This window comes from Armigeres subalbatus, chromosome 1 (assembly GCF_024139115.2).
Source record: "Armigeres subalbatus isolate Guangzhou_Male chromosome 1, GZ_Asu_2, whole genome shotgun sequence".
NCBI lineage: Eukaryota > Metazoa > Arthropoda > Insecta > Diptera > Culicidae > Armigeres > Armigeres subalbatus.
This window is the reverse complement of record NC_085139.1, coordinates 262,929,627-263,053,110: the sequence shown is the minus strand read 5'-3', so window position 1 is coordinate 263,053,110 and position 123,484 is coordinate 262,929,627. Positions and strand designations below refer to the sequence as shown.

The 123,484-nt window shown below is 40.7% G+C and overlaps 3 protein-coding genes across 3 annotated transcripts in view; 1 reads left to right on the top strand and 2 right to left on the bottom strand.

Annotated features, from left to right (window-relative positions):
• Positions 1 to 4,066: 4,066 nt before the first annotated feature.
• LOC134207190 (ubiquitin carboxyl-terminal hydrolase Usp2-like) lies at positions 4,067 to 70,711 on the bottom strand. Its single transcript, XM_062682916.1, is given in 10 exon segments — positions 4,067 to 5,005; positions 5,092 to 5,170; positions 12,650 to 12,805; positions 12,871 to 13,043; positions 13,104 to 13,256; positions 13,316 to 13,538; positions 13,608 to 13,754; positions 13,813 to 14,017; positions 14,677 to 17,084; positions 69,867 to 70,711. Coding segments are annotated over 9 exon segments (3,579 nt in total). The 5' UTR covers positions 17,050 to 17,084; positions 69,867 to 70,711; the 3' UTR covers positions 4,067 to 4,935.
• A 14,259-nt stretch (positions 70,712 to 84,970) lies between these two features.
• On the bottom strand, positions 84,971 to 89,412 carry LOC134207281 (uncharacterized). The gene is made up of 4 exons (XM_062683005.1): positions 88,372 to 89,412; positions 86,409 to 88,268; positions 86,233 to 86,349; positions 84,971 to 86,173 (listed from the first exon to the last, which is right to left on the bottom strand). The coding sequence occupies exons 2-4, from the start codon at positions 87,804 to 87,806 to the stop codon at positions 84,971 to 84,973; spliced, it is 2,718 nt and encodes a 905-aa protein (XP_062538989.1). The 5' UTR covers positions 87,807 to 88,268; positions 88,372 to 89,412.
• An 11,768-nt stretch (positions 89,413 to 101,180) lies between these two features.
• Positions 101,181 to 123,484, top strand: part of LOC134213446 (tetratricopeptide repeat protein 17) — a 25,294-nt gene continuing 2,990 nt past the window's right edge. The window contains exons 1-2 of the mRNA XM_062692509.1: positions 101,181 to 101,616; positions 101,707 to 102,611. Of these exons, the coding sequence (XP_062548493.1) occupies positions 101,506 to 101,616; positions 101,707 to 102,611 (1,016 nt within the window). The 5' untranslated portion in view covers positions 101,181 to 101,505. The remainder of the gene's footprint in view (positions 101,617 to 101,706; positions 102,612 to 123,484) is intronic.

Genomic DNA, 123,484 nt, shown 5'->3' with positions numbered 1-123,484 from the left:
AGTTGGATCCCAGTTCGAAACCCTTTTGGAAATTAACAAAAATTCTTAAAAAACCTCAAAAGCCAATTCCAGCGCTTAAAGAGGGAAATAAAATTTTATTAACAAATGGCGAAAAGGCTCAAAAACTTGCTCAGCAGTTCGAGAGTGCCCATAATTTTAGTCTAGGTCTCACTAGTCCAATTGAGGATCAGGTTACACGGAGCTTCGAAGACATTCTCAATCAAGAGAATGTTTTTGACCCTTCGTTGGGAACTAATTTGGATGAAGTGAGATCTATTACTAGAAAATTTAAAAACATGAAAGCCCCGGGTGATGATGGTATTTTCTACATACTTATCAAAAAACTTCCTGAGAGCTCTTTATCCTTTTTGGGTAATTTATTTAACAAATGTTTTCAATTGGCATACTTCCCAGATAAATGGAAAATCGCCAAAGTTGTTCCTATTTTGAAGCCGGACAAAAATCCAGCTGAGGCTTCTAGTTATCGCCCAATCAGTTTGCTTTCTTCAATAAGCAAACTGTTTGAAAAGATTATTTTAAATAGAATGATGGTTCATATTAATGACAATTCTATTTTTGCTGATGAGCAATTTGGTTTTCGCCATGGGCATTCAACCACCCATCAGTTATTAAGAGTTACGAACTTAATTCGGCTCAACAAATCTGAAGGATATTCGACTGGAGTTGCTCTTCTTGATATAGAGAAAGCATTTGACAGTGTTTGGCATGAAGGTTTGATTGTAAAATTGATGAATTTTAATTTTCCTCTGTACATCATTAAACTGATCCAAAATTATTTATCAGATCGCTCACTGCAGGTAAACTATCAAAATTCTAAATCTGATAGACTACCTGTAAGGGCTGGTGTCCCCCAAGGCAGCATACTGGGGCCCATTTTGTATAACATTTTTACTTCTGACTTACCTGATTTACCACCAGGGTATCAAAAATCTTTGTTTGCAGATGACACAGGTCTCTCAGCCAAAGGGCGGAGCCTTCGTGTCATTTTTAGTAGATTGTAAAAAAGTTTGGATATTTTCTCCACTTACTTGCAAAAATGGAAAATTTCCCCGAATGCTTCCAAAACTCAGCTTATAATTTTCCCACATAAGCCGAGAGCTTCTTATTTGAAACCTTCTAGCAGACATATTGTCACTATGAATGGGGTTCCAATTAATTGGTCTAGCGAAGCTAAATATTTAGGACTTCTGCTAGATCAAAAATTAACTTTTAAAAATCACATTGAAGGCCTTCAAGCTAAATGTAACAAATATATTAAGTGTCTATATCCACTTATAAACAGAAAATCAAAACTTTGTCTTAAGAACAAACTTTTGATTTACAAACAAATTTTTAGACCTGCCATGTTGTATGCTGTGCCAATATGGACTAGTTGCTGCAACACCAGAAAGAAGGCACTCCAGAGGATTCAAAATAAAATTTTGAAAATGATTCTGAAGTTGCCTCCGTGGTATAGTACCAATGAACTTCATAGAGTGCAGACAGATTCTGGAGGAGAAGGACGCAGCGCGGGCGGTCGCGCTGCAGCAAGGTACCCGGCAGAACGTGGAACGTTATAGACGGAAGCGGAGACAGCAGACCCGCCTTTTTCAGGAGAAGAAACGCCGCCTGGAAGAAGCGGAGTGCGAGGAGATGGAACAGCTGTGCCGTTCTCAAGATACACGCAAGTTCTATCAGAAGCTCAACGCATCCCGCAAAGGCTTCGTGCCGCGAGCCGAAATGTGCCGGGATAAGGATGGGAGCATCTTGACGGACGAACGTGTGGTGATCGAAAGGTGGAAGCAGCACTACGAGGAACATCTGAATGGCGCTGAGAGTACAGGCAATGAAAGTCAAGGCAGCGGAGGAGATGACTACGTCAGTTCAGCGGACGATGGAAGCCAACCAGCCCCCACCTTGAGGGAAGTTAAGGATGCCATTCAACAGCTAAAGACCAATAAAGCAGCTGGTAAGGATGGTATCGGAGCTGAGCTCATCAAGATGGGCCCGGAAAAGCTGGCCACTTGCCTGCACAAACTGATAGTCAGAATCTGGGAAAACGAACAGCTACCGGAGGAGTGGAAGGAAGGGGTTATATGCCCCATCTACAAGAAAGGCGACAAACTGGAGTGTGAGAACTTTCGAGCGATCACCATCCTTAATGCCGCCTACAAAGTGATATCCCAGATCATCTTCCGTCGTCTGTCACCATTAGTGAACGAGTTCGTGGGAAGTTATCAAGCCGGCTTCGTTGACGGCCGCTCGACAACGGACCAGATCTTTACTGTACGGCAAATCCTTCAAAAATGCCGTGAATACCAGGTCCCAACGCACCATCTGTTCGTTGATTTCAAGGCGGCATATGACAGTATAGACCGCGTAGAGCTATGGAAAATTATGGACGAGAACAGCTTCCCTGGAAAGCTTACCAGACTGATCAAAGCAACGGTGGATGGTGTGCAAAACTGTGTGAAGATCTCGGGCGAACACTCCAGTTCGTTCGAATCGCGCCGGGGACTAAGACAAGGTGATGGACTTTCGTGCCTGTTGTTCAACATTGCGCTAGAAGGTGTCATGCGGAGAGCCGGGTGTAACAGCCGGGGTACGATTTTCAACAGATCCAGTCAATTTATTTGCTTCGCGGATGACATGGACATTGTCGGCCGAACATTTGCAAAGGTGGCAGAACTGTACACCCGCCTGAAACGTGAAGCAACAAAAGTTGGACTGGTGGTGAAGGCGTCAAAGACAAAGTACATGCTTGTGGGTGGAACCGAGCGCGACAGGGTCCGCCTGGGAAGCAGTGTTACGATAGACGGGGATACCTTCGAGGTGGTCGAGGAATTCGTCTACCTCGGATCCTTGCTAACGGCTGACAACAACGTTAGTCGTGAAATACGAAGGCGCATCATCTGTGGAAGTCGGGCCTACTACGGGCTCCAGAAGAAACTGCGGTCGAAAAGATTCGCCACCGCACCAAATGTGTCATGTACAAGACGTTAATAAGACCGGTAGTCCTCTACGGACATGAAACATGGACAATGCTCGAGGAGGACTTGCAAGCACTCGGGTATTCGAGAGACGGGTGCTTAGGACCATCTTTGGCGGTGTACAAGAAGACGGTGTGTGGCGGCGAAGAATGAACCATGAGCTCGCCCAGCTCTACGGCGAACCCAGTATCCAGAAGGTAGCTAAAGCCGGAAGGGTACGATGGGCAGGGCATGTTGCAAGAATGCCGGACAGCAACCCTGCAAAGATGGTGTTCGCTTCCGATCCGGCAGGTACGAGACGACGTGGAGCGCAGCGAGCGAGATGGGCAGACCAGGTGCAGAACGACTTGGCGAGCGTGGGGCGTATTCGAGGATGGAGAGATGCGGCCTCGAACCGTGTATTGTGGCGTCAAATTGTTGATTCAGTGTTATCTGTATAGATGTAGACTAAATAAATGATTGAAATGAAATGAACTTCATAGAATTTCTAATATTGAGACATTGCAACAAATGTCCAACAAAATAATTTCCAATTTCAGACAAAAATCGTTGCAATCTTCTATTGCAACGATTAGCTCCTTGTACCCTTAGTATAAATTAGGTTAAGTTTAGTTTAAGTAGAAAACATTGTAATTCCTACATGGTTTAATTCAACCAAAGGAAATATCCTAACTGCCAGAGGCAATTGAAATGTATTAATAATAGCTAAAAGCGTAACATAGCAAATAAGGATGATAGTGTTAAGAAAACACGGAACACCTAGTCTAAGAGATGAATGCATGTAGTAGATAATTAGCAAATAAAACTTTCGTTTCAATTTGATTTCAAACTTTGCTCGGGTTTTTACTGAGCTTACAAACAATGTAAGAAATTAAAACACAAATCCAAAATAATTTATTTATTGTATTTTATTAAATTTATTTATAATTAATAATTTTAATTAGTGAATTATTCACTAAACCAGATTAACCGTCCCTCACATTGGTCAGTCTCCCTTTCAGACATCGCAAATAGGATTGATTGCTTGCGGGGATTGTTCGAGGATATCTTGTAGGTATACAAAAACACCGTTCAGGTATAATTTGACTTTTTGGTTTATTAATTTTCAACACAACGCAACAATGGTTAATCAGGGACATCAGAGGCATCTGACGGATAGTTCCATCCGTTCTTAGTTTTGTTTTGCACCAATTTTTAATTTGTTGAATAAGTTAGTGTCACCTTCTTCATGAAGTGCATGGAGTTTGTTGATTTGTTTGATTTTCGCTTCCATGTTAACATTAGTTTCATCCCGTCCTCAAATGACTTCCGTTCTAACAGATCTCAGTTTCGTATTTTGTCTTGTTTCATTGGGATTTCTTATTTTCACTTCTTTAAAATTTCAATGGGCTAGTTTGAAGTTGCTCAACTATAAAGAAGCTGAACTCAAGCGTAATAAATTAATAATAAATTAGAATATGACTAACAGTTTCTTGCAATAAAATAGTTTTCTGGACGACACATGTTGTGTAAATAAATAATAACAAGTAAAAGAAAACATGTTCAACAAACAAGGGATCTAGTTTCTAGGATGACTACGCTTTCGTTTATTTGTTTCTGGCTTATTTGTATAAATATTGTTTCATATTTTTCTTACTGATTTCTGTCAATAAATAGGAAAATAAATATTACAAATCTAGTTTTGCCTTTTTTCTCAAATCTGTGCTCTACAGCTATTATTCACTGGTTTGGTTTAGCTTACGTTAAATGTATGTCGTCACGATGCCTTAAAATTCCGCTCTTTTTTTCTTATAAATCTATCTTGTTGTTTCAATTGTGATGTATTGTTCTTTGTTTTTTTTTGTTTCATTCAAGTAATTTTTATTTTTTCTTGCAAGTGTCCCTTAAGTAACCGTATCATTGTTCAAATGTTTGGATTTCCTACTGTTTTTTAGGGTAAGTTTCTTCACGATCGCTCGTAGAACAATACGTAGGCACTGGATGTGACCAAACTCCTCTCAGACGTTTCGCTCACACTGAAAATGAAATAATACAATATATTGATACTTGAAAACATTACGAAAGAATAATGAATGTACATATGCAAGGGAAAATTACGTACAAATTATCGTTGAATTCGTTCCACTCTTTGGTGACCGGGTGTTTGCATACGGCAACGTAGTGACCGCCAGCGGTGGATCCTGTTTGTAGAAGGAGGAAAATAGTTAATGCGCACATGCTTTAGAGGTAATCTAGGGTTTCCAATGAATTATTGGCAGTGGCTGATTTTCTACTCGCCGCAGCCACATCCAGGCGCTATAGTATATGCACAAAATAGCCAGCAAGAGTTAACCGCCCGAAATTTGTATGGCGAAAGACATCTAACGCTGGTTTTCTCAAAATTAGGAACTTTTAATGAAAAACTATTTGGTACCGGTTATGAGGGATGGTGTCCGCTACTACGCCTACCAAATATTTTTTCGATTAAAGTGCTTAATTTTGAGAAATCGAACCTTAGATGCCTTTCGCCATACTGATTTCAGAAAGTTAACTCCTAGTGTGCCGCTGTAACCACGCTCAAAGCAGTCGATTCATTAGTCCAGATATCACACGATTAAATTCCAAAATCTAGAAACTCATCCCTGTTCAAACCTATTTCGAGAGATTCTATAAAATCCATGATGTCTCGATTAATATTATATTATAATCCCATCCCACGTTCGTCAGGTTCTGGTCCCAGTGTCGGATGTCGGTTCAAAATGTGGTACTGTTCATAAATTCTGGAAGAAAAATGGTTTACCGCGAACTGTTTGCAATTGGATTGAGAAAACGACGGATAATCTGGGTTTTACCAAACTGAGCGGTGGTAACTGCGCTTCGTAGAAGTATCGAATGCAGACGATGTTTGAGCGTAACAAGAGTTCATACTTCATCGCTGACAGTAAGCCGGACATTCTGAACGAATTGTTCCTGAATGGAAGTAAAATGACGCAAAGGCTTGAGTTTCGATTGCTTTCTTTCTGGAAGATGGTCAGAGAGAGATGGAGAAAATAAGAAATCGTTCCACAACAAACCAACGATTGACAACCAATCATTGCGGCGACATTGTGCGCTTACTTTGTACGAGGGAGCTAACATGGAGAGATACATTTAGCAAACGAAGGGCCTCTTTGCTGACGTAGCATAGCGTAGTAAGCGTTGCATTTGTAGTATTTGTTTCAGACCAATAAATTCATTCGTTGCTATTTTCTGTACCTATTTAGATGCTTTTTATTTCCATCAGGTTATGGGCCCAGGATAGCACTTAGCAATAGGTGCAGCGTTGCAACCGATAGCAAGCTGAAAGTAATGTTTTTTCATTAACAAGCTGTCTAAAGCTCTCATGTCTGTGAGAAGAACGGGAGATGGATTATAACCACCTCAAGACTTCGCTCGGAAGCCTCCTTTCAAGAGGCTCGGAAGCCTCCTTTCAAGAGGCTCGGAAGCCTCCTTTCAAGAGGCTCGGAAGCCTCCTTTCAAGAGGCTCGGAAGCCTCCTTTCAAGAGGCTCGGAAGCCTCCTTTCAAGAGGCTCGGAAGCCTCCTTTCAAGAGGCCCGGAAGCCTCCTTTCAAGAGGCTCGGAAGCCTCCTTTCAAGAGGCTCGGAAGCCTCCTTTCAAGAGGGCTGGGAAGCCTCCTTTCAAGAGGCCTGGAAGCCTCCTTTCAAGAGGCTCGGAAGCCTCCTTTCAAGAGGCTCGGAAGCCTCCTTTCAAGAGGCTCGGAAGCCTCCTTTCAAGAGGCTCAGAAGCCTCCTTTCAAGAGGCTCAGAAGCCTCCTTTCAAGAGGCTCGGAAGCCTCCTTTCAAGAGGCTCGGAAGCCTCCTTTCAAGAGGCCTCAGGCCTCCTTTCAAGAGGCCTGGAGCCTCCTTTAAGAGGCTCGGGAGCCTCCTTTCAAGAGGCTCGGAAGCCCACTTTCAAGAGGCTCGGAAGCCTCCTTTCAAGAGGCTCGGAAGCCCCCTTTCAAGAGGCTCGGAAGCCTCCTTTCAAGAGGCTCGGAAGCCTCCTTTCAAGAGGCTCGGAAGCCTCCTTTCAAGAGGCTCGGAAGCCTCCTTTCAAGAGGCTCAGAAGCCTCCTTTCAAGAGGCTCGCAACCCTCCTTTCAAGAGGCCCGGAAGCCTCCTTTCAAGAGGCTCAGAGCCTCCTTTCAAGAGGCCTGGAAGCCTCCTTTCAAGAGGCTCAGAAGCCTCCTTTCAAGACGCACGGAAGCCTCCTTTCAAGAGGCTCGGAAGCCTCCTTTCAAGAGGCTCGGAAGCCTCCTTACAAGAGGGCCGAAAGCTTCTTTTCAAGACGCCTGGAAGCCTCCTTTCAAGAGGCTCAGAAGCCTCCTTTAAGAGGACTGGAAGCCTACTTTCAAGAGGCCCGGAAGCCTCCTTTCAAGAGGCTCGGAAGCCTTCCTTCAAAAAGCTCAAAATTCTTTTTCCAAGAGACTTGGAAGCAATCTTTCAAGAGTCTCAGAAGCGTCCTTTCAAGAGGCTCGGAAGCCTCCTTCAAGAGGCCTGGAAGCCTCCTTCAAGAGGCCTGGAAGCCTCCTTTCAAGAGGCTCGGAAGCCTCCTTCAAGAGGCCTGGAAGCCTCCTTTCAAGAGGCCTCAAGCCTCCTTTCAAGAGGCTGGAAGCCTCCTTCAAGAGGCTGGAAGCCTCCTTTCAAGAGGCCTCGGAAGCCTCCTTTCAAGAGGCTCGGAAGCCTCCTTTCAAGAGGCTCGGAAGCCTCCTTTCAAGAGGCTCGGAAGCCTCCTTTCAAGAGGCTCGGAAGCCTCCTTTCAAGAGGCTCGGAAGCCTCCTTTCAAGAGGCTCGGAAGCCTCCTTTCAAGAGGGTCGGAAGTCTCCTTTCAAGAGGCTCGGAAGCCTCCTTTCAAGAGCCTCCTTTCTAGAGGCCTACAAAGCTCAACAAACCAAGATTGTTCATGAAAGCCCGAATTTTGTGTGGATGTGCGATGATTGTGCGAAGTTGATAAAGATGATGAGATTCAAATCCGCCGTCTTGACATTCGGAGACGCGATTAATGCGATCACTGAGAGGCAAGAATCTGTTCATAACTGGCTAGCCAAGGACAACAGATTGCGCAACTCTCGAAAACGCACTTGCCATCGACTTTGGCTAGAGTACGTGGCAGTTTCCGACAACACCCCTCACAACCACCGTCGAAAATACATCGTGATGATGACGCGGCTACCAATCAGCAGCTTCTTGGTGGTGCTAAGATCGTAACGGGAGCCAGTGTAATCACTGTTTCTAGAGCCGGCGAATTGTTTTGGGTCTACTTCTTTCGTATCCATCCGGTAATGGTAGAGGAATGTCTGCCGGGTGCAGATACTGTTAAGGCCGTCCCGCTGGTACGTCCAGGAGCCGAAACGAGTCGTATGACTTTATCTCGTACAAAATCGGAATCGATCCAAAAATCCGCGAAATGGCATTAAATACCGATACCTGTTCCTGGAGTTCGAGGATCGATCCTCAAACAACTTGTGGCTACCCCATCCGGACGATCGTGATCCCATCTCCTACGATCGTGATCTCCATCGAAATTGGAACATCGCTGTTTTCGACTCCTGCGTCCGGAGTAGATTTGACTTCCTAAGCGCTAGCAGCCTTCGGTGCAACCTGTTTTCTGTAATATCGCACGGTGAATTGATTTAATCCCTCCATTTCTGTACGCCAGAACGAACTGCCTGTCGTCCTATGGGAGACCCCGAGCCACTCGATCCAGTCCCGCTAGCTGCTTTCTGCCTGCACAATCGTACTGTTTCCTGCCATCAGAGTCGTTCTGGACCTGCTTTCCAGTTTGGTGAAGGGATCTCTTAACCACCTTTCTCAGGAAGTAACTTTGAACTCTACTGTACTTGCAAGCGTCAGATCCGGTAGTGATGCAGCTCCGACCAGAACACTTTTTACATCCGGGGCTGCTGCCAACCCTTCGTTATCTTTGCAACCAGGGCCGGTTTGTGGAAAGTAATATGGAAGCCCTGCTGCCTGTGCTCACCTTAGTCGTCTTGGTCCTGAAGCAAGCTGCAGATCGGGGGTCTTCCAGCATGTGACGACAGAGAGCCTCATGAAAGCCCTTCAACCCCTCCGACTCAGCTCAGCTTCCTGGCGTCTCCGCTCACCACAGTCCTTCCAGTCCTGCTGTTGGAAGCGGAGAGAGGGTATTCCAACAACTTGAATACGACGAAGAACCTAATTATCCGGCAGCTCTTACGAGATATGATTTCGCACACCTTGCCTCTACATTCAGTACGCTAGTGGGATGCATTCAAGCTGACGTTATAGTGTTTATCGAATCCTGGCTAGATTCTCGAATTATTTCGAGCTACGTTTTTGGACCCGAAGTTTTTCGCTATGATCGCAATACGACGCAAAGCAGGAAAACTACTGGAGGTGGCGTACTTGTTGCAGTTGACTCCAGATCTCGCTCCAGATTGAAAGCAAAAATTGTTGAGGACGATTTTTGGAACACCGTTGAGCAAGTATGGGTTGTTATTTAGCTTGGTAACAGGCAATTATTGCTTTGTGCAGAGTACATCCCCCCGGATCGCACATGCACTGCCGATTTGTGTCTTCTGCTTCAGATTTGGCCGCGCCAAGATTACGATTTTGGGCGAGTTAAGGTGAGGTCAAATAGAATAATTGCTCTTTCGTCCTCTGCTTCGTGAGTGGTCTCCATCTGTTTGGCTTCTGTACCATTAGTTAAGGATGTTCCTCAGCCATTGCCGTTGAAGATAATGTAATGCGTGATTTCTTCAACACCTCAGCCGCGGGCGATTTCCATAAGTCGGATCATCGCAGTATTACCGGCGTGCTACCAAATATGGATTGGGAACACATTCTTGATCCAGTGATTTACACGGATCTTTCTGCAGCATTCGATAAGCTGGACCACGAAATTGCAATCGCTAAGCTTGACAGACTTGGAGCCAGTGATGCCAGATTGCTTCAACATCAATTCCGTAGATTTATCAATACAAGATAACAATAAGACCACAAAACTTCAACATTTATAGTTACTGGTCTTGTTATATCGTAATTTTCATGAAAATCCAAAGACTTAAAAGGCACTGTGCCACGGTGCCCTATACAGATTTCCACACTCGTCATAAATGCAATTAGCAGTTGCTACATATTTTTGACAGTAACTGTTTCCAACGCTAAGATTATCATTTCCGCATTTTATTTATAGAACTTTTATTGATTCAACATAGAATCAGTATAATATTATGGACTTCCTAATTTTCAGGACAACTCCAATTATAAAGCTAATTACTTGGCTCTTTAGTGCTAATAAGCTTGAGCATTCTTGAATATCGACCCTACATGGGAACAATCCCGAGAAAAGTTTTCCTATTTTAAAGACGAAAATGCTCCGATGACAATCCGTAACTACGAAATAAGCAAGGATAGCGTTGGGCCGAGCCCAACACTATGCCTAAAATGAATTGCTTCGCAAAGGTGTATAAGGTGTATATGTGCAAAGGTGAGTAAGACTGTACAGATAGAAAAAAATAGATCCTTTCTACTGATTACACCTGTTGGAGTGAATCCAGTTGGGCTATATAACTGGTAGTTTAGTTTTCTCAAATTAATGCAGATCTTTCTTCAGTTTAGGCAAATGATGTTTTAATCACAAGATGATCATCTTGACCATCGTAAATTAGTACTGGCGGTGCCAGAGTTGTGAATGTTCGTTCGCCAGCAATTTTGACGTAATTAGTTCATTCATAATTTGGCCAGTATAGAAGTTCAACAAAACCCTATTTTGACGCTGAAATTAAGAGAGCAACCAAGAAATTCACCCTATCTCGTCATTATAATCCATATTTGGGGCAAAAATTCCTCGATAAAAATCTTGAAATATTCATTCTGGTGTTATTTCATAAATTTATCAAGAAATGCCTCGGAAAGTCTTCCAGGAAATATTTAAAATGATTATATATGCAATACTTCCAGGAATTAATTCGGTAAGCCATGCACATATTTCTATCTTCAACTTTTCATTAAAAATTATTCCAGGAATTTATTTTAAAATTCCAACAGGACTTCTTTTCAAATATTCTCCGCAAATGAATTCAGAAATTGTTATCGGACGCTCACTAACTTTCACTAAATTTCTTCTGAAATTTCTATAGAAAAACCAAATTCTGCAAGGAATTCTTCTGGAAATTCGTTCAGAAATTCTAAGGATTTCTAACGGAAATCTTCCAAAAAGTCCTTTTGTAACTTTTTCAGAAATTCGTACAGGAATTCCTTGAGAAATAATTTCATTAATTCCCAGAGCAATCGCTACAGCGAAAATTATATTTTATTGAAATTCATCCAGCTGAATTCTCTCCAAATAGAAATGATTTTTTTAGGAATGGATGAAAAAATGTTAAGACGAAATTCTATAAACATCCTAACGAATTACAAAAGGAATTTCTAAAGGATTTTTGTAAAACAATTTTCGAAATTCTTAACATTCCGGGACTCGCATGGTCCTGGAGCGGTCACGCAGTTCCGCCTCTGTTGTAAACGACACGCGAGCTGCGAGTGCGAGTCCTGGAAGGTTGATTTTCTTCAAGAATTCTTTGGATATTCAGCTAAGAGTTCTCCTCCAGAGATTTCTTTGGAGAATCCTCATGAAATTACTCAAAAAAAAAATCCAGAGTATACTTGGGAAATTCCTCCAGATATTCATTTGAAAGTCTAATAATTTTGAAACTTTCTTAGAACTTTCTTCAGAACTGCCTCCAGCATATTTATTTCAGAAAACCTTAGGGAGTTTTATATGGATTTCTTAGAATTCTCAGAGGATTTCCCGTAGAATCTTTCGAAGAATCTTTTGGAGAAATTCACAAAGGATGTTGAAAGGATGGAAGAGTGTTCAATGGAAATTATTTGGAACTCCTGGTGGAGCTCTCGAAAGTATTTCTGAAGGAATTTCCAAAGAGATTTTCCAAAAAAAAATCCGAACGGATTTTCTAACAATATTCCTAAATGAATTACTGAGAAAATTTCTAAACAAATTTTGGATGAAGTTTCTAAAAGAATTTCTTGTGGAACTTCCGGATGAATTCCTGAAGGGATTTTTGAAAAAAATTACGATGGAAGGTCTAATGGAATGCCTAGCTTCTCCAGATTTTTCTTCGAGAATTACGTCAGGATTTCCTCCAGGAAAATTTCATTTTTTCATCTCTGTGTTCTATATTTATAGCTCTAGGTAGTTAGAATTGAATGAGGTAAAAATCATTAATGAATTAAAAACACATTGAACACATTGAACATTGAAATTAAAAGTGCACTTTTAAATAAAATCCGTAGATTTCCGCAAAAATATTCAAATTTCCGTAGTTTTTACCTACGGATCCGTAGATCCGTAGAAAGCACTCAATTCCGTAAATCTACGGAAATTTCCGTAGATCTGGCATCGCTGCTTGGAGCCGGTGGAAATCTTCTCGGTTGGTTTCGATCATATCTCACCGGACGCCAGCTGGTGGTTGCTTTGGGAGATTGTCTTGAAGCTTTTGGGCTTTGGGCTCAATCAGTAGCCGCTAGGTTGCGAAGGCCAACGGAGGTCCTTAGTAGCTTAGTTGGTTGAAAGCACCAGCCCAGCGTGGGTGCACGTTAGTGCACGCTTCGTAAAAATATATAGCTAACGGACAGACTAAGTACTTACCCATATGGTTCGAAATCCCGTACAACGAATAGTTCACCGGTCCGCTATGGTCTTCGGAGGCATAGGACTGTAGGCTAAGTTCACGCACCCCGGTAGGGAACTCGATCACATTGGTCAGCTTGTTGCTCCACCGGGTCTCGGAGAATCGTTTCAGATCTGTAAACAAATGTTGCGCACGTTTTAGTTCATTTCCTTAGACAAAATGCGGGTGCGTGGCTTACGTATCACTAGATATTTGGGGAATCGCTCGATCGTCAGACTCTTGGTGCACTTCCGTCGGGTTTTGCACCGCGAGCACGTTGGTTGATCGATTCCGTCCATGACCTCTTCCTTGACGAACACGTCCATGCAGCTTTCCAACTTGCACCGCGAATTGGTGGACGGAAGTGGTAAACTGTGGTAGAAAGAAATTAATAAAATATTTTATGGTCACTTAATATAGCAATTAACTTACCTGAGATCCCAAAATGGATCGAAGGTCACGCTGGCACCGTTGCAATAAGTGCACTTCAGCGTGCTCCGCAGCAGTCCGACAAAGAGATTTTTGATCATGGAATTCTCCACTCTCGAGTACCAGTCCCACATCATGGTGGCTTTGACACGGTTACTGGAATTGAAATCGCATTCGTGTATTACAGCTCCGTGAAACTACGTATAGCTACTTACTCCATGTCGTCGTCTTCGATCGCTCGATTGATCGGTTCACGCTTTACGGATTCGTTCAACGCACAGTGCAGCGAGTCGATGAAGAACCGCAAGAACTCCTGCGCGTCCTGCTGGGCGGATCCGGAGTACATTCGATGCTTGCTGGAGAAGGCATACTTGAGTTCGGATGGGTTCACGCTGCGGCAGGTGCCGCTCCACATGTCTTTGATCAGTTTGGTGTATTCTGTGACGGCAAATGTGTAACATGAGGTTATTCTAGCTTTAGACACAGTTTAATGGATGTACTTATTACCGGCTAGGATCTTATGATCTTTGCTCGTTCCCCGCTCCGTAGTTGACTGTTGGCGTAGGAAGTTGGTCAACTCCCGGGTATGGCTGAGGCACTGTATTATTGAATTCATAAAGCATGTGTTGCCTATGTTCCACAGACCGCACAGCCCTGTAACATCCAAGCCTTGAAATAAAAGTTTTTCAGTGGAAAACATAACGAAAATTACCTTCTTTTCGACCGCTACCATTTCGTGACGAATCGTTAGAGTCGTCATTCGTGCGATCATAACTAGACTTGAGAGCCGAGGAGGAAGAAAGCGAGGAACTACCGAGGCCGGACCGATAGCTGCCAATGCCCGAGTCATAGTCCCGGCTTCGATAACCAACCGGGCTGGTTGAGTGGATGCTTTTGGATGCAGTTCCCGCGCGAAGCTAGACGGTGGACGAAAGAATACAGAACCGTAACATTAGATCCATTGCTGCCGGAGGATTTCCGGTGAGTGTTGCGAAGGCCTACTGAGCAGGGTAAAGTGTGGTGAACTAAGTAACCGGTGGTCGATAGAATTCTACGGAGGAAATGAAGACCTGAAGTACAGAGTCGCTAACAGTACCGAACTGCAGCCTTTTGTGTAACATTTGTTCGAGTTAACCTAACGTGTAAAGTATTTATAACTGAAGAAGCTTAGAAGCTGATGATGCTATTATAGGCAATGCATCGTGCCAGTTATCCATAATTACGTACATACATGGGCACATGTAACAGCCAGAGGAAAAGTAGAACGAAAGGAGCCAAGGAATAATCCAAGTAATTATCAAAACGACAGAGCTTATCAAGAAAGTAACAGATTATCCTCAACAGAAAGTAAGCAGGTGGTAGAAGAACTTTTCTAACGCAAATATGTAGGAAGATCAAGGGTGAACCCCTTTGTTAATCGAATTAGTATGCGGTCTGTTTTGGCTGGCACGAGGTAGGCAGGCTATTTATGTACGAGTTGGGCTTGGGATAGAAGGTAGGTGCGTTGCAAAATAAAGATTGTCCGAATTCAGTGAAGCAGAAGATAGACTGGGGGAGAAGTCTGATGGTTACTTACATAAGAGACTTTATCATCATCATTGGCTTTCGGTTCTTTGTCTACTGAATTGGCGCTAGCAATTGCTGGCGAACGATCACTGTCATGTTCGGCGACACCATTCACTCGCCTCTCCTTGTGTTCCTCCTTTCGTTCGCTCTCGTTCAATGCGTTCACATTGTTGTTGTTGTTATTATTATTATTCAGATTGCTCCTGCTGCCGTATTTGCCGCTATCACCGTTGACGATCTCCTGATCGTCACCGCTACTGTTACCGTCGTTTGCATTGTTATTGTTGTTGATACTAGTGGTGCTGCCGTTGGTGCTGCTACTGCTACTGCTACTTGTGCTGGCGTGACTTATGCTAGACTTTGGTTTGATTCGTATGGTGGCCGTCACGTGGTAGTCTCCGTCGTGGAGATCGTCCGTGGTGGCCGAAGCGGTGGCAAGAACCTTGCTGCCAGTCGCCACTCCGCCGTTCGACGTTCCGTTCAACGCCGGCCGCAGCTTGATCGTCGCATGCGTAATGGGTTCATCGATTTCGGACGTGATGTGAAGCGATTTCATCGTGTCGCCGGACGCGGACGGCGCGGCAGAACGAGAATTTGTGGTATAAGTACGGTTTACGGTACAAGTTGATGATGAACGAGAGGAAGCAGTTGTTAGCGACTCTGTGGTTGTAGTTGACGGTGTTGTAGTGGTTGTTGAAGTCGTGGGCGTGGTCGATGATGGAGATGGTTTGAAAAGAGAAGTATCATATTTTTGAGTACAATCGAGAATGGTTGTTGCCATGGTAGGCCTATCTATTGGTTTTAGTAGTTCGACACCAGACTGCGCTGCGCTAGATGACTGCGAGGGTGATGATAGAATGCCGGTTGATTGGTTGTTGTTGTGGTTGCTATTTTGGTGTTGCTGTTGTTGTTCTTGGATGTGGTTATGGTGAAGGTTTTTGTCATCATCCTCATGATCTTTGGGCTGGTCGTCGGACTTCGTTGTTTCGGGTGGCGTTGGTACGGGTGGCAAGAATTGTTTCACCTTGGACACATCCAGTTTGGCAGGGGCCTCCAGTAACAAATTTCCAGAAGAACCGTGTCCGGTTGACTTACCGGTCGAGGACGAGCACTTTTTAAAGGCAATTTCAGTGGCACTTTTGCTCAACTCTCGCTTGACCAGATCACACTCGTGCTTGAGAAAGTTGTGATTCCGATAGCTGGAGACGTCGAGCAGCTCCTTATGTCATCCACTTATTGGCGTGAGATCACCCGAGCTTCCGTTGAATGCACTTCTTGGTAGTGGAGGTCTCTGGGGACGTAGTTTGTTCAGTGGAGACCTATATGCTACCGTTGGACTTGGAGCGGGCTTGCGCAGTCGCGCTTGCGTCGTTGGATTGCTGTTGGCAGCCTTTGTGTCTTGCAGCGCCGAAGATGATGACGATGATGACAGTAATATGGATGCCGTAGAGGAGGTAGTGGTAGTAATTGTAGTGGTGGTGGTTGTTGTGGAAGTTGTAATTGTGGTATTGCAACTAGTGGAGCTGTCGGAACGGATGCTGTGAAAGCATGCTGCGCTAGCCGGTTTGACGCCGGGGTTATTAGCCGCCGTAAGCTTGCAGTTAGTTTCTAGTATTGGGTTATTAGCAACACTTGTGGTGCCATGATTAGTGTTAGTAGAAGAGCATTTGTTATTGTTGGCGGCGTCAAAATTACTGTTCTTATCTTTAGCTGGAATGTTGTTTACCTTGCTGATATCCACTGACGTTGGCGAAGTGTTCTTAAGGATACTACTCGGTTTTGGAGTTTCCGATGGGGATCTGGACGGTACTATCCGCTCGAAGCTGTTGGGCTTGTAGGTGGAAACGCTGTACTTCTGGTAGAGTTCGGCTCCACTCAACGCGGTGTTGCGAAGATTTGAAACGTAGCTAGAGGAACCCGCACCGCCTGCGCAGAGACAGTTATTGTCCCGATCCTTGAACCGGGTGTCGGACGATCGCGAACTAAGCCTAGAATTGTAGTCCCGTATGGGTGCCGAGCTTAACGATGAACTATAGCTGTACACTGTTGAATACCGGCTAGGTCTGCTGGTTCTGCTGCTGTCTGAACCGTTAACTGTAGTGGAGATGCCGCTGTCGCCGTTCGACGATACGTTTACGGAAGCTAGTGTCGAGGATAGGTCTGCGTCTGCTGTGCGATCGGCTGCTAAGCTTGTCGTACGGTAGGACGATGAGTAGACTGACGAGGAGCTCGGTAGATCATAGCGATACGAACTTCTCCGATAGAGGCTGCTGCTGGTGCTGGTGGTATAGCTCTTCCGGTCGGTTAGGCTAGACTTGTAGCGATAAGACGACGGAGAGATGTAACTACTGCCACTGCTCGAATATGCTGATATCACCGGCATATTAAACTTCTTCTGGTCCCGCACTGTTCAACAATCTGAAATCAACACAAGAGAACAAGAGACCGTCTTTTAGCAACTTCCATTCCACAACGCAATAGAATTTTCTTCTTGTTTTCAGGGCGACAATGCAGACGACAAGCTTGTGTTCGCGCGAAGAAAATAAAATTATCGATTCAACATAAACGTGACCAGTTCGTCGCTGCTGTCACTATCTTTGTGTCGAGGTTTTGCTTCTTCGCGCGCGCGAGCTGTTGGAAACCATGACAATTTGAATGGCCAGACGAGCATCGGCAGGATCGCGCGGTTTGGGTTTGTTTTCGTTTCTGTGGGTGCATCGCAAGAAAATATATGTACATGGGTTCGTCTATCGGAATGAAAATGCAAACAGAACATGTGCGCGTGTTCAGAAATGGAGTGACGTCACCGTTAGCAATGTATACTTTTTTTTTGGACTAAGCGAATCTTTGTTGGGCAGTAAGAGTGGATAATTGTAATGGCAGGGCATGTTTAAAATAGAAATTTTAAATTTCAATACTTCGTTTTAGAATGTAAGAAGAACACTTGTTAGGAGAAATGATAATTAAAATCAATAACTGTGAGTAGCTAACAATGTTACTTTCTAGGGAATTACAAAAACTCTACGATTTATTTAAATTATAAAAATTTATATTCATAAATCAACAAACAATTCAATTAAATACAAATCAACCACCCGACATGAGCAATAACTACAACGTTTGTATACTCGATGTGCGAAGGTCCTTTGTTGCTTAGTAGGCAGAAGAACCAGTCTAGTGTACTGAAAGCCGTTGGTTCGAATCCCATAGAAGGAAAGTATGGTTACCTCCAATACATTTTTTTAAAATTTATTAAATCTTTCATGTGCTGTGCACATGCACATCGAGTTTCTATACACGAAACAATTGTTTTTTTTCTACTCGATTTTCACTATGTTACGGGAGTTAATTTGCTGAAATTTCGACGAATTAGTCGCTTTTATTAATCGGACACTTGCAGTGCGGCAGCAACTACGACCGACAAACTTCACTATGGTTTCCCGACGGTAAAGAGCTGTTCTGGTGTTTTCGGACCGCGCAAAAGAAAGGGTGCTCACTTCACTGTTCGATGGTTTGTATTCAACTGAACTTGTGTAACTCGTGTCACTAAAATATTCCAAGTGCTTGCAGATCCTCTTCCAGTAGAGTTCAGGATTCATGTTCATTGAGAAGCCCTTAAGAGCGTTTTGTCAATGATACATTTGGTGCAGGCGTGATTTTTTTTGACTACGGTTGTAGGAGACATCTCATAGGCCATCATATTTTACAGCAGAAGAGTGCTTCGGAAGGTCGGGTTGTGGCCAACCGATTGATAACGGATGAAGCCGCCGGGAAGTGGCCATTTTGAACCAGAATATGGGTATCAAATTTCATGAATTTCAAATGGCATTGCGAATAAGATATTTTTGGTCTTCCTTTCAAGTCAATTGGCCACTTTGTAGCTGGTTCCGGAAGACCCTTGGGGACCTGGGATAGTGGCCAAAAATGGAATTAGTGCGGACCAGGTAATATGGGTATCAAACTTCATGAATTTCAAAGGACTTTGTGAATATGCCATTTTTGTTTCTTGTTTCAACTCATCTGGCCACTTTTTAGCCGGTTCCGGAGGACCCTGGGTAGGCTTACTAGATCATTTTTTTTTCGAAAGGAGGACATTTGGTTGTACGGATAGGTAAAAAGGAGGACACATGGAATTTTTTTTGAGTGGTTTTAAATGTTACATATTGGACTTGTCTGGTGTCCAATAGCATACAACATACACTCGTTGTTCTGAATATAGTTGTAAAACTCGCTACAACTAATATCTTTGAAATTGTACTGTGTCTAACTAATCGCCCTAACTGACTAAATAAGGTACACTGGGGGAAGTGGAAAAAGGGGGTAAGTGTAAAAATCAACTCGAAATATTGGAATTGTACATACTTTACAGTTTTTACCACATCATAACATAATGCAAGAACATACTTTGATGCTCACACTAATACTATGTTGAAATTTGTATAATACATACACTAACACGGTTAACGCTTGAACTGTAATTTTAGGTTTCGCGAAAAGTTGATTTTTGCATTAATAAAATCAATGCTTATTTGCACTAATTGTTCTTTTTTCAAGTGAATTTATATCACAGGTGACCATTATAATACAATTAAACTAATCCCATTCAATTGGTAGTGGTTTGTACCAAGAAAGCAAATAATTCAAAGATTTTACACTTACCCCAGGTATCAAACACTGCGGGGGAAGTGGATAATGTTCTAATTACGCAATTTTTCTCTTCCCTCCAGGGTTTATTTCGATAGCTGTGAATCTTAATATGTTCCTTCTTTGTTATCATTGTGATTCCAGTGGTGATTGGACTCAAATAAATGAGAAAATGCCTGATTAATCCACCTATCGGTATTGATGCCTTTCACATGTTTTACATATGAAAAAAATTTATAAGAAAGTTTAAAATAGCACTTATAGGTAAATATATTGAATAATTCACATTAATTTTTATTAATAACAAGTTTCGCCGTTGAATGCAATTTTGTTTGCGAACAAATTGGTTAAGGACAAGTGCTTAAGAATAGCTGATAATTTTGTACGTGCCTTGCACACACACATACACACAAATACGCACATACAGACATCATCTCAATTCGTTAAACTAAGTTGATTCGTTTATAACCCTGTAAGTCCCACATTTTCCTTAAAGTTCATCTTTGGGGCGAACATATAGACACTTAGTGTTCGAGAAGGCAAAACCAGCCCTCCCCTAGCTATTACGAGAATTCCTTGAGGATCTATTCCGTTAAGGTAATGAAATTATTCCACAAAAGATACTCAGAGCAATTATCGTATTGATTTTAGTTATATGTAACTACTCATCATTATTGAAGGTCAAGGTAACATGAGTTTTCCACTTACCCCATCCCACTAGGGTAAGTGGAAAAACAACTCCTAATTTTAAAATCTATTTCCATAAATTTCAAGCGACCAAAATGGTATGAATTACCGCACAGTTGGTGCAAAATTGACTGTTTTTGATAGCCCATTTTGATTGAACGCATTTAAATCATTCAAACAGGTTTTACACTAATTCAAACATGCACTATAGATTTTTCCTTTTCCACTTCCCCCAGTGTACCTTACAGATTTTCCTCTTCCCTTAGACCATTGTGAATTGATTAATGAAAATATTCTCTCTGAATTTGCATTATGAGCTGCAATACTGAATAAATACGGAGCAATTCGAAGTAACTCGGAAAAACATTCAATATTTGGACATGGCTTGAAAAAAATACACCATTGCTGGTGAAGCATTCAATCAAAAAACGAGCTCTCCTGGGTTTGGATAAACTGAACCATGTTCAAATTTTGGTCATACAATTTTACAGCGGCACATTAGGAGTTAACCTTTTGAAATCAGTAAGGCGAAAAGCATCTAAGGTTTAATTTCTCGAAAATAATCACCTTAATCGAAAAAATATTTGGTAGGCGTGGTAGCGGACGCCGCGGCTTAACATTGGGCGGCTACAAGACGGTAGACTAGCCCAAGAATACGCGCAGCAGCTGAAAGTGGCACTCCCAACGGAAGAGCAGCTAGGCGCAGCGTCTCTTGAAGATGGCTGGAGAGATATTCGATCCGCCATTGGTAGCACCGCAACCGCTGCACTTGGCACGGTGCCCCCGAATCAGAGAAACGACTGGTTTGACGGCGAATGTGAGCAGTTAGTAGAAGAGAAGAATGCAGCATGGGCGAGATTGCTGCAACACCGCACGAGGGCGAACGAGGCACGATATAAACGGGCGCGGAACAGACAAAACTCGATTTTCCGGAGGAAAAAGCGCCAGCAGGAAGATCGAGACCGTGAAGAGACGGAGCAATTGTACCGCGCTAATAACACACGAGAGTTCTATGAGAAGTTGAACCGTTCACGTAAGGGCCACGTGCCACAGCCTGATATGTGTAAGGACATAAACGGGAACCTTCTTACGAACGAGCGTGAGGTGATCCAGAGGTGGCGGCAGCACTACGAAGAACACCTGAATGGCGATATGGCAGACGAAGATGGCGGTATGGTAATGGACCTGGGAGAACGCGCGCAGGACATAATTCTACCGGCTACGGATCTCCAGGAAATCCAGGAGGAGATTGGCCGGCTGAAAAACAACAAAGCCCCTGGGATTGACCAACTACCAGGAGAGCTATTTAAACACGGTGATGAGGCACTGGCTAGAGCGCTGCACTGGGTCATTACCAAGGTTTGGGAGGAGGAAGTTTTGTCGCAGGAGTGGATAAAAGGTGCCGTGTGTCCCATCTACAAAAAGGGCGATAAGCTGGATTGTAGCAACTATCACATTGCTGAACGCCGCCTACAAGGTACTCTCCCAAATTTTATGCGGTCGACTTGCACCAACTGCAAGGGAGTTCGTGGGGCAGTACCAGGCGGGTTTTATGGGCGAACGCTCCATCACGGGCCTGGTGTTCGCCATTCGCCAAGTACTGCAGAAATGCCGCGAATACAACGTGCCCACACATCATCTATTCATCGACTTCAAAGCCGTATATTATACAATCGATCGGGACCAGCTATGGCAGCTAATGCACGAACACGGATTTCCGGATAAACTGACACGGTTGATCAAAGCGACGAAGGATCGGGTGATGTGCGTAGTTCGAGTTTCAGGGGCATTCTCGAGTCCCTTCGAAACGCGCAGAGGGTTACGGCAAGGTGATGGTCTTTCGTGTCTGCTATTCAACATCGCTTTGGAAGGGATAATACGAAGAGCAGGCATTAACACGAGTGGTACAATTTTCAATAAGTCCGTCCGATATTATGGCACGTAACTTTGAGAAGATGGAGGAAGCCTATATCAGACTGAAGAGGGAAGCCAAGCGGATCGGACTAGTCATTAACACGTCGAAGACGAAGTACATGATAGGAGGTTCAAGCGAAGACAATGTGAGCCACCCACCGCGAGTTTGCATCGGTGGTGACGAAATCGAGGTGGTAGAAGAATTTGTGTACTTGGGCTCACTGGTGACTGCCGAAAATTATACCAGCAGAGAAATTCGGAGACGCATAGTGGCAGGAAATCGTACGTACTTTGGACTCCGCAAGACGCTGCGTTCGAATAGAGTTCGCCGCCGTACCAAACTGACAATCTACAAAACGCTCATTAGACCGGTAGTCCTCTACGGACACGAGACCTGGACGATGCACGTGGAGGACCAACGCGCACTTGGAGTTTTCGAAAGGAAAGTTCTGCGTCACCATCTATGGTGGGGTGCAGATGGCGGACGGTACGTGGAGGAGGCGAATGAACCACGAGTTGCATGAGCTGCTGGGAGAACCATCCATCGTTCACACCGCGAAAATCGGACGACTGCGGTGGGCCGGGCACGTAGCCAGAATGTCGGACAGTAACCCGGTGAAAATGGCTCTCGACAACGATCCGACGGGCACAAGAAGGCGAGGTGCGAAGCGGGCAAGGTGGATTGATCAGGTGGAAGATGACTTGCGGACCCTCCGTAGTTGGTTGGTTGAGACAGCCTGCGTTAGATGTCTTTTGCCATACAAACTTCAGATTGTTAACTCATGCTGGCAAATTTTACATATATACGTTAGCGCCTGAATACGGCAGCGGCGAGTAGGAAACCAACCACAGTATCTGATTCATTGATTCAACATCAACGCTCATCTGATCTGTTTCCTGATGTACACTATTAAGAACCACATGGACGGGTATACCCCGTTAGGCATAAGTACGTTAGGCATAAGTACGTTAGGCATAATGGACGTTAGACATAATGGACGATAGGCATAATGTACGTTGGGCATAATGGACGTTAGGCATAAAATGACCCAAAGAACTGCCTATGACATTAAGAATACAGAATTATGCCAAACGTCCATTATGCCTAATGAACATTATGCCTATCGTCCGTTATGCCTAACGTCCATTATGCCTAACGTACTTATGCCTAACGTACTTATGCGTGACCCATTTCAGTGTGCCTGGTATTTCATGTCCAAATGGATAAGGGTACCATAATCAAACTTCCGGATTCAAAATGTATATAATATATTTTGAATTCAGCGCGCATTTAGTTTAATTCATTATACATATATTTTTAAAAAGTTGTTGTATCTTACCATTTCTATGTTTCTCACTTTTATTTAATGGTGATCCTCCTTGTTACACTCTGTCCACTTTTCCTATTAGGAATTACTATGAACCAAGTTAACGATGAAATTATCGAAAAGAGTGTAAATAAGTTAAAAAGGTTGGGATAAATAAAATGATACGATCTCACAATTTATCCGAAATATAAAGCAGTGAATATAATGAAAGTGTATCCTCGAAATCGTCATCGAAGCTCTGCAAGACATCACAATTGTCGCATGATTTGAAAGAAGAAAAAACACCAGAGCTTCGTCGAAATTGAAAAACATAGGAGTCACAATGTTACGAAACATAAATTGATACAAATAATTTAATATAAAGTTTTCCCTCTTTGATTAAACCAGGCTATCAATTGATGAACTTGGTTAGGTAATTTATTGTAAGATGGCATAAAAATAATCCAACCCTCTATCCGTAGAAACTTTAACGGTTGAATAATCGTGTACGATTCTCATGAACGTTCTCATATACCTTTCCACCGCTGAGTTATTTTTCATGTATGTATAACGATAAATATTGATATTATAGCAAATTAGTGGTGTTTGGAATAACAGCAGCAAAACAACAGTTTTTGTTTTATTGGACTGAATAATCGAGTGATGCGGATATTTTTTCTAGAATTTTTATGCGTTGAAGGGTTGACCTGTTACATTAATATTAAAATTACTGAGTTTTTGTTAAAAGTTGTTATATTTAGTGAGCACCAATCATCAAAGGAAGAGCATACAAATGTATACCAGTTGAGCTCCACCTGTGTTTTAATGGAACTTTCCATTATTCCCATCCTTCAATTTGGCGAATGTCTTAGACTGCCAATAATATAGGTATTTTCCCCTACATACAATAGTTTGACACCCACAAAATACACAAATGTTTGCTGTTGTAAAGGTTATGCGAAATAGCTTAGAAGAATTAGGCTATTTCGTTAGATCGTCTTCCTCTATGACAGCGATTCCCAGCATCTCAAGCGTCTCCCTCCCAAAAGATCTCCCCAAAAACAAAAACAAGCTTCCATCCTTAGCTAGCACTTGTATGAAAGCTAAGAAAAAATAACATCCTTGGCTGGCATCCTGACTAAAATTCAGACCGATTCCAAAACCTTTCCTCACGACACGATCAAAGCAAAAAAAAGAATCGGCCAGCAAATTGTAATTGTAATTGTAATTGTAATTTATCAGCCTTCACTCTGGCAGACACTGTCCGCCCATCTACACTTAAGTTAAGTGAAGACCTACCAAGCCTTCACCGTTAGCATGCGCTAGACCGTATAGTACACCGGTTTCCAACCACAAGCAGGCGCTGGGCTTAACCAGTCCCACAAATGTCGGATACATTAAAGAAAAGAGAGTTGACAGGAAAGGGAAAGATTAGTGGAGAAGAGTTGCGTTTGCTGAAACGAGACAAATAAATTATGATTAGTATGGTAATTGTGCACCACGGAGGGATGCTAGTCCTTGGATCCCTAGATGTTCGATTCCACGCCTTTCTTCCAACCGATATCTGTAACTCCGTCTATGTTTGGTGGCAGTATAATCTTTTTGTTCATATGGACGTTCATTTTCTTCAAATGCCGGTCGTCTGTAATAAAAATAATAAAAGGGCCTCCACCATTTGACCCTGGAATATTAGTAATTGTCCAAATAACGTTCTTGTTGATATTGAAGTCACTAAAGAAACATTCCAAACACTGGACAACTGCTCCAAAGATACGTTACATTTAAAGCAAAATAAAATCAAATCAGTTTCTCGAAAACTATCACCCAATTACACGCATCATCTGTTTCTCTGTAATATAAATATAAAATTACTCGTCACATAATTGACCCCCTTAACAAGTATAAACTTTTGTCATTCATATTATTGTTATTATTATTAGTTTTCACTCAGTCTTATTCTATAGGGTTAAGGCAGGTATTTTCGTCTTTTCGTCATAGTCTTGAAAACCAATATAAGCGACACCTTTTCCCAAACTCATCCGTACCAAAGTTCTGGAGAAACGTCCTGCTATAGTGGAGTTCCAGCAAATGAACGTAGCTTTCATTGGTTTCTGCACCTACGACGATGGACGGGAATACTTGCCGTGTCTCTACCAGATGTTTGCCTAAACATCACCAAAGTCTGTCTATATTAAACACTTATGTTATATCCAAAGGATTCGACGTAATTTTATCAATTTTGACGAGAATTGAACATATTTGAAGCAGCACATTAGTTTCTGAAAGAACCAGCAGTCATGTGAATGGAACGTTTCGGTAGTTCGTAAGGTATTTTAAAAGTACACTAGAACATTTACGTGCACATGCTTTAATAAATCATATTTACTTTAGTTATCCAAACTCGATCCCAACTACCCCGAAACAGCTATTACTGTAGTAGTAACGCACCGAATCGGGGAATTCATGCAATATAACGCAGAGTTTAAACCCTCTCTTGCGTTATGTAATATCCACTAAAACAAAGCTCCTAAGAAATTGATGCGTGAAAAATAAATAAAAGTTATCAGATTGCATAAGCAAAAGTTTATATTTTAAGTTGATCCGTTTAGTGTCAACCGGTGGATACCTGTTCTAAACACTCATTTGTTTCAAGTTCTATTTCACGCAATCCCCCCACATTATATAATAATGAGTGCTGACAACTCAAGATACTAAAGATCATGAGCAGAACGGAGGTAGGCATAACTTCTAGGGATCAACCACCACCAAAAAAAAAAAAAAAAAAAAAAAAAAAAAGAATCGGCCAGCAAATTGCAATAAAATTCTGCCCTGATCCAACCGCACGCAGTGACTCCAACAGTGACTCTGAGTCCCAATACCCCAGATCGGTAGATACATTTCAAAGCTTTAGCCCAAGATACTGCGAGACAAACACTGAGACTGAGAATCACTACTCTATGATGCAATTTAAAGTTTCCTCACAAGTATCCATACATTATTGGAAACCGAGAAGCAGAAGCAAACATAGAATTTAATTTAGAAAACAAGAAAAAATATACTCAACAAAATCCTTTATCGTATCTTCAGAATCGTCGACTTCAACACGAAGATTCAGCTCCATTCGAATAATTTGAAAGGTACTTGAGCACGAAATCGCCACGTCAGCCTTATAAGTTTCATAGCATCAGGAAGCTATAGGCAAGTAGGATCAGACCCCAGAATCAGATGCACACAAAAGAAAAAATTGGGCCTAAAATTAAAGAAAAATATGACAGCAGAGAAACAAAACCATCTAGCCCGGTCAAGGCCTCCTTCGGTCTCCACATTGGGCCTAGGGGGTAAGATTGGGCCAAAAACGAAAAATGTTTCAACTTCTAATATCTCAGAAACTGTTACGAATTTTGATGAAAACTTCAAACGGTTCGAAATTATATTAAAATTCACATCTAGGAAATCACAAAACAAATTCCAAGGATTAATTGTGCTCGAACCATAATGCTTGAAATTTGAATGTAAAACTATTGATCGAATGAACCCATATTAAACAAAAAATAGTGTCATAATCTGTTTGTTGTTTTATTGAATTTTATGAATATTTATTTAGCGGTCTTGTTTTTTCGTAGCAACGAGCAATGCATGCTAAAAAGGGGTGAGATTGGGTAAAGCTTTTGGTTGATTTGCCATACATAGTTGGTAAAAGCCGTAATGTAGGCAATCATTTTTAATGAACTATTGAATCGTTGCATCGTCACCGCTGAACTTAATTGTATTTGGCCCAATGTCACCCCCTGTGAGGGGTGAGAATGGGCCAATTTTAAACAACATATAACTTTGAAGAATTTCTCTAATTTATTATTTTTTCGCCATACAGTGGTAAATTTATTGTTCAAGCTTGTACCTTACTAATTACAACTTGATTCCCATATTAACTTGGAGCATACCATATTTTGGCCCAATGACACCCCCGTAGACGGTATCTTTCAAGTAAATTATATACACTCTGAGAAAAATTTATACTAAATAGATTTAAAGTTACGCTAATGGGCTATTCGCCTGGTTGACCCCACATTCGATTAAGAGCACACTATACTGGCGATAGTATAACTTTGATATATGGAGAGATAGTATAACTTCAGCTGGAAAATTAGATGGATTCTGCACCGAAAAATTGATTTGTTTTGCTAAATTAAAATGTGGAAAAACAATATTTTTAGTAAAAAACTTTATTTAGCACATATCTTGATACATATAGTTTAATTATAGATATAATGATGATATCACTTTCAGAAATTATGCACGTCAACAGCTTTCTGGTTTGTGCAAATATCGTTGAATTCGTCAATACTTGCTGCGGCGCGTCATCATAGCAAATTGTGTTTATTTCTATGGAAAATCGTGCCATGTCACTTACGTTTCTGGTTTTCGGAGGCGGCCTTTTTATCTTCCGGCGATACCTATGAGGAACAATTTGAAGCAATGTTGAGCGAAATAAGCATGTTATTTTTACCATATTTGATCCAGAACTTACCTTTTCATTAGTTCACTATCGCCGCGCATCGATGTTTCTAAATTAAATCTATTTTTAAATGCGGAAAATATCTTTAACTTCCGTGAGCAGTTAGCCGTTTTAATGAAAAGAAAGCAGACTGTCAATACCGGGATATGCTAAGCAAAATACCTTCGCGAAAATCAGCGTTGGTATAATTTCTATGCTATGGTCGTATTTATTCTAAACTAAGCTATGAATAAATTTCATTAATAATAAAATAGATTAGATTTTATACTATCTATGATTTTTTATATTTCTGAGTGTAGGGAAATGGGGAAATTTGGTCAACAAAAACCCCCCTGACAATAATAGAACAAAACCTGCCAAAGCCGTCATTTCCCCCCTAGCTCTTTTTTTGGTGGAATGTTTTCACTGTCATAAGACGAGTTTAGCACAATACCACAGCGGTAACTGAGAAACGGTAACGGTGGATTTGTACGACATTCAAGCAACAGTTAACAGGATTTGACAGATTGCGAATCGCCACCAGAGCGCAAAAAACATGTCTGTATCACGTTACGGTACGACTCCAAGTAATAGATTTGTTTTCCAATGCCTACTACGACGATATTTGAATTCAAACTTAGCCTTCTTTAATGTAACTATTCATACTTAGCCTAGTACAGCGAACGAAAGCGATCAAAGTAATTTGAAAACTGTAGGAATGGTACGGAAAGTAAAACACCCGTCAAGGCCCAATAGAAAACTGATGGATGCTTCTTTTTATCAAGATTTTTTGCGGTAAACTGTATGTGTTATGCAACAAAATTATGCAATCTTTGGCCATCTTGTCAAATAGAGTTTTTTTTGGCTGAAAGGAGGACGGGAAGACATTGTATGAAAAAGGAGGATATGTCCTCCCAAGGGATACCATCTGGTAAGCCTAACCCTGGGGGACCCGCAGTAGGGGTCATAAATAGAAAGAGTCCGGACCAGGCAATATGGGTATCAAACTTCATGAATTTTAAGGTACACCAGATTCTGTTTTTACACGGATTTTTTACATGATTCGTCGAGAAATCATAACACTTTTTTTACACGGATTTCTTCGGAGGGTCTTCCAGAATCGGCTACAAAGCAGCTAGATGACTTGAAAGGAAGACCAAAAATGTCATATCTGCAATGCCATTTGAAATTCATGAAGTTTGATACCCACATGCCTGGTCCACACTGATCCCATTTATGGCCAATATCCCGGGTCCACCAGGATCTTCCGGAATCGACTACAAAGTGGCCAGATGACTCGAAAGGAAGATTAAAAATTTCATATTCGAAATGCTATTCAAAATTCATAAAGTTTGATAGCCATATTGCCTGGTTCGCCCTGATCCCATTCATGGGATCCTGTCCCCTCAGGGTCTTCCGGAATCGGCTACAAAGTGGCCAGATGACTTAAAAGGAAGACCAAAAATATCTTTTTCGCAATGCCATTTGAAATTCATGAAGTTTGATACCCATATTGCCTGAATCAGAATGGTTTCACTTTTGGCTACTTCCCTACGTCAAGTTTTTACGGGCGTTTTGGGGCCTCTTCCCCTGCACATAGTTGGGTAGAGAGAAAAGGTGTGAAATGTTTCCAAAGCAGATTTGATGGATACGGGGAATTGATTGATATCCCTTCGTTATTAGCTGGTTATGGAACAACTATGGAACCGGCCGTTGAATCTTTTTTAGCAATATCTCATAAAAACATCCTAAAATGGCAAACTAAACTAGGGGGAATGACGGCTTTGGCAGGTTTTGTTTTATTATTGGCAGGGGTTTTTTTATGACTGACTAGGCTCAAATTTGGCCTAAACATTCTTTGCATATCAAAGAATATTGTGGCCAAATTTCATAAAATTTGGTCGACAAAAACTCCCCTGCCAATAATAGAACAAAACCTGCCAAAGCCGTCTTTCCCCCTACGTGTTATAAAATTAAACACCTTTTTCAAAAAAAATATTTCAGGTGGTTAAATAACATGCCGTTCACAACATCGATCGCAGTTGAAACCGCCCGTTTGAACTTATTACAATGCCATTAGTTGATGTTGACGTCGATTTGTCCACCGTTCCATCTTCCGACTCGATTGGGAGGATAGCGACCAATGAACCTCACATCCGTGATTGCCCTCTTGTACTGACCAGAAGCTGTCCTAACCACAACAACTCGGTGTAAGTTTCGATGATGCGCCCGACGGTCCATTGCAGAGGGGGGTAGTTGTAGAGCTTCAGCAGTACTCCGAATGTCTCCGGGTGGGCGCCTCCACTTGCTGCGTTGTTGTAGTTGGCTCACGTAGTCTCGCGACCAGCCTCAGGTCCTGAACCGAGCGTTGCATTTCCTGCAAACGGGTGACGCGATTAGGGGACAGGTGAAGTAGGTCCGGCTCAGCAATCAAGAAATGCCCTGGAGTCAGAGCGGACAGGTTACCAGGAGAGTTGGACATGGAAACGAGGGGACGGGAGTTCAGGACGGACTGAATCTGGGCTGCGACAGTAAGGAGTTGGTTCATGGAGAAGGCCTTCTGTCCCATGATTTGACGAAAGTGGTACTTAAAGGATTTCACTCCGCTTTCCCATATGCCTCCGAAGTGTGGAAAGCTGGCAGGGATGAAGCGAAGCGTGATGCCCTTCCCTGCGCAGTACTAGCTCCATTCCTTGGACTTGAATTGTTACTGGAACTCCTTTCGCAGGTTGCGCAGCTCGCGATCCGCTCCGACAAATGCGTTGTCGCAGTGCAATTTAAGAACAGGGCCGCGATACGCGACGAAACGTTGGACGGCGTTGATGCACGTGGTGGTCGACAGGTCCGGCACGATATCGAGGTGTGCGGCCTTCACCACCAAACAAACGAACAACGAGAAGTAAATGTTTACCGACGAATCTTTTCCAATCAGCGGACGTACAAAAAACGGCCCACAGTAATCCATCCCAGAGTATGTAAAGGCTCGGACTGGCTTGAGACGAACTGATGGAAGAGGTGCCATTATCTGATTTGCTAGTGTAGGATTGCATCGGAAACAGGTGACGTACTGGCGAACAACCCTACGAGCCAAGTCTCTACCCCGGAGTGGCCAAAATCGTCGACAAACTGTGGCGAGTAACAGCAAAGGTCCACCGTAAAGTGTCTGTAGATGTATGGACGTAGCTATCAACCAGCTTAGCTTGTGTTTTGCTGGCAGTAAAATCGGAAGACGAGTATCGAACGGTATCGAATTAGTAAGTTTTTAAATTCAAATTAATAAAATGTTCAGAAACACACCCCCCCCACCCATTCTAAGAGCACACGCAGATACAGCACCACCACATATCAGCTTGTTCATTGCCTTCAATGCCACAATGACCGGGACCCAATGCAGGTTCACTTTGTTACGACAGGCCAAGGTTTGGAGTGACTGAACATTCCCAAACAAGTTTAGACGTACAAGTTGCTGATCTCAAGGCATTCAATGCTGCTTGACTATCAGACAATATGCAAATATTTGAATGCCTGTAATTTAGACGTAAGCATAAATTAGAGCATTCCAGAATAGTCTGAACTTCAACTTGGAAAACAGTTGGCCACTTGCCCATGGAAATTGAAATATTTAGCCCTTGGCCAGTGACGCCTGCTCCAACTTGATTGTTCAGCTTTAAGCCGTCGGTGTAAAATACAATTGATTCTGAGCGAAGATTTGGTCCACCACTTGTCCATATGCTTCGTTCAAAATTAATTACACCAAAACATCGAGTTGATACTAATTTTGTTTAAAATGCTAAGATGCCCTTTCAGATCACCTTCGAAGAGATTTGAAATTCTTTTGATCCTCAAAGCACTTTTCTCAGCTTCTAATTGAATAAATTGATCCAATGGAAGTACATGGAGCAAAGCGTCTAGCGCTTTATTTGGCGTGCTTCTCATTGCACCCGTTCCAACTTCTCCTGTGTCACCATTTCTTTTGTTTTTGGCTACCATATTAATGCAGCATATGATATAGAACTTAGAATATTCGATTTCGACATATCTGAATCTAAATTATGTGCTTGGCCTCTAATGGCATGTATGGGCAGTGGGCACTATGGGTTGCTATTGGTTTTGTATTGAGCCCGGTTGACTTGGTGGATCAAATGGTTTGGACTCCAGAATTATTTGGATAACTTGGAACATCCGGTTTGGACATATCTGAATCGTAAAACATGCGCATGACCTTTAAGGGCCTGTATGAAGAACATGGGATCTATTGGTTTTGTATCGACCCCAGTTGAATTTAAAAATCAATTGGTTTGAAGCCCAGAATAATTTGGAGAACTTCGAGCACCCAATTTGGACATACTAAATTCTAAATTATGCGCATGGCTTCTAAGCGCCTGTGTGGACACCATGGGTTGCTATTGATTTTGTTCAGAACCCAGTTGACTTGATAGAACAATTGTTTTTAACTCTAAAATGGTTTGTTGAACTAAGGTTTGGACATATCTAAATTGTAAATCAAGCGGAAGACCTCTGAAGGCCTGTATGGAAAACATGGGTTACTATTGATTTTGCACCGAGGCCAGTTGACTTGACATTGGTCTGAACTCTAGAATTATTTGGAGAACTTAGAATATCCGGTGCATGGCCTCTAATAGCCTGTATGGATACTATGGGTTGCTATTATTTTGTACCAAACGTAATTGACCTGGTAGATTAAGGTTCTGAACTACACAGTAAAAAATAAAAAGTAATATTACATCAAATTTGATGCACATCATCGCCGTCGTAAATATGATGTTTTATTACATCAATATAGCGTAACAAAAAGTTGACGTACTTGATATTTCGTCCTCAAACTAGAAACACGTAATTCATGTTAGACGTAATATTTTTGATGTAACTGAAAAAGCGACGTAAAAACCGGATAGGATGGATCCCGCTTTCGGCAGCCGGGTTGGGGGATTCGGAATATGTCAATAATGCGCAAAAATATACTTTCAGTGGAAACAATTTCACATTTTATTAATTTTAGACGCATTTTTTCGTTTCTAAAACTGACAATATAGGATAATTATATATACTCGAATTATGATTTTCAGCTTAGATTTACTAGTCTTTAATTTAGGCTTTTCTCTGTTTTCAATTTTGAATATTGAATTTTGAAATTTTAATCTCTAGTTTATAAGAAAAAATTTTAAACTTTTAACTTAAAATTTTTAATTTTTGCGTCGGCTGGAATTTTACCGGCGCCGGCATAATGGATTTTGAGGCAGCGGCGCAGCCGTGTGAACCGGCGTGAATTTATTTAATACATTAGAAATTGTCCGGTATTTCTTCAGAGGCTTTTTCACAAATTTCTCCAGATTTTCTTCCGAAAGTTCTTCAAAGAATTCATTCGAAAATGTTCCAAGAATTCCTTCCGAAGTTTTCCCAAGAATCCATCATGATGTTCGTCCAGGAATTCTTCCGAAAGTTCCTCCGGAAATTCTTCCGGAAGTTCATATGGGATTTATTTTTAATTTTAGTATCGTGATTATGCCTGCCTTATGGAATACAGAATGGAATATGGAATATGGAATACAGAAATTCCTCTGGTAGTTCTTCCAGGAAGTCCTCCGGAAGTTTTCCAAGGAATACCTCTAGAAAATCCTCCGAAAATTCCTCCGAAAGTTCCTCCAGCAATTCCTCCCGAAGTTTTTCCCGGAAGTTCCTCCAGGAGGTAATCTAGGAAAATTGCTCTGAAAGTTCCTCCAGGAATTCCTCCAGAAGTTCCTCCGGAAATTCCTCCGGCAGTTTCTCCGGGAATGTCTCCGGAAGTTTCTCTAGGAACTCCTCCGGAAGTTCTGCTAGGAATTTCTTAAGAAGTTCCTCTGGAAGTTTCTCTAGGACTTCCCCCGAAAGTTCCTCCGGAAATTCCTCTGTAAGTTTCTCCGAGCATTATCCGGAATTTCTCCGGAAGTTGCACCGGGAATTCCTCTTGAACTTCCGCCAATAATTCATCCGGAAGATTCGTCAGGAATTCCTGCGGAAGTTCCTCCGGAAGTTCTTCTAGGAATTCATCAAGAAGTTCCTCCGGGAATATCTCCAGAAGATCCGACGAGAATTCTTCCGGAAGTTCTTCTGAGAAATCCTCCGAAAATTCTTCTGTAAGTTTCATTGGAAATTCCTCCGAGGGTTCCTCCGGAAATTTCTATGAGAGTTTCTCCAGGAATTCCTCCGAAAGTTTCTCCGGGAATACCTCTGGAAGAAGAACTTCCGGAGAAATTCCTGGAGGAACTTTCGGAGGAATTCCCGGAGGAACTTCCGGAGGAAATCCCGGAGGAACTTCCGGAGGAACTTCCGGAGGAACTTCCCGAGGAATTCCCGGAGGAACTTCCGGAGGAATTCCAGGAGGAATTCCCGGAGGAACTTCCGGAGGAATTCCCGGAGGAACTTCCGGAGGAATTCCCGGAGGAACTTCCGGAGGAATTCCCGGAGGAACTTCCGGAGGAATTTCCGGAGGAACTTCCGAGGAATTGGAGGAACTTCGGAGGAATTCCCGGAGGAACTTCCGGAGGAATTCGGAGGAACTTCCGGAGGAATTGGAGGAACTTCCGGAGGAATTCGGAGGAACTTCGGAGGAATTCCCGGAGGAACTTCCGGAGGAATTCCCGGAGGAACTTCGGAGGAATTCGGAGGAATTCCCGGAGGAACTTCCGGAGGAATTCTGGAGGAACTTCCGGAGGAATTCGGAGGAACTTCCGGAGGAATTCGGAGGAACTTCCGGAGGAATTCTGGAGGAACTTCGGAGGAATTCGGAGGAGCTTCGGAGGAATTTTGAGGAACTTCCGGAGGAATTCGGAGGAACTTCCGGAGGAATTCCCGGAGGAACTTCCGGAGGAATTCCCGGAGGAACTTCGGAGGAATTGGAGGAACTTCCGGAGGAATTCCGGAGGAACTTCCGGAGGAATTCCCGGAGGAACTTCGGAGGAATTCCCGGAGGAACTTCCGGAGGAATTGGAGGAACTTCCGGAGGAATTCCGGAGGAACTTCCGGAGGAATTCGGAGGAACTTCCGGAGGAATTCCCGGAGGAACTTCGGAGGAATTCGGAGGAACTTCCGGAGGAATTCCGGAGGAACTTCGGAGGAATTCGGAGGAACTTCGGAGGAATTCCCGGAGGAACTTCGGAGGAATTCCCGGAGGAACTTCCGGAGGAATTCGGAGGAACTTCGGAGGAATTCGGAGGAACTTCCGGAGGAATTCGGAGGAACTTCCGGAGGAATTCCCGGAGGAACTTCGGAGGAATTCTGGAGGAACTTCGGAGGAATTCCCGGAGGAACTTCCGGAGGAATTCCCGGAGGAACTTCCGGAGGAATTTGGAGGAACTTCGGAGGAATTCCCGGAGGAACTTCGGAGGAATTCCCGGAGGAACTTCCGGAGGAATTCCCGGAGGAACTTCCGGAGGAATTCGGAGGAACTTCCGGAGGAATTCCGGAGGAACTTCGGAGGAATTCCAGAGGAACTTCCGGAGGAATTCTCAGAGGAACTTCCTGAAGAATTCTTGGATGAACTTCCGGAGGAATTCCCGGAGGAACTTCCGGAGGAATTCCCGGAGGAACTTCCCGACGAATTCCCAGAGGAACTTCGGAGGAATTCGGAGGAACTTCGGAGGAATTCCCGGAGGAACTTCCGGAGGAATTCCCGGAGGAACTTCGGAGGAATTGGAGGAACTTCCGGAGGAATTTGGAGGAACTTCGGAGGAATTCCCGGAGGAACTTCCGGAGGAATTCCCGGAGGAACTTCCGGAGGAATTCCCGGAGGAACTTCCGGAGGAATTCCCGGAGGAACTTCCGGAGGAATTCCCGGAAGAACTTCCGGAGGAATTCCCGGAGGAACTTCCGGAGGAATTCCCGGAGGAACTTCCGGAGGAATTCCCGGAGGAACTTCCGGAGGAATTCCCGGAGGATCTTCCGGAGGAATTCCCGGAGGAACTTGCGGAGGAATTCCTGGAGGAACTTCCGGAGGATTTCATGGAGGAATTTCCGGGGGAATTCCTGGAGGAACTTCCGGGGGAATTTCTGGAGGAACTTCCGGAGGAATTCCCGGAGGAACTTCCGGAGGAATTCCTGGAGGAACTTCCGGAGGAATTCCTGGAGGAACTTCCGGAGGAATTCCTGGAGGAACTTCCGGAGGAATTCCTGGAGGAACTTCCGGAGGAATTCCTGGAGGAACTTCCGGAGGAATTCCTGGAGGAACTTCCGGAGGAATTCCTGGAGGAACTTCCGGAGGAACTTCCGGAGGAATTCCTGGAGGAACTTCCGGAGGAATTCCTGGAGGAACTTCCGGAGGAATTCCTGGAGGAACTTCCGGAGGAATTCCTGGAGGAACTTCCGGAGGAATTCCTGGAGAAACTTTCGGAGGAATTCGTTAACTAACTTCCGGAGGAATTACAAGAGGAACTTCTGGAGAAAATCCCGGAGGAATTCTTTGAGGAACTTCCGGAGGAATTTCAGGAGGAATTCGAGGAGGGATCCTCGGAGGAACTTCCGGAGGAATTCCCGGCAGAACTTCCGAAGGAATTCCCGGCAGAACTTCCGAAGGAATTCCCGTCAGAACTTCCGGAGGAATTCCTAGTGGAACTTCCGGAGGAATTCCTGGAGGAACTTTCAGAGCAATTTTCCTAGATCACCTTCTGGAGGATCTCCTGGAGGAACTTCCGGAGGAATTGCTGGAGGAACTTTCGGAGGAATTCTTGGAGGATTTTCTGTAGGAAAAATATTATATTATATGCATGACAAACAGAAAATAGCCTCACAGTTGATATCAAATACGCGTATCTGTCAAGACACATTTCCTTCATGTTGTTGAATTGATTGCAACCGTGCGAATCCTCCTCGGAGGATCCTCGGAGGAACTTCCGGAGGAATTCCCGGCAGAACTTCCGAAGGAATTCCCGGCAGAACTTCCGGAGGAATTCCTAGTGGAACTTCCGGAGGAATTCCTGGAGGAACTTTCAGAGCAATTTTCCTAGATCACCTTCTGGAGGAACTCCTGGAGGAACTTCCGGAGGAATTGCTGGAGGAATTCTTGGAGGATTTTCTGTAGGTCTTCCTGAAGAACTTTCGGAGGAATTCCTGGAAGAACTATCGAAAGAATTTCTGTATGATCTTTCGGAGGTATTCCTGGATACATAGTCATAGAGAAAATTCTGGAGAAATTCCTGGAAAAACTTCTGGAGAAAATCCCCGAGGAACTTTCGGAGGAATTTTCGGAGGATCTTCCGAAGGAATTTCCGGAGGAATTCTCGGACGAACATTCGGAGGAAGTTTCGGAGGAATACCCGGCAGAACTTCCGGAGGAATTCCAGAAGGAGTTTCCGGAGGAATTCCCGAATTCCCCCGGAGGTTCCTTCAGGAATTCCTCAGGAAGTTAAGCAAGGATTTTTTCTGGAGATTCCTCCGTGAATTCATCCGGAAATTTTTCCGAAAGTTCCTCCGGGAATTCCTCCAGAAGTTTCTCCGTGAATTCCTCCAGAAGTTTCTCCGCGAGTTCCTTCGAAAGTTTCCCCGTAACTGCCTCCTTAAGCTCCTCTAGAAGTTCCTCCGGAAATTCCTTCGAAAATTCCTCCGGAAATTCCTCTGAAAATTCCTCAAAGAATTTACTTTGGAAATTACTCTGTAAGTTTCTTCGCGAGTACCTCTGGAAGTTTGTCCGAGAATTCCTCCGGGTGTTTTTCCGTAGGTTCCTTCGGGAATTTCTCAGTAAGTTTTTCCGAGAAATCCTCTGAAAGTTCCTCTGGAAGTTTCTCCGGGAATTCCTACACAAGCTTCTCCGAAAATTTCTCTCAGGAACTATACTGAAAACTTTCTTTGAAATTTGAAGTTCGAAGAAAATGCAAACTCATTTTTATATATAGATATAAGCCGGGGGGCTTCCACAGCGAGGAGGGGTCTCGAGTCATCTCAGAAACATATCTTCCCTACAAAAACCTTCACATACAAAATTTGGTCCCATTTGCTTGTTTAGCTGTCGAATGATGCAGAAATATTTGTTATATTTTAATGAGAGACTCCCTCCACATAAAGAGCGGCAATCATCATAGAAACAATTCTTGTCATCGAAAACCTCCACGTGCCACATTTGATTCCATTTACTTGATTAGCTCTCGAATTTTGCGGAAAAACCACTGTGTACAAAAATTTCACACCGATCGGTTCAGTATTTTTTAAGTCTATGATGGTCTAACAGACAGAAATTCATTTTTATGTAAATAGAAGAAGAAGAAAAATATGATTTGTAATAATAATATTGTAATTGTAATGTAATAATATTGATTGATTTTTTTCCTCAACATTTTAAAATTTGTTAACATCCCTGCTGGGCATTTTTAATTCATAATAGTCTAACAGCCCTGGATAAAAAAAATGTAATTATACGAATCTGATAGTAAACCTTTTTATCTGAAGGATTCACTGCGGCCAAAACCTGCAAATAGATTGTTAGGGCATGATTAAGGATGGGTTATGTTCAGAATTTGTTTTTGGTATAGAGTTCAGTTTAGTCCATTCACTATATCAAAGTCAGACATATGTATTTTGGTACAATCACTTTTTGTCGTTTCGCCGGGCGATCAAAATTTGCTCTCTTTCCGCTTATACGCACCATGTCTACGATGTTTTTCTTCCCGACGAAACCACCAACAACAATTGAACACTGACACGATGGCCCAGTTGGTAAAATTCTGCGATCACTGCAACAATCAAATTTAATTGTATGGGTACATTTCAAACTTACAATTAATTCACTGCCGACCGGAAACTTACCTCCATGATTTAATTTACTCCTGCATTACCAAAGTGGTGCAGGATCCTGGATTTTAATATCAAATACTCGATCACCGCACTTATGCTTACACTCCACGATTTAATTAAAACTCGAAAAGAACTTTGCTAAAACTTCATGTTTAGCACAAAGAGTTTTTCTCCACGCATCGACAAGTTTTCTAATCAACAACAAAGCGAAAATTTATTCTGACTGACAGTTCGTTTCGAGCTGCAGGTTTGAGTGCGATCACAGCATTGTTCAGCAATTTCACGTTGTTTTAACATAATAAACAACCTGAGTATGTAATATTACGCTTCCTTTCCAACTGACACGATGTGCATAATTTTATGTGTAATAAATTACTGATTTATAGGAGTAATTTTACGTACTTTGTGCGTAACTGAAAAAATATTTTGTCCGTTAGATTTTACGTTCAGTTATGTAATTTAACATCGATTCGACGTGAAAATACATCAAAACGGCTATTACATAGATTTTTTGAGTACATTGACCAATTTTACGTCACGGGATATTAATATTTTTTTTGCTGTGTACAGAATGGTTTGGAGATCTTTCTTTTTCTTCATTCATTACATCCCCCACTGGGACATTGCCACCTCGCTGCTCAGTGTTCATTAAGCACAGTTATTAACAGTGAGGTTTCTTAGCCAAGTTACCATTTTTGCATGCGTATATCATGATGCTAACACGATGATACCTTCATGCACAGGGAAGTCGAGTAAATTTCGAAACCAAAAATGTTCTAGACCGGATCGGGAATCGAAATCAGCCACCTTCAGCGTGGTCTTGCTTTGTAGGCGCCCATCTTTCCGCACGACTAAGGAAGGCCTAAGGCTAAGGAGCACCTAGAGCATCTGTGGAAATATTGACTGCATTCGTTATTCGTAATCTCTGAAATAGTATTGGGCACATTTTTGTGAAAACCAGTAATAATCGTTCATGGTGTTAATATTGTTCAAAATCAGTCCAAATAAAAGTGGCCAACTGACGATCCAACGATTAGAGGAAGAAGGTGTGGCCGAGCAACATTAGAGATATTTTTTTGGGTATATAAACATCTGAATTTGGCTGAGAAATGCCTGAGATATTGCTAAGTTGAATCCGGGTCAGACCCGAACAGCTGCATCGCAAGTGTAAGTTTTTTAGCACTGTATAGTCACGTGAAATGTATTGTGTCTATTATGTTTTCGACTCTAATTCACATAAGATTCTAATTGGTTATTTGATTCATTAGATAACAGTCTTTCCATATCATATCATAATGGTCATTCTCTGCCATATCTCTTTTGTGTTAATATATGCCTCGAAAGAGATAGGTAGTGTGTTATCTTGAATAACCATTCTGCCGAATTATAAACATGGTAATTATGCTATTCAGCACTGTATTGGTTACAGATTCACCGATAACTGTGCTCAAAGATAAGCCTAGAAAAAGGTTAAAAATAGGCGTTCTATATCCCCAGCCATATCTCCCACTGGCAGCGACTGTAATTGTGCCATACAGGTGTCATCAATTAGGAAACCTCTATGGTTCCTCAACGTGGTCCGCCACCAACGCGTTGTTGCAACGTGTGATCGCGATTTACGATTTTCGCACTTATTGGACCCATGCTTTCCTTCATCACACCGCACCGTACCGTGCACGGAACGTGATTCTTCTCCGTTTTTTGCGCTGACTAAACCCACGGCTAATGTTGTGGTGTCGATCGCAGCTTCCTCCGACCAACAGTTCAACCAATCGCGCGCAACATTCACGCCGGAGATCAGTGTGCAATAATTTAACTGAGCCGCAATTCCCGCTCACGGCCATGAACGCACGTCAGGAACAAACACAATCTTCGAGGCAAACAGACAGACGGTCGCACTCCCAAAGCAGAGCAAAGCAGGGCGATGAATCTGCTGGTATTGAATTAAGAATTTAATTCGATTGTTAACCTTGTAAGAAACTGAATGCATACTATCGTTTTATTAAAACTAAAAAAAAAAAAACCCAGATTAATCCACCTAGCGGCGATGGTGCCTTTCTCGTGCATCGTAAAATGTACTGATAAAATCACATAGGAAAGGTCAAAAAAGCACTTTAGGGGGATAGATCGCATATTTTCTATCATTTTGCATGTTTTTGCATTAATTACTATGCATTTCCACCATTCTTGAAAAAAAATTTTTTTTTCGATTTTGAAATTTTTTTTGCAAGGGGGGACCCCTGGGAAAAAACAATGATTTTTCAATAATTCCTAAATGCAATGTCCGATCAGGCCAATTTTCAATAGCAAACAATGGGACCGCATTCCCCGTCGAATGCAACTTGTTGCGAGTAAATCGGGTAATGCTAAGTTCCAAAAAGTGTGTCTACAAAATTTGTACACATACACACATACACACACACACACATACATACATACACACAAACAGACATCACCTCAATTCGTCGAGCTGAGTCGATTGGTATATAACACTATGGGTCTCCGAGCCTTCTATAAAAAGTTTGGTTTTGGAGTGAAATTATAGCCTTTACGTATACTTAGTATACGAGAAAGGCAAAACGTCAGGAATGCTGTAGGAATGTTTTAAGAAAAAAAAACTTAGTTGTAAGGCAGGTCAAGTTGCGATGAGAGGTGCTGTTGATCATCATAGAGCCAGAGAGATATACGTATTTTCCAAATTTGTTCCCTTCCTGGCCACTGTGCAAGGCATCGACAACGAACGCGGTCAATGCGTAGCGGAGCAGCATAGATATATTTTCCTTGACGCGCTCGTTTGCCACCTCGGTCCTATAGCGGCACCTATTTATAGGTGCCCGCTTTATTGAACCGATTTGAATTATATCACGACATGACGATGACGACGACTACTAACTGACCACCACGACAAACAATATCCCTCTTCGCCTGCGGTGTACCCGACAATGACCAAGGGCAATAATACGGGGAAGGGTCCCCGCTTTGCACTGAAAATGGAAAACTACTCCCAAGTGGGAAATCTCTTAAGTTCAGGGGGGTGTGGGCCGCACTAGTGATGATCGGTTGCGTCAGCCTGTGCGGTTGCTGGCGTGTCCCTTGTGGCTTTCGTGTTTTTCCTTTGTACTCGCTAACTGATAGCGGAGTAACTAGGCCAAACCAAAGGTTATGATGTAGGTCTCATATTTAATTAAATTATTCAGTTATTGGGGTAATTAACGTTGTCATTTTCATCAGATGATATTGAGAATACAGAGAAAACATTCTTTTAGCTTAGATTTGAAACCGCATACTGCGGTAGTGAAGTTATTACAAAATCTATATGTTAAACGTAGCAACCCACTTTGTTAATAGGTCACTGTACGAGTGAATCAATGTTTTTCTTTCGTTTTTACCCTCATTTTTTACTTACTTTTGCCTTATAATGGGCAAATGCAATTATTTAAAGAAGGCTTTGAATTGCTTTATACCGGGCAGATACGTTCATTCTTAGAAGGCATTATCACCTCCTTTTGCCTTTATGGCAACCGCCAGAATTGTTAAGAAATACTTCAGTGTTATGCGATAATTTAACCAAATTAGGAACATGGCCAAAACTGGTACAGTTACCATATTCGGGTGAATGTCATTCTGGTGAATGGTTCATTCGGGTAAATGCCTTTCGGGATCGAAGCAAGTCGTAATGAAGTGAAGTTAATTTGTTTAGTGTCAAAATTTTTTCCAATCATTAGATTTTCATGATCAATTAATATTGAGCGTCTTAGGGTAAAATGGTTAGAATTTCAGTTTCGAACCGAAACTGCTGGTTGGGAACAACAAATCGCTAGGAAATGTCACTTAAACCCAGAGGAATGGTCGAGAAGAAGTTTGAAAAAGCTCAGAAGAACGTCTTCAAAGGATATAAGTATGCAGAGATATGTCCACCGAATAACTGTGTGTCAGGGCTTGGATGAATGAAGTAATGAAGATGATGACCGATGCTTCAGCACCAGATATACTCCCGAGGATGGTAGCTTCATGAGAGAACAGTTTCAAAGTGCTTGGTGAAGAATGCTTCCTCGCTCCATACAGCACTGCTGTACGAAACAGCTGGAGAGTGAAATCAAACACCCGCTAGTGCAGAGAATATTTAACTCTCATGCCTCACTTATACCGAGTTGCGCATTTCAGTTGGAATGAATGTGTGAAAGAGAGGTATATGATGAATTCTCTCTCAATCGGTGCACCGAAATTAAAACCTCACTGCGGGCTAAAAACGAAGCATTCTTTCGTTTTTGAATGAATTTTCCAAGGCCTGCTGTGTGTCGATATTCGACGATGGATACTTCGTCAACGGCATCATCTGATCTCCGCCCGACGATCGCCTCCGATGCTTTCCGTAAATGTTCGAATGCATATGACGCGCGCGTCCGAAACACGAGTCTTTTCATGCATAGAGAATATGAAGCCTGTAGCCCCACCCCTTTGGCGAATGTTATGGTTGCACATAATATTTGCACCATACCGATAAACAAAGAGGCGGAACTAATGCTCCTTTTTAATTGATTTCAAAAAAGCTGTTTTCCCGCGCTGGCAAGCTATTTTGTTCGAGATGTCACGAAGAGCGAATAGCGGTCCCAGAATCAGCAGAAAGTTTCCGGCGGTAGCAGAATCACAAGCGCGCGTCGAAGGGAGACGTTGCAAAAATGTAGTCACATGGCTGGTGTCTTTAGAATTTTCATGGCAATGCATCGAGTGACTGATGCCGTCGTCAGTAGCAATCAAGTTTTTGCTGTTTGAGATTGAAACGCACATTATCGTTGGGATTGAACTATCTGCCATTGCCAAGCGATTATTTTGCACTATGGAGAAATTTCATCTTGGATAAATAATGCGCATTTTGAATCTCTCATAGCAACTAATCTAAAGTCAAAATCTTGTAGGAAGATTTCACTGAACACCCAGAATTTGCCACAGACACTAGCGGTTGAATTTTGCAAAAATCCATTCAGCTTAAATTTCTTCCCAATATTATGGTGGTTCTGAAAAGAACCAATTTATATTCCATGTATCCAATCACTATCAGCATCCACCGCGGCCCCACCATCGATGACGCCCCCAACGCCATCGATATGGCAGCCGTTGTCACAGGGATCGTTGGCTCTCCGGGAATGCTCGAACGTAAATTATGCTTGCGCCTGAAACACGGGTCCTTTTATGCAAAGAGAAAATAAAGCGTCGAGCCAAAATACCGTCCGTAGCTTACATCAAATTGATGTCCGTGTTGGGGATGCATGAACGGGAATGGTTGGTTCTGTAATTTTGACTGGGTTTGGTTAGAATTGAAATTTTCAATAGTTTAACGTTAAGTTTCAATAAAACTTACAAACTGGTGGAGAGTTTCCGAGTCGTTTGGTGTATGAATCTGGAAAATCCATCGAGAGATAAAGTCGCTATTAACATTCAAAATCTTACATGATTTCGTGACGGTCCCCAATTTTGAAATTTTGTTTTTGCACCCTGTATCCGAGCCTGCCCTTAGACGTAGTTTACCGTAGTTAATACCGCACTTTATATTTTGGTACGAAAATGAAACATTGGGCTTTGTGACCGTGCGGATAGCGGCGATAGTCGTGTATGTTCATGTGCATGCTGTGGAGTGCTTGTTTCATTCCCGCTTTTAAGTAAACTTTTAAGTAAGTAACTTTTCGTAAAGCGGATAAATTTTCTAATAGTACACTGGGTATTAAATGGCCAGTCCGTTGTCTAACCTAGGTTTCAAGTATCCAGTCTGTGCGACCTCATACTTCCAAGAGTGAAAGCCAAGAGTACTCAATGTGGTCGAAAAACGATTTCAAGTGAGCATCCATCTATTCGATAGTATGGCTAAAGAAGACAAAAATATAGTTGGAGCAAACGAACTAACTGCTCACACTGAGAGTCACTTCAAATTTTCACAAATTTCTATTTTGCCAATCGCTTAGAATATTTTTTGTCTGCTGGCCGTGTAGCCGGAATTGCTCCGAGTTCAGTGCATGTTTTCTCTTGTTTCGGACAGCAGAACGATCGCGCGATCTGCCGAAAAATTGTGTTCTTCATTGCGCGGCCGGTAATAAGAGTAGCCATCGAGTAAGTGCAGTGCGTGTTTTAATCGTCGGAAAAGAAATAAAATATCTATCTTGTGTTCGGTGGGTCATGCGCATGTCTTGCGCGGTCGAAAAAAGCGCGTTGTTCAATAGATGGCTATAGCCATCGAGCAAGTGAGTACAGAGTGCTGCCCTGCTGCGCTTCCGTGCGGTCGTCCGAAACGCGAATCTCCTCAGTTTTCATATGCCACTGGGCGTGCATGTTTTAACTTTTAACTCCAAAATTTATTCCTTTTGATTCTTCGTCTACATATGAATTTTGACTGTTTGACCTTTTCAAATGTTGGTCTAAAATTATCCTTTGTAGCTAAAGCGATATCCTATCCCAAGACAATCGTGGAGATGCAGAGGTATACTCGGTCTCTAGTAGCAACGAGAGTCGGACTAACAATCCTTCCATTCCTATATGATCGTAAGGACGTGGCCAGCGCCGTTATTGACTGGGTAGCTATTGAGAATGGGAAGCTAATCCCAAGCCCCATTCATTATGTTCTCTGTATAATTTCGCAAGTTCAGTCAATCACGGAATAGCAACTACGAATTGTGTGGTCATAATACTCATGCACATGCTCATGACCATGAAGCCGGAATTGCTCCGTATCTCTATATAAATACCATCGTCTCTGATTGCGCATTTCTGGCCTCGCTGAAAAAATATGAAATTTTGGTCGAACAACAGCCAGAGCTATCCTACACAATTTGCAAAAAAGCTGCTGTTTCATCTATTGAAATAAAAATGAGTTGAAATTCCCTTCCTGACGATTTAACTCACGAACGGGTTGACCGATTTGCAAGATTTTTTCCCTTATCGATTCGTTTTGGGATCTACAAGGCCTGTATAGGCAAAAAGCCGTTTGCATTTAACGGGGAAAGGTAGAAAACCATTAGAATACAATTTAGGGTCAGCTGTTGAGGAAAGCAAAACAATCGCACGGATATTGATCTAGAGTGCGGTGCTACAAATTGTTCGGTATGTACCAAAATTTTGTTCCTAAAATAACTGAATGAAAACAAATTAGGTTATCACTTATACCAAGATGATAACACATTTTCTTAGACATGTTATTTACTCAAATAACTAATTTAGTTATCATTTAGTTATCAGTCATCACTGTTTTATCGACCAAAATAGTTAAATCTTCTTTACCGACTTCGTTACACATTGAAAAAATGTTGCCATTCACTGGGTTCGAACTTGAATCGAGTGATTGACTCAATATCGAATCAAGGAAGCAAATTTTTCCAAACTAAAAATTGTTTTATGGGTTACTGTGATGACAGTATACCTTCCAAATAATTTTCTATTCCACATCTCGATATTTCCATGAGTTGACCGTCCTTTAACCGATTCAATATGGATTTTTTTTTCGTTGTATTTCAACATAAATTTTGGACATTCTGCTTCAAAAACGTATGCAAACCATGAAACAGTAGAAATATGGGGGAAAATAATTTTGTTGAGTTCTTCTAGGGCTTCCAAACCTTCCTTTAGTTCAGATCTTGATGATCTACATAAACAACAAAGCGCTTTACGGGGCCTCAATCCTAATTTGAAGTTGGCAATGCTACTTGAGACATAATTGAACTATTTTTATCAAATCGCAGTGTTACCAGAACATCAACGGTACTCCAAACTATTCTTGAGTTCAGATCTTGGAGGTCTACAAGATCAACAAAGTAATTCATAAGTTCCCTAGCTTGTGTCTTAGTTGGAGAAGCCCCATGGAACATCATTACAGCAGTATATACAAAATACAACATTCCCAGAATATCTACGGCACTCCAAACAATTCTTAAGTTCACATCTTGGAGGCCTACAAGACCAACAGAGTGGTTGATGGGTTCCTGAGCTTGTGTGTTAGTTGTAGAAACCCCATGGGAAATGATTAAGTCAATATATAAAAAAATCTGCATTCCCAGAATAGCTGCGGTACTCTAAACCATCCTTGAGTTCAGATATTGAAGTTTTACAACACCAACAGAGTGATTCATAGGGTCCTGAGATTGTATGTTAGTTAGAGCAACCCCATGGGACATCATTTCACCAGTATATGCAAATCACAACATTCCCAGAGTTCCTGCGGTAATCCAAATCATTCTTGAGTTCAGAAATTGGAGGTCTTCAAGACCAACATAGTGATACATTGATTTCCGAGCTTATGTGTTAGTTGGAGAAGCCCCATGAATCATCATTACACCAGTATATACAAAATACAATATTCGCAGAATATCTACAGTACTCCAAATCATTCTTGAATTCAGATTTTGGGGGTCTACAAGACCAACAGAGTGTTTCAAAGGCTACTCAGCTTACATATATGTTAGTTGTAAAAACCCCATGAGACATCTTTACACCAGTATATGAAAATTTCAACATTCCAAGAATATCTACTATCTAGAATATCCAAACGATTTTTGAGTTCAGATATTGGAGGTCTACAAGGCCAACAAAGTGAAGTGGATCCTGAGCGTATGTGTCAGTTATAGAAACCCCATGGGACATCATTATCATTACACCAGTATATACAAATAATAAATTCCCAGAATATCTACGGTACCATAAATAAGTTCAGATATTGGAGAAGACCAACAGAGTGAATCATAGATTCTGAAGCTTGTTTGTTAGTTGGAGAACATCATTACACCATTATATAAAACTCACAGTATTCTCAAAACAATTACGGAACTCCAGAATTCAGAGTGACGCATAGGTTCCCAAACTTGCTTGTAAGTTGAAGTTGCTCCAAAGGACATCATTACGTACACAGTACGTACGTACGAAAAAAAAACGTGTTACAGTCGCCTCTCCACATCTCGATATTGAAGGGACCATCGAGATAGGGAGAGATCGAGGAATGGAAGGAAAATTGAAATGGGTACTAGATCCAAAAAAGCTCGTTGCTATGAAAAACGTCAACAAAACAAATGTCATTTCCTGTTGTTGATGTGTTTGTTATTGTCCGAAAATGGTTCATTTTCATTTATTTAGTTAACATCTAAACAGATAACACTGAATCAACAATTTGACGCCACAATGCACGGTTCGAGGCCGCATCTCTCCATCCTCGGATACGCCCCACGCTCGCCAAGTCGTTCTGCACCTGGTCTGCCCATCTCGCTTGCTGCGCTCCACGCCGTCTCGTACCTGCCGGATCGGAAGCGAACACCATCTTTGCAGGGTTGCTGTCCGGCATTCTTGCAACATGTCCTGCCCATCGTACCCTTCCGGCTTTAGCTACCTTCTGGATACTGGGTTCGCCGTAGAGTTGGGCGAGCTCATGGTTCATTCTTCGCCGCCACACACCGTCTTCTTGCACACCGCCAAAGATGGTCCTAAGCACCCGTCTCTCGAATACTCCGAGTGCTTGCAAGTCCTCCTCGAGCATTGTCCATGTTTCATGTCCGTAGAGGACAACCGGTCTTATTAACGTCTTGTACATGACACATTTGGTGCGGTGGCGAATCTTTTTCGACCGCAGTTTCTTCTGAAGCCCGTAGTAGGCCCGACTTCCACAGATGATGCGCCTTCGTATTTCACGACTAACGTTGTTGTCAGCCGTTAGCAAGGATCCGAGGTAGACGAATTCCTCGACCACCTAGAAGGTATCCCCGTCTATCGTAACACTGCTTCCCAGGCGGGCCCTGTCGCGCTCGGTTCCGCCCACAAGCATGTACTTTGTCTTTGACGCATTCACCACCAGTCCAACTTTTGTTGCTTCACGTTTCAGGCGGGTGTACAGTTCTGCCACCTTTGCAAATGTTCGGCCGACAATGTCCATGTCATCCGCGAAGCAAATAAATTGACTGGATCTGTTGAAAATCGTACCCCGGCTGTTACACCCGGCTCTCCGCATAACACCTTCTAGCGCAATGTTGAACAACAGGCACGAAAGTCCATCACCTTGTCTTAGTCCCCGGCGCGATTCGAACGAACTGGAGTGTTCGCCCGAAATCTTCACAGTTTTGCACACCATCCACCGTTGCTTTGATCAGTCTGGTAAGCTTCCCAGGGAAGCTGTTCTCGTCCATAATTTTCCATAGCTCTACGCGGTCTATACTGTCGTATGCCGCCTTGAAATCAACGAACAGATGGTGCGTTGGGACCTGGTATTCACGGCATTTTTGGAGGATTTGCCGTACAGTAAAGATCTGGTCCGTTGTCGAGCGGCCGTCAACGAAGCCGGCTTGATAACTTCCCACAAACTCGTTCACTAATGGTGACAGATGACGGAAGATGATCTGGGATATCACTTTGTAGGCGGCATTAAGGATGGTGATCGCTCGAAAGTTCTCACACTCCAGTTTGTCACCTTTCTTGTAGATGGGGCATATAACCCCTTCCTTCCACTCCTCCGGTAGCTGTTCGGTTTCCCAGATTCTGACTATCAGTTTGTGCAGGCAAGTGGCCAGCTTTTCCGGGCCCATCTTGATGAGCTCAGCTCCGATACCATCCTTACCAGCGGCTTTGTTGGTCTTTAGCTGTTGAATGGCATCCTTAACTTCCCTCAAGGTGGGGGCTGGTTGGCTTCCATCGTCTGCTGAACTGACGTAGTCATCTCCTCCGCTGCCTTGACTTTCACTGCCTGTACTCTCAGCGCCATTCAGATGTTCCTCGTAGTGCTGCTTCCACCTTTGAATCACCACACGTTCGTCCGTCAAGATGCTCCCATCCTTATCCCGGCACATTTCGGATCGCGGCACGAAGCCTTTGCGGGATGCGTTGAGCTTCTGGTAGAACTTGCGTGTTTCTTGAGAACGGCACAGCTGTTCCATCTCCTCGCACTCCGCTTCTTCCAGGCGGCGTTTCTTCTCCTGAAAAAGGCGGGTCTGCTGTCTCCGCTTCCGTCTATAACGTTCCACGTTCTGCCGGGTACCTTGCTGCAGCGCGACCGCCCGCGCTGCGTCCTTCTCCTCCAGAATCTGTCTGCACTCTACGTCGAACCAATCGTTCCGTCGACTTCGACCCATATACCCGACGTTGTTCTCCGCTGCGTCGTTAATGGCTGCTTTGACTGTATTCCAGCAGTCCTCAAGAGGGGCCCCATCGAGCTCACCCTCTTCCGGCAACGCTGCCTCGAGATGCTGCGCGTATGCAGTGGCGACATCAGGTTGCTTCAGTCGCTCTAGGTCGTACCGCGGCGGTCGTCGGTACCAAACATTGTTGATGACGGATAGTTTTGGGCGCAGTTTAACCATCACCAGATAGTGGTCAGAGTCGATGTTAGCGCCACGATATGTCCTGACGTCGATAATGTCGGAGAAGTGCCGTCCATCAATCAGAACGTGGTCGATTTGTGATTCTGTCTGCAGTGGTGATCTCCAGGTGTACCGATACGGGAGGCTGTGTTGGAAGTAGGTGCTGCGAATGGCCATATTCTTGGAGGCGGCGAAATCAATTAGTCTTAGGCCGTTTTCGTTCGTCAGCCGGTGAGCGCTGAACTTTCCAATAGTCGGTCTAAACTCCTCCTCTTGGCCAACCTGAGAGTTCAAATCTCCTATGATGATTTTGACGTCGTGGCTTGGGCAGCTGTCGTACTCACGTTCCAGCTGCGCGTAGAATGCGTCCTTATCATCATCAGTGCTTCCGGAGTGTGGGCTATGGACGTTGATTATGCTGAAGTTGAAGAACCGGCCTTTGATCCTCAACCTGCACATTCTTTCATTGATCGGCCACCACCCGATCACGCGCCTTGCATATCGCCCATCACTATGAAAGCTGTTCCCAGCTCGTGTGTGTTGCCGCAGCTCTGGTAGATGGTATGATTACCTCTAAACGTTCGCACCATTGATCCCTTCCAACAAACCTCCTGCAGTGCTACGATGCCGTATACACGGTCCTTGAGCACATCGGCGAGTATGCGTGTTGATGATTTGAGAGTTGAGAGATTTGCAGTTCCACGAACCGAGTTTCCAATCGCTAGTCCCTTTTCTTCGCAGTGGTCTTCGCCGATGGTTCCGGTCCGTACTCTCTTGTTGATTGTTCGTTGCTTATGATTTTTAAAGGCTGGCTTGCAGGGCCTGACACCAAACCCCCTAAATTTCCGGAGGTCCATTCCTCCTTATTTCCGGTGGACCATGGTGCACAGTTTTACTTAGAGTCCTGGCACTGGCACTCGGACGATGATCAGCCGCCCCTAACATGGAGAACAGACGCTGTTGTGAGCCGATCCTGACATGGAGAACAGACGCTCAATAAGATTTGCACCTCCGGAGAGGAGCAAACCCCCCCTTCCCTGTCAGCATACGACCATAGTTCCCACCGGGGTTGGTTACCCGATCTTCCCTAAGGTTGCTCGTATCCCGGCCAGCACCGCGGGGAGGTAGGGATAGGAGTTGCTGGGTAAGAGGCTAAGGACCGCGAGATGGGGTCTATTTTATTCCTTCAGGTACGCGAAGTACCAATGCACTATGGTCCAGGATACAGATTTACGCGGAAAGATGAATTTTACGCCAAAACTATATTTTTTAGAAAAAACTGTTGTTCTACAAAATTTTTCCAAATAGTAATGCCATCATTATGGTTTTACCAAAAAATAGGGTGGCCCATCATATAAAAAAAATTAAAAAATATTTTTTTATTTCTTGGAATATTGACATGTTATGTTCTACAAAGTTGTAGCGTAGCTTATTCCAATCAATTTTGCTAAAAAAACTTTTTCTGTAGCTCTTAAGTTGGCTGATTTAGAGCAATTTTACCTAATTGGATTAGGGTGTACCTCAAAAAACAGTATTTTTGATCTACATTTTTTGTTTTAGATTTCTCGAAAAAGTCGTCTTCAGGTGACTTTTAGAGCTAAAAAAAAATGCAACTTTTGATGGGTAAATGTGCTCAATATCTTCTACCGATCAAAAGTTATAATCGTTTTCTGTCAAAATTACATTTTTTCATAAGTTGATATCTCCAGTTAGGGCAGACCAAAAAATATGTTTACACGGCATTTGAAAGATAAATTAATATTATTTATTATGTCAAAAATTGGGGATATGTTATTTTTTATCTTAAGTTTTACCAATTTTACTAAAATCATGTTTTTCAAATAAATTAATATAACTCGACAACGGAAAAAGATACAGACGATATTCTTATAGCAAAACACGCGTTTTGAAAAGCCTCAAAAGTCTTCAGAAGATGACATTCGTGAGAAATGAAAAATAAAAAATCTACAGCTCTAACACTTTTTATAAGTTTTATCATTATCATCGTATTGCAAGATTTACGAGAAAAGCTGCATTTTCGGTCTGAAGCATACTTTTAAGAAACAAAATTTGTTCTACAAAGTTTTTCTGGATACTTGGGCCCTTATTATAGAGTTACCGAAAAATAGGGTGGGTTATTTTATAAAAATGTAAAATCTTCATTTTTTATTTTGCGGAATATTGACGTAAAATGTTCTACAAAGTTGTAGCGCAGCTTTTTCCAATCAACTTTGCTATATAAACTTTTTATGTAGCTCTTAAGCTCACTTGTTTAGAGTAATTTTACTTACCAGGATTAGGGTGTCCCTCAAAAAACAAGATTTATGATCTGCTCATTTCATTTTTATTTTCACGGATGTCACCTTCTGATGACTTTTGGGGCTTTTCAAAATGCGTGTTTTGCTATGAGAATATCGTCTGTATCTTCTTCCGTTGTCGAGTTATATCAATTTTTATTGAAAAAACAAGTTTTTAGTAAAATTGGTGAAACTTGAAATTAAAAAATAACATATCCCCAATTTTTTGAAATAATAAAGGATATAAATTTCTCTTTCGGATGCCGTGTAAATATATTTTTTTTGGTCTGCCCTAACCGGAGATATCAACTTATGAAAAAAAAAATGTAATTTTGACAAAAAACGATTATAACTTTTGATCGGAAAAAGATATTGGGCATATTTACCCATCAAAAGTTGCATTTTTTTAGCTCTAAAAGTCACCTGAAGCCGACTTTTTCGAGAAATCTGAAACAAGAAAAGTTAGATCAAAATCCTGTTTTTTGAGGTACACCCTAATCCAATTAGGTAAAATTGCTCTAAATCAGCCAACTTAAGAGCTACAGAAAAAGTTTTTTTAGCAAAATTGATTGGAATTAGCTGCGCTACAACTTTGTAGAACATAATATGTCAATATTATGAGAAATAAAAAAAATATTTTCTATTTTTTTTTATATGATGGGCCACCCTATTTTTTGGTAGAACCATAATGATGGCCTTACTATTTGGAAAAATTTTGTAGAACAACAGTTTTTTCTAAAAAATATAGTTTTGGCGTAAAATTCATCTTTCCGCGTAAATCTGTATCCTGGACCATAGTGCAATGGTACGCTTTACCCAGCATTTGCCGTGTCCGAAAATGGTCTAGTAGCCTAAAAATTTGAACATATCGACATAAGGAGTGTGATTCCTAAACAAAATATGATCAGAACCCATCAAGATAGGGAGGTTATCGAGATGTAGAAAGCCCAAATGTGTGTAGATTGAAGAGACTAAGGAAACCATCCACATAGGGAGATATATCGAGATATAGAACATCGAGATGTAGAGAGTCTGTCTGTATTATGATCACAAACATCGCATCCACATTTTTTTCGTTTCATTTATAGTCAATAGTGTTATAGAATAAAGCTTGGTCTACGGGGATCACAGCGTCCCTCGATGACCGGCTGTACATGTGAATTATTGCTACTCCTTAATCGATCAGAATTAGAGTAGGTTGCACCCCGTTGGTACTCTCATACTTACTTGCTTCATACTTATTATACATATTATACATTTTATACGATATGCTTACCATTTATATAAGTAATGAAACCACCAAGATGTATCATGATATTACAGTCAGTCTGTAACCATTTGATGTGATTCTGCGAGATCGTCAACAGAAGACGCTTTAGTAAAACTCTCGAATCGACATGATAAGCTCTGGTGCACTGCTTTAAACATGCAGTACACTAGGAGTAAACTTTTTGAAAGCAGTGTACCAAAAGGAATCAATAGTTAAGTTTCTCAATAATAATCTTCTTCATTGAAGAAATATTTAGTAGACTGGTAACAGGTCATTTTTTTTCGAGAAATGCCCTTATTTTTTATGAAATTTGTGTAAGGTGGCCATTTACAAAGTACGTCACATCCTTACTGGGATGGGGGAGGTCTGGGCAGCATGACGATTAATAAAAAAAACTAGAGGTTCATTACAAGAAGTGTGACAAAGGGTAGAGGGGTGTTAAAAATGGTAATAGTTCTGCATGACGTACTATATGGATCTTCCGCAGATGTCCTTCGCCATATAATTTTTTGGCGGTAAATTCATGCTTGATTATCGTACATCTTCTTGTTCATCGATTTGAATATCAAGAATTGGGCTCATGAACGGTTTGGATTGTCGTACATGTTCAACGAATTCTATAATGTGTCTATAATGATGTAACAAGGTCTCTAATGATGTAACGAAGTGGAGCTATTCCAACTCATAAAAATAGATGGGATGTCGTAGATTTTCATGTTGATCGATTTGAATATTAAGATCTGTACTTATGGACAGTTTGGAGTGTCGTAGATGTACAACGAATTCTGTTGTGTGTCTATAATAGTGTAACGAAGTCCCGTGGAGCTATTTCATTCAACTCATAAAAATAGTGGAGACTTCAAAGATCTTCATGTTGATCGATTTGAATATTAGGATCTGAGCTCAAAGACAGTTTGGAGTGTCGTAGATGTCAAACGAATTCTGTGGTGTGTCTATAATGGTGTAACGAAATCCCATGGACCTATTACAACTCATAAAAATAGTTTAGACATCGATAATCTCCATGTCGATCATTTTGAATATTCAGATCTGTACTCTAGGACAGTTTGGAGTGTCGCATGAGTCGAACGAATTGTGTGGTGTGTCTATAATGGTGTAATGAGGAACCCTGGAGCTATTCCAACTCATAAAACTAGTAGGGACATCGAATATCTTCATATCGATCGATTTGGATATTAACATCTGAGCTCAAGGAGAGTTTGGAGTGCCGTAGATGTCGAACGAATTCTCCAGTGTGTCTGTAATGGTGTAGTGAGGAACCCCGTAGCAATTCAACTTATAAAACGAGTAGGGTTATCGAAGATCTTCATGTTGATCAATTTGAATATTAAGATCTGTTCTCAAGGATAGTTGGGATCGCCGTAGATGTCGAACGAATTCTGTGGTGTGTCCAGGGCCAGATTAAGCCGGAAGGGGGTCCCGAGACCGACAGTTGGTGGGGGCCCCAAAATGTATAAAAAAGGTTGGTTTTGTTACATAAGATTTATGGGGGCTCGGAGTCACGACCCCCCTGACCCCCCCCCCCTACATCCGGCTCTGGGTGTGTTTGAAATGGTGTTGCGAGGTATCGTGGAGCTTTTCCGCCTCATAAAACTAGTGGGAACATCGAAGATCTTCATGTTGATCGATTTGAATATTAAGATCTGAGCTCAAGGAGTGTTTGAAGTGTCGTAGATGTCGAACGAATTCTCTAGTGTGTAATGGTGTAATGAGGAACCCTGGAGCTATTCCAACTCATAAAACTAGTGGGGACAACGATGATCATCATGTTGATCGATTTGAGTATTAAGATCTGAGCTCAAGGAAAGTTTGGAGTGTCGTAGAATTCGCACGAATTCTCTAGTGTGTCTGTGATGGTGTAATGTGTAACCCTGGAGCTATTCCAACTCATTTAACTAGTGGGGACATCGAAGATCTTCATGTTGATCGATTTGAATATTAAGATCTGTACTCAAGGATAGTTGGGAGTGCCCTAGATGTCGAAAGAATTTTGTGGTGTGTTCATGTTGATCGATTTGAATATTAAGATCTGAGCTCAAGGAGTGTTTGAAGAGTCGTAGATGTCGAACGAATTCTCTAGTGTGTCTGTAATGGTGTAATGAGGAACCGTGGAACTATTCCGCCTCATAAAACTAGTGGGAACATCGAAGATCTTCATGTTGATCGATTTGAATATTAAGATCTGAGCTCAAGGAGTGTTTGAAGTGTCGTAGATGTCGAACAAATTCTCTCTCTTCTCTCTTCGTTGGCATTACATCCCCCAATGGGACGTTGCCGCCTCGCAGCATAGTGTTCATTAAGCACTTCCACAGTTATTAACTGCGAGGTTTCTAAGCCAAGTTACCATTTCTGCATTCGTATATCATGAGGCTAACACGATGATACTTTTATGTCCAGGGAAGTCGAGACAATTTCCAATCCGAAAATTGTCTAGACCGGCACCAGGAATCGAACCCAGCCACCCTCAGCATGGTCTTGCTTTGTAGCCGCGCATCTTACCGCACGGCTAAGGAGGGTCCCAAGCGAACGAATTCTCTAGTGTGTCTGTAATGGTGTAATAAGGAACCCTGGAGCTATTCCAACTCATAAAACTAGTGGTGACATCGAAGGTCTTCATAGTGATCGATTTGAATATTAAGATCTGAGCTCAAGGAAAGGTTGGAGTGTCGTAGAATTCGAACGAATTCTCTTGTGTGTCTGTAATGGTGTAATGAGTAACCCTGGAGCTATTCCAACTCATTAAACTAGTGGGGACATCGTAGATCTTTTTGTTGACCGATTTGAATATTACGATCTGAATTCAAGAACTGTTTGGAGTATCGTAGATATTGGAAAAGATCTGTTATATCGCTGGACAGGCGCCGGATATTATCAAGAAGCATTGCCATTTAATTATTTAATCAGATTATGTTAAAAAACTGTGTTGATTCCTTAGAACATCAAAATTAAGACTCAAGGATGGTTTGGATGCTCTAGATCATCCTTAAGCCCGTAACCTGACCTGGGCAATATTTTTCCTGGATGGAACAATTAATTTTGAACATTTTTGCTGAAGAAAGCAAGGCTCTATCTCTTAAAACTGATTTTTGACAGCTGATTTTCGTCTTGGGTCATATATGACCCATCCGTATTGAATCGGTTAACTATCGACTCATGGAGGTTTGACTGGAGATGACGATCTTTCCCGGGTTTGTATTTTGCGTTCAAACCATGATTCAAACTGTCATAGGTGAGCATATTGCAGCGTCGCACTCTAGATCGACTTCATGATCGCGAGCATGATTGTTTTCTCCAAATCACGTCGTTGCATACACTTAATTTTTTTTACCGGGATCTCAGCAAAATATTGAACTTTTACCGAGAATCGCACAGCCGTGCCCCAGCAAACATGTTTTTTGCCGAGATTTCTGTCAAAATTGCTGATAATCAGCAAATAATTTGCCGAAAATCAGTTAACAAACGCTATTTTTCCCGGAATATCAGTTTTTTATTTTGCTGGCGCACGGCTGTGCGGATTTTTGCCGAGCTGCAGAAATAAAAACAATTTCTAATATATCCGTTATTCTCATTTGAATTTTTCGCTGAACGATCTCAAGACGAATTACCTACATTGCTGTTCGTGAATATAGGTATTGCCTCAAAGCAAATGCAAACTCATTTTATATATGGACGTTGTCCTGCAAAGTAGGCGGTTAGTCAAGAATATTCTCGCTTAACTTTTCAAAAGGACCTAAGTAACATTTTTTTCATGAATTAATTTGAATAGCGCAATCAACAAAACAACATGAAAGCTTTTGATTGCAGTACTCAAATTAATTCATGAAAAAAATGTTACTTAGGTCCTTTTGAAAAGTTAAGCGAGTATTCACCATTTCTGAATGAGCACATGTCCTTGGATCATGTGTTCCGGGAGTTGCAAGGCCATGTTAAGTACTAATTCAACTACAACGTATGGTTTTCATATTTCATTATTCAAAGAAACCTGAAATGAAAGTAAATTTAATAAGCGTAGTATAAAACAAATAAGAAAACTTAAACTCTTGCACAAATTCTTTGTTGACAGAGCAATGAACAAATCAATAGATATCGGTGGTAAACGGGGAAAATCATCGTCTGTTTAACGGACATTTTAGTCCAGTGTTCGGAAACAGTTCTTGTCACACTCTTTATAGCATCCGCCATTATGGTGAGAATGGAAAGCGGGATTAATCTTAATCCTTATCTGTATGGTAAATTTGATTAAAGAAAAAATTGTAGCTTTTAATTGGTTACATAGAGTTTTGCCTCGCATTGAACATATTGAGTTGACCATTCACCATAAAATATGTCTCTCGAGAAGTTGTTCCGATGAGTTAGTTTGTTTGAAAGAGTAGAATGCTTGGCATGATATCTGAACGATGCGAAATTTTAAATAAAATGGCAAGTTTGAATTGATATTTAAATTTGTTATTATTCAGTTATCAGTTAATCACATGGTTGATAACTAAATATCAAAATGATAATAAGGATAACTTAGTTTGGTATCATTTCAGTTATCTGTCTTTGATCAGGCAGCGTGACATACATGCCGGCGTGTTTGCTGTGCACGTGCCCGCGTTTATTATGGTGCACACAGATTGAAGTGACATTTTGAAAGCTCAAACATGCATCTGTTAGTTTCACTCACTGAATAAATTTTATCTAATTATTACAAATTGTGAAAATGAAACAGCAGTTTTTTTTAGGATAGGGTAACGGTACCAATAGTGGAGGTATTAGTAGATCCTCAAAACAAGATATTTTTAAAAAATTGATAATTATGGGAAATATACAGTTTTAATATCTTAGCCAATAGATAAACTAATGAATTTGCTAACAAAAATGAGAAAGATGTCATTTTACATCAACAATTGCCAAATATTGCTTGCACCACTATGCACCACTGTTCCTTTAGTGGCGGTAAAAATTAATTTTGGTTCCCATAGTGGTGCTATCAATTGGTTTCTAATGAGACTCGCCACTATTGGTACAGTTGCACCACTATAGGTGCAAGGGAGTCAATTTTGTTAAGGAAAATCATTGTTTTCAATAGTTTATCAAGCGAAATCTTTAGATAAGTTGCATTTAAAAGGATATTTAAAGCACGATGTATCAACTGAAACCTTCGTAAAGTGTATAAATATGATAAATCTCATTAAAACCCCACTACCTCCACTATTGGTGCTACCTCCACTAAGGGTACGGTTACCCTAACTCTGATTAGACCCATCAGTGAAAAAAAGATCGCAGCAATCGACGGGTGCGGTTGGCTTAATTTGGTTTTCCTGTCTCAATTTTTCGAATTTTAATGTATATTTGATTTCAAAGACGCGAATTGAGTTTAGTTTACATGTTTACATAAAAAAGGCGTTCCTGCGTGTTGTGCGAATGTGAACGTGATGAATATGAATAGTGTTTCGCGTCCGGACGAACTTCTTAACTTATACTACCATCCATTTAAAATCGCCGGAAAATCGTTTCTGTGGTCGTCGTTGATGACGTATCCTGCTGAATTGCGCAGCTGGTTGATGGAGAAGAATACAACGGACGCTTGAATCTGGTGAGAAAGTTCCAATTATTTCCTTTAACCCTCTAAGACCCAAATGTCCGTATTCGCTCGAAACCATATTTTTACTTCCTTTTTTTGTCAAATTCATTGAATTTTAAGAATTTTGCTGCAATAGTTTTTCATACTTGGACATAATTTCCATCATACCAAGAGTATTATGTATCTTTTAAGCTCTTTATGATATCGGATTAATTGTAGAAGAATACTAACCACAAATATTTCACTAATTAAAGTAATACGAATTTGAACACTAAAATATAAAAATAAAACCAACTCACGAAATAAAGATTTCATAAAAATTGCTATGATTTTTTGATTAAGCTTCAAGATACTTTCAAATACACATCGATTGACTTCAATATCAACTAAATGAATTATGGATTAAAGTTATTTGAAAACTAAAACATAAGTCTAAAGGCGATCTTGGGAATTAGAGTGTTAATTGTATTATATTTTTGATACCTCATTTGTATTATATTTTCGTTACTTTATATATTGCAAATTAAATACGTACAGGGCATCGTTTGCTACTATTGCCGCGGATATTGTGGGAGTCCCAGGTATCCGGTTCACGCTTTAGTTGGCAGCGGTGGCTCTTCTCGACCTTCTACTCCCTGAGTAGTCAGTACGAATAAGGGCGTCCTTGTGATGTTTTGCTGTTCCTGTTATGGCTAGCTAGTGCATCCCCATCCCATACACTCCCTGAAGACAATCTTTTTGCTTCAGCGCAGTGATTCCTTTTTTCAGCACTAGTCTTCATAACGAAAAGGGCACCATTACGGAGCATGAGATATGATCAAATTATTCGTAGTACTACTTGACCAACACCCCCAGCTGGGTGAGGGATAGAGGATGACACACACACACACACAACTCTGATTAGACCCATCAGTCCAGATCAGAATCCCCTTGATTATTCGAGATGGGCGAATATTCATACTAAGGCCTGTGAAAGAGTTCACCCCAATATTAACGCTTTAAAAGCTTCCGTCACAAAGGCATGGAATTTGATGACACCAATGGAGATTACTCGCATCGAAATCTATAAACTGCCCTCAAAGGTGGGCACTTATTCGGAATGTGTGAAGAAACATTGCAATAGACCCTCACGGGAACATTTAGATTTTCTGCCGAATAAAATAAAGTTCTTAGATAAAAAATCTGTGGCAGAAAGACAACAGCAGCTATTTAGGTGAAAACGGTCCAAAATACACCCCTTAAGCTTTTTCGATGTTTTCACCAATATGAACAAGAATACCGAACCATTTAAAGTGTAGATGCAAAATTTACAAACCCAACTACATTTCACAATGATCTCTTATTCAAAACAATAAGATTTTCATGACTTCCTAACGAATTTAAAAAAATGTTTTGATAATAGGCCTGGGGCAAAACGCCCAGATGGTGGTGTAAAATGACTCAATTGCATGTTAAATAATGGTGAACGCATGGTTGTTTGATTTTCCTGAATGGATTGAACTACAATCTTACGGGTGAGGTGGAAGAATCGAAAATTGTTAAATTTGAGTTAATATGAAAGGATTTTGTTTATTTTTACAATGGAGCTCATTAATGGATAACTAATTATGAATTGTAATGGTAATATGCGTTCATAAATGTGTTACAACCGATTATATGAGTGGTTTAATGACTGAGGCCATTTTGCCCCAGGGATGCATTATGAACTGTTCTCCCCTGATAGTCACGGGAACAGGAACGACATTAGCAATCTTATACTTTTAAATAAACTGTGTTAACCTGCTACAATCTCCATAAATCAGATCTCAGGTTGCGATTAACTTGTTTCTAAGGCTTGTTGTGATTATTAGACAGCGAATTCTGCAATTCTTGCTAAATGCCTAACTAATCTTTTGATAGTATGAAAGATCAAGTGTTCATCATGAACCATAAATGGATATTCGAATATGCTCCGCTTTCCGCATGCTTTTTCTAAAGAAAAACACCGTTCATTAGATCACCCGAGTAGGGAAAAGTGAAAGCAGCATATGTACTGTACATACTTCCGAACTACAGTTCAACCAGTCTATAATAATTATTAGGCGCGTACAGCCGGATACGTAGCAATAGTATGCACGTTTTGGCAAAGTTATGCGGTGCGAAATATCTGGTCGCACATGTTGGCTCTCATCTTCATCATCATCATCAACAACAACAACAACAACAACATCATCGACCACAAAACCGAGTGTGACTTCGTCATCATCGTGCGGTTTACTTACAGTACGGCCTCATCCGCGAGAGTTCATGCGAAAATCGATATAAAATTAGAGAGACACACACAACACTGTTTTGTGTTTTCTTCGTATTCCACGTTTCCCTATACCCTGCCACCGATCGAACGATGTGACGGTGGTGGTGGTCCTAGGTGCGGCATGCCCGCAGAGCCAGGGGGTGGTTGGTGACTGCGGTTGTTTTTCTTCACGAACGTCGGTACGTGACACGCCATTAGGATGGACGTGGCAGTGAACATGAACAGTGATGTGCTTATCGTAGACCAATGGGAGTATACAATAATGGGGGTTTGTTTGGTTACGTACACCATGCTACAACCGAGGAAGTTTGTACAAGGAGCTTTCTGGAAACGTTTCAGAACTTGATTTTTTCTTATTTCTTTTTCCATCTTTCTTCTTTTATTTTCCTTCGTTTTCTTTCCATAAAAATTGTAAGCTCTCAAACAAATAATGTAAGAAAAGATTGCGAAATTGTAAGGTCTCATACATTTTTTTTTATTCTTTTCTTTATTTGTTAGGCACTCTGTGTTACTTAACCGTTACTGTGCCGAGATCTACTGTGGTATTCTGCTGTACAGAATCCACACAGAATCTACTTTTAGATTTCCATTACCATTATTGTTGTCGGTGCCAGTCCATCTCGCCGTGAGTCCATTGTGTCCGTTTGTCCATGTCGTGTGTATCCATTGATCATTGCATTGTTCGGTTGCCATTTATCCGGGTAACGTTGGAGGAATGCCTCCGAGAAGAACAAGTTGTCAGCCGTTATCAGGCAGCAGTGATGGTAAGGCGCGTACCCCAAACGCCACCGTATGGGCTGCGCATCCGGCGACTGACGAGGGTTTGGTGGAGGGGGGGGCCCTGGGAATCGAACCCATGACCATTCGCTTGTAAGGCGAACGTGTAGCCAACTACGCTACGGGACCCCGATCTCATACAATATTTGTATTAGAAACTAGCATTTTCGCAAATGCCCAATTCTTATACAGGATTTGGTACCAAATTCTGAAGAATTATTTTGCTCTAATAATTGATTCTAGGAAAAAGTAGTATGTCTTTGGTATAGATTCAAGATTATTATTATTGTCTGGCTCATCTCTAATTTTGATAATTTTGCTTGTTTTATTCAGAAAATGTTCATGTGATCCGAAAAAGATCATTTCGGTTGCATTTGACTTAGCGAAGTTTCGAATCTCAGCAAACCAGAAACGTGTACGTGTAAGTTAAACAAAGCAAAGCCATTGAATATTAGGTAATACAGTTTGACTTCTTCATTGAGATCTATGAGATTTGAAAAGCTTAAACATATTTTTAAAAATTTGGTTGGCATTAGATGATTTGAGAAGAATGTCTCTAATGTCTTCAGAGCTCATTACGGATTCTTCCTAAAAATTACCAGATATTGATCCAACTCCGACCATCAAGCAACTCACTTTAGAGTTGATGTTTACTGACTCAACAATTTACAGAGCACATTAGTGCCTCCAATTTAGCGACAAACTTAAATTCGGGTTGGTCCAATTTGGGCCATTAACTACCCTATTCCAAAGATGTGTAACAAACCGGGTTATGACGATTTCCACCATCGCACAGTGGCTAAAATCATGTTTTGAGCGCGTCTCATTAACCCGAGTCCGTCTACCGCGTTATCTAAAGCAACAACCCCTGCTGATTACTGATATAAACAATCCGTGGTTGAAGAAACTGCGTGTTCAAGCCGCGAGTTTTTCGGCTAACTAACCCAAGACTAGCATCTACAACATTTTATTAATAAGAAACTGCCTTTTTGTTGGATGTAATGCTTACACATTCCTGGGAACGTAGGAAGCTTGATACAAAGCAGCGAGGAATTTGGATAGCGGCTACTTGCGACAATAGTTCTACCCGACGGTTTCATTTCTGCATCGCGCTGTCTACTTTATCTTTAACCTATCCGCATCTGGTTCACCACAAGTCTTGAACCAACATCTTTTCATGGATCGTGAACAGTATAAGAAATCCTCCAAGACTATGGAGGACTACAGTTGCTTGTGGGCATCTCAAATTTGTAGCTGATGGTAAATTATTCGACTGTCTCCACCGAAACCTATTTGTTGCTAGCTGAAAAGGTTGAGTACCGCTGATAGAGGTGCGATACTTCAACGGCAGACTCCTTCAAAGCGCAAAGCTTCTTTATCAAATTACTGATGACGTACTGATTGCTGACGTTTACTGTGTTAGACTCACCAGCCGAGTTTTGATCGTACGGCAATCGGATCTCCGATCCTCAGTACCTTGGCTACGATTGGCGCAATAGTGTGGAGGTTATTGAGGTTAATAAGGCGACTTGACTATTTGTTTGAACACGACGCTACCGAAATCTATAGATTCCGCAGATAGCCCCAGCCCATGTGTGTGGGGTTTGAGTAAAATGCCTTCAGCGTGTGTTAATAGATTCACACATAAGCGTGTCAATCGGCGAGCAGCAAACCATGACTTTGCCTCTACTAGTCAGACCTCCGCTATCATAAATACGTTTCGGCCATTTAGGGCCACACATTTTGGAAATCCTGTCAGTCTATTTTTTGGATCCTGTCGCTGATTTCATGAGGTGAGTTGAATTCAAGTGGTTAAATTGTGATGAGTGATATATTTCAGTTTGCTAAATCAAAAGACGCGTCTCGAAGACCGTCGGAAAACGGTTTGGGGTTTGCTAAATCACGAGACGCGTCTCGAAGACCGTCGGAAAATGGTTTGGGGTTTGCTAAATCACAAGACGCATCTCGAAGTCCTTCGGAAAATGGTTTGTGGTGGCGCGTCTGAAAGACCGCTGAAAAATGGTTTATGGTTTGAAGAACATCAAAGCCTCGCCTGGAAGACCGTAAGAAATTGGTTTGTGGTTTGCAAAATTATAATGCGCATCTGGAAGATAGGTGAAAATGGTTTGTGGGTTAGAAAACTGTAAGGCGTGTCTGAAAGGTATTGTAGTTTGTGAAACTACAAGGTGCGTATGGAAGACCAACGGAAAATGGTTTACTATCTAGAAAATTTCATAAATTCAAAGTGCGAGCATTGATTTTGATTAAAACAAATTTAGATTTCATGAAGCCACTTGGCGACGTACATGAGACTACCAGTTGAGCTATGATATAACGAAAGCTGAGAAAAATGGAGAAATATTCAATACTGAACTGTTTGAAAACCAAATGTATAATCTACAAATTTATCTTGGAATGTACTGACTTAGTAGCCATAGCGGGATTACCTATAGGAGCAGATATCTTGGGATTTGAAAAATTAATGAGGTTGCCGGATTTTACAAAGCTATTGGTAAGTTAGAATTTATTATGCGTAAGATTAGTTTGATGTTTGGTTGATGGCAAATGGTTCAAGGTGTACTATAAGCGAAACTAAAAGTTGGATTAAATGTACGGATTTGGATTGGATTTTGATTGGCTTTATATTTGATTTGGATTGGATTTGGATTGGATTTGGATTGGACTTGGATTGAATTTGGATTTGGAATGGGTTTGAATTTGGATTGGATTGGATTTTGATTGGATTTGGATTGAATTTGGATTGGATTTGGATTGGATTTGGATTGGATTTGGATTGGATTTTGATTGGATTTGGATTGGATTTGGATTGGATTTGGAATGGATTTAAATTTGATTTCGATTGGCTTTATATTGGATTGGATTTGGATTGGATTTGGATTGGATTTGGATTGGATTTGGATTGGATTTGGATTGGATTTGGATTGGATTTGGATTGGATTTGGATTGGATTTGGATTGGATTTGGATTGGATTTGGATTGGATTTGGATTGAATTTAGATTTGGATTGGATTGGATTTGGATTGGATGTGGATTGGATTTGGATTGGATTTGGAATGGATTTGGAATGGATTTGGATTGGATTTGGATTGGATTTTGATTGGATTTGGATTGGATTTGGATTGGATTTGGATTGGATTTGGATTGGTTTGGATTGGTTTGGATTGGTTTGGATTGGTTTGATTGGTTTGGATTGGTTTGGATTGGTTTGGATGGTTTAAATTTGATTTCGATTGGCTTTATGTTGGATTGGATTTGGATTGGTTTGGATTGGTTGGATTGGTTTGGATTGGTTTGGATTGGTTTGGATTGGTTTGGATTGGTTTGGATTGGTTTGGATTGGTTTGGATTGGTTTGGATTGGTTTGGATTGGATTTGGATTGGTTTGGATTGGTTTGGATTGGTTTGGATTGGTTTGGTTGGTTTGGATTGGATTTGGATTGGTTTGGATTGGATTTGGATTGGTTTGGATTGGTTTGGATTGGTTTGGATTGGATTGGATTGGTTTGGATTGGTTTGGATTGGTTTGGATTGGTTTGGATTGGTTTGGATTGGTTTGGATTGGTTTGGATTGGTTTGGATTGGTTTGGATTGGTTTGGATTGGTTTGGATTGGTTTGGTTTGATTTGGATTGGTTTGGATTGGTTTGGATTGCATGTGGATTGGATTGGTTGGATTGGTTTGGATTGGTTTGGATTGGTTTGGATTGGTTTGGATTGGTTTGGATTGGTTTGGATGGGACTTGGATTGGTTTGGATTTGGATTGGTTTGGATTGGTTTGGATTGGTTTGGATTGGATTTGGATTGGTTTGGATTGGTTGGATTGGTTTGGATTGGATTGGTTTGGATTGGTTTGGATTGGTTTGGTTGGATTTGGATTGGTTTGGATTGGTTTGGATTGGTTTGGATTGGTTTGGATTGGTTTGGTTTGGTTTGGATTGGATTTGGATTGGTTTGGAATGGATTTGGATGGTTTGGATTGGGTTTGGATTGGTTTTGATTGGTTTGGATTGGTTTGGATTGGTTTGGATTGAATTTGGATTGGTTTGGATTGGTTTGGTTGGTTTGGATTGGTTTGGATTGGTTTGGATTGGTTTGGATTTGGATTGGATTGGTTTGGATTGGATGTGGATTGGTTTGGATTGGTTTGGAATGGATTTGGAATGGTTTGGATTGGTTTGGATTGGTTTTGATTGGTTTGGATTGGTTTGGATTGGTTTGGATTGGTTTGGATTGGTTTGGATTGGTTTGGTTTGGATTGGTTTGGATTGGTTTGGATTGGTTTGGATTGGTTTGGTTTGGATTGGTTTGGATTGGTTTGGTTTGGATTGGTTTGGATTGGTTTGGATTGGTTTGGATTGGTTTGGATTGGTTTGGTTTGGATTGGATTGGTTTGGATTGGATGTGGATTGGTTTGGATTGGTTTGGATTGGACTCGGTTGGATCTGGATTGGTTTGGATTGGTTTGGATTGGTTTGGATTGGTTTGGATATGGTTTGGATTGGTTTGGATTGGTTTGATTGGATTTGGATTGGGTTTGGATTTGATTTGGATTGGTTTGGATCGGTTTGGATTGGTTTGGATTGGTTTGGTTTGGTTTGGATTGGTTTGGTTTGGATTGGTTTGGTTTGGATTGGTTTGGATTGGTTTGGATTGGTTTGGATTGGTTTGGATTGGTTTGGATTGGTTTGGATTGGGTTTGGATTGGTTTGGATTGGTTTGGAATGGTTTGGATTGGTTTGATTGGATTGGTTTGGATTCGGATTGGTTTGGAATGGATTTGGATTGGTTTGGATTGGTTTGGTTGGTTTGGATTGGTTTGGATTGGTTTGGATTGGTTTGGATTGGTTTGGATTGGTTTGGATTGGTTTGGATTGGTTTGGATTGGTTTGGATTGGTTTGGTTGGTTGGATCTGGATTGGTTTGGATTGGTTTGGATTGGTTTGGATTGGTTTGGATTGGTTTGGTTGAATTTGGATTGGTTTGGATTTGGATTGAGTTTGGTTTGGATTGGTTTGGTTTAATTTGGATTGGTTTGGATTGGTTTGGATTGGTTTGGTTTGGATTGGTTTGGATTGGTTTGGGTGGTTTGGAATGGTTTGGAATGGTTTGGATTGGTTTGGGTGGTTTGGAATGGATTTGGAATGGTTTGGATTGGTTTGGTTGGTTTGGTTTGGATTGGTTTGGTTTGGATTGGTTTGGATTGGTTGGTTGGGATTGGGTTTGGATTGGATTGGATTTGGATTGGATTTGGATTTGGATTGGATTTGGATTGGATTTGGATTGGCTTTGGATTGGATTTGGATTTGATTAGGATTGGATTTGGATTTGATTTGGATTGAATTTGGATTGAATTTTTATTGGATTAGGATTGGATTTGGATTTGGATTTGGATTGGATTTGGATTGGATTTCGATTGGATTTGGATTGGATTTGGATTGGATTTGGATTGGATTTGGATTGAGTTTGGATTGGATTTGGATTAGATTAAATTAGATTGGATGTAGATTGGATTTGAATTAGATTCGGATTGAATTTGCATTAGATTTGATTTGGATTGAATTTGGATTAGCATGGATTTTCTTATCTTTATTAGGTTGTTCTTAAATCTTATTAGTAATGAAGTTCAACACCGTTTAGTTTTGGATTGCATTTGGGTAAGATTTGGAATGTTTTTTGGAAGAAATTGCCATTGTATTTGACAAACAAAAGAAATAATTTGTTGTTCTCTAATCATCCAACGAAAGTATGAATCACGTTTTATCTTTCGCGAATCATTGTTCTGGTATTTAAACCATGATGTTGAGTCAAGTTTATTTTGATTTTCAGTTTTGAATGGAGTTAACCGGTTGCTCAATTGCAATCGATGTTCACCTTCGTCTCATTTAAATAATCCAGGAGAAAAAAAACAAGCATTGGATCTTATGCTAGAAGATTTTTTTTTTGCGTTTTTAATGAGAGAAGGAGGGAAATGTGGGGTTTGAGTGAACTGCCATTAGCGTGTGTTAATAGATTCACGTGTGTCAAAAAAGATTCGCCACCGCATCAAATGTGTCATGTACAAGACGTTGATAAGACCGGTTGTCCTCTACGGTAATGAAACATGGACAATGCTCGAGGAGGACTTGCAAGCACTCGGAGTATTCGAGAGACCGGTCCTTAGGACCTTCTTTGGCGGCGTTTAAGAAGACGAGGTGTGGCGGCGAAGAATGAACCACGAGCTCGCCCAGCTCTACGGCGAACTCAGTATCCAGAAGGTAGCTAAAGCCGGAAGGGTACGATGGGCAGGGCATGTTGCAAGAATGCCGGACAGCAACCCTGCAAAGATGGTGTTCGCTTCCGGTCCGGCAGGTACGAGACGGCGTGGAGCACAGCGAGCTAGGTGGTGCAAAACGACTTGGCGAGCGTGGGGCGCATTTGAGGATGGAGAGATGCGGCCTCAAACCGTGTATTGTGGCGTCAAATGGTTGATTCAGTGTTATCTGTTTAGATGTATTCTAAATAAATGAAATGAATCCACAGACATTGACTCTATAGAGCTCGTAGAATACCTGGAACCAATGACAACAACAAGAACTACTTGAAACCCAAAAGTATGCCTAGAAGGGATCACTTCTTCTTCTTCTTCTATGGCTCTACATTCCAACTGGAACTTGGCCAAGCTTTCAACTGCTATTAGCAGTTCCTCAGTTATTAATTGAAAGCTTTTCTAAGCCCGCCATTGCATGAGTATGTTTCTTGTGTGGGAAGTACAATGGATACACTATGCCCAGGGAATCGAGAATGTTTCCAACCCGAAAACACCCTAGGCCGGACTAAGAATCGAACTCGAATCTAAACTATGAAAATAATATCAAAATGATGGGTGTTGCAAGTCACTCCTACTACTTTTTTAAGTTCAATCATAACATGTTTTAAAACGACTTAATCCCAGTAGCTTTTGACTTTTTAGTTGAGGAAGAATGTGTACCATCACATTCCCTGGATAGTTGCTAATTAAATCTAAATCATTTGAATAGATTTTTGTAAATGACGATTTACGATCGAATAAATCATGATACTTATGTTATTCTAACATACATGTAAATAGTCAAACAATATAATGAGATGATGTTTTTGTAGAGAGTGAGTACCGCATTATTGAATATGAATATAGAGGGGGCCCTCCTTAGCCATGCGGTAAGACACAAGGCTACAAAGCAAGAGCATGCTGAGGGTGGCTGGGTTCGATTCCCGGTGCCGGTCTAGGCAATTTTCGGATTGGAAATTGTCTCGACTTCCCTGGGCATAAAAGTATTATCGTGCTAGCCTCATGATATAACCTGGCTTAGAAACCTCGCAGTTAATAACTGTAGAAGTGCTTAATGAACACTAAGCTGCGAGGCGGATCTGTCCCAGTGTGGGGATGTAATGCCAATAATAATAATAAGAAGAAGAAGACAGAGGTTCATTATAAAAAGTAGAGTCAAGAAATGCCTACAGAAATTGTGACGAGGTATTTTATGGTATTGTTGCTTGACCCAAATAATAAATCTTATCTTATTTCAATTCCGTTATAAGTTCAATTCAAGTTCGTAAAATGTTGTAAAAAATATACAAAATACGCTGTATTGAGTGCTAACACATGGTTTCGTAATATTTCGAAAACAACAACATACGAACTAGGTACTTCTCCTTTACAACCCGTGCATGCCTATGATGATGATGATTTGAAAAGAAACACGCGAAATCAATAGTTCGTACGAAAGCCAGAGCACCGTGTCGTCGTTGTAAGAATTGCACCTGCACCCAAATTTTTCCGCTTAAATTGTACCAACCTGTCCGAATTTAGAACGATCATAGTAGACTACGGCTTCGCTGTCTTCGTCGGCGCTGCCCCAGCGATTTGGAGTAGGCGTTGGAGGATCCTGAACTGTTCGTCGTTCTGCCCGTTCCAAGCGCAATAAACCTTGGACGCACGTACACGGACGGACACACAAACACCACGCGGCCTGTACTGCGAGCGAGTCACGATGGCGCTCCCACCATCAGCCAGCTGCTTTAGTCACGCACTAAAGCTCTTCGACTCCTACCTTTCTTTTTGGCCGAATCGCCTCACGGGCCACGGGCACGGCACGGCACAGCACAGCAGTAAAAAAAAGGAATTCGCACAAAATCACACTCACTCTCACTCACTTTCGACCGTATTCCACACTATGCCAATGCGGTCGATCTATACCAGCCCTGACTGATGGTGTTATAATAGATGGACGGATGGTCAGGCATTCGCAAGTGAAAATTTGAACTTGAAAAAATGTCGACTACTTTTTCCCCGTCGCCGCAGTCGTGATTCATTCACTCGTTTCAGACTCGTTGGTTACCCAAACGTAGAACGTCGGCGACTTTCCCAATGCGAAATCTTCGATTAGGCGATTACAACAGAGCCGATTCACTCGCGCGAATGAGCAATGCAAATTTTCCGACTGAGGGGTGGGACACTTTTCGAAAAATTCCAGCTATTTTCGGCTGCGGTCGCAATTTTCCTCGTCGCAATCACCGGTGCGCGGATACAATCGCAATTCCTTTTTCGGAATTGTTCACGGCTGGATTTTTGTCCCTATTTTTTCAAAATGCGAAAGAGAGGGTGGCACTACGAGTTCCTTTGAGGCGTGTGTAGACGGACCGAAGCGCAGGAGACGACTGCCAAAATAAGGAAAAATGGAAAATGTCAAAAAAGTTTTTTTCCTTCGTCGTATCGCTCGACAATTGGGATGAATTTTGCACGCATACCAAGAGTTTGGCTTAGTTTTGTTCAGTCAGGTGAACGGATTGTACGTAGGTTCCGCAAATAGAACAGGTAGTTTTGAAGTTTGTGTTTACAATACATCAGTGAAGATAGCGCGCAAGACTTGAATGACTGTGAACGGTGAGCGTACCTTCATTCATTACGCCATTTCGGATTTTGCTTTTATGTGTGAGAAAACGCGATTTCGATAGCCATGGCCCATAGTGGCTTTGGGTGTTGTTTTTTGTCGTTAGTGAGTTCGATATCCTTAAAACGAAATATCGGTTAGAGCGTTGATAGTTTGAAATGCAAGGAGCAATCAGCTCCGGTTACCATTTAGCTCGATTGAAGCTTAAGTGAATATTTTTAAAACTAATTAATTGTGTATTTCTACTAGAGATGATCGATAATATTCGAACCTGATGAGAAAATGCTGGATTTTTTATATTTAAAAAATGTCAAGGGTGGTGTACAAGACACGACGAAAACTATGTAAATACTTGAGAGAGCATTTTTTACATCTTTCGACATTCTAATGGAAAAACACTGAAAACAGATTAAACTTTTGGAATGCCAGTCGCAATACATTTCATATATTCAAAATTATAATTAGTTTAAGATAAAACTTTTTTTTAATAGAAGTTCAACTTCCTACCCTATTTGAAAATTGTTGGGAATTGTTTAGTGACACAAATAATGCACTGAACTGCTTCACGTAGTTTTCGTCACATTACCCCTCCTGATTTTTGGATCTGAAATTTTTACTTGGATTGTGATCTAATCTAATCTAATCTGATATATATACTTGAAAGCACCCTGGGAAATGGTGGATTCTGCATTCCGTCATTTCTCTTATCACGTGGCTAGGCGAACTACGCAGTATGTACCGCAAAGAAGACTCCTTGATACCGAGTGAATCCAGTATTGCCTAAAGTCGTTCAATAGCTCGGAATCGAGAGAAAACGGTGATTGTTGTGTCACGCTTTCCTTTAACCATGCTTATATTACAAATAGCGGAGTGCCACCACGACGCCTGTAAAGCGTTTGTAAATACCGTAAGTTAGGCAATTCAAGCAAAATTTTTCATAACGACGTATGTAACAAAAGTAAACAAAACGAGGTTTTTAATACAACGTGACAATCACACGCGGCTTTATATAATACGCATCGATTTTACTGATTTCAGATCTTAAAATTCTTTAATTCAATCTTTTTACGAATCGACGTATGTTAAAAATCAATTTTTGAAGTCTCACTGTTACATACGTCGCTTTAACATATGGGAACTAAGAGCGACCTATGTACCAAAAAAAGCAAAACAAAACAAAACTGCAGTTGCGTCAATCGTGCACTATGGTAAACCGACGTGCGTGCAGCATACCGGTGTATGTATAATTTTATCGTTTTCACAGTGAATTTGAATGAACTGAGATTTGATGTGAAGCACGCTTATTACGTGTCATGTAATGACGCATGCCAGCGGAAAAAGGTGTTGAAAAAAGATTTAGTTTTAAAACAGTTTTAGAAAAAGTTTTGCCAACTTTCTGCAAAGGATTTCTCGAATCCTCATAATTGTTACATACGTCGTTATGAAAAATTATGCTTGAATTATTGTTGGTAGGGTAAGACGGATAATGCGCCATTACTGGCCAAAACGCCCCCCTTTGTGTGAATGTATAGGCAATTTTTCTTTCCGTATAGGGGAAGTGGGGGTAGCACGCCCATAGGGGTTAAAACGCGCCACCCCTGAATAAGGTTAAATATCCCCATTTTGATTATTTTCAATAGTCTATACGATAAAGCAATGAAAAATATTACCATTGGATACATATATTTCATGATTTTTCTCTAGTTATACATGAAAAACTCGAAAAAACGATTTTTGCGTGTTTTGATGCAATTCTAGCTCGGTGGAATTTAGTCTTTCTGTCGCTGTTATACATTGATAAATTATTAATTGAGCCATGAGCCATGCTGCTTACTCGTGTTCTTTATGTTCCACACGAAATCGTCGTCAAAAATGGTTTTAAAACGATTTTATGGGCCTTCAAACTTCTGAGGTCGGTGTGGGGCATTACGCCCATGCTCATTTCGTATGACCGAAACAGCTGAAACATTCGGTTAATTGCCTTAATGTAGGCAATTAAAATGAAAATCAGTACGATAAGCACATGCGCGTTTTAACCCATCCACTGGCGCATCTCATCCCGCATGGTTTCAAAATCATTTTTTTTCGGGTGCTTTTAAAAAATCAAATTTCTGTGCAATAAAATGGACAATTAGATATCTGTTATCGGTAGTCAGTCGCAGATATGCTGTTCTTCAGTATGCGCTGATGAAAACTGGCTGAAATGGTGGTTTTCATTGATAAAAATGGCATTTTCCTTAACGTGGGCGTCCTACCCCCAGTTCCCCTACTTAATAATAATATCAACTCTCGGCGCTCACTCAACCTACTTATGAATAAGGAGAAGGGGAGAGAATAAGAGATAAATACCACTTTACTTATTTCTCATGTTGTTCCGTATCGCTAATGCAATATGTGCACCTATGATGGGACCAGAGCAAATACCTTTCTTAATTTTGTTATACTATTGTCAATAGAAATCACGTGCAAATAATTCCTTGTAGATTAAATCACATTGGAGTGTTTATTTCGAATGAAGGATTTTTTGTTAGAGAGAGGAATTGCTGCCCACAATTCCACTAGGAATTTCGTCCTTGTCTGCCGTGTCCTCCCGGGTGAGCTTATCAGTCCACCGTTATCCTGCAACAGGTTATGGGCCCAGGGCTTCGACTGAGTGTTCTCAACAAATATAGTGAATATGGAAAATCGTGTTCGACGGGTCGCAGTTCCCATCTTTAACGGGACCGAAAAATCGTTTATATTGTGGATGCGATGCTTCGAACAGCATCTGAAGCAGGAAGGCCTTTCGCACACTCTACTGAGGACCCCCTTGAAGAAGTCTATGCCAATCCCGTTCCAGAAGCAACGGCAGCTGCTCAAGTGACACGGAAAAAGAAGCTCCAAGATCGTCTGAAAGAAGATGATAGAGCCGTGAACGAATTCTGGCTGGCCCTGAAAGATGATACAATGGCTCACGTTTTCAACTGTCAGTATGCCAAGGACATAATGGTGCAGTTAAAAGAGCTGTTACCTCCCAAAAGGGGGGACTTCGACGGCAGTTATATACCCTTGGTGTCAGTCGGTTCCGATGTCTCAAGGAACTATTCGATGCATACGATGTGCTGGTCAGAAAACTTGAATCTATGGGAGAGGGGATGAGGAAAGAAGACAAAGGAAACACTTTGTTTGCCGGTTTCCCAAAGGGTTATGACCATATTCTGGCAGCACTATCGGTGATGTGACGCGAAGACTTTGATGACATGACACTGGAACAAATTGAACGGTTTTTTTTTTCGATGTAGATGAAGGAAAAACGAAATCGTCAAGAACCGACAATGTGGCTCATGCAGCTACCGTAAAAGGACCGAAAAAAAATATCGAGTACTACGAATGTGCTAAGATTGGTCATAAGAAGCGTAATTTTTATAGGCTGAAACAGAATAAATACCCTGAGAAGCGTCACGATAAGGGCACATCAGTTACGAATGTGGCACTAATGGCGTCGTGCATAAATCTTCACATGGATCCACGTGGAGACCCGGAGAATTATAGTTTAAACCGACGGATTCGTCAACTGGATCTGAAGGACATGCCGGTGAATGACATGGACACTGATGGTGTGGTGGCTCAAATTAGTATGGAAAAAACTTTGTTATTTGGTTCTATTCGATGCCCTGATGCCCTGGACAACATTTCAGCCAAATCGGGCGGTGCTTTTGTGGGCAGCAGGGACTATGTCCAAGGGCTTGACGATCCCTCCCCAGGCCATCTGCGAGTTGTGGGGCTTGCCTAGGATGTGGTGGGTTTGACAGTGGGCCCTGTTAAACCTCTATAAAAAGCTGCATGTATCCGCAAGTAGGTCCCACCAAAGCGACCGTGTGCCGCTCAAAGCGCACAAGCCCAAGTCCTAGTGTTAGGTGGGACGCTAAACAGCCCTGACACGACGGCCCTCCGACGAGACAGGAGGTGTGCGCAGGCCCAATAATCCGCCTAGAAAACCAATCATTACGAACAATATAAGAGATAATGCGACTCGATATAATCGGCAAAGACCTAGACGACGAATACAGGATCACGATTGGAAGCTTGGAACATGGAATTGCAAGTCGCTAGGTTTCGCAGGTTGCGACAGGATGATCTACGATGAATTACATCCCCGCAACTTCGACGTCGTGGCGCTGCAGGAGATTTGCTGGACAGGACAGAAAGTGTGGAAAAGCGGGCATCGAGCGGCTACCTTCTACCAAAGCTGTGGCACCACCAACGAGCTGGGAACCGGCTTCATAGTGCTGGGTAAGATGCGCCAACGCGTGATTGGGTGGCAGCCAATCAACGCAAGGATGTGCAAGCTTAGGATTAAAGGCCGTTTCTTCAACTATATCATCATCAACGTGCACTGCCCACACGAAGGGAGACCCGACGACGAGAAAGAAGCGTTCTACGCACAGCTGGAGCAGACATACGATGGATGCCCACTGCGGGACGTCAAAATCGTCATCGGTGACATGAACGCACAGGTAGGAAGGGAGGAAATGTATAGACCGATCATCGGACCGGATAGTCTGCACACCGTATCGAATGACAACGGCCAACGATGCATAAACTTCGCAGCCTCCCGCGGAATGGTAGTCCGAAGCACCTTCTTTCCCAGCAAAAATATCCACAAGGCCACATGGAGATCACCTAACCAAGAAACGGAAAACCAAATCGACCACGTTCTAATCGACCGTAAATTCTTCTCCGACATCACGAACGTCCGCACTCACCGCAGTGCGAATATTGAATCCGACCACTACCTCGTTGCAGTATGCCTGCGCTCAAAACTCTCAACGGTGTACAACACGCGTCGAAGTTGGACGCCGCGGCTTAACATTGGGCGGCTACAAGACGGTAGACTAGCCCAAGAATACGCGCAGCAGCTGGAAGTGGCACTTCCAACGGAAGAGCAGCTAGGCGCAGCGTCTTTTGAAGATGGCTGGAGAGATATTCGATCCGCCACTGCAACCGCTGCACTTGGCACGGTGCCTCCGGATCAGAGAAACGACTGGTATGACGGCGAATGTGAGCAGTTAGTGGAAGAGAAGAATGCAGCATGGGCGAGATTGCTGCAACCACGCACGAGGGCGAACGAGGCACGGTATAAACAGGCGCGGAACAGACAAAACTCGATTTTCCGGAGGAAAAAGCGCCAGCAGGAAGATCGAGACCGTGAAGAAACGGAGCAACTGTACCGCGCTAATAACACACGAAAGTTCTATGAGAAGTTAAACCGTTCACGTAAGGGCCACGTGCCACAGCCTGATATGTGTAAGGACATAAACGGGAACCTTCTTACGAACGAGCGTGAGGTGATCCAATGGTGGTGGCAGCACTACGAAGAACACCTGAATGGCGATGTGGCAAACGAAGAAGGCGGTATGGTGATGGACCTGGGAGAACGCGCGCAGGACATAATTCTACCGGCTCCGGATCTCCAGGAAACCCAGGAGGAGATTGGCCGGCTGAAGAACAACAAAGCCCCTGGGGTTGACCAACTCCAAGGAGAGCTATTTAAACACGGTGGTGAGGCACTGGCTAGAGCGCTGCACTGGGTCATTACCAAGATTTGGGAGGAGGAAGTTTTGCCGCAGGAGTGGATGGAAGGTGTCGTGTGTCCCATCTACAAAAAGGGCGATAAGCTGAATTGTAGCAACTACCGCGCAATCACATTGCTGAACGCCGCCTACAAGGTACTCTCCCAAATTTTATGCCGTCGACTAGCACCAACTGCAAGGGATTTCGTGGGGCAGTACCAGGCGGGTTTTATGGGCGAACGCTCCACCACGGACCAGGTGTTCGCTATTCGCCAAGCACTGCAGAAATGCCGTGAATACAACGTGCCCACACATCATCTATTCATCGACTTCAAAGCCGCATATGATACAATCGATCGGGACCAGCTATGGCAGCTAATGCACGAATACGGTTTTCCGGATAAACTGACATGGTTGATCAAAGCGACGATGGATCGGGTGATGTGCGTAGTTCGAGTTTCAGGGGCATTCTCGAGTCCCTTCGAAACCCGCAGAGGGTTACGGCAAGGTGATGGTCTTTCGTGTTTGCTATTCAACATCGCTTTGGAAGGGGTAATACGAAGAGCAGGGATTAACACGAGTGGTACAATTTTCAATAAGTCCGTCCAGCTATTTGGTTTCGCCGACGACATAGATATTATGGCACGTAACTTTGAGAAGATGGAGGAAGCCTACATCAGACTGAAGAGGGAAGCTATGCGGATCGGACTAGTCATCAACACGTTGAAGACGAAGTACATGATAGGAAGAGGTTCAAGAGAAGACAATGTGAGCCACCCACCGCGAGTTTGCATCGGTGGCGACGAAATCGAGGTGGTAGAAGAACTTGTGTACTTGGGCTCACTGGTGACTGCCGAAAATGACACCAGCAGAGAAATTCGGAGACGCATAGTGGCTGGAAACCGTACCTACTTTGGACTCCGCAAGACGCTCCGATCGAATAGAGTTCGCCGCCGTACCAAACTGACAATCTACAAAACGCTAATTAGACCGGTAGTCCTCTAGGGACACGAGACCTGGACGATGCTCGTGGAGGACCAACGCGCACTTGGAGTTTTTGAAAGGAAAGTGTTGCGTACCATCTATGGTGGGGTGCAGATTGCGGACGGTACGTGGAGGAGGCGAATGAACCACGAATTGCATCAGCTGTTGGGAGAACCATCCATCGTTCACACCGCGAAAATCGGACGACTTCGATGGGCCGGGCACGTAGCCAGAATGTCGGACAGTAACCCGGTGAAAATGGTTCTCGACAACGATCCGACGGGCACAAGAAGGCGAGGTGCGCAGCGGGCAAGGTGGATTGATCAGGTGGAAGATGACTTGCGGACCCTCCGTAGACCAGAGCGTTAATGAATAAAGCTTCCAATGAATGATTAAATTTGTTATGATTAAATCATTCAACTCTATGATTAAAGATTATGATTAGCGATTTAATCATTTTTAACAATGATTAATGATTATGATTAACGATTAAATTAATTTTTGAAAATGATTAAGGATTATGATTAATGAATAAAACGTTTGGAGTATGATTAACGATTACTGATCGTGATTAAATGCTAATACAATATGTGTATGATTAATGATTAAAGATCGGTATGATTAATGATTAATGATTATGAATAATCAAATTGAATGATTCGCATATTGATCAATTATCAGGTAACATTTTTACCAAATTGGGTTATTGAAAGGTATGAAAATTAAATGATTATGATTAAAGATTAATGAATTAAAGCGATGTATGCAATGATCAAACTTGATGATTAATGAATAAACTCAAAACAATTATGAATATGATTAGTGATTAATGAATAAATGTAAAATTCTATGATTACCGATTAGTGATTTATGATTGAATCATATTTTTTGTTTGATTATGATTAAAGAATAATGAATAAATAACCCATTATTCATTAATCATGATTAAATCTATGATTAATTACTAATGCTCTGCCGTAGACTGCGTGGTTGGCGACGTGTAGCCATGGACCGAGCCGAATGGAGAAGACTCTCATATACCGCACAGGCCACTTCGGCCTTAGTCTGAATAAATAATAATAATTGGGCGGTGCTAAACTCGTTGGAAATGTCTATGCAAAAATGTATGCAGAAACATCCAAAAAACAGTGAATTGCTGTTGGACGGCACAATTTACGATGAAGAACTATGATACTCATTCAGATCTTGAAGAATTTAATACAGAATGTTATGCAGAACACCACGAGAAGTTATTGTTTGCCCGGCAAAGTTATTAGCATTTCTCTGAAGTGGGGTTTGAGCAAACTTCGTTTCTTTTACCTTTGAAAAGAAATAAATTCACCCCTACAACACTCCAGTAAAATGCTAATATCTTTGCCTAATAAACTCTAATCTTCTCGCGGTTTTCAGCATAACATTCTGTAATTAATTCTTCAAGAACTGAATGAGTATCATAATTCTTGATCGTAAATTGTGCCGTCCAACTGCAAATCACTGGTTTTTGATATTTCTGCATACATTTTTCCATATAAACTTTCAACGAGCTTAGCACCGACCAGACGTTGACCGATTTGGCTGAAAATTTGTCCAGAGCATCAGGGCATCAAATAGAACCGAATAAGGAAGCGGCCCATCAAAAAAGCTAGACTTGTTGCTAAGGGCTGCTCCATAAACCTGGTCTGGATTATAACGAGACATTTTCACCAGTCGTTCAAATGACTACGATAAGAATAATGCTTTCCATCGCTTGTCAGAAGAATCTGTTGATACATCAAATGGATGTAAAGACATCGTTTTTACATGGGGATCTTCAGAAAGAAATATTTATGAATCTTCCAGGTGACGAGCACGGCAACACGAAGTTTTGTAGACTGAACAAAGTATCTATGGCTTGAAACAAGCTGGTAGATCTTGGAATTGCAAATTTGACAACGTGATGTCGAAATTGGGGTCCACTAGATTGAAAGGAGACAGTTGTTTGCACACTCATGATGGTAAAGGATTGTATGTGATTCTATACGTTGATGACATACTGCCATTTGGCTATGCGGATGCTGATTTTTTTGGAGGTAACCACTTTCCCTTCGATAGGACCCAAGACCCTACAGTACGCTATACTGGTCACGGTGTGTTTGTCCGAAAGAGCTTATTTTTAAAAAATCAGTATCTCTAAAACACTCACTACACGAAAGTATAGGTTTTCCTCTTTCACGTAGGTGCATTTTTAAAATGTTATATCGGGGGTTTTTCCATACATTTGTTGGGAGAACCATCCATCGTTCACACCGCGAAAATCGGACGACTTCGATGGGCCGGGCACGTAGCCAGAATGTCGGACAGTAACCCGGTGAAAATGGTTCTCGACAACGATCCGACGGGCACAAGAAGGCGAGGTGCGCAGCGGGCAAGGTGGATTGATCAGGTGGAAGATGACTTGCGGACCCTCCGTAGACCAGAGCGTTAATGAATAAAGCTTCCAATGAATGATTAAATTTGTTATGATTAAATCATTCAACTCTATGATTAAAGATTATGATTAGCGATTTAATCATTTTTAACAATGATTAATGATTATGATTAACGATTAAATTAATTTTTGAAAATGATTAAGGATTATGATTAATGAATAAAACGTTTGGAGTATGATTAACGATTACTGATCGTGATTAAATGCTAATACAATATGTGTATGATTAATGATTAAAGATCGGTATGATTAATGATTAATGATTATGAATAATCAAATTGAATGATTCGCATATTGATCAATTATCAGGTAACATTTTTACCAAATTGGGTTATTGAAAGGTATGAAAATTAAATGATTATGATTAAAGATTAATGAATTAAAGCGATGTATGCAATGATCAAACTTGATGATTAATGAATAAACTCAAAACAATTATGAATATGATTAGTGATTAATGATTAAATGTAAAATTCTATAATTAACGATTAGTGATTAATGATTGAATCATACTTTTTGTATGCTTATGATTAATGAATAATGATTAAATAGCCCATTATTCATTAATCATGATTAAATCTATGATTAATCACTAATGCTCTGCCGTAGACTGCGTGGTTGGCGACGTGTAGCCATGGACCGAGCCGAATGGAGAAAATTCTTATATACCGCACAGGCCACTTCGGCCGTAGTCTGAATAAATAATAATAATTGGGCGGTGCTAAACTCGTTGGAAATGTCTATGCAAAAATGTATGCAGAAACATCCAAAAAACAGTGAATTGCTGTTGGACGGCACAATTTACGATGAAGAACTATGATACTCATTCAGATCTTGAAGAATTTAATACAGAATGTTATGCAGAACACCACGAGAAGTTATTGTTTGCCCGGCAAAGTTATTAGCATTTCTCTGAAGTGGGGTTTGAGCAAACTTCGTTTCTTTTACCTTTGAAAAGAAATAAATTCACCTACAACACTCCAGTAAAATGCTAATATCTTTGCCTAATAAACTCTAATCTTCTCGCGGTTTTCAGCATAACATTCTGTAATTAATTCTTCAAGAACTGAATGAGTATCATAATTCTTGATCGTAAATTGTGCCGTCCAACTGCAAATCACTGGTTTTTGATATTTCTGCATACATTTTTCCATATAAACTTTCAACGAGCTTAGCACCGACCAGACGTTGACCGATTTGGCTGAAAATTTGTCCAGAGCATCAGGGCATCAAATAGAACCGAATAAGGAAGCGGCCCATCAAAAAAAGCTAGACTTGTTGCTAAGGGCTGCTCCCATAAACCTGGTCTGGATTATAACGAGACATTTTCACCAGTCGTTCAAATGACTACGATAAGAATAATGCTTTCCATCGCTTGTCAGAAGAATCTGTTGATACATCAAATGGATGTAAAGACATCGTTTTTACATGGGGATCTTCAGAAAGAAATATTTATGAATCTTCCAGGTGGCGAGCACGGCAACACGAAGTTTTGTAGACTGAACAAAAGTATCTATGGCTTGAAACAAGCTGGTAGATCTTGGAATTGCAAATTTGACAACGTGATGTCGAAATTGGGGTCCACTAGATTGAAAGGAGACAGTTGTTTGCACACTCATGATGGTAAAGGATTGTATGTGATTCTATACGTTGATGACATACTGCCATTTGGCTATGCGGATGCTGATTTTTTTGGAGGTAACCACTTTCCCTTCGATAGGACCCAAGACCCTACAGTACGCTATACTGGTCACGGTGTGTTTGTCCGAAAGAGCTTATTTTTAAAAAATCAGTATCTCTAAAACACTCACTACACGAAAGTATAGGTTTTCCTCTTTCACGTAGGTGCATTTTTAAAATGTTATATCGGGGGTTTTTCCATACATTTTTGGGTGGGTTAAATCGGCTATCATTTCAGATTTATATGGAGTTTGCACCAAAAATAGTGAAAAAAAATAAAAATTGTTCCAGATTCCCCGAAAGAACATTTTAGTTTACCCACTATATGAAATAGGAGAGCATATACTTTCACGTGGTGGGTGTTTCAGAGATACTGATTTTTGAAAAATAATGTTTCCACACAGAGACACTGTGTGGTGCTTTAACCAACTAAGCTACGAAGGACCTCCGTCGGCTTTCGCAACCTAGCGGCTACTGTTGTGACCTTACCGTATGTGTTCCAACCAAGATTCCACCAGTTTAAACCGTGCCAATCAGCTGATTGCACATTCAGCCCCAAGTTCTCCTTTCCTTAACAGGTATGACGGCAACGATAAAGACGACAACGACGACGATGATTAGCTTGAATCCAGGTATGTAAAGTTTGCAGGTTCCGTTCCAGATAACCAGGTAAGTAAAATTGTCACTTAATTTCACAATAACTACACTTTATTTATTTCAGGTAAAAATTACTTTGCACTACTCCATACTACACTTTATTCAAAAACTATTGATTATATTTTATCGATCTAGCTTATACGATTTCTGAACTAAGACTGATTTCTTATCGGATATTTCTTCTCAACATTCGTAAACAAAGACGCTATAAAAATTGAAACGACTAACACATACAACATGTAGTATAGGTGGCGGCTCACATCCCTCTCATAATGCAGTCTGAGTTGACCTAATATGCTTCGATTACTCTTTCACTCGCACAATTTCTGGAGGTTTTTACCTACACATGTATAAACTATCAACATAGCCGGCCACCTAAATTTGTTTACAAATTTACAATTCTCACGCGCTACACAGAGTATCCTAATTAATATCAAACAAATCACTTTAAACAGTACAAACAATGACTAATTATGTTCTATTTCAGCTGCTGGCTCTTGTTCTTCGTGTGTTGTCGACTGTATCTGGTTTTCGTCGAAAGGTAAAGGATATAATGATAATGCTTCAATCGATTCGCTGGAATATTCGTGTAATCGGGATCTGGAAGAGCTGCAAACGATGATCCGGTCAAAAAATGACCCGGAGTGAGGACGTCATATTCAGTTGGATCCACCGACAACGGTGTTAGCGGGCGTGTGTTCATATTTGCTTCGACTTGAGTAAGGACTGTAGCGTAATCTTCATATGATAAACGGGCATTTCCAAGGACTTTAGACAGTGTGGTTTTAGTTGTTTTTACTGCGGCTTCCCATAAGCCTCCAAAGTTAGGTGCTCTTGGAGGGATGAACAACCACTTTATGCTTCTCTTGGTACATTCGTCGTGGATTTTTTGCTTGTGATCGGAATTATTGAGAAGCTTGTACAATTCTGCTAGTGTGTTTCTGGCACCTTGAAAGTTGGTCCCGTTATCGGAGTGTATTTCTGCAGGTAGGCCTCGGCGAGCAATAAAGCGTCGTAAGGAAGCAATAAATGCTTCCGTGGAAAGATCGCAAACCAATTCCAAATGGACAGCTTTGGTCGAGAAGCAGACAAATACGGCGATGTAGGCTTTGTGCGCAGCTGCACGGCGGTGGGCCGGTTTCAAATAAACCGGACCGCAATAATCTACACCAGTTTTTGCAAATGGTCTGCTGGGAGCTGTTCGTGCTTCTGGTAGCTGACCAACCGGTTGAGTAACAGGGACAGGGTGGTGCCGAAAACAGTTATGGCATTTCCGACAAACTAAGTTCGCCAGTTCTTTGCCGCGTAGAGGCCAGAATTCCTGCCGCATTGTGGCCAAAGTCATTCGTGGACCAGCATGAAGAGAGATGGTGTGGAAATGTTGTGCGATTAACCTAGTCAGAGGATGCTTTCTTGGGAGAATCATAGGGTGCTTAGTTTGATAATCTGTTTCGGACAGCTGGAGCCGGCCACCAAGACGAAGAATGCCTTTCTGGTCAATGAAAAGCTGTAGATTCCTTAACGGGGACTTCGACGGTATGGATACCTTCTTCCTCACGGCCTTCATTTCTTCAGAGAAGTTTTGATGTTGAACGGATTTGACTAATGTTTCTTTTGCAGATTGCAATTCCGAAACTGCGAGGAACGGATTTTGATGCAAGGTTCTTTTTACGACATCGGGAGATGAAGCGCAAAACAAACGCAGTAATTCGAACCAGCTTCCAGAATGAGGAGTATCGCTCGATTAACCAAATGTCTGGAGAAACCTGATTTGTTAACAGCACAGTCTTCCGTCGCTCTAACAAGTCGTCCGATATTGGTTCCATTATCGATTGCTTTGGCCAATTTTCCTCTACTTGACGTAACCAAACTGGACCAATACGCCACACAGAGTTCTCGAGGAAATTTCTGGGCAGCATACCACGAGAAATGTAGTCGGCTGGATTATCTACTCCTTTGACATGCTTCCAAGTGTGACCATGCGTGAGTCGTTGAATTTCGGATGTGCGATTTCCGATGAATGTTTGCCATGAACTTGATGGTGCTCGTATCCAATGTAATGCTACTGTTGAATCAGACCAAACCAACAAGGAACTTCCTCCATTCCCAGCGCTGCTGATATCCGAGCATAGAGTTTTGCTCCCAGAAGTGCAGCACAGAGCTCCAAACGTGGTAAGCACACGCGCTTGAGAGGCGCTACCCGAGATTTCGCCGAGATGAGCTCAGTTTTGATTGTTCCATCCTTGCTGGTAGATCGAGCGTACATACATGCACCGTATGCTAACTCTGAAGCGTCACTGAAAATGTGAAACTGCACATCTGTTGCATCGGGTGTGAACAAGTACCGGTGGACCTTGAACGATCGTAGCAAAGGTAACTGCTGATAAAATTCCTGCCATTTGACGCAAATATCTCCTGGAACTACATCGTCCCAGTCAGCTGCAATCAACCAAAGATGCTGCATCCTTATTTTCGCCCAGGCGACTACTGGTGAGACGAGACCAAGAGGGTCGTATAGCTGTGCGATTGCCGAGAATACTTTTCGTTTCGTCCATTGCTCATCAATATTCAGTGTCAATACCTCCACTCCGAACTGGTCTGGTTCCATCTCCCAAGCAACTCCAAGTGTTTTGATCTTTTCCGGTTCGAAACGCATCGTTGGTGGACCTTTACCTAACTCTAACGTCTAGAACTTCTAGTTTGTTTGAACTCCACTTGCGTAAATGTAGCCCGCCTTCTGCCATCAATGCTTGTGCTTCTTGCCGGAGCACCCGTGCTTGCTCGATTGAATCCGCTCCCGAAATGAAATCGTCCATATAAAAATCTTTTGATATCTTTGACGCAGCATGTTCGTATCGATATCCGATGTCTTCGGCAAGTTTCTGAATCACTCGAGTTGCCAGGAACGACGAGGGTGACAGACCATAAGTTACTGTTTGCAGTTCATAGACTTCAATTGGATCAGAAAGATCAAAACGCCAAAAGACTCGTTGGAGACAAGTGTCCTCTGGATGAATACGGATCTGTCGGTACATTTTTTCCACATCCGCTACCAGGGCTATTGGATGTTTCCGAAAACGCAGCATCAAGTCCAGAAGGTCATCTTGTATGACCGGTCCTGTGAGCAGTGCGTCGTTGAGCGAATGATTTGTGGTAGTCTTTGCTGAACCATCGAAAACTACGCGCAACTTCGTAGTAGTACTCGCTTCTTTGAACACCGGGTGATGTGGAAGATAGAACACTGTACGATCATGATCATTTAGGTTTTCAACGGTACCAACAAGCCTCATGTGCCCCAAACGGATGTACTCTAGCATGAACTCGTTGTAGCGTTTCCGAATGTCAACGTCTCGTCCCAAACGTCGCTCTAATTGTTGAAACCGTCGCATTGCTATGCTCCTTGATTCGCCGATCATCGCATCGAATCCCAAACGTTTCGGATACCGAACAATGTATCTTCCAGTTCCATCCCGTTCTACAGTTTGTTGAAAATAATTTTCGCAGTCTTCTTCTTCTTGTGACATTGGTTTTTGCTCAGTTAACTCCTCTATATTCCAGAATCTTTCGATACTTTTGTCTAACGAGTCCGTTATTGCTAGGTGGCAGCTGACCTTCGAATCTGTCCCGTTGCAACCTGATTCACCTGCGGCCACCCATCCAAATACCGTGTTGACGAACACTGGAAGTGTGCCGTCGAATTTCCGTATCTGTAGCCGGCCACCATCAAGAAGGTGGAAGTCGTAGAAGAATTGCGATCCTAGAACAATATCGATTGGTCCAGATAGAAAAAAATCTGGATCTGCCATTTCCATTTCCAGAGGAGGTTTCCAGTTGGCCAGCGGCAGAGATGAAGAAGGTTGATCGTCGGTGACCTGAACCATAACCAAAAATCCATTGGCTGTGAGAAATCTTTGACACGAGAGCTGATAACCGTGGACACTTCATAGGCAATTTGTTTCCTAGAACGTCCTATACCGCTAATCTCCACCTTTCTATCGCTTCGATGTAACTTTAGCAATTGACATAAATGTTCCGTCATGAGGTTGACCTGCGATCCAGAATCCAAGATAGCCCTAGCGAGATGAGTTCTTCCCATTTATCCTTTACCTTCAACAGGACCGTCGAGAGAAAAACATGCGAACTGTGAGCTCCCATCGCTAAGTTTGAAGAAACAGTTGGAACCGAACTAGAACCAGAATTACCAGAGTTCGGCGCCCCGCTAGAAGTTGAAGGAGTTGCAGTTCGCAAGGCCATGTCTGCTGTGGAAACCGAAGAAATGGAACCAGAACCAGGAAAACCAGGATGTAATAGCGTATGATGCTTTTTAGAGCAGGTTCGACAACGATACTTGGAAGGACAATCCCGTGCAAGATGATTTCTCCCCAAACAGTTGCTGCAAAGACGTTTGGAGTTTGTAAACTGTAGTCGTTTATCCAATGGTAACCCGTTGAAAGATGGACATTGTGTGATGTAGTGTTGTTCGTTGCAAATCATGCAGTTGGGAAGTGTTTTTTCAGTTGCTGAGTTGACGGAAACCTTGGCAGGGCGATATTTGTAAGTGTTTGTTGAAAACGAACTACTTGAAGTTGACAATCGTTGATCTACTGAAACTGCATCCAACACCCGAGTTTGTTTCTTAAGGAATTCTATAAGAACAGGAAAGCGCGGTTCCTCGACGCTCGAAGCATGCTCCTCCCATCGCTTTTGGCTGATGTCATCAAGCTTGGAAACCATCAGATGTGTCAGTATTGCTCCCCAGCCGCTTGTCCGTTCTCCCAATTGGTCCAAAATTTTAGTATTTCGTTCAAAACAGTCGATGAGTTCATGAATACTGCTTGCTGACTCCTTCCGCATTTTGGGATACTCAAACAAAGCATTCAGATGGCGCTTCATCAGCAAATATTTGTTTGAAAACCGTGCTACCAAACTGTCCCAAGCAACCCTATAATTAGCATCACTCATAGGAAACGAATCTACTAGTTTTAGTGCATCACCTTTCAAAGAGGCCCGGAGATAGTGGAATTTTTGTATGTCACCAAGTTCCGGAGAAGAATCGATGAGGGCCTTGAAAGTATCATGGAACGCAAGCCATTTCTCGTAATGTCCATCGAATTCGGGTAGGTTGATTTGCGGCAGACGGACGTACGTATGAACATTGTTGTGTTCACCACCAGTGGCAGCCGCAGGAACATTTTGGTTTGCGGTTTGCTGTATTTCCCGTGGTAATTTTCCTTCCAACCCTGCCCTTACTTCAAAATACTTTTCTTCGAAATCTCCCCTCACTTGCCGGTGTTGATCGATGTTCTCTTCATACTCCTCTGTGCCCTCGATCTCTGATTGTATTTTCTCGAATTCATTCCACTTTGCCTCCAATTTCTCCAATCGAAGCTTCAGGTGCAGCTCACTTGGTGCTTCTGTATTTTGCAGATACTTATCCATACGAATCAAGAAGTCCATGATGTTATCACGTGCAGTTATACTCGACTCCAGCTTCTTTCCTCCCATGATGACACGTGAAGTCGATGAAAGATTGTATGATGAAGCAACCAGCAGAAGCTTCTGCAAAACACACAAAGCGAAGCACCCTTTGCGAAAGAAATAAGATACGTTGGACAGGTACTCACCTTGTGAGCCTGTCAAACAAGCCTTGTATTTCAGTTACTTCTACCGCAAAGCACCACAGCTTGCTTCACAGGACTCAATCTACCATTCACCAGCGCACTCGCAATCCACACCATAGAAAATTTCTATAAACAAGCCACAGGAGAAGCACCTTCAACGCTTTAGGTGGATTATCGGACAGATACTCACGTGGTGAGCCTGCACGACAGGCCTTGTATTCAATTTCTTTCCACCGCAACGTATTACAGCCTAGTCCACACGCTCCGAAATGCCATTCATCAAAGAACTCGCAACTCAAACTCTCTCGTTAATCTGCTCGACAGGATGCATTCAAGACCACCAATACTGTATCGACGCAATCCACAACATATATCACTGCTTTCTGTAATTGATTCGACAAGCAAAGCACCTTTCACACTACAGGGTGGATAGTCGGACAGATACTCACCTTGTGAGCCTGCTCGACAGGCCTTGTATTTAATTCTGTCCACCACAACGTAGCACACACGCTCGGAATTCTTAATCCAACACTCTTTTGGCAGCCTGCTCGACACGCCGGAAAGACCACGAATGTTGTACCGCAATCCAGATAATAAATCACACCATGCTGTAATTATTTCCACAAGCAAAGCACCTTTCACACTACAGGGTAGATGATCGGACAGGTACTCACCTTGTGAGCCTGCTCGACAGGCCTTGTATGTAATAAATCCAGGAACAGCTTCCCACACAGTTCAGCGAATCTCAGACTCATCAGCAAAGCAAGAAAAAAAGCGCAATCCAGGGCTCAGTTCAGTAAATGAGTTTCGACACGATCCAAATTTCAACTTTTATTTGAAAAAACACCAAGTTTGTCACGTCCGTGGTTCCCAATGATGCCCAATGATGATGAGTGGTCCAGATAAACTCCTAATGTCGTATCCGTTCCAAGTGAATCTCTCCTCGTTAGGAAGTGATCGACGGCCAAGTCCAGAAGTGATGAAGTGCAGAGTAGTGCAGAGAGTCGGAACGAGAAAAATGACCCGGTAGGGATGAAAGCGGAAAAATAGTTTATTGGACAGGTACTCACCGTGTGAGCCTGTCAAATAGGCCTTGTACTATCAATCCCAGCAGGTCCCACCAGCAGTTCCGAATGGCGCCAAATCTGTTCTTGCAAATTGGAAGTGATGGCTGCCTCCAATTATTCCCAGACAATCGATGTAGTTATGGCGAACCGTTGCAATTGTGATACCACCAGTATGGCGAGTATCTTTGTTACTACCGTGTAATGATGGCCGAATAGACGCCGCGTTGCTTCCTTGGAACACAATCCTGGTCACGGCACCAATGTTGTGACCTTACCGTATGTGTTCCAACCAAGATTCCACCAGTTTAAACCGTGCCAATCAGCTGATTGCACATTCAGCCCCAAGTTCTCCTTTCCTTAACAGGTATGACGGCAACGATAAAGACGACAACGACGACGATGATTAGCTTGAATCCAGGTATGTAAAGTTTGCAGGTTCCGTTCCAGATAACCAGGTAAGTAAAATTGTCACTTAATTTCACAATAACTACACTTTATTTATTTCAGGTAAAATTACTTTGCACTACTCCATACTACACTTTATTCAAAAACTATTGATTATATTTTATCGATCTAGCTTATACGATTTCTGAACTAAGACTGATTTCTTATCGGATATTTCTTCTCAACATTCGTAAACAAAGACGCTATAAAAATTGAAACGACTAACACATACAACATGTAGTATAGGTGGCGGCTCACATCCCTCTCATAATGCAGTCTGAGTTGACCTAATATGCTTCGATTACTCTTTCACTCGCACAATTTCTGGAGGTTTTTACCTACACATGTATAAACTATCAACAGCTACTGAATGAGCTCGAAATTCCCAAATTGGACGCATAGCCGAATCTCTCGTAATCCATTCCAATCCAAGCCAACACTTCCACTTTGGGAATTTCGAGCTCATTCAGTAGCCGCTAGGTTGCGAAGGCCGACGGAGGTCCTTCGTAGCTTAGCTGGTTAAAGCACCAGTCTAGCGTACTGTAGGGTCGTGGATTGGAGTTCCATGGAAGGGAAAGTGGTTACCTCCAATATATTTTTTAAATCATTATCTTCCACATAATGTACATATTCACATATGAGTTTTCATAACATTGTAAATTAATGTCCAAGTCGGGTGGTTAAAGCCCCGGAATATAGGCAAATAAACTTTTGTTGTACTTTATTACGTGTTATCTGTAATATTTTTATATGACTACTCAAGGGCAATGCATTTGCGACTACCTGGACTAGGGGAAATGACGGCTTTGACAGATTTTGTTCTATTATTGTCAGGGGGGTTTTTGTTGGACAAATTTCATGAAATTCGGCCATAATATTCTTTGAAATGCAAAGAATGTTATGGTCATATTTGAGCATAATTAGTTATAGAAAACCCCTCTGACAATAATAGAACAAAACCTGCCAAAGCCGTAATTTCCCCTAACCACAAATTACTTAATTGACAAGCACGTATAATTTGCGCATTATAATGACAAATGAATCATTTGTTTGAGAAACTGCATAAGTCCATTTTACACTATTTCGAGAAAACAACAAAAAATTGGTTTTGAACAAACTTGCATAGAATCTTTCGATTTCTTCGATACAGATCAATAGTTTTTGGCAAAATTCAACACCCTGGGACACTTTCAGTGCAAAAAATGTAACCAGTACTCCACAATTGCTCTGCAAAGTAGGTGGACATATGTACCCAAGTAACCAATAAGCACTATATTCCGCCAAATCGGCCATATAGTGCTAATTTAATGCTTATGAGTTTTAAAATAGCTGTATAATGGCCCTATATGGCGGTTTGGCGTAATATAGTGCTAATGGTTACTTGGGTAGTTTCTCAAACAAACGAAATTTTTTTCATACATTCCTGAGCAAAAATTTTTTTTCGTTTTTTTTTGCCAGAATACGTATTTTTGGACGAGGATTCAGAATATATAAAAATCTCATTTTGGCCAAAAATGTTACATATGCAGTTTCTCAAACAAACGGTTCAAATATTTATGCTATCTGCGCTTAGAGCTACATTCAAAACAAATCGTGGAATATCAGCAATATCTGCAATAACATTATTATGATTATCCGGCATCATAGAAAAAAGAGAAAACAGACGCGTAATTAAAGGCTGGCAAGGTTGAAGGAAAAACAAGAATGAAGGGAGCACTAAATCTATGGACAAGACAGCGTAATTTGTAATATTCGAGATTCATCATTACTTACTTAATTCTGATTACTACGAATGTGACGCTTAAACCTTGGCCTCTTAGCCAAGTCAAGGCTAGTTAGTACCTTCGAGCCATCCGAGGAAATTCATCAGCCAGGATACAGAGTAACATAAATTTCTTAGCAAAGTCCCTCCCAACGCCTTTTTTCAAATGTTCTACCATCCATCTAACTAAATCTATGAGGGCGTCGGTGAGCTGCTGGCCTCTCGTTGAGTAGATTCCATATCAACATTTCCTTCCCTTCCCCAGTAACGGAGAAGATGTTTGTGGCCGGCAATGGATGCTTTCATGCATTATCATTGTGGACCCTCAATTGGATTGTCATTAAATCCCAAATAGAAAACCGTAAGCAATTGGGATATGAATGTTAACAGCATGATAATACCTGACAGCTATCAGTATGCAATCTACGATATACTCCGTTACAACGCAACGCTAACGTCATTCTTTCCTTTAGACCTTTTCTCTTTCGACCATTTTTTTTTTAAACTAATTTTATTTGCTAATTATCTAATACATGCATTCATCTCTTAGACTAGGTGTTCCGTGTTTTCTTAACACTATCATCCTTATTTGCTATGTTATATTTTTAGTTATTATTAATACATTTCAATTGCCTCTGGCAGTTAGAATTTTTCCCCTGGTTGAATTGAACCATGTAGGAATTACAATGTTTTCAACTTAAACTAATCTTAACCTATTTTATACTAAGGGTACAAGGAGTTAATTGTTGCAATAGAAGATTGCAACGATTTTTGTCTAAAATTGGAAATTATTTTGTTGGACATTTGTTGCAATGTCTCAATATTAGAAATTCTATGAAGTTCATTGGTACTATACCACGGAGGCAACTCCAGAATCATTTTCAGAATTTTATTTTGAATCCTCTGGAGTGCCTTCTTTCTGGTATTGCAGCAACTAGTCCATATTGGCACAGCATACAACATGGCAGGTCTAAAAATTTGTTTGTAAATCAAAAGTTTGTTCTTAAGACAAAGTTTTGATTTTCTGTTTATAAGTGGATATAGGCACTTAATATATTTGTAACATTTGGCTTGAAGGCCTTCAATGTGATTTTTGAAAGTTAATTTTTGATCTAGCAGAAGTCCTAAATATTTAGCTTCGCTAGACCAATTAATTGGAACCCCATTTATAGTGACAATATGTCTGCTAGAAGGTTTCAAATAAAAAGCTCTCGGCTTATGTGGGAAAATTATAAGCTGAGTTTTGGAAGCATTCGGGGAAATTTTCCATTTTTGCAAGTAAGTGGAGAAAATATCCAAACTTTTTTGCGATCTACTACAAATGACACGAAGGCTACGCCCTTTGGCTGTGTCAGACCTGTGTCATCTGTAAACAAAGATTTTTGACACCCTGGTGGTAAATCAGGTAAGTCAGAAGTAAAAATGTTGTACAAAATGGGCCCCAGTATGCTGCCTTGGGGGACACCAGCCCTTACAGGTAATCTATCAGATTTAGAATTCTGATAGTTTACCTGTAGTGAGCGATCTGATAAATAATTTTGGATCAGTTTAATAATGTACAGAGGAAAATTAAAATTCATCAATTTTACAATCAAACCTTCATGCCAAACACTGTCAAATGCTTTCTCTATATCAAGAAGAGCAACTCCAGTCGAATATCCTTCAGATTTGTTGAGCCGAATTAAATTCGTTACTCTTAATAACTGATGGGTGGTTGAATGCCTGTGGGGTTTGAGTATATTACCATCAGCGTGTGATTGTACATCAACACTTCAGCGTGTCGATCAGTGCGCAGCAAGCCATGACTCGCCCTCTTCTCGTCAGACCTCCGTGGCGTGTACACGCACCCACGAAGAGCTGCTGTCATAACAATTCGCTCCGGCCATTTGGGGCTACACATTTTGGCGATCCTGCCAGGTTATTTGTTGGATCCTGATGCTGATTTCAAAAGGTGAGTTGAATTCAATTGGTAATGTGCTAATGTGTTAAAACATCTGACGATTAAAAAAACACAAGGCAATGGGTTTGTATTACTACAAAGCGCGTCTGGAAGAACGCTGGAAAATGGATCGTGGTTTGGAAAACCACAAAGCGCGTCTGGAAGACCGCTGGAAATGGATTGTGGTTTGGAAAATCACAAAGCGCGTCTGGAAGACCGCTGGAAAATGGATTGTGGTTTGGAAAATCACAAAGCGCGTCTGGAAGACCGCTGGAAAATGGATTGTGGTTTGGAAAATCACAAAGCGTGTCTGGAAGACAGCTGGAAAATGGATTGTGGTTTGAAAAATCACAAAGCGTGTCTGGAAGACCGCTGGAAAACGGATTGTGGTTTGGAAAATCACAAAGCGTGTCTGGAAGACCGCTGGAAAATGGATTGTGGTTTGGAAAATCACAAAGCGCGTCTGGAAGACCGCTGGAAAATGGATTGTGGTTTGGAAAATCACAAAGCGCGTCTGGAAGACCGCTGGAAAATGGATTGTGGTTTGGAAAATCACAAAGCGTGTCTGGAAGACCGCTGGAAAATGGATTGTGGTTTGAAAAATCACAAAGCGTGTCTGGAAGACCGCTGGAAAACGGATTGTGGCTTGGAAAATCACAAAGCGTGTCTGGAAGACCGCTGGAAAATGGATTGTGGTTTGGAAAATCACAAAGCGCGTCTGGAAGACCGCTGGAAAATGGATTGTGGTTTGGAAAATCACAAAGCGTGTCTGGAAGACAGCTGGAAAATGGATTGTGGTTTGAAAAATCACAAAGCGTGTCTGGAAGACCGCTGGAAAACGGATTGTGGTTTGGAAAATCACAAAGCGTGTCTGGAAGACCGCTGGAAAATGGATTGTGGTTTGGAAAATCACAAAGCGCGTCTGGAAGACCGCTGGAAAATGGATTGTGGTTTGGAAAATCACAAAGCGCGTCTGGAAGACCGCTGGAAAATGGATTGTGGTTTGGAAAATCACAAAGCGTGTCTGGAAGACCGCTGGAAAATGGATTGTGGTTTGGAAAATCACAAAGCGCGTCTGGAAGACCGCTGGAAAATGGATTGTGGTTTGGAAAATCACAAAGCGTGTCTGGAAGACAGCTGGAAAATGGATTGTGGTTTGAAAAATCACAAAGCGTGTCTGGAAGACCGCTGGAAAACGGATTGTGGTTTGGAAAATCACAAAGCGTGTCTGGAAGACCGCTGGAAAATGGATTGTGGTTTGGAAAATCACAAAGCGCGTCTGGAAGACCGCTGGAAAATGGATTGTGGTTTGGAAAATCACAAAGCGCGTCTGGAAGACCGCTGGAAAATGGATTGTGGTTTGGAAAATCACAAAGCGTGTCTGGAAGACCGCTGGAAAATGGATTGTGGTTTGAAAAATCACAAAGCGTGTCTGGAAGACCGCTGGAAAACGGATTGTGGTTTGGAAAATCACAAAGCGTGTCTGGAAGACCGCTGGAAAATGGATTGTGGTTTGGAAAATCACAAAGCGCGTCTGGAAGACCGCTGGAAAATGGATTGTGGTTTGGAAAATCACAAAGCGTGTCTGGAAGACCGCTGGAAAATGGATTGTGGTTTGGAAAATCACAAAGCATGGGAGACCGCTGGTTTGTGGTTTGAAATACTACATGGCGTGTCTGGGAGACTGCCGAAAATGTTTTGACAATCTAGAAAATACCAAGGAAACATTTATTTTGGTTAAAATAAATTTAGTTTGAAAGGTATAACTTAACTTTAGTGTACATGAGACTACCAGTTAAGCTAGTTCTATCGAAATCTGAGAGATATGGAGTTCTATCATATGCTACAAAGTTGTTTGGAAGGCTTGATAGTTATTTTGGAATTTGCTGACTTAGTAGTCGTAACGGAATTACCCGTTGGATGAGATATCCAACATTCATGAAGCTCAAAAAACGATGCCAGCATTCACAAAGTCATAAGTTTGGAGTTATTGGCTAATAGTACTGGTTAACATACGTCTAAATTTTAGGAATAAACTTATGCTATCCCATTTAAGTATGATATCTCTGCGAAATTTTAGATAAATATCATATCCTAGGCCAGATGTTCCCAAACTACTTGTACATGCGACCCACCTAGCAGAATCACATATTGCTTGCGACCCTCCCACATTGGCTTTTAGAATTTGGATAAAAAAATAAATTCGCGTTAGATTGTACAAACCATTATGAATGGCTTCATATCCCATCATTATATTACTTTGAATGGATTGGCAATGATTTGGAACTCGAACGGATTTGGATTAGATTTTGGTTGGATTTGATTGGAATGGATTGGAATTGGATATGGATTGGATTTGGATTAGATTTTGATTGCAGTGAATTTGGAATGGATGTGGAACGGATTAGGATTGAATGTGGAATAATAGATTTGGATTGGATTGGATTTGGATAGGATTTGGATTAGATTTTAATTGGATTTGTATTTGATTGGAATGGATTTGAATTGGATATGGATTGGATTTGAACTAGATTTGAATTGGATTTGATTTAGATTTGGATTAGAATTGCATTTGATTGGATTTGGATTTGGAACGGATTAAGATTGGATTAGGATTTGATGTTGATTGGAATTATTGGATTGAATGTGGCTTGGATTTTTATTGGAATTGGATTGAATTTGGATTGGATTTGAATTGTTTGGATTTCATTGTATTTGACAAAATCTCAAAATTTATTGTTCTTCATTCACTACATAGATCCAGGTCTAATGGCTGTGATAGATTTGTTGGACAAAATAGGGACAAAATAATGATTCAAGATTCGTCTTTCGCAACCCATCATTGATCAGCCCACGACCTCCCTGGGAGTCGCGGCCCACAGTTTGGGAACACATGTTCTAAGCGGTTGTTAGCAAGTTCAACATCGATATGTTGAAGGTCAGCTTGCTGGTATTACTATATATGAAGCTGATAGTTGAATTTAATGGACGGTATAAGATATTTAGATTATTGCTATAATATAAAATGTTTTTTTTGAGATCAATTACCAATTTAGTTTAACATTTTAATGACACAACCTATTCACTTCGTCTCGCGCAAATAACTTTAAAAAAAAATCAATGCGTTCTATGCTAAAGGATTTTTTTTTGCCTTTTTTAATGAGAGAAGAAGGGAAATGTGGGGTTTGAGTATATTACCATCAGCGTGTGATTGTACATCAACACTTCAGCGTGTCGATCAGTGCGCAGCAAGCCATGACTCGCCCTCTTCTCGTCAGACCTCCGTGGCGTGTACACGCACCCACGAAGAGCTGCTGTCATAACAATTCGCTCCGGCCATTTGGGGCTACACAATGCCCATGGCGAAAACCAAATTGCTCATCAGCAAAAATAGAATTGTCATTAATATGAACCATCATTCTATTTAAAATAATCTTTTCAAACAGTTTGCTTATTGAAGAAAGCAAACTGATTGGGCGATAACTAAAAGCCTCGGATTTTTGTCCGGCTTCAAAATTGGAACAACTTTGGCGTTTTTCCATTTATCTGGGAAGTATGCCAATTGAAAACATTTGTTAAATAAATTAACCAAAAAGGATAAAGAGCTCTCAGGAAGTTTTTTGATAAGTATATAGAAAATACCATCATCACCCGGGGCTTTCATATTTTTAAATTTTCTAGTAATAGATCTCACTTCATCCAAATTAGTTCCCAACGAAGGGTCAAAAACATTATCTTGGTTGAGAATGTCTTCGAAGCTCCGTGTAACCTGATCCTCAATTGGACTAGTGAGACCTAGACTAAAATTATGGGCACTCTCGAACTGCTGAGCAAGTTTTTGAGCCTTTTCGCCATTTGTTAATAAAATTTTATTTCCCTCTTTAAGCGCTGGAATTGGATTTTGAGGTTTTTTAAGAATTTTCGTTAATTTCCAAAAGGGTTTCGAACTGGGATCCAACTTCGAGACATTATTCTCAAAGTTGGTATTTCTCAGAATAGCGAAACGTTTTTTAATTTCATTTTGCAAATCTCGCCAAATAACTTTCAACGCGGGATCGCGAGTTCTTTGGTATTGCCTTCGCCTCACATTTTTAAGACGGATCAGTAGCTGAAGATCGTCGTCAATAATAATGGAGTTGGAATATAGGAATATCAACATCAAAATTCCTATCGATATACGTTTTATATAAATCCCAATCAGCCCTATGATAATTGAAAGTAGAGCTGATTGGATTATGGCTTCTTGTGAGATTTCAAATGTCACAGGAAGGTGATCAGAGTCAAAGTCAGCATGAGTTACCAATTGGCCACACAGCTGACTTGAATCCGTTAAAACTAAATCAATTGTAGAAGGATTTTGACTGGAAGAAAAAACAAGTAGGGCCATTGGGATATTGAATAGTATAATATCCCGCAGAACAATCTACAAATAAAATGTTGCCGTTGGAATTGCTTTGAGCATTATTCCATGAACGGTGTTTGGCATTGAAGTCACCAATTACGAAGAATTTTGATTTGTTGCGAGTCAGAATTTGAAGATCAGCTTTCAACAAGTTCTTTTGCTGCCCATTGCATTGAAAAGGCAAATAGGCTGCAATGAAGGAAAATTGACCAAAATTTGTTTCAACAGAAACTCCCAAGGTTTCAAAAACTTTGGTTTCAAACGAAGAAAATAATTTATGTTTGATACGTCTATTAATGACAATGGCGACCCCACCACAGGCGCTGTCAAGGCGATCATTTCTGTAGATAAAATAATTTGGATCTCTTTTAATGGAGAGTCCGGGCTTTAAATAAGTTTCTGTTATAATGGCAATATGCACATTATGGACTGTTAGGAAGTTGAATAATTCATCTTCCTTACCCTTTAGAGAGCGGGCATTCCAATTTAGAACTTTCACACAATTATTTAGATCCAATAAAACGGAGTCCGATCTCTTTCGACCATTTGTCATAGACTCTAGGAAGAGAACCATCTTGGAATTCTAGACTCATGTGTAGAGCGACGTACTTAATTGACTGGCACGGGAGCTGGGTCAGGCTGAGCTTTTCCATTAACTTCTTCAGTAGACGTACGTAGGTAGGAAACAACTTTTTATTTTAAATGTGTGTTAGGATTAACGGTTTGAATTTAAATTGAAAAAAAGTCCGTAGTTATTAGTTGCTATAAACAACTGGTAGCCACCCTTAGTGATCAACGATTGCTTGATCCGCAACACCCCCTATCAATCGGTGACTCAAGAGGTTATGGGCCTAGCACGCTTCCACTGCGAATTTCTCCGAATTCACTCAATCCTTATTACCACAGCGTCCCACACCTTCGAGGCTTCACCTCTTAAACCCAAAAGCCGTTCCTTCACCACAGCTAGCGTCAGGTCATCATCACCGAGATATTTTAAAGAATATTTCTTTGTTTCCACATCAACATCCCGTTGGTCTTAGCTTTGGTTTCTCACACACGTAGATGTGTATTGGAAAAGATGACACCCATATAAAGGTTTCGCTGAATAAGAACATCTGCATCGTGGGATTTCGGCAACTAAATATTTGCTATGTTAAAGTCTTTAGTAGGGCATTAATTGATTGGAGAGGAATGTTCTTAATTACTATGGAATAATAATTAGTAATAGTTTTTTAAAACGGGTTGCAAATCTTTATTCATGATCATGGAACTTCTCTGAGGGCATCACTGAAACATGCAGTGCAACATAGGAGTCAGCATTTGTCTGTGCTATCTTTCGCACCAGGAGCAGAAGTGTTACCTGTTAAAAAGCGTATCTTTATTTTGTCGAGATCTCCGAATTTATTCATGCTAAGTACCTAGATATATGGTTTTGTAAATTATGCCGAAAAAAACGAATCTGAAAACTCAGGAGATTTGAACGGTATAAAATTGAAATTTTGAAGCGACGAACCCAGTGTAGAAGCTCGGCTGAATACACCTATGGAGACGCAAGGTATGCCAACTTTAAAATACCTCGTTAACACTCGAGCACGCGGGATGTTTGATTTTGTATAAAGGCTCCCTCAGACCTAACCGCCCCAATTCTATCATTAGGTCGCTGTAGGAAATGTTCCACTTACGCTTCCATACCAACGGCGACATCGCATCGCGTGTGTTTGGAGGAACCTTAACACTAACGAGAGAGCATCGTTTGCTGTACGTTATGGAAGGTTACAAATTAAAAAAATAAACTCTTTTAATGGTTAAACGAAATCTGCAACCAGACATCTGGGATGGTAACCTAAGGAGCGGAGTTGACGTGCTATAAACCCTACCCATTAAAACCAAAGTCTTCCACACTAGTCGATTGCCAGCCCCTCGGCCATCTATTAAGCAATAATTCAGAACTATCAGAGGCTATCCAGCATTACGATGTGTTCAGTAGAAGCTGGATTCGCATTTCTTATCTTCTAATGTGGGCTTTGTAGCCGTGTGTTTATTGAGCATTTATTCACAGAATAGGTTCGATTTCCAGCTCAGCCACACAACTTTCCTTCGCCTTTTCCAGCAAGGCAATCTGGTCTAACTTTTCACCAGCTCAATGTCAAGAGCCACGCAGAATGGATACATTTACGTACGTTTTGACAGTTCTCCCGGGGAAAAACTGCTTGTTAGTGTCCATATTTTCAGCTTCAAGTGAACCGGTGCCAGCGAAAGTGATACATGTTACATTGAGCATTTTTTTCAGGAGACGCATTTTCCCAAAAACATCGAATAATAAATTCATATTCGCAATTTTCTGTAACTTAACTGCACCAACATGTTATGACTTATGTGCCTAAAGATAGTAGTGAAAAATAAGCGAAGTAGTGAAAAGTAAGCGAAGAAAAATAAGCGAAGTCTACAGATGAAATTGTTTTTCAGTTATGCACTACAGAAGATTTGTTATTTGAATTTTTTTAATCAAGGCATGAATTCCATTGTTTTCTACCTCTTGGATGACAAGTTGGCGTGAATATATTTGGAACTCTTAAGAAATTTTGATTCGTAATTCATATTTTTTAAGATATTTATATTGAATAATAATCCCATGGTTTATTGTAAATGTATTAAATGTTGTTCTAAATACTCTAATTGTCAAAAGTCAAAATCTGTGATTTTACTTTTCATACAATGCTAAATTCAAGTTGATTGTTCAGCACATTTAAGGCAATGATGTACCTTTATTTCATCACTATTTACGTTTCTTTGGGTTTATTTTTGAAACACTTTAGATGGATGATTGAGCAACATAAGTTCCCAATTTATAATTATATTATGAAAAAAAAAAAAAAATTCTCGATACATTCTCTGATATACGTGTGGAGAGATATTTCAATTTACAAAGTTTTGGTTGTTATTCCGAAAACAAATAAATTTCCTCCAACATGTAAAAGTCTTTCATAAGTTAAACATTTTCCATAACTCTTATATGCATTTTTAGTTTTTCGAAGCCCATTGACTTCATTGAATTTCAACTGTAGCATGTTTATAATTTCCATTATGAATTACTATTCTGTGGATTTCACTTTATCGAACTAATTAAATATTTCAAAATAAAAGAACGAAGTGCCAGCTTCATCGAACCTTTTTACATTGCATGCAACTATGAAAAAATCATATATAAATAAGAATCATTCCCATTTGCTTTCTTTTTTTTTCATTTATGAAAAAAAAACAACATATTTTAATAAGAAAAGGTGTGCAGGAGAGTACATTTCGATTTAAACCGTGTATTTTAGTTTGGTCATTGAATATTTACTTCATTTAGATCAAATGATTTCTTATTCCGATTCACTAGTCCAACATCATTGATTAAGTTCACTTATTTAAAACGCATTGATTTTTTACAAATCATATTGTATCATTACTATTTTTACGATTCATATGTGGCCGGGGTTCGGCCAAATCACACCGACCATATACCAAATGCATTATACGATTAATTTCCATTCACAATTCTATCTATCAGCCCATTGTAAACTAGCCTACCTCCACCTCCACGTTCATTCATTATATACATGACTGCTTTGACCAATCCCTCGTCGCATCTGCCGTCAAGAGCAGTTTGCTGCCTGTCACTACATCTCGACAAAAAGAAAACATTCGAACACTGCACCGAAGCACCCCATACCTTAACTACATAGTGCAGTGTGTGGATAGAGAGTGTTTGAATTTCTGGTGACACGATATGCCGATGCATCTGATAAGAAATTTTACCAAAACCGAATAGCAATCGCATTCTATCAGAGCATCTTTCCCATGTCATAGACCTTCACTGGCAGCCAACGGAACGACTGATCTCTATCTAAATGAGACTGCCAAACAGGGCCTGATTTCTCCTACGCATTATAGTTCGATTGCATTGAGGCCATTGATAACTGGGAGATGATATCGAGACTGCTGTACCTGGTGCTGTTGGCCTTGTGTGTTCACCATCAGGACACCGAAGCCAGCACGCATTGGCTGTTGAACACCAACGGGCAGATCATTCCACAGGTACGTAAAATATATTTTTTCACTCACTTTGGCTTGTCGTTCTATAATTAGCGCCTCAATCGATCATGTAACATCGAATGTCCCTTGCAGCTGACATCGCCCTTCTATCTGCGTCGGTCGTACGATCTGATCGCCTTCCTCAACCAGAATGTCTATAAGCAGAAAATAGATCTGATTATCAGCGAGCTGTTGGCAATCAAGTCGAATCTCACCGCCAAGATGAACAACCTGGACGCGTACACCAATGACCTGACGACGAAAATCGGTTGTATACCAAATTTCTACTTGGACGAGTCCGATATACTCAGCACAATCATCAACATGAACTACATCAATCGGATAACAATCCCAGATAAGGGATCAGCGGCAGCTGGGGCTGCCAGCTCAAAGGCTGTGGCAACCAAAGGGAAAAATCCTACGCCCAAGTGCGGTGACTACTTGAAGCTGGACTTTAGTCTTGGCAGCTTCGATCACCTGGATGGCGTTTACAATCGATCTCAGTTGAAAATGGCCCCAGAGGATATGTTCAAATCACTAGACTTTTACGTACCTTCGGTCAAATCGCCACAAACTTTGGCGGACGATTTGCGGAAGAACTCTCACTCCTGGAAATATCACACCATTGCATCGTACTACTGGCGAAAGAAGGGAAACGCCCGGGAAGCGTTGGAGTGCGCTCGGAGGGCGGTGGTGCTGGCACCACGCAAGTACAAAGACATAGCGCTGCTCAGTATGGGCACCATACTGCAGCGCTCGCAGTACCTTAATGATTCGCTGGTCGTCCTGAGGGCGGCCGTCGACCACGAGCCAAATGAGCCGGAAAATCAAATGGCCTTAGGAAATACCTACATGTTACTGTCGGAATTTAACCGATCGTTCGAAGCGTACAAAGCGGCGGAGAGTCTGGACTCGGTGTATGCGGAGCACAATGATTACATTAGGAAGTCGATTAACTGTTTCAAGGATCTTAAGATCAATCTGCTGACAATGGAAAGGTAAGCTATTTTAGTAATGTAGATTAAAGGGGAAAATTTTATATATTGTGTGTTTTAATAATTTCATCAAAATTATGGTTTACTCAAAATAATAAGTGCAACAAAAACGAGCCTGCGAAAATCGTGATTGTACATATTTTCTGTTTGTCACCAGTGATGATGATTATGATTTGTAGTCTTTTGACCAATTTGTAAAGTGACCAGACGTCCACCATTTTGTGTGACAATTTCGCATTTTCAACATTTGTCCCGTGCTGAAAAGTATCCCACAGTTCAATTTCTCGTTTATGTTCCGCGACATACAGAAAAAATGATGAAATCTAAATCATTTTGGAAACTACAATCATTCTCATACAACTGATACGCGTAAAAAAATTGTTAAATCTGAATAACATTTGATATTAGTTATTATATATACGTGAGTTTTAGAAAGATTTTATTAGTTGGCGTTCTCAATCCTTTTTTTTCCTTCAAAGGAAAACAGTTTAAAAACTTTGAATATTTCCAACCGAAACATGTATCTTTTTACTGGAGATAGTTTTATTATTGTAGAATTTAATAAACTCATTTAAATGATCATTGCTTATAACATTTTGAATGGAGTCATAATCTGAGATAAATACTCAACATGGACACACTTGATCCCCAAAAGATTGGACACATTCGATCCCGACGTTGCATATTTTAAAGCGTTTGTTGTCTCACATTCCATATTATTGATCTGTTTTAACTTTATCGGGGTAAAAATTTAAAAGAATGTAATTACTTATTCTTCAAATCATTTATTCAGGCTGTACACGCGTGATTTGAAATAACCCTATTTCTAGTCTAGTCTAGTCTAGTCTACATATACACAGCCAGTTCGAGAAAGAATCCTGGAAAGTGATAGATTCGACGACATCTACCGCTTTTCTTGTCATTATTTATGTTTGCAGTACATCATAAATGCAGTTCAAACGTTCAAACGAAACGAGACAAAAGTGATCAAAAAAATCTTGCAAATCGATCTACCCATGAGTTAAATTGTCAGGAAGGAAATCACAACTCATTTTTATTTAAATAGTGGTGTGCCACTCACTGTTCATGCTAAGCATCGCAGGTCTTTTTGTGGTTGCTTGGTTTAGGCTACAGTTGGGATTCCATAGATGAAGCTCCACAATGGTAAATCTTATATACATAAAAATGAATTTCTGTCTGTCTGAACCTTATAGACTCCGAAACTACTGAACCGATCAGCATGAAAATTTGTATGTAGAGGTTTCTGGGGCCGGGGAAGGTTCTTAAGATGGTTCGAGACCCCTCCCCCTTTTGGAAAGGAGGGCTCCCATACAAATGAAACAGAAATTTCTGCAACACGCGAAATCTAATCAGAGATTAAATCAATTTTAGGCAAAACAAAGTTCGTCGGGTCTGCTAGTAATTTATAAATTTGCATCCTATGTTTGAAGCATTATAAAACAGATATCCGTTCTTCCTTTGCGCTCTTGTCTCAAAACCAGAACTAATCTTGAGCAATATAACATTTCAATAATTCAGGCCAGGCATTTCTTGTCAGACATCGAATAGGTTTTATTCAATTAAATTTACGGTAAGCTCATATATTTTCTGTCAAATCTTGCTATTTCCGTCGTCATTCCGCTGAATTGCGTTTGGTGCTTCACTCGCCGCTGAAGTGAAGAGCTCATCTGAATGATGAATTCCATATGAGCTTCAGAAGCTAATGGGTGCTACCTTCTGCCTTTCCATTTTTAATTTAGCGTTGAATTGGAAAAATAGATTTAGCAAATTTGGATATTCGTATACGTTTGCATTTCTGATAACACATTTATTAAGTTGATTCAACATAAAATATTAGGACATTCTCCAAAAACAATTCGATGTCTGACGAGAAATGAAACGAAGCTGTGTGGGCTTCATTTACGAAATCGCGGTTGTATTTAGCCCAAGCCGCGAAGAACAAAAGGCCTCCGATGTAGGTCAAATTCAATTTTCATGAGCAGTCAGTGAGAATGAGATCCCCACTATTTTGGTTCAGCATTATCTTTAATAACATCTAAAAATCGTTTCAATCCGTCTAAATTCATTCTAGAACCAAAAGTTTGACGTATGTATTGTATATACAGCTGGTACAGGTCATTCCCTTCATATGCAATCTAGCCTTCACGTTCTGTTTTTGTTTACTAATCGTTATCTCTATCAAATGGAATACTGTTCAGGTAGTTTATTTCTAGTCAAAAGGTACAATCTTAATTTAAATATTATGGAAGGGGTTGTATATAGAGACCGTGATAATATCAAGGCCTCTAGTGGTATATATATATATTTTTGAAGATGCAATAACGTCCACTTCAACACTGGAAAAGAGTGTTACTGAAGTCCACTGAACATAGAAGGTGGACCAAACTTATATGAAAAAAATTTAAATCATTTTTTCGAGACATTTACCCTCTGAAAATAAAGTTTTTTGCTCCCAGAAGCTACTGTGAAAATTTCAACCAGATCCGTCAAGTCTAATCTGGATACTCACTGTTTTACCTCTAGGTGGTGCTGTAGTCATACAATGCCACTCATCAGTAACACGTTCAATCTTTACCCTATTATGGAGAGGCTTCAGAAAACTGCGAGTGATTTCATCAAAAAATAAAAAAGTTATTCCTTGATGGAAAAAGTTGATCCAGCTATTATACTTGCAGAATCGATTGGATCGATTTATTTCATTTGTCCTATACTCGTTTTGAAATGAACTAAAATTAACGAATTTGGGGCTCACTAAACATTTCCGATCGATTTTGTATGTGAATTAGTTAGATGGCGCGTTTCACCCCGGGGGAGGGAATTTGTTTTTCCAAATTTTTTCATCAAGATATAACTTTGTTGTTTTTTGACTAAATCACTCGCGGTTTTCAGGAGCCTCTTCGTAATAAAGTAAAGATTGTGCGTGTTACTAATGAGTAGCATTGAATGACTACAGCGCCATCTAGAGGTAAAACAGTGAAAGGGGATCATTTTCAGTCGATTTTTCCCATATAAACTTCAGGTTCTTTGAGCATCCAGTTAGACTTGACGGATCTGGTTGAAATTTTCACAGTAGCTTCTGAGAGCAAAACACTTCATTTTTAGAGGGTATATGTCTCGAAAAAAAAATATTTTGATTTTTTTTCTTTGTGATGTCTGTTGACAGACGGCTGGGACCAATCATGGTCCATCTCGCCATTTCGGTATATATTTTGATTTTTTTCATATAAGTGTGGTCCACCTTTGTCCCTATGTGTGGCCCTCATAAGTCATTGTTATTAGGGTACCTCAATATTTAGAGCAAAACCAAAGTTAGTAATATAAATAGTACTAGAAACATATTTTTCAAAAGACATTCATGACCAATTTTTTCTTTTTGGTGGTGAACAAAAAACGTGGTAACGGCAAACATCAATGTTTGCTTAGACTAAATTTTCAGTTCATACGAGGTAAGTGGGTACTATGACTACAGATGAATCGATGAACGTTTTTGATGGTAACAATGTTCTAGAAAGATGAAGCAGAACTATCAACGAATTCACCCGACACAAAAATAGTTGGAATCAAAACCATTTAAGGCACCATTTTTTTTCCTTGTTGGGTACATTTTCCACTGCGACCAGTTGGTTGATCTATTGTGGCAGGCCCCGTTTTAATATTTGTGCCTTGTCAGTGTGTCATATCACTATGAATTTGAGTGACTTCCACTTGCTGATTGTAGGCATTTTCCCAATAAGGTATAACATATCTTATGAAATGTATTGCCTTACTACATCTGATGGTTGTATTAGTCCTTTATCGAAAAATTTGCGCCCTTTTTGAAAAGTGCTTCACAGGTACACAATAAATGTTCCGAATCTTCCGTGTCCCTTTCACAGAAACGACAGGTATCATCTTGAACTTTACATAGTTGTTTCAAATAATATTTACTCGGGCAGTGTCCTGTTATTAAACCGCAGAAGGTATTTAAATCTTTTTTTAGATAGACTGAGCAGTTTTTGAGTAACAGTTTTGTTGGGTGATATAAACCTTTTAGATTGTCTTGCTGTTATTGTTTTTTTTCTAGGTTTCATCAATCACATTTTTTCCCCAGGTTTTTAGTTCCATTTTGAGGGTACATTTTGAGGCCCCACAAAATAGTTCTGGTCCTAGGAAAGGTTTTGATGATCCAAGTCTTGCTAAACAATCTGCTTTTTCGTTACCTTCAATTCCACAGTGCCCAGGTTCCCAAAATAGACTTACTGAACTATTTTTAGCCACCTGGTGTAGTAATGGAATGCATTCCCAAACTAGTTTAGAAGTACCATACTAATGCTATTGATCATGACTTTAAACTACCGAGAAAATCTATCACTTTTATTTTATTTCAATGGATTTCAAACTAAATAGTCGTTTCTAAATTTATCATTGATGTGGAAAGTGAATGTTTTGAGCAATTAAATAATTGTGTGACATCGAAAACGATTTGAAATTTTTATTTAAAGCCAAAATCTGCAATTTTTATTTGTCCTTTAGTTTTAACATACATGGGGCAAGTGGGACATATTTGAACAACATTTCCGAAAAGCTATTTCAACAGTTTTTAGATAGTTGTCTAGTGAGAAATAACTTCGTCATTCATATATCATATGAATCTGAATCAGTTGCAGTTTGATTTCGATGTTAGAAAGTATTGTACAGTTAATTACCAAATGTGTATTTTGCATTCTGTAAATTATCTCCCGCATGAAGAAGAGCAATGGCTATAACCATGATGCGCTATTCTTCCGTTTACAATGCAAATAATCTATTTATTCTACAATAGGTCAACAGTATTTGTGTTGTGTTTTGTTATTTTCAATCTTCGCATCACATTCTCAGATAAATAAAGTGCGTAACACATAAATTGACAATTTTGTTCTGTTACAAATTAAAAACACTGCGCATCGCCTGAATAAAAACGTTTCTTCTGAAGTACTGATTTATATAATAATTTGTGTTCTAATCAGAGAAATATTTATTCATACGAAAAGTGAATAAAGATTTGCTTATCCTTGCCACCTAAAACATTTGGCAAAAGTAAGCTAATGGAAAACAAGACAGCAGCCAATTAAACAGTAAATCCGCTGTTGTCTTGTTTTCATATCTGCTAACATTATAATCCCTTTCTTCTTGTAAAAATAAAGTCCGATATGCAACCAATCTCTATCCATGATTTGAAAATACTTATACTCAGAAATAATATGAACATTATATCTACATTCCTCAAAATAGTTTCGTTCGACAGTAGAAAACAGAATAGGTCCCACTTGCCCCGTTTGAAGGGGTAAGTGGGTCCTGAAGGTAAATTTATTTCTAGCGCTACCAATATTTTTGTAATTGAATAAATGGCTTCCAACACCTCTACGCTTCAACAATGGAAGCATTTAATGATGTATCCGTGGTTAATGTTCTTAAATACCCTGTTTTCTAAGTATGCGTTAACAATTTTGCTGAACTAGCGTTTTTTTAGGTCCCACTTGCCCCGTGGTACCTTAATGTCAAAATTATTATAAATAGCATCCGCCAATATGGCAAACGGGAAAGGTGACGAGCTCGGTGGCCTGGTGGCTACCGCTTCTGCCTTATGGGCAGGAGGTCGTGGGTTCTATTCCAGGCTCGTCTTTTTCCTACTTTGTATTTCTATCAAAGCTCTTTATGTGTTCCACGTTTTACCAAAACGATGCCTGCTGTTATACCCTTCAACACTAACAATTCCAAAAACCTCCCGTGGCACCTTTGAGAGGTCGTAGAGTTCTCTTCAACTTTCTTGAGTAGGTGTCCGACAAACCATCTTCCCCCTTCCACAGCATTCGCAAGGACGTGGCCAGGGCAGATATGGACTATTGGAGAGTGTATTGCTTCCATGCCATCTAATAGATAGTGATTAGTCCCAAATCAATATCTGTGGTAACGGATGAAAGTGATGCTACTCTCATACAATAGTCCAGGCTTGTACCACCTACGAATTTGTGCGAATTGCTCAATGGTAATTATTAGTATTTATTCAGACTAAGGCCGAAGTGGCCTGTGCGGTATAAGAGAGAACGGTCCAAAATGCACTCATGGGGCAAAATGGCCTCCCTCATAAAATTACTCATATAATCTGTTGTAGTACATTTATGAACGAATATTACCATTACAATTCATAATTAGTTATCCATCATTGGGCTCCATTGGAAAAATCTAGCAACATCCCTTCATATTCACTCAAATTTACCGATTTGCTATTCTTCAACCACATCCGTAAGATTGTAGCTCAATCCATTATGAAAATACAAACAACCATGCCTTCACCATCATTTTACATGCAATTGATTCATTTTAGACCACCATTCGGGCTTTTTGCCCCAGACCTATTTTTAAAACATTTTTTAAATGCCTTAGAAAGTCATTAAAACCTTATTGTTTTGAATAGGAGATCATTGTGAAATGTAGCTGGGTTTGTAAATTTTGCACCTATACGTTGAAACGGTGTGGTATTTTTGTTTGTATGGGCGAAAACATCGAAAAAGCTTAAGGGGTGCATTTTGGACCGTTCTCCCCTATAAGAGTATTCCCCATTCAGCTCGGTCCATGGCTACACGTTGCCAACCACGCAGTCTACGGAGGGTCCGCATCTTCCACCTGATCGATCCACCTCGCCTTCTTGTGCCCGTCGGATCGTTGTCGAGAACCATTTTCACCGGGTTACTGTCCGACATTCTGGCTACGTGCCCGGTCCACCGCAGTCGTCCGATTTTCGCGATGTGATCGATGAATGGTTCTCTCAGCAGCTCATGCAACTCGTGGTTCATTCGCCTCCTCCACATACCGTCCGCCATATGCACCCCACCATAGATGGTACGCAGCACTTTCTTTTCATCTTCTCAAAGTTACGTGCCATAATATCTATGTCTTCGGTGAAGCCAAATAGCTGCAGTACTTGGCGAATGGCGAACACCTGGTCCGTGGTGGAGCGTTCGCCCATGAAACCCGCCTGGTACTGCCCCACGAACTCCCTTGCAGTTGTTGCTAGTCGACGGCATAAAATTTGGGAGAGTATCTTGTAGGCGGCGTTCAGCAATGTGATTGCGCGGTAGTTGCTACAATCCAGCTTATCGCCCTTTTTGTAGATGAGACACACGACACCTTCCATCCACTCCTGCGACAAAACTTCCTCCTTCCAAATCTTGGTAATGACCCAGTGCAGCGCTCTAGAAAATATTATATATTAACAATATAGTCCACTCTGGCCAAAATCAGGCGAACGCACGACACTAGCGCTTTAACGTATGACGGTCGAACTATTCAATCACAGCAACGCGTGAAAGTAGGAACAACATTGCTTCGATAACAACTAAACAAAATCAAATGTAATATGCTAATCTTGCTTGTGTTATTATTTCTACACTTTCTGCAATTTTTTGGAAGTTTTGGAAAGTTTTTGGAAGTGTTTAGACGTGTATCGATCCTTCCCAAGTAACACATGCAACATCATTTAATTAGAAAAATATTCAAAATGGTTTTAAATGAGTTTTATATCAGTTTGATTGTAACTACGAGTTACAAATTAGTAATAAAGATGTTCCCAATGTTTCACTTTTCTGCCTTACACTCAATGGTTTCAAAATACCTCATAAAAACACTTGGTTTCAGTCATACACAATTCCTACCGATTAATAACTCAAATAAAACCATAACAACGTGTTTTGTTATTACTCAGTAATGTTGAAACAGAATTTTTGCAACAGACGAATAAAACAAAACGTCAGAATGGTTGAAGGTTTAAATTCATGTTTTATGTATTTTTTTGTGCACACTATTGATTTTAATTTAAACGCCACGATCCGAAGCACTACTGCTTAATCCAATTATTCACATGATATACGTCTTGATTATAGTGCTAGTTAAATGAAATTCGAAATGCATTGTCCGTGTTCTCTGATTATCATCTTATTATTATTTAGCAACACTCGTCAACAAGTACATTACATATATTCGCTTACCTTTTTGCCTTTCTCGTATACTAAGTATACGTAAAGGCTATAATTTCACTCCAAAACCAAACTTTTGATAGAAGGCTCGGAGACCCATAGTGTTATATACCAATCGACTCAGCTCGACGAATTGAGGTGATGTCTGTTTGTGTGTATGTATGTATGTGTGTGTGTGTGTGTGTATGTGTACAAATTTTGTAGACACACTTTTGGAACTTAGCATTACCCGATTTACTCGCAACAAGTCGCATTCGACGGGGAATGCGGTCCCATTGTTTGCTATTGAAAATTGGCCTGATCGGACATTGCATTTCGGAATTATTGAAAAATCATTGTTTTTTCCCAAGGGTCCCCCCTTGGAAAAAAAAATTCAAAATCGAAAAAAAATTTTTTTTTCAAGAATGGTGGGAATGCATTTTTTTTTCCTGTTCGGGTGTGCCACTGCGACCAATTATTAGATCTATTGTAGCGTTACCCGTATCCTTAGTGTTTAAGTGCATGTCGAATTACTCCAGTGCTATTGAGAAGCAATGCAGTATCAGTTTCGATACAGTTGTTGTTTTGTTTTCTCAAGACCACCATGACAAGGTCCCGCTATTTAGACCCTTCATAGAGAGCAATCCCATTGAAGGCGCGCCCCTTATCAATATGAAATCAATCCTGTCTTGAGAAAACAGAACAGTAATACTGTTTTTGGCCATGCATCGGAGCCCTAGCCACATCCTTGTCTTGCTTCTAGAATATCACCAGTGAAACAATGAAAACCCGGGATTTAGCTCTGTCTACAAGACCATTTCAAGCAAGAGAATTTGTTCAGTAATGAGAACTTCCGTGTGTTCCTCTCACTACCATTGTTCACCAGTTAAAGAAGAGTTAGTACGTATTTAAACCCCTAACTCGATTTTTCCAGCAGTCAGTTCAGCCTGCATACAATTTAGCCTCAAACAAGAGGAATTCGAGTCTTTCAACTGTCTGCAAGGTAACATTAATTATGTTTTATTTCTGAGACTGCTGTTGGTAGCGAGGACTAAATACGATGAATCCTTAATTACCACAACTTATTGCCCTAGCTAGAAAAATGGATTAGGCTAGGGCTCTGTTGGGTAGATCTTACACCGCAACACACTACGTCAAAGTGATCTACCGTGTTACGGGAAAAATAGGGAATGCATAGTAATTAATGCAAAAACATGCAAAATGATAGAAAATATGCGATCTATCCCCCAAAAGTGCTTTTTTGACCTTTCCTATGTGATTTTTTCAGTACATTTTACGATGCACGAGAAAGGCATCATCGCCGCTAGGTGGATTAATCTGGGTTTTTAAATTGTTTATTCGAAAACAATTATAAAAGTTGTACTGGATCAACAGTTTCCACCGTCAAGAAACAGAAATTATATTACAGCGCAAAATTTTCTAACTTCGATTTGATATTGTTACCGAAAAACTTATTTAATACTATGCAATCACAGCGAGCTATAATTCAGTTTTCTAAATCTGATACTTAATAGACTTATAAAACACAAGAATTTAAAAACAGCAGACATCGATAGGGCTGCCATATTTCAATCAATTAAGAAATGTAAATAAATGAAAAAATACAGAAGTTTGAAACTGTAGTCACCCAATTCCTCATATCTCCAGTGTTCATCGGCTTTATCGGGTGATAAAAAATCAGTCATTAAAATCAAGGTCATAAAATCTTTTTCTAGTATGAGAGTTATAATTTATTTAAGTTTGAAATGAACATGAATATGAACATTTTTCTAAATACATATAACCCAATTTGCAACAGATTCGGAGTGCTTTGCGAAAAAGACATTCGTTCAGAATGTATAGTAAGATCCCAACCCAAATTTCACGGGAATGGCGTATTCTTGATGGATTCTTGAGCTGCAACCAGCATTGTTCGGCTAATAAGTTATAGTAGCTGGGGAAAACATGAAACATGATGAAAGTAAACGCCACTTAAAATAACAAGCAGAAAAAATGCGTTTTTAACATACTCTCGGAAAACCAGGAACATTTCCGGTGCCCGTAGACCGATCAAAGATTTAGAATGAGGACAGATGAAGAAGTATTTGCGTCCAATAGTCCCGGTTTTACCATAATCGGATAACTTTGCATATTTATGCTTATTTGAAATTCGACAATGTTTCACATAGTTAACCTTTTCGACTAACCCATGTATATGTGTTTTAATTATATTATTGAATTGTAGATTTATATCGTGCGACATAAATTATAATATCCTGCAATTCTCATACTGGATTGATTTTCCGAAAGCTTCTTCTGTAGAAATGTAGTCCAAACTCGTTGGAATGTTCTTTTGCATTTGGTAACCCTATACCTAAGATTGGTAAACCAATATGGCCATATATTGAACAACATTTTTTTCAATTTTCTAAGAATCATATTGCAGTTTATAGGAGGCGCTTGGAAAATAGAGATCTAAAATCTTCATGTTCACCATAAATTAAAGAGCGCACGACAAAATTTACAGATATGCATACATATTATCGATATGATGATTGTAAACATTCATTAGCTTTTTTTCTTATCATAAACTAAGGCAGACATTACCAATGCACCTTTCATGCATTCTTATTAGGGCTTCCATTTTTCCCGGGAATCAACTTCGCGGGAAACGGGAAATAAAATAATAATTTCCCGGGATTTCCCGGGATCCCGGGAAATAAAAAAAGCTCTCTGAATCTTCTGGTCAACTTTGAAGGATAAACCATTTTTATTCATGTACGTCCACTTGAACACGTTTTGTATTTAAAGCAGATGAAATATTTGAAATGAGAATTCTTCCATTCGAAATAGAAAGAGCTGTCAGGCGAGTGCTTGATTGTCGTATTTAATGATCCTGACTATAACATTTTTTTTTTCAGTCAAACTTTGCTTGAAATGCCGAACAGCACCTAAAACGCATCAAATTGCAAAAGTTTTGCGAGTATTTGTTGGAAGACAGTTGTAATGATCGCATACTAAAGACATAAAATCTGTTTTTTCATCAAGATTTGTTAGCCCACCAATATTATAAAATATTCAAATGAAATATTTCAGAAATATCTTAAAATACAAATGAGTCTGCTGAATATGAGTCTGTTCGGGAATTGAATCAAAAAGGATTGAAGGTCTTAAAAAACCTTTTACAATAATAGGACAAAATAGCGGTCACTGCTATTGCCTCAGTATTTACGAACATTGATAGCTCTGCTGTTTCACCACAGACACTAATTTTTTAATTCGACTTCACAACGCCTACCGACGTTTGAACCTACTGAATTAACGAACGATAGATGCAAACTGGTTCTTTGTCTCGCCTCTCTTCGACACGTGTTTGAATGCACCGTATGATTCTGTAACATTTTCAGTTGTAACTTAAATTCTTAAACTTCAAAAGTGAAATAAATAGTGAGATGATGCTAGTAAAAAAATGTAATTGATACCCCAAAATCCGTTATCATCAAATTTAAAAAAATAAGACAATTATAACAAAATATTTTAGTATGTTGTTCATTTCCCGGGAAATTCGGGAAACTGATACATAAATCCCGGGAATCGAGAATCCCGGGAAATATGATTTCCCGGGAAATCGTTTCCGGAAATGGAAGCCCTAATTCTTATCTAACATATGATCTGTAAGGTTTCAAAGTTGTAACAATCATGGCATCTACAGAAATGTATTTGATTTTTACAATCGTTTTAAATAAGTTATAAAAATGTCCCTGAAATATATCAAATGCAACTTGAAAGAGTTTTATATTGACTCCACCTCTTGCGCTTTTTTTCGTTTTACATGAGTTATAAAGAAGTGATATTATCAAATACCAGGCATCCAAATTTGTCATAAATAGATTTGGTAGACTTATTTATGATTAACCGTGTTGCTTGGGTTTAATCACTTTCATGATTTCCCACAGCAGTAATGGGCAGAAACGGTCACCGTTGTGCTACAAATGATTTACCATCCCAATTCTCAGTATATCGACGAGAAGATATTCAGTAATATAATAAACATTCTGAAGCCGCAGTCAACATGCAGTGCTATCTCAGCTCTTTTCTATACCTACCTTTTGCTTTCCGAGCGTATCGTCATCGATGTCACTATCATCGTCACATCCTTGGAAGGATGATAAGGAAGGCTGGACATTCAATAACAAGCTTGGGAAGAATCCCTTATATATCAACGTTCATCAGCTTATCAGGGATAATGGATGAGTCCGAAGATTACCCAGTCATAAACCCACGGATAGAAAAACATCGGCTGGGAATTGCCGTCCTTTAAATGTTACAATTGTAACCTAATTAAAAACTAGTAGCTAGAGTGCAATAGCATAGGGGAAAATACCTATTCTTGGCAGTCGACATTCGCCAAATAGAATGATAAAAATAATGAATAAATACACTAAAACACAGGTATAGTTCAACTGGTATACATTTGTATGCTCTTTCTTTGATGATTGGTGTTCACTAAATATAACAGCTTTTACCACAAACTCAGTAAATTTAATATAAAGCAACAGGTCAACGTTTCTTCTATTGGCATAGCAATTTCTATTATCAGCAATGAGTTTGCTCCCTTTAGCAACTAGACATGGAAGTAGAAAACTGGTAATGTATTGGTGCCAAATGCTGGTTGTTTATATCCTCCAGTCGTAAAATTCATTCATATTAATCGGCCGCACGCTCATCTCGTTTCACTCAATTTTGGAACAAACTTTATTCAACCCCAAACTTTATTGTTTATCAAATTGGGTTAAAACAAAACATGGATTTTTAGCCTTGGCATCAATTTTATGTGATGTAGACATATAGGCAAAAGCATTTAAACACATTGTAAAACAAATTTAACCCTTATGCGGCTAACAAAAAACAGACGTGAATGGCAGATAGGGTACCCGTGTACCCAGATATTGATATTATCATAACTTTCACCATTTTCAACCTATTTGAATAATGTTGGCCATTTTGGAGAAGGGAACTTAAATGCTTTTTGTCCGCTGCCAAGATTTACATATTTTGTATTTTGTAATGCCTTAGAGTAGTAAGCAAAAGTCTTTCAACCAGTTTCAAATATATAACTTGCTCTTTGCGGTCATGTAAGATATGTTTGTTTCATCAAAAAAATCATGGTGGTTGTGTACAAGACACGACCACTCGACGTAAACTACGTAAAATCAAATCTATACACATAAGAATGAATTTTTATCTGTCTGCCCTTATAGACTAGAAAACGGCATGAACATTTCTCGCTTAACTTTTCAAAAGGTCCTAAGTAACATTTTTTTCATGATTTAATTTGAGTATTGCAATCAACAGATTAACATGAAATACATTGATTGCATTATTCAGATTAAATCTGAAGAAAATGTTACTTAGGACCTTTTGAAAAGTTAAGCGAGATTTGTATGTAGAGGTTTTTGGGAACGATGAAGGTTCTTACGATGATATTAGACCCCTCCTCTTCTGGAAGAGGGGCTCCCATACAAATGAAATACAAATTTCTGCTTTAATCGAAAATTAATCCAAAAAATGGAATCAAAATTTGCAAATTTCGAATACTTAATCGTCTTTTAAATAATGTAAAAAATATATAATTAATCAATGTTAGGTGAAACGAAGCTCGTCGGTTCTAGTAGTATAGTACAGCGGTTCTCAACCTTTTTCTTGAGTGGTACCCCTTCAGACCATGGCACAGCTTGAGGTACCCCCAGTTTTTTTTTAATTTATCGGTGAGCTCAAATGTAAAAGTGGGTATTTGATTTTCATTGGGTTTTTATCAAACCTAACATTCAATTTGATTGAATTTTCAAAAACATAATTTTGGGCTTCTGACGAATTTACGTACAACGACTTATCAACTTTCAAATGTGAAATTTAGGATACTTCGACAGAAATTAAAAGTTGTTCGGTGTTTTAGAAAAATAAAACAGTTCTTCTGATGCAAGACCATGATGAAGGAGACTGGGTTCGATTCCCGGATCAGTTCAGAAAGTTTTCTCGACTGGGCGACTCGACTCATCGTGCCAACAATGAAAAAAAAAACAAAATTCCAAACAATCGCAGTTAATAATACAATGCCAAGGAAAAGTAATAGAACTTTAAGACAAGGATTTTGAACTTTTACTAGGTTAAGAAAATATCTTTAAAATATTGAAGCCTGATTAACTTTTTGCAATTCTCATCAAAATTCTTGAAATGAAATGGACAATGTGAGGTGTCAGTGTTTGAGAAAATTAGAGGAAGGAATCATCTTTGAAAAAATGCTAGAACAAAAGTTATTTGGCATAGCTAACATTAGTGGAAACCGAAGAAAAAGTTTTGATTGTAAATCAATAGTTCATTGATTGTTTTCAATAGTTTGACTATTTGTACTCAAATTGATTATATTTGCAGTCTAATGTAACCATAAAGATGTGCCAAATATTGCATTTTGTTGTTGAAACAATTCGATGAAGGTTAATAGGTGCAACATTTAATGGTGCTCCACAGACACCATGGGCGGGAGAGGGTCAAAGCATTGAGTGATCCCAAGAAACGGAAAGTTGATGTGAACATCGCGTTTTCATTGAAGATTGACAAGAGAAATTTTATTCATCTTGACCAGAAGAAAACCAGTTTCCTTAATTTGTTTGAAAACTGTGTTTGTGTTGAGAAAATATTATGTTTGATTTGATTTTGAAGGAATTTTAACGACATTACGAGGCCAAGCATTGTACGAAATGTGATATTTATATAAGATCATTAATAAAAGTTATAAAAGCTTCAATTAATTAACAATATTGATTAAAATTACTTATGGAAGAGCGAGGAAACACCAAGTCTGAAAATTCAGCATGTGTCAGTTTTGCTGTTGATGAAATTTTGTCAAAACAGGAAACCATTCCAATTAAAAGAACGGAAAACTTGCTACGGAATGTATATCGGTTGTTCTTGACATCGTCTGCCCTAAGGAAAAGCCTTCTTTAGTAGCAATATATGTGCGAAAACGATCAATATTCTTGAAGTTTAGACGATCGAAAATCAACTTTATCAATGTGAGGGAGCTCAACCACCACCAATTCCAAATGATGTTGGCAGACATGGAAGCAGAATACTTAGATTTGCTGTATTAGCGGGAAATTGGTTGACTTAGCCGTGGTACAATGCTTGAAAGATTTTTTTCTCTTCGAAAGGAAATCGCGCTCTCTTTACCAGATAAATCAAAGGTCGAGCTGAATGATCTTGAATATGTGAATGAACACCTTCTCTAGTAGATGTCACCAAACATCTTGATTACTTGAACACAGCAAATAATTTTGAAAATTCAACGACGTGTAAAACTGCAGCTTATCCCATCAAACGAATTAACATTCGATATTCAATTAAATTTGATTGAATTTTACAAGCAAGCACCGTTCAAATTTATTTCGATTTAAAAGAACAATGAGATCGATTGAATGTTAAGTTTATTTGCATGCTCCACATATCCCTAGTAGCACACTTCAGTTCGATTTGGTTGCAGCAACTCCAATGTGACTTGATTTGGTCGCATATGAGTCACAGTGACTGATATGTGACAAGCGTGCTACTCGGGATGTGCATGAAAATACATTTAAAATCACAACATATTTTTATCTGTGAATATAAAGCTGCAAGGCAAGGATCTACACGTCGAACTTTTAATTGCTGAAAGTCTCGATAATAAAGACAAAAAAAAACTTTTAATTTCCATCATTGAAGCTTTAAAAACAAAATTTAAACTTTGGCACAGTAGTTTTACTGGAGTTTTCAAGCATATTCGCTGATTTTTGAGAACACAGTAACAAAACTTTCATTTCACAGTAACAAACACAGTAACGCCGTTTACTGTTATGAACAATGCACCTGAAATATTTCAAATGGAGATTATTAACCTCCAATATTAAAAAAAGCTTAAACCTATACAACCAACCTCGTCGGTAGTTCCGTTTCCTTTTGCCCTTAAGGACGTGATGCATGTTATAGAATCTGTCCCAAAATTCATAGAAATAGCTTTGGTCAATTACGACATGGAAATTATGATTTTTTTCTTTTTTTTTTTTTTTTTTTTAAGGAAGAGATTTCGTCAACATGTTATGTTTTGATTGAGAATTAAGTTTTACTATATCAATTGATGATTTTTTTCTAAATGGGCGTAATATATTTTGACCTTGAGCTTCGAACAGCGATTGTCTCACCAAATCCCTAACCTTTTAAGAACTGCGCTCTTTATTCAGGATAACAAATATGCTCAACACAAAAAAAACTGTACTCTCTGGTAGTAACGTCATATGAATGAAATAAACAGAATGAAAGTCGTTTAAAACTTTAAGATCAATCCTAAAGTGAGTATTTTTTGCAATTATATAATACAACGTCCGCCATTACGCATTCTTGTCTCAGGTACCCCCAGAGACCAGCAAAGGTACCCCCAGGGGTACATGTACCCCAGGTTGAGAACCGCTGGTATAGTATATTAACAATATATTCCACCTCGTGAGTCTTCATATATGAATAATGGGCAGCACTGTCCTGTCCAGCCGCTGGGGCCACCCCATTCTTACACTACGTTTCACAGTTGAATAATAGATAATACCCTAAAAGTAGGCAATTATTTATGGTTGAAATGCGCTATGTAGGAACGGGAATGGTTATGATTGTTTTTAAGAGCTTGGAAAGTATTGAAGTGGCAAATAGAAAACGGTCCTGTTAGCCACATAAGGGTTTTGTTGTGGCTATCACTTTTGATATAATTCATGGTCTGCGTACAAATCTGAATAGAAGCATTTGTATTTTAACATTTTTTTAAAAATAAATGCCATCGCCGGATATTTTGTTCGTATTTTTGCTAAAATAAAATCACATAGAATTGTGCGTGGTATCTTTTTAGCGTGTGTTTGATATGCTCACAAATACATTCTCTCGCTCTATTCCGAAATGTGCTGCTGTCAAAGAAAACGAACAGTCCCGATTTTATTTAGTGAAAAATAGAGCAAATATTGCATAAATTTGCTCTTTGTGGTGATAATCAAGTGTTGATAAAGTGTAAAAAGTAGTTTACGTACTTAATTTGTCGTGTCATACGCAATGAAGAGGAGAAACAGGCGATCCAAAAAAGTAAGTAACAGTTTGCTTTTCGTGCGCTGCTTTCTTTGGCAATGCAATAATAGCAAGGATTTCGTACGTGCAAATTTGTTTCTGTGATTAACACATCAAATCTTGCTACTTTTACACAAATAACTTATTCAAATGAAAGCTTAGACATGAGATTGTGTGATTGAATCATAATTATGTTCATAAATAGTGTATGTTTGCTGGAAAACGCAAATATTGTTGAGGGTGCCAACAATCGTCGCACCCTGCCAATGCCGTATTCTACCCTATGTAAAAATAAATAATTAGTGTTCGTAACTTGTCCGTAGCGATTGCTCTATTTATTAACTGATCACCGACATGCTTTTTCATGAAGATTTGTGGATTTTCAACTTTGCAACAACCGTTTGTTGTGGTGGCTATTTTGGACACTTCATACTTCGTCGGTGTTCATACTAGGGGACCAGGGGGCATTATGAACACCCGGGGCAGATTGGACACCCCCAATATTCTTGTTAATTCAATTATTTTTCTACTTTCAATGCAGCGAACTCTATAATCCTTTCATAAACAACTAATTTATAGCGTAGAAGCCATTGTTTTATTTTCTTAGCGCATAAATTAGACAAAAAAGTTAGAATGTCTTCCAAATGGTTAAAAATTATAAGTTTTACCTCCCATAAAATAAGCTTTACTTTACCACCGAAGATGATTTCTCAATTATTGGTCATCCCATAGCAAAATTCTGTTATTTACAGTGCTCTGGCATGCATTTGTGACAAGTTTCCTTGATTTTTACAAAATTTCCAACAGTTTTTAAAGTTGTTCACCTGTTGGGGTAAACTGAACACTCTATATGGGGGTAGAACTGACACCTTAAAAATTAAAAACATAACCTCAAACTCATCGAACTTGGCTTTCATATCGTGTTATTTTCGTGTTATTATGATGCGGAATTATAAATCGCTATAAAAGTTCCAGTACATGACATATATACCATAGAAGCATATATATATATATATATATATATATATATATATATATATATACCATAAAAGTCGCTGAAAGTGCGACAAAAAAAGGAAGTGTTTTGTATAGATTTGGCAATCTCGTTGGCAAGTTGATCGGTACAACCCATTGGAAGGATTGGCGATGCTAGTAGAGTGAATAAGAGTATGCATAGATTATGCAATGCTTAGAGTAGAGACGATTGATATGGGGTCTTGCAATAAGTATGAAGATCCATATAAAAACAATCATATGGTTCATACAAAAAGTTCGACATACATGTATGAGGCCGGCTGAAAGTGGCATATTTTTGCGTTACGTAATCAATCTTCTTCTATTCACCATTGAATTAAAATAGAAAACGACCATATATGACCTCGCTTAAGAAGAGGAAAATAGATTTTCGGATGTTGATGATCCAAACACAATTTTAGGTGTCTCATACAAAATCATGACAGGAAGATGAACAATTGGGTAATATTTATGCTGGATGATCCATAAAATAGGTTACAATGGCATATAATCACAAGTAAGATAATTTTCTTCATATTTTATAAGGGTGTCCATACTGCCCCATGGGGGTGTCCAATCTACCCCGCTACCTTCCCGAGAGTAGTGAAAAATTAACTATTACAAAATCGTCCTATTTGATTGAAATTGCCTTATTTTCAATACGATTCAAAACAGAACTGGTAGTTAACGAGTAATAGTATCATGTAATTGCTAGAAATCCGAATTATATTCAATTTAAATCTCCTAAAATTGATTAAAACCTTAGGATGTCCATATTGCCCCTTGTCCCCCTACCTTTGATGTGGGGGAAATAAATTAAAAAGAGCTTGTCAGTCTTGAGGCACATAGAGCACAAACCCAGCACTTGGAGGTTAAAACTGTTATATCAATTATCTTAACTCGATAAAATAGGCGAATATCTGTATATCCATGTATATTTTTTGAGCGCAAAAAGCCAAAGACATTAGCCAAATATCTTTCCTGAGAATACATATGAAATAAAATAAATTAAATTGTCTTTTTTCGTAGTTTTGTACAAATTTACGAAGAAATAATAACGCATAATACAATGCTTCTAACAGTATCGGCGATCACATACTGCTTCGGTAACGTTTTATGTAGTGTAAATCGTCCAATGGAGAGAATTTAAGTGAGAGACAATTCATATCCACCCTAAAACATTAAAAAATTAGATATCGGCAGATATTGAATAATATTAACTACTCACCATGACCGAGAGAAGAATATACTAATTATTCTTTACATAAGTTCTGTCAAAAATGTTGTTTATTGATTCTGTTGTTTATCAAAGTACAGTGAAAAGCCAAAGTTACTTTGATCATTTTTACTAAAACAGTTAGACTTTGAATCACCAGTTGGCGCTGCACTATAAAAAAAGTTATTCGCCAGCGACTTGTATGGGATAATCAAGAGTGGGCTATCTTGCACTTAAAAATCTTTGGCTCTAGCCAGTGCCTCACCACCGTGTTTAAATAGCTCTCCTGGTAGTTCGTCAACCCCAGGGACTTTGTTGTTCTTCAGCCGGCCAATCTCTTCCTGGATTACCTGGAGATCCGGAGCCGGTAAAGTTATGTCCTGCGCGCGTTCTCCCAGGTCCATCACCATACCGCCATCTTCGTCTGTCACATCGCCATTCAGGTGTTCTTCGTAGTGCTGCCGCCACCTTTGGATCACCTCACGCTCGTTCGTAAGAAGGTTCCCGTTTATGTCCTTGCACATATCAGGCTGTGGCACGTGGCCCTTACGTGAACGGTTTAACTTCTCATAGAACTTTCGTGTGTTATTAGCGCGGTACAGTTGCTCCGCCTCTTCACGGTCTCGATCTTCCTGCTGACGCTTCCGGAAAATCGAGTTCTGTCTGTTCCTCGCCCGTTTATATAGTGCATCGTTCGCCCTCGTGCGGTGTTGCAGCAATCTCGCCCATGCTACATTATTCTGTTCCACTAACTGCTTACATTCGCCGTCATACCAGTCTTTTCTCTGATCCGGGGGCCCCGTGCAGCGGTTGCGGTGCTACCAATGGCGGATCGAATATCTGTCCAGCCATCTTCAAGAGATGCTGCGCCTAGCTGCTCTTCCGTTGGGAGTGCTGCTTCCAGCTGCTGCGCGTATTCTTGGGCTAGTCTACCGTCTTGTAGCCGCACAATGTTAAGCCGCAGCGTCCGACTTCGACGCGTGTTGTACATCGTCGAGAGTTTTGAGCGCAGGCATATTGCAACGAGGTAGTGGGTTCAATATTTGCACTGCGGTAAGTGCGGACGTTCGTGATGTCGGAGAAGAATTTACCGTCGATTAGAACGTGGTCGATTTGGTTTTCCGTTTCTTGGTTAGGTGATCTCCATGTGGCCTTGTGGATATTTTTGCGGGGAAAGAAGGTGCTTCGGACTACCATTCCGCGGGAGGCTGCGAAGTTTATGCATCATTGGCCGTTGTCATTTGCTACGGTGTGCAGACTATCCTGTCCGATGACCGGTCTATACATTTCCTCCCTTCCTACGTTGATGATGCTATAGATGAAGAAACGGCCTTTAATCCTCAGCTTGCACATCCTTGCGTTGATTAGCTACCACCCAATCACGCGTTGGCGCATCTTACCCAGCACTATGAAGCCGGTTCCCAGCTCGCTGGTGGTGTCACAGCTTTGGTAGATAGTAGCCGCTCGATGCCCGCTTTTCCACACTTTCTGTCCTGACTAGCAAATCTCCTGCAGCGTCA

Excerpts from the sequence above, each read along its gene's own strand:
- LOC134207281 (XM_062683005.1), bottom strand. The coding sequence starts at position 87,806 with ATGGGAGGAAAGAAGCTGGAGTCGAGTATAACTGCACGTGATAACATC. Across the intron at positions 86,350-86,408 it reads TCTCGACGGTCCTGTTGAAG|GTCAACCTCATGACGGAACA; the intron begins GTAAAGGATAAA and ends TCTGGATCGCAG. Across the intron at positions 86,174-86,232 it reads TTGCCTATGAAGTGTCCACG|GTCACCGACGATCAACCTTC; the intron begins GTTATCAGCTCT and ends GTTATGGTTCAG.